A 108,459-nucleotide genomic window follows, 5' to 3' on the forward strand; every position below is an offset into this window, starting at 1 on the left:
GGAGGGGCAGAGCATCGCCTCCTAGTGGGCAGAGCGTCGCCCCCTGGCGGGTGTGCCGGGTGGATCCCGGTCAGGCGCATGCGGGAGTCTGTCTGACTGTCTCTCCCCGTTTCCAGCTTCAGAAAAATACAAAAAAAAAAAGAACAAACTTCTGATACAGCCAAGTGGATGAATCTCAAATTCATTTGTTAAGTGAAAGAAGCCAGATTCACTACATCTCATGGGCTCCAATTATAGGATGTTGTAGGAAAGGCAAAATTAGCCCTGACTGGTTGGCTCAGTGGTAGAGTGTCGGCCCAGTGGATGGATGTCCCAGGTTCAATTCCCGGTCAGAGCACACAGGAGAAGCGATCATCTGCCCCACCCCTCCCCTGCCCTCTCTCCCTCTCTTCCCCTCTCTTCCCCTCTGCAACTGTGGCTCTATTGGTTCAAGTACATCTGTCCCCAGGCATTAAGGATGACTCTGTGGAGCCTCTGCCTCAGGTGCTAAAAATAGCCCAGTTGTGAGCATGGTCCAAGATGGGCAAAGAATTGGCCTCAGATGGGGGTTGCTGGGTCGGGGATGGGCGCATCCCATGGTCTGGTGGGGCGCATGTGGGAGTCTGTTTTTCTTTCTCCCTTCCTCTTGGAAAAGAAGAAAAAATATATATATAGGCAAAGAAAACAGGTCAGTGGGTGCCAGGGGCTAGGGATGGGAGGAGAGATGGTCTGAAAAGGGCCAGGGGAATTTGGGAAGGGGGGTGGTACTATTCTCTCTTTTTTTTTTTTAAATTTTATTTTTTTTCTGAAGTTGGAAACAGGGAGGCAGTCAGACTCCCGCATGCGCCCGACTGGGATCCACCCAGCATGCCCACCAGGGGGCGATGCTCTGCCCATCTGGGGTGTCATTCTGTTGCAACCAGAGCCATTCTAGCGCCTGAGACAGAGGCCACAATGCCATCCTCAGCACCCGGGCCAACTTTGCTCCAATGGAGCCTTGGCTGCAGGAGGGGAAGCGAGAGACAGAGAGGAAGGAGAGGGGGAGGGGTGGAGAAGCAGATGGGCGCTTCTCCTGTGTGCCTTGGCCAGGAATCGAACCCGGGACTCCTGCACGCGAGGCCAACGCTCTACTACTGAGCCAACTGGCCAGGGCCTCTGTTCTCTATCTTGATTGTGGTGGGGAATCCATAACTATGTCTTTGTCAAAACTCACAGAACTGTATGCTGAGAATTCTACTTTAAAATAAGGATAAAACTGAATAGGCACTGAAGTTTTTCAGACCTGTTCACATCCTCCTGGCTTTTCAGCTGTGAGGTGTGTGGCATTGGGCAGGTAACTCCCTTCTCCAAGCCTCAGTGTCTTAAGATGACTAGCGGGAGTGGCTAGGAAGCCCTTGGCCCAGGAGGGAGGTCTGGATTGGATTACAATAGCCAGCTCTGTGAGTACCTAGAACACTTCTGCTTGGGCTCATCTAGCATCTGGTGGGTGTTGACGATAAGCTGGCTCCCTGCTTTCCAGCACAAATGTTCTGAGATCATTTTATGAGAGGACAGACTGTACTAAAATAGCCTCCAAGGCTATTTTTGGGAAGAGGGTGGGCAGGCCATTGGCAGGCTGTTTGGGGAGGGTTAGTAGGGCAGGCTGACCCTGCAGTCCCTTACAGGTGTGAGGACTCTAAGGCCACTCTCAAGTCCAGCCTAATTTTAGCTGCAGGAGTCATGCTCAGTAGTAGCTTCTTTGGTCAGGAGCTGAGAGAAAGATTCTTTTGTTATTATTGTAAACTAGACATAAAATTCACCATCTGTGGACACATATACAATAAGAAACTATAGCTGGAGGATATCCTAAAAAAAAAAAATCATCTTAACCCTTTCCAAGTATACACAGTTCAGTGGTGGTAAGTACACTCTCATTGTTCTCCACTGTCCAGCCCCAGAACTCTCTTCTTGCAAAACGGAAACTCCATACATTAAACACTAACACACCCTCCACCTCCCCTAGCCCCTGACACCTACCCTTGCACTTACTGTCTCTGAACCTGACTCCTCTAGGGACCTCATATAAATGGAATTATACAATAGTCGTCTTTTTATTTTTTTTTTATTTTTTTTTACAAATACACAGAATCAGCAAGAGGGATAGATAGGGGCAGACAGACAGGAATGGAGAAAGATGAGAAGCATCAATCATCAGTTTTTCGTTGCAACACCTTCGTTCATTGATTGCTTTCTCATATGTGCCTTGACTGCAGGCCTTCAGCTGACCGAGTAACCCCTTGCTCGAGCCAGCGACCTTGGGTCCAAGCTGGTGAGCTTTTACTCAAACCAGATGAGCCCGTGCTAAGCTGGCAACCTCAGGGTCTTGAACCTCGGTCCTCCATGTCCCAGTCCGATGCTCTATCCACTGCGCCACCGCCTGGTCAGGCAGTTGTCTTTTTATGATTGACTTCATGCAGCATAATGTCCTCAACGTTCATTTGTGGCCTGGTATATGTCAGAATTTCCTTCCTTTTTAAGGCTGAATAATATTCTGTTGTTTGGATGCACACAGTTTGTTTTTTCATTTGCCTGTCAATGGACATTTGGGTTGCTTCCACCTTCCAGATGTTATGAATAGTGCTGCTGTGCGCACAGGTGTGCAAGTATTTGAGACTGCTTACAGTTCTGTTGGATATAAACCAAGAAGTGAAACTTCTGGATCATATGGAAATTCTTTAATTTTTTGAGGACCCACATCCCATCACTTTTGTATTTTATGCCTTAAAAACAAATCCCAGGTCCCCTACATTCACAGGTAGGGATTACAGAGGCGTGGTACCAGGGGTGAGGTTTCATGGGGACTATCTTAGAAGGTACCCACCATGCCTCATTAGCAAATCCAGACAATGACTGAACCTAGAAATTTCTATTAAGCACCTGAAACATGTCAAGCACATAAGAAGGTATTTTACAAACAATATGTCTGAGATGGGCTATTTTATGGGGAAAATAATTAGGCTCAGTGGCAAAGCAACTTGGAGAGCTCATGGTGCAGTGGAATGGAATTAAGATCCAGGCCTATCTTGCCTGACCTGTGGTGGCGCAGTGGATAAAGCGTCGACCTGGAATGCTGAGGCCGCTGGTTCGAAACCCTGGGCTTGCCTGGTCAAGGCACATATGGGAGTTGATGCTTCTAGCTCCTCCCCCCTCTCTCTCTCTGTCTCTCTCTCCCTCTCTCTCTGTCTCTCTCTCCTCTCTAAAAAAAAAAAAATGAATAAATAAAATTAAAATAAAAAAATTAAAAAAACAAACAAAAAAAGATCCAGGCCTATCTTACTCCAAAGCCCGTGCTTTTCCCCTTACACTTTACTTCTCTGAGTCTCTTTAGGGGAGCATAAGACACACATTTGGGAAGAGATTAGCAGAGTCTCTGATGCTGAGCAGGTGCTCAGCAAAGGTAAAGCCATCATCCAACAGTTACTGCAGATCAGACGTGGGTGGTTATAACTGTGTTTACCTTGCACTTTCTGGTTGGTACTTGCCTGGAGGCATCTAGAAAAAGTCCCAGCTCAATTAGTGGAGGAAATTAACACCTAGTTGAACCCTTAGAAGCCAACTGAGAGATCAAAGTGAAGGCAGAAAGGCAGGATGTTGACAGGCCTGAGAGTGAGTTCTGGGTCTGCTCCTAACTTGCCAAGTGACTCTGGGTGAACCCCTCCTTGTTCAATGAAAATGCTGGACTAGGTCAATGATAGGTAAACTATGGCCCCAGGGCCAAATCTGGCCCACTGTCTGTGTTTGTAAATAAAGTTTTATTGGCACATTGCCACACATTTGTTTACATATTGTCTGTGGTCTCTCTCAACCTACAGCAGCAGAGCTGAGTCATGGAACTGGAGACTGGCCTGCACATCTGAAATTATTGACTGTGGCTTTTGTAGAAAAAGTTTGCCAACCCCTGGACTGGATGATTTTAAAGACTCTTTCCAACTCTATATACATAATTCATAGAAGAAATGAACAGCCCAAATAACTAAGTAAAGCCAAGAGAGCTGTATCCAATTCTGTGACATTACAAACAGGCATCTCAACATCCCTCAACTGTCCATGTTTCCTCTACAAAAACAGACCATCATCAGTCAAGTGTCTAAGTCCTTTCATGTTGCTAGGCTATTACCATAGATTGGGTGGCTTAAACACCAGACATTTCTCATAGTTCTGGAGGCTGGGAATTACAAAATCAAGACACCAGAGAATTCATTATCAGGTGAGGGTTTTCTTCCTGGTGAGTGGATGACGGTCTTGTCTTTGTTGTTAGGTTGGCCGAAGGAGGGACACACAGACCTGCTGAGTTTTATAAGAAGTTTATTTATGCATCTGTAAAACAGACGGGCTGAGACTCTAGTGATATCAGTGGAGAGCTGAATGAAGGGGGTGTCTGATATAGAGGTTGCTGCAGGCATTTGCAGGCATAGGGTTGGGTGCACCTGCACCTGCACATAGGGTTGGGTGCACCTGCACATTAGCATATCTTGGTTTGTTGCCTTTGATCACAGACTGTCTCCCTTTCCCAACCCTTCAGGTCCCTCCCAATGGTCTTGTCCAAAGGACATTTCCCAGAACCTTTCCAGAGTGGGGGGAGTTGCCTAATGGGAGGGGGAGGTTGGGCCAGGGAGATGTTTAATGAAGAAGTTGCCCTAGTGGGAGATTGGGTGTGGGGAATTTGAGTTTAAAGAGGCTTTGGATTTATAGGAGCCCTGAACCCAAACCTAACACTTGTAACCTCACATGGCAGAGGGCAGAGAGATATCCTTTATCATCTCCTCATTTTATAAGTGCTCCCATAATGAGGGCCTCACTGTCATGATCTAATCTAACACCAAACACTTCCCAAAGGCCCACCTCCAAATACTAGAGTATTTGGAGTTAGGATTTTAACATGTGAATTTGAGGGAACACAATTATTGAGTCTATAACATCAGAGTAAACATGAATTCATTCAACAAACACTTGCTAGGCTTGCTGTATCTATTCCTGGGCTATGCTCTAGGGAGACAGAGATGCACAGTCCTATCCCTTGCTCACAAGGAGTGCCCTGAGAGAGGGAAGGAAGTGCCACAAGGACTCAGAGGAGTTGTGGAGGGTCAAGGAGGGCTTCCTGGAGGAGAGAGATTTGTTGGGGACTTGAAATAAGCAGGGAGGATTAGATGTCTTGGAGAGTACTCCAAATGGAGGCCAGAGCATGGGAGGTGTGAATATTTGGGAAATAGGAGGTGGAGATCACCACGGGCCATCTTAGAGGCTGCCTTCCTCATGCAGGAACATTGTGTAGCTGTTGGTTTCACCACTCTCAGCCTCAGCTTCCCCATCTGTGCTCCTATCTGAGCCACAATCCACTGCTTCTCATTATAACTAAGGACTACCTAACAAATTGCTGGGGGAGGGATCTCTTTTCTTTTTTTTTTTTTTTTTTTTTTTCATTTTTCTGAAGCTGGAAACGGGGGTAGACAGTCAGACAGACTCCCGCATGCGCCCGACCGGGATCCACCCGGCACGCCCACCAGGGGCGGTGCTCTGCCCCCCAGGGGGGGATGCTCTGCCCATCCTGGGGGTCGCCATATTGCGACCAGAGCCACTCTAGCGCCTGAGGCAGAGGCCACAGAGCCATGCCCAGCGCCCGGGCCATTTTTTGCTCCAATGGAGCCTTGGCTGCGGGAGGGGAAGAGAGAGACAGAGAGGAAAGCGCGGCGGAGGGGTGGAGAAGCAAATGGGCGCTTCTCCTATGTGCCCTGGCCGGGAATCGAACCCGGGTCCTCCGCACGCTAGGCCGACGCTCTACCGCTGAGCCAACCGGCCAGGGCGGGATCTCTTTTCTAATCCATCAGTCTGACCATCTCCAACTTTGGCTTCAAATCTCTCCAGAATGTTCTAATAAAAAAACTTAGAAATAATGATGCCCATTGACAGGAGGATGAACAAATTGCTCTATAGTCATACAATAAGATACCATACAGCATTGAAAATGAATACACGATAGCATGAGCAAATCTTCAACCACCTTAAGTGTAAAAAGTGAGCTGCATTAGAATACCTACATTGTGGTTCTCCTTTATAGAAAAGCCCCAAACATACAAACCTAACAATATATTGTTTTGGGATATACTGTATTTCCCCATGTATAAGACGCACTTTAATTTTGGGGCCCCAAATTTTTTTTTATTGATTTTAATTTATTGTGTTTACATAGATTCTAGTGATGCCCCTAATGCATCCCCCTCCCCCATATTCCCCTTAACATCTCCCTTGCCCCCCTCCTCATAGCACACTCCCCCCTTCCCTTCAGGTTTATCCCACCCCATCATCCCCTTTCCCTCTGTCCTCTTTTCCTTTGGTCCCTTTGATCTCTCCTCTGTCTCAATTCCGTTCCTCAGTTCACATTATTCATTGGATTCCTCAAATGAGTTAGGTCATATGATATTTTTCTTTTTCTGCTTGGCTTATTTCACTTAACATAATAGTTTTTGTTTTGTTTTGTTTTTACAGGGACAGAGAGAGAGAGTCAGAGAGAGGGATAGATAGGGACAGACAGACAGGAACGGAAAGAGATGAGAAGCATCAATCATCAGTTTTTCGTTGCGACACCTTAGTTGTTCATTGATTGCTTTCTCATATGTGCCTTGACTGTGGGGCTACAGCAGGCCAAGTAACCTCTTGCTCAAGCCAGCTGAGCCTGTGCTCAAGCTGGCGACCTTGGGGTCTTGAACCTGGATCCTTCTGCTTCCCAGACCGATGCTCTATCCACTGCGCCACCGCCTGGTCAGGCAACATAATGGTTTTCAGGTCCATCCATGTTGTTGCAAAAGGTAAGATTTTCTTCTTTTTCATGGTGGGGCCCAAAATTTGAAGAAAAAAAAAAGTGTTATATAAAGTTATTGAACTCAAGTTTTATTCATCACAAAATTCATACAACTCCTCATCACAATCAAAACTCCCATCTATTAGCTTGTTCTCATCTGTGTCTGATGATGAGTCACTGTCTTCATATATTGCCTCGTCCTCGGTCCCATGTAAGAAATAAAATGCTACATTTCTTAAGTGACTTGACAACGATCTCAATCTTAATATTATCCCAGGATCTTTTCACCCAGGTACAAACTTCTCCTATAGTTGGTTTCTTTACACATCTTGGTGTCAAATTGTCCCTAGAAGATTTCATCCATTGGTTCCATTCATCTCTCACAGCAGCTTTGAAAGGTTTGTTAATGCTGACATCGAATGGTTGGAGCAGGTATGACAGCAAGTTTTGTTTTTTGCTTTGCAGCAATCTTTGTGTTTTTTTTTATGTGTGCCCTGAACTGATCAAGCACTAATAGGGCAGGTTTGCATAAGAGCCCAACTGGTCTTTTTCTCCAGGCTTTCTCAAACCAGATCTTTATCCCATCCGGATCCATCCAGCCCTTGTCATGAATGTGATAATCACTTCTTGAGGAATGTCTTCTTTTGGCATTGTTTTGCGTTTGAAAATCAGCATAGGAGGCAGCTTGGTTCCATCAACACAACAAGCTAGAACAACTGTATAATGGCTCTTTTCATGTCCACTTGTCTTCACAGTTACAGTTTTCACCCCCTTCTTATCAACAGTTCTGTTACTTGGGATGTCAAATTGAAGGGGCTTTGTGCATATTTGCAATCTGTCCCAACTCAAACTGATGTGTCTTCTGACATTGAATGACAAAATGATGAAATTCAAGGACCTTCTGCTCATAGCTTTCAGGAGTCTTTTGGGCAAGTCTGGTGCATGTACGCATGTTTTAGTCCATTCCGTTTCATGACCCTGCAGCACCAATTCTGTCCTCCTTTGAAATAAGTAACTTCTTTTTCATCAGCAATTCTTCTTCTTTTTCTTTTCTTTTCTTTTTTTTACAGAGACACAGAGAGAGAGTCAGAGAGAGGGATAGACAGGGACAGACAGACAGGAACGGAGAGATGAGAAGCATCAATCATTAGTTTTTCGTTGCACATTGCGACACCTTAGTTGTTCATTGATTGCTTTCTCATATGTGCCTTGACCGCGGGCTTTCAGCAGACCGAGTAACCCCTTGCTCGAGCAGCGACCTTGGGTCCAAGCTGGTGAACTTTTGCTCAAACCAGATGAGCCTATGATCAGCCTAGTGACCTCAGGGTCTTGAACCTGGGTCCCTGGCATCCCAGTCCGATGCTCTATCCACTGTGCCACCACCTGCTCAGGCAGTAATTCTTCTTGCCTCACGCTGAACCATCTTTGTGGACACAGGATTTCCAATTGCCCTTTGCTCTTTAATCCATATCTTCAATTCCCTTTCTAAATCAGGCCATTTTGCTGACTTACCTCTCATGGCATTTTCTGTCCTGGTGTTTTCAGCAGGATTTCTTCTTCCTGTAGCCAGTCTCAGATTGATTTCTCAGTTGGAGAAGGACCAGACTTACATTCAGCAGCATGATTTCCATTCACTTTTGCAAACTGGATCACTTTTAACTTGAGCACTGTACAAAAATATTTTCTGAGCCATTTCTGGGCAGAATGTGGCAAAGCGTAACCTACCATAACATACTGGTAACAAGTGCAAAACAGTGAGCGCAAAGACAACAAGCACGAAAAAGCAGGAAATGCAAATTAAAAAATCTACAACAATGAGCACAACAACAAGTGTGAAAAAGCAAGAAATGCAAGTAAAAAAATCTACAACCACTGTATAAGATGCACCCAGTTTGCCTGACCAGGCGGTGGCTCAGTGGATAGAGCATCAAACTGGGATGCAGAGGACACAGATTCGAGACCCCAAGGTTGCCAGCTTGAGTGTGGGCTCATCTGGCTTGAGCAAAGAGCTCACTAGCTTGGACTCAAGGTCGCTGGCTTGAGCAAGGGGTTACTCAGTCTGTTGAAGGCCCACGGTCAAGGCACATATGAGAAAGCAATCAATGAACAACTAAGGAGTCGCAACGAAAAACTGATGATTGATGCTTCTCATCTCTCTCTATTCCTGTCTGTCTGTCCCTATCTATCCCTCTCTCTGACTCTCTCTCTGTCTCTGTAAAAATAAATAAATAAATAAGGCCCTGGCCAGATGGCTCAGTGGTAGAGTGTCGGCCTGGCGTGCAGGAGTCCCGGGTTTGATTTCCGGCCAGGGCACACAGGAGAAGCGCCCATCTGCTTCTGCACCTCTCTCCCTCTTCTTTCTCTCTGTCTCTCTCTTCCCCTCCTGCAGCCAAGGCTCCATTGGAGCAAAGTTGGCCCGGGCGCTGAGGATGGCTCTGTGGCCTTGCCTCAGGCGCTAGAATGGCTCTGGTTGCAACAGAGCAGCACCCCAGATGGGCAGAGCATCGCTCCCTGGTGGGCATGCTGGGTGGATCCTGGCTGGGCGCATGCGGGAGTCTGTCTGACTGCCTCCCCGTTTCCAACCTCAGAAAAATACAAAAAAAAAAAAAAAAATTAAATTAAAAAAAAAAAAGATGCACCCAGTTTTTAGACACCAATTTTTTTTGATAAAAAGGTGTGTCTTATACATGGGGAAATATGGTATTTTTATAGATTTCAAATATGGATGAAGTCCCCCTTCAATTTGATGTTCCAAGTAACAGAACTGTTGATAAGAAGGGGGTGAAACTGTAACTGTGAAGACAAGTGGACATATAGTAAAACCATCAAACAAACCAAAAGAATGATGAACACAAAATGCAAGATCATGGCTGTCCTCTGTGGGGAGACGGAGGGAGACATAACTGGGTGGGTTGCAGAGAGCTTTTAAATATTGGAAATGTTCTATTTCTTAAGCTAGATCAGAATCACCTGGTTTTGTATGACCCGTGAGCTAAGAATGAATTTCACATTTTTTTAATATTTGGCAGAAAAAATTAAAAGAGGAAGCCTGTTTCATAACACATGAAAATTATATGAAATTCAGATGTTAGATTCAGATTCAGTGGTATTGGTACATATTCACACCCATTTGCTTATGTATTTTTATTTTATTTTATTTTTTTACAGGGACTGAGAGAGTCAGAGAGAGGGATAGACAGGGACAGACAGACAGGAATGGAGAGAGATGAGAAGCATCAATCATCAGTTTTTCAGTGCAACACCTTAGTTGTTCATTGATTGCTTTTTCATATGTGCCTTGACTGCGGGCCTTCAGCAGACCGAGTAACCCCTTGCTCGAGCCAGCGACCTTGATTCCAACCAAGCTGGTGATCTTTTGCTCAAACCAGATGAGCCCGCGCTCAACCTGGCGACCTTGGGGTCTCGAACCTGGGTCCTCCGCATCCCAGTCCGACGCTCTATCCACTACACTACTGCCTGGTAAGGCTGCTTATGCATTTTTTTAAAAAATTTATTCATTGATGTTTTTTTTGTTTTTTTTGTTTGTTTGTTTTTTTTTTTTATAGAGGCAGAGATAGATAGGGACAGACAGATAGGAATGGAGAGAGATGAGAAGCATCAATCATCAGTTTCTCGTTGCGCGTTGTGACTTCTTAGTTGTTCATTGACTGCTTTCTCACATGTGCCCCGACCGTGGGCCCTCAGCAGACCGAGTAACTCCCTGCTGGAGCCAGCGACCTTGGGTCCAAGCTGGTGAGCTCTTTGCTCAAGCCAGATGAGCCCGCGCTCAAGCTGGCGACCTCGGGGACTCGAACCTGGGTCCTTCCGCATCCCAGTCCAACGCTCTATCCACTGCGCCACCACCTGGTCAGGCTATTGATGTTAGAGACAAAGGAAGGAGAGGGCAGAGAAAGAACCATCAATTTGTTTTTCCACTTATGCATGCATTGGTTGTTTCTTGCATGTGCCCTGACTGTGGATCGAACCTGCAACAGGGGCATATCAGGAGGAGGCTTCAACCAACCAACCTACCCAGCATTGTTTATGCATTTTCTGTGGCTGGTTTTGCGCCAAAGTGAGAGCTGAATAATTGAGCTGGACATTGATCTGAAAAGCTGAAAATATTTACTGTCTGATCCTTTATAGAAAAAGTTTGTGCCTTATCTGTGGTGGCACAGTAGATAAAGTGTCCATCTGGCCTGACCGGGCGGTGGCGCAGTGGATAGAGCGTTGGACTGGGATGCGGGAGACCCAGGTTCGAGACCCTGAGGTCGCCAGCTTGAGCACGGGCTCATCTGGTTTGAGCAAAAGCTCACCAGCTTGAGCCCAAGGTCGCTGGTTCCAGCAAGGAGTTACTCAGCAAGGGGTTACTCAGTCTGCTGCAGGCCCACGGTCAAGGCACGTATGAGAAAGCAATCAATGAACAATTAAGGTGTTGCGATGTGCAACAAAAAACTAATGATTGATGCTCCTCATCTCCATTCCTGTCTGTCTATCCCTCTCTCTGTCTCTGTAAAAAATAATAAATAAATAAAAATAAATAAATAAAGTGTCCATCTGGAATGCTGAGGTGACCGGTTTGTAACCGGGCTTTGCCCAGCCATGACGCACGCAAAAAGCAACTGTTAGTTGATTCTTTCCATTCCTACCCCCTTCTCTTTCTCTCTCTCCTTCCTCTCTCTGAACTCTATCCCTTTTTTTTTGTGAGACAGAGACAGAGATGAAAAGCATCAACTTATAGTTGCAGCACTTAGTTGTTCACTGATTGTTTTCTCATATATTACTTGATGAGTAATATATGAGGTCAGGGGGACGGGGAGCTTCAGCCAAGCCAGGGACCTCTTGCTCAAGCTAGCAAACTTGGACTCAAGCCAGCGACCTTTGGGCTCAAGCCAGGGACCATGGGGCCATACCTGTGATTTCACACTCAAGCAAGCAACCCATGCTCAAACTGGTGAGCCCACGAGCTCAAGCTGATGAGCCCGCACTCAAGCCGGTGACCTTGGGGTTCCAACCTGGGCCCTCAAGTGTCCCAGACCAATGCTCTATCCACTGCGCCACCACCTGGTCAGGCATAAGACATTTTTCAAATAAGGTCACATTCACAGGTTCTGAGGGTTAGGACATAGACATATCATTTTAGCAGCCCCTACTCAACATACTACACTTGATTTCATTAAAATCTATTGGTTTGCCTATATAATTTTATTAATCAATGTCACCCCAATACATTCAATTAGGAAAATGGACGAAAAGGAAAGGAAAGCAAAAGAGGGACATTTGAAAACAAAAAATATTTGTTGATCTGTCTTGCACTCTGAATGGACCCCCTACAATGGTTGTAACATTGTGCATCGGTCATTTGGAAAATATTAGTTCACTGATTTATGCAGAGGTTGTCACATTTCATCATTAAATACACTGGGGAATAATTTTTTTCATTTTCTGTTGCATGAGGTTTTAGAACTGTTTCTATATATTTCTGCATCGCTGATTCCAAATCTGGAATCTGTTTTTTGGTGCATGCTCTAGTTTTTATGCAATTTTAATTTCTTTTTGTTACAGTTAATGGCATACATTGGCTTTTAAATTGGAGTTAAAGGGCAATGACTCTTGGATTGAACATAACCACAAGGCAATTAATGTTTTACAAACATCACTTTTACATAATTGTAGTTGTTTTTAAATGTAAAAAATTATTATCTGATAAAAACACCCTCTTATTTAGTTTTACGATTGAATCATGGCTTCTTCGAGTAGGCGTAAATGTAAGAATAGTCCTGACACCTTCTGTTATATATGTGGCTGTTACACACTTCAATGTCAAAGGTGCAATATTTCATCATCTGTGACACGTGCATATATTGCCTATTTTCAAGTTCCCCTTGGCGATCAAGACAAGAATTGGGCTCCTCATATTGTGTGTCATAATTGTGAGGAAACGCTTCATGACTGGACAAAAGAAAATGCAAAGGAATGCCTTTTGGTATTCCCATGGTTTGGCATGAACCTAAAGACCACAGCAGTGACTGTTATTTCTGTCTGATCCATACAAAGGGCATCAGCAAGAAAAAACGGCATATGATCGCATATCCTAATATTCCTTCAGTAATACCAGTGGTCCCCAACCTCCAGGCTGAGGACGAGTACCAGTCCGTGGACCATTTGGTACTGGTCCGCAGAGAAAGAATAAATAACTTACATTATTTCCGTTTTATTTATATTTAAGTCTGAACGATGTTTTATTTTAAAAAAATGACCAGATTCTCTCTGTTACATCCATCTAAGACTCACTCTTGATGCTTGTCTTGGTCACGTGATACATTTATCCATCCCACCCTAAAGGCCGGTCCGTGAAAATATTTTCTGACATTAAACCGGTCTGTGGCCCAAAAAAGGTTGGGGACCACTGAATAATACGACCTATCCCACACTCTGAGACACTCCTGGTTCCAGTTTTCAATGGTTTTATTTCTTCTAAGGATGAAGAAAGTGAACATGGTGATCAAGTGTATTTTTTTTTCTCTGAAACTGGAAACAGGGAGGCAGTCAGACAGACTCCTGCATGCGCCTGACTGGGATCCACCTGGCATGCCCACCAGGGGGCGATGCTCCGCCCATCTGGGGCATTGCTCTGTTGCAACCAGAGCCATTCTAGCACCTGAGGCAGAGGCCATGGAGCCATCCTCAGCGCCCAGGCCAACTTTACTCCAATGGAGCCTTGGCTGTGGGAGGGGAAGAGAGAGACAGAGAGGAAGGAGAGGGGGAAGGGTGGAGAAGCAGATGGGCACCTCTCCTGTGTGCCCTGGCTGGGAATTGAACCCGGGACTCCTGCACGCCAGGCTGATGCTCTACCACTGAACCAACCGGCCAGGGCCGATCAAGTATATTTTGATAAGATGCATGAGGAAATGGTTGTAGAATCTGAAGGGTCTTCTTCTGATGCCAAGCAGTCATTAACCCCTCAGCAGTTTAGCCAACCTGAATTGAATGACTTAGTAAGAGATTTGGGCCTATCAAAGAAAGCAGCTGAGTTATTAGCCTCCAGGCTTCAAGAAAAGAATGTACTTCACCAGTAAGCTAAAGTATCCCATTTCAGGAAGCATGAACAAATATTTGTGGACTTTTTTTCCAAAGACAAACACTTTGTTTACTGTCATGATATCAGTAGTCTTCTCAGCTAGCTAGGTGTTACCACTTACAGTCCAACAGAATGGTGGCTATTTCTTGACGGCTCTAAACGGAGTCTGAAATGTGTTCTCCTACACAATGGTAATGTTTATGCAGCAGTTCCAATTGGTTATTCAACTCATCTACAAGAAGATTATGATGACATAAAAATTGTCCTCAACTTTCTGAAGTATGAGGAACATAACTGGATCATTTGTGTGGATCTTAAAATGATAAATTTCCTGTTAGGACAGGAGAGAGGTTTCACGAAGTATCCTTGCTTTCTGTGTTTGTGGGACAGCTGAGCTCGGGAGAAATACTGGACACAGAAGGAGTGGCTGAAACATGAAGCTCTGGAAGTAGGGATGCAAAATATTGTGAATGAACCTGTAGTTAATTGAGACAGGATCATTTCCGCCCCCGCTTCACATCAAACTTGGCTTAATGAAGCAGTTTGTTTAGGCTTTGAATAGAGAAAGTGAATGCTTTCAACATATTTCTGCTTTTCCTGCCTTGTCTTTTGAGAAGATAAAAGCAGGTGTATTCGATGGACCTCAAAATCGAACCCTCATCCGTGACGAAGAATTTGCCAGGAAGATGGATAAGGAGGAGAAAGCAGCATGGCAGTCTTTTGTGGCAGTTACAAAGAATTTCCTTGGCAAGAAAAAAGCAGAAAACTATGAACTTCTGGTTCAAAGGATGCTGTTGGCTTTCTGCGACATTGGATGTAACATGAGCATTAAGATTCACTTTCTGAACAGTCACCTTGATAAGTTTCCCGAAAATCTTGGAGCTGTTAGTGAAGACAATGGAAGAGCATTATCAGGAGCGATAGGTCAGTAATATGATGGCAGACTACTGCTGGAGCATCAAACGAGATTGTCCTCAGCAAGTACACAAACGCAAGAGCTACAAACGCAAATTTTTGCCTGAATAGAATTTAAATAAGTTTTGCGCAAATTTTATGATTAAAATAAGTGTTTTAATATGTTCTATTTTGAAATTGTAGACAAATTCTGATGCAATCATATCTTTTAGTGTATTAATGTATATACTGCATTATATAAAAATTATTATATTTTCACAAAGATAATGCCCAAGAAGATGATGCCCATAATTCTACTTCATTATGTTAAACTAAATGTTGAAAATTTTACAATAAGATGTAAACCTAAAATCTTGAATTGCAAAAACACTGTAGCTTACAGAGAAAAACTAACATCAGATTTGAGATCAGCACACTCGAATTAGGTAAGAACAAGTGATTTTGTGGATGCAACAAAAGTTTTGTTCCCCAGTGATATCTGTGCCACATTCTTTAATATCAGCACCCATCTAATCAGGCTGACCTCCAGGGGGTGCTGTTTTCCTGCTCATGCTCAGTGCGGGCACCTCCTTCCAATCCGAGTTTATTAACGTCTCCCAGGCTGGATTTCTCTTAATGTAAGGTGAGGATGATAACGTTAGGCATTTGGGGATGGCAGAAGAAGTATGGAAATTCCCTGGCCTTGGTCTCAGCAACTACACAACACAAAATAATCGTGATTATTCCCTAAGAGCACAGATAGAAGAATATTTTACACTTTTACTGTGGAGTATTTCAAACACAAAAGTAGGCAGAATCATACAATAAGCCCCTCAGTTCCAGCCCTGACTGCCATCACCCCATAGCTAACCTTACTCTATCCTCCTCGCCACCTGGGATTATTATTTCTTTTTTTTTTTTTTTTTTTTTTTTTTTCATTTTTCTGAAGCTGGAAACAGGGAGAGACAGTCAGACAGACTCCCGCATGCGCCCGACCGGGATCCACCCGGCACGCCCACCAGGGGGCGACGCTCTGCCCACCAGGGGGCAATGCTCTGCCCATCCTGGGCGTCGCCATATTGCGACCAGAGCCACTCTAGCGCCTGGGGCAGAGGCCACAGAGCCATCCCCAGCGCCCGGGCCATCTTTGCTCCAATGGAGCCTCGGCTGCGGGAGGGGAAGAGAGAGACAGAGAGGAAAGCGCGGCGGAGGGGTGGAGAAGCAAATGGGCGCTTCTCCTGTGTGCCCTGGCCGGGAATCGAACCCGGGTCCTCCGCACGCTAGGCCGACGCTCTACCGCTGAGCCAACCAGCCAGGGCGGGATTATTATTTCTAAGCAAACCCCAGTCGTCTCATATATCTTATCATTCTATAAATATTTTTATTATGTGTGTCCAAAAGACAAAGACTCTTTAAAAACTTAACAATACCATTATCACACTTTTAACTTTGTCAGGAATTCTTTAATACCTGTAGATTCCAAGGTGTTTGACTCTCAGATCAGCTTGAGAAACTTACTGAATTTCTCTGAAGCTGATTTTCATTATTGGTAAACCAGGGTAGCAAACTGAAGTTCCCAAGTCACTGAGAATATTGGAAGCAGTATGTATATTTGCACCTGAAACTTAAGAGTTACTCAGTATATAGCAACATGATTATAGTAACATGAATATAAAACATGATAGAGCAGAGAGTGTAGGTGGGCCCTCTGCTCCCCAGAGAATGGGGGCAATGTTGGGAGTGGCGGTGCTACATGCATCTAGAGGGGAGAGGTCAGGGGCACTGCTCTACATTCTCCAGCGCACAGGATGCCCTACCCCAGAGGATGATCCAGCCTCAAATGTCAGCAGTGCCAAGGAGGGGAAACCCTGCTCTGGAGACTTAGATTTTATTAATGCTGTTGATCATGGATACTGGAGGTGTTTATTCCTGACTGTACCACTTGTTGAGTGAGCCTGGTAATACTAGTAATTAATCATGGCCAATATATATATATTATTTTATTTATTCATTTTAGAGAGGAGGGAGGGGGGGGAGAGAGAGAGAGAGAGAGAAAGAGAGAAAGGGGGGAGGAGCAGGAAGCATCAACTCCCATATATGCCTTGACCAGACTAGCACAGGGTTTTGAACTGGCAACCTCAGTATTCCCAGGTCGACGCTTTATCCACTGCACCACCAGAGGTCAGGCTAATATATTGTTTTTGACAGAGAGAGAGAGAGAGAGAGAGAGAGAGAGAGAGAGAGAGAGAGATAGGGACAGATAGACAGAAAGGGAGAGAGATGAGAAGCATCAATTATTTGTTGCTGCACTGTAGTTTTTCATTGATTACTTTCTCATATGTGCCTTGACCAGGGGGCTACAGCAGAGTGAGTGAACCCTTGCTTAAGCCAGTGACGTTGGCCTTCAAGCCAGCAACCTTGGGCTTCAAGCCAGCAACCATGGGGTCATGTCTATGATCCCACGCTCAAGCTAGCAACTCCCCACTTAAGCTGATGAGCTCAAGCTGGCGACAATGGGGTCTCGAACCTGGGTCCTTTGCATCCCAGTCCGACACTCTATTCACTGTGATCATGGCCAACATTTTGTAGGTCTTTGCATGACCCAAGGGTGGTGCTTGGCTCACTATACATGTGCATTTCATTCTCTTACCAACTCAGGAGGTTTTGAGAAAACTTGAGTTCAGAGTGGCCCACACAAGGGGGTCTCATCTCTCTGGGCCTCATTTCTTAATCCACAGTACAGGATCATAATATCTGCCTTTCAGGTTGTATGTGAACTACCGATGCCAAAGGCCAAGCAGCTGGCACCTCATGGACCCTCAACAAATGGCATCTGTTACGTTAACTGTATTAGTCTGGCACACAATGGTTAACTGCCGAGTCTGGCTAAGTGCCCAGCTAGACCAGGGCCTGAGAACCACTCAAGTCATTTCATTATCCCAGTTGCTGGGGAAATTGGCAGAGAGAGACCTGTGAAGTACCTAAAACAAAAGTTACTAGGATGCCTGGGACTTGCCTTCTGGCCAGTGCTAAGCCCCCAAAAACTTTCTTCTCCAACTAATTTTCCTAAAGGATTCTAAATTGGCCCTTTCACCACCAACAGGAGTGACAGGGAGGCTGGATCCCCCAAGGAAAATCATAAAGCAGATACTACAAAGGGCCTGAGTCCTCCCCAGGTAAGTGCAGTCCTGCTTAATTGTCTGCAGTGGCAAACAGGAGTTGAGAAAGATGGATACTTGTGGATAAGCCTGTTGTGACAATTATTTACTGAGCACCTACTGTGTGCCAGGCACACCAGGCTTGGCAGCAAGAGCCTTCATTTGTGGAAGTCACATTCTCCCAGGAGAGACAACCAGTAAACAAGCAGAGAAGAGACATCAAGTGGTGGTAAGTACAATTCAGAGAATTAAAATAGGGTGATGTCATCAGAGTGACTTGGGTGGTCATTGAGTAATGAAATGTAAAACTGAAATGTGAAAAATATGAAAGGATGAAGAATAGAACATTCATGGCAAGTGCAAAGACCCTGAGGCTAAAATAAATGGGCTATGTTGTTATATCTGGACAGCGAGGAAACAAACATTTTGCCACACAATTAAGTAGCCAAATTAAGGAGTCTTTAATTTAAATGCCGGCGACCGCGCAGGGACTATAGTTACCAAATCATGCAGCCCCGAACGAACTCAGAGGTTTGCTTTTAAAGGCAAAAAGAAGCGAGGGGAGGGGGCGAGCACCCCCAGCCAAAGCAGTTTTACAGAAGCAAAACAGGCTTTCGGTTATTGCTGGAACAATCTAGGGAGACAGTGCTCAGCAAAGCATTTTACAAAAAGCAAAAGAGGCCTGACCAGGCGGTGGCGCAGTGGATAGAGCATCGATCTGGGATGTGGAGGACCCAGATTCGAGACCCCAAGGTCGCCAGCTTGAGCGCGGGCTCATCTGGCTTAAGCAAAAAGCTCACCAGCTTAGACCCAAGGTCGCTGGCTTGAGCAAGGGGTTACTCGGTTTGCTGAAAGCCCCCGGTCAAGGCACATATGAGAAAGCAATCAATGAACTAAGGTGTTGCAACAAAAAACTGATGATTGGTGCTTCTCATCTCTCTCCATTCCTGTCTGTCCCTATCTATCCCTCTCTCTGACTCTCTCTCTGTCCCTGAAAGAAAAAAAAAAAGAGTAAAAAGCAAAAGAGGCCCTGGCCGGTTGGCTCAGTGGTAGAGCGTTGGCCTGGCGTGCAGGAGTCCCGGGTTTGATTCCCGGCCAGGGCACATAGGAGAAGCGCCCATCTGCTTCTCCACCCTTCCCCCTCTCCTTCCTCTCTGTCTCTCTCTTCCCCTCCTGCAGCCAAGGCTCCATTGGAGCAAAGTTGGCCAGGGTGCTGAGGATGGCTCTGTGGCCTCTGCCCCAGGTGCTAGAGTGGCTCTGGTTGCAACAGAGCAACGCCCCAGATGGGCAGAGTATCGCCCCCTGGTGGGCGTGCTGGGTGGATCGCATGCGGGAGTCTGTCTGACTGCCTCCCCATTTCCAGCTTCAGAAAAATACAAAAAAAAAAAAAAAAAAAAAAAAGCAAAAGAATGTGCTTGGTTATCTTGGCCTTTTACAGAGGTTGTTAAGGCAGCATCCTGAGGGCATTTCCAGAATCTAGACATCAAGGAACATTTATGGCCTTTACAGAACTCTTTTCATTTACTCATCTGCAAATCTTGTAAAACTCGTTCTATGGTCAGGGATATGGTGTTTCTACATTTCATGTTAGACCAGAAGTTCTTTTTTTTTTTTTTTGTATTTTTCTGAAGCTGGAAACGGGGAGAGACAGTCAGACAGACTCCCACATGAGCCGGATCGGGATCCACCCGGCACGCCCACCAGGGGCGACACTCTGCCCACCAGGGGTGATGCTCTGCCCCTCTGGGCGTCACTCTGTCGCGACCAGAGCCACTCCAGCGCCTGGGGCAGAGGCCAAGGAGCCATCCCCAGCGCCCGGGCCATCTTTGCTCCAATGGAGCCTCGGCTGCGGGAGGGGAAGAGAGAGACAGAGAGGAAGGAGAGGGGGAGGGGTGGAGAAGCAGATGAGCGCTTCTCCTGTGTGCCCTGGCTGGGAATCGAACCTGGGACTTCCGCGCGCCAGGCCGACGACGCTCTACCACTGAGCCAACCGGCCAGGGCTAGACCAGAAGTTCTTAACCAGGCACTATTCTGCCTTCCCTAGTAAAAATTGGCAATGTCTGAAGATAATTTTGACTGTCACAATTTGGGGTGGGGCGTAAGGTCTTGCTACTGGAATCCAGTGGGTTAAACCCAGGATCATATAGTGCACAGGACAGCCTTCACTGCAAAGAATGATCCAGTCCCAAATGTCAGTCATGCTGTGATTGGAAAAGTCTGGACTAGAGGGGCAGAAAGAAAGCCTAATATGAGTGTCAAGGTTAAAACCTTTGGCCTGACCGAGTGGTGGCACAGTGAATAGAGGATCAAACTGGGACACAGAGGACCCAGGTTCGAAACCCCAAGGTCACCAGCTTGAGCACGGGCTCACCAGCTTAAGTAGGGGGTTGCTGGCTTGAGCGCGGGATCATAGACATGACCCCATGGTTGCTGGCTTGAGCCCAAAGGTTGCTGGCTTGAAGCCCAAGGTCAGAGGCTTGAGTAAGGGGTCACTCGCTCTGTTGTAGTCCCCCAGTCAAGCCACATATGAGAAAGCAATCAATGAACAACTATGATGCAGTAATGAATAATTGATGCTTCTCATCTTTCTCCCTTCCTGTCTGTCTGTCCCTATCTGTCCTGCCCTCTGTCTCTGTCACAAAAGCAAAACAAAACAAAAATCAACCTTCCAATCCTCCTGTGACCATCACGTGGTGGTAACCAAGGGAATGTGGTCATGCACTGAAGTGGGTCACATATAAGAGGCATATTGGGCCCTGGCCGGTTGGCTCAGCGGTAGAGCGTTGGCCTAGCGTGCGGAGGACCCGGGTTTGATCCCCGGCCAGGGCACACAGGAGAAGCGCCCATTTGCTTCTCCACCCCTCCGCCGCGCTTTCCTCTCTGTCTCTCTCTTCCCCTCCCGCAGCCAAGGCTCCATTGGAGCAGAGATGGCCCGGGCGCTGGGGATGGCTCTGTGGCCTCTGCCTCAGACGCTAGAGTGGCTCTGGTCGCAACATGGCGATGCCCAGGATGGGCAGAGCATCGCCCCCTGGTGGGCAGAGCGTCGCCCCATGGTGGGCGTGCCGGGTGGATCCCGGTCGGTGCATGCGGGAGTCTTTCTGACTGTCTCTCCCTGTTTCCAGCTTCAGAAAAATTAAAAAAAAAAAAAAAAAAAAAAAAAAAAAAGAGGCATATTGGGGATCCAGGGACATGGGAAATGGAACAGAGATTTCAAGGGAGACAAATTCAAAGTCAGAAGACTGCCTGACCTGTGGTGGTACAGTAAATAAAGTGTCGACTTGGGAAGCTGAGGTCACCAGTTTGAAACCCCAAGCTTGCCTGGTCAAAGCACATAGGGGAGTTGATGCTTCCTGCTCCTCCCCCACTTCTCTCTCTCTCTCTTTCTCTCTCTAAAAATGAAATTTAAAAAAGTCAGAAGACTGATGGAGAGGGGCTATGATAAGGCTTAGACAGATGACAGGGTCTGGAGCTGGGGCCCAGGTAAGGTCAGCAGGGTGTGGTTAAGCCAGAGGGTCTCTAGACTGTAAGAAGGTAGCTGGATGACCAGGCTGGCTTTGGGGGGGTGTCCTTGGAGGAGAGGAAGATGAGTATTTGCTCCCTGACTCTGTGCTTCTAGGCTAGTGATAAAGTTTTCACTCTGAGTTTGTTTCCTCATCCATCAAATGGTGACAGTCAATTCTATATCATAATATTTATCAGGTCTGTGCAGGAAAGGACTAACTTAGCAAGCCTGGTTTTTCCAGACCCTGCACATGAAAGTTATGGCCTTTGCCCAGCTCCTGGGAGGTATCCCTTAAGCCCTGGAAATGACCTGCCTGATAAGAGAGTCTTTGTTAACTTGGGGGCCTTGGGATATGCCAGGTAATCTATGCTAACACTGTGACTTTTAACAGGGGCATTGGGCCATGTGAAATCAACTGGACCTCTGGGGGGTTGAAGACAGATCAGCAGTGTCTATATGACCAACACCCAGTAAAAACCCTGGACACCGAGGTTTGGGTTAGCCTCCCTGGTTGGCAGTACGCCATGCATGTTGTTATACATTGTTGCTGTGAGAATTAAACACTGTCCACATGACTCCACTGGGAGGGGACAATGGGAAGCTCAGACTTGGTCTTTTCTGGATGCCACCTCATGCACCTCTTTCCTTGGCTCATTTTAATCTATATCCTTTGTGTGTGTGTATGTGGTAGGGAGGCTCTCTCAAAGAGGCCCTTACAAACTACCCAATGTCAAGCAGAACCTGCTTGTTAATCTCTTTCATGAAACCAGTGTTGGAGTAATCTAAGACTTAAGGTTTCAGCTCACTCTGTTTTAACAATAAAACATTTATAAAAGAAAGGGGGCATCAAAGAGACATTGAGTATAGCTGTTTTATTTAGAAGAGGCATTTGGTGTTCTGAAAGACTACCAAGAACACATCCTTTCTGTTATTTATGAGTATTTAAACAAAAATCAATTATTTTAAATGGTCAACATTAAGTTGTATAAAAACTTATGTAGGCCCTGGCTGGTTGGCTCAGTGGTAGAGCATCGGCCTGGCATGTGGATGTTTCACATTCAATTCCCAGTTAGGGCACACAGGAGAAGTGCCTATCTGCTTCTCCACCCCTCCCACCCCTCTCTCCTCCTCTTGCAGCCATGGCTCAATTGGACCGAGTTGGTCTTAGGTGCTGAGGATGGTTTCATGGCCTCTGCCTCAGGTGCTAAAAAGAGCTCAGTTGCTGAGCAATGCCCCAGATGGGCAGTGCATCGCCCCCTAGTGAGCTTGCCAGGTGGATCCTGGTCAGGATGCATGTGGAAGTCTGTCTCTGCCTCTCCTCCTCTCACTGAATTAAAAAAAGAAAATAAGAAACTTATGCAGACAGTTTCTGACTTATAATGGGTTGACTTAACAATTTTCTGACTTTACAAGGGTGTGAAAGTGATATGCATTTAGTAGGAACTGTACTTTGAATTCTGAATTTTGATCTTTTCACAGGCAAGTGATATGTGGTATGAAACTCTCTTGCAATATTAGACAGAGGCAGAAGGCCCAGCTCCCAGTCAGCCATGTGATCATGGGGGTAGATAGCGGATACTCTAGTGTGGTATTAAGTGCTCTTTTTATTTATTTTTTTTGAGAAAGAGACAGACAGACAGGAATAGAAAGGAGAGATGAGAGAGACTTTTGTTGTTCATTGACTGCTTTTCATACATGCCTTGACTGGAAGCCAGTGACCCCTTGCTCAAGCCAGCAACCTTGGAGTTAGAACCTGGGACCTCAGCATTCTAGGTTGATTCTCTATCCACTGTGCCTCCACTAGTCAGGCAGTTAAGCGCATTTTTGACTTAAACTATTTTCAACTTAAAATGTTTTTTTTTCGGGATTTAACACTATTGTAAGTCAAGAAGCATCTGTATAATGAAAAGTAAGTTTCCCTTGCAATCAAGGCCTCAAAATTTTCTGCCCCAAGCCAACCACTGTAAATCTGGAGCCTTTCACTGTAACAAACCATAATTGTGAATAGAATAGCTTCTCTGAATCCTGTGAATCCTTCTAGTGAACTTTTGAAACTGAGGGTGGTCTTGAGGACCCCTGAACAGCAGGATCCTTCCTGAATGGACGTGGAGGGAAGGAATGTTGAAGCAGAGAAGAAAAAGGTATGAAAAAGCTCAAACTATATATTTCATTGAACTGATACCACTTTTTATTGAGTGCTCACATGTAAAGTGGGGACTACATACCTATCTGCCAGTGTACCTGTCTCTCCTGCATGCATTTTGTTGGTCATGGACATTTTGGCATTCACCTTGATTTTTAAGCACATTATGTGTCTTGATGTGTTGCATCCAAGGTGAGTACCTCACTTTGCTCACCCCAGCCCACTCCTGAGTGATTGTCCTTCACATTTCATAGATGATGCAGCTGAGGTCCCGAGAGAGAGGCCACTTGCTTGAATCCTCCAGGAAGGCGGTGGAGGAGATGGCATTACTACCAGGTCCATGGACATTAAGGTATAACTCCCTTCTGTCTGTGGTTTATTAATATTGACAGGTGGGTGGGCAGAACTTAGATCTCCCGGGCATTTTCAAGAAGATCTAATCATGAGAAGGTCTTTTCCTGGTTGTACAATTCATGTTTTTAAAAATTATTTTCCCGAAGACAAAATGGCGATGGAGCAGGCGGACGTACCAACTTCCACCTCCCAGAACCAAAGTGGATTACAAACTAATTTTAAGAACCATCATCTGGAAAAACCAATTTTGGACTAAACTAAGAGGACTCTTCAACCAAGGAACACTGAAGAAGCCACACTGAGACTGGTAGGAAAAGCAGAAATGCGGAGAGGGCTGCCCAGCTCCCCGGAGCGAACGGCAGCCAGGAGAGGCTCACATGGTGGGAAGTGAGTTTAGCAGAGAGGGGAGGGTCCTGAGTCCCAGGAACAAAGCCCCAGCCTGCAGCCCCAGAGCCTAGAAGAGGCGTATGGATAGTATTTAGCTGGAAACAAGACAGGATACTGTTTGTGAGAAAGAGACTGATTTCTCAGACCCAGGATTCTTTTTAAAAGGACCGTGCAGAAAACCTCTCTCACTCCAGGGGATGGGGAGAGAGAAAAAGACTGAAGTAGCAGGAAGAGAGTGTAATCTAGGAGGCACAAGGAGAAACATTTTGGGAGATAGCCACCCTAACCCCTGGGATGAGTCCCTCCTCAAATCTGAAGTGAATATTTCCCCTGGAAACAGCAATACCAGCAAAGGGAAGCAGGACACCAGCCAAACAAGCTCTCCTACAGCACTCAGAGCAGAGTCGCTTAGAAGGAGGGAGCTTTCAGGACTACAGTAGTGAGTGTTAGGGTCTGAGCTGCAGTGCCCCCACCCACACGGCTGAGGGCTCACCCGAGGGCGGGCTGCAGTGGGACGTGAAAGCGCAGTTCTATCGGCAAGGGCGGAGGCCAGCTGGCCACCACTGAGGCCCAGGTGTGAGCTCAGTCTTGCCCGGCTGGGGAGGAGGGGACATGCAAAAGTGGTCAAGCCCAGCTGCAGGCCGCTTGCAATCCAGCCTGCGGGGGAGGGACCTGGAAGGGGTGGAGACCAGCCCTTGAGCAAGGGTGCAGGAGTGCAGCCTTGCCCCGCCTGCAGAACCTAGGCTTGAGGCTTGACTTGGGAGCTGGCATCTCCTGCGGGGGTGGAGCCAACCCCAGAACAGGCAGAGTCGGCATGCAGCCCTGCCCCACCTGTGGAGTCAAGGCTTGTAGCCATCCCACCAGCGGGCTCCTCCTGCAGGGGCAGGGCAAAAGCCCGGAATCAGGCAGAGACCCACAGCTGAGCAAAGGTGCCCATCCCTGCCCTTGGGGCCAAGCATAATGCCACACATGGGGGTGGGGCGAAGGCCAAGGCCACCAAGGCTTATATACCCAAGCACGTGATCACAGCCACTCTTGTGAAGGAGAGGCAGAAACCACAGCAACAGCCCCAGTGGGCAGGCACTGGAAGCGCCCATACCTGAACTCCCTAGGCAGCAACAGCAGAGGGGGTGGCGGGCCTGCAGACAGACCAACCTAGAGAACACAGAGGCCACACTCAGTGGACTCCAGTGGCCAAAACCTTCTTTTACACAGATGAAATGAGAAGGCAGAGAAATGCAACACAAAAGAATCAAGAGAAATCCCCAGAAAAGGACCTGCATGAGTCTGATATAACCAAATTACCATATGCAGAGTTTCAAATAACGATTGTTAGGATGCTCAAAGATATTAGAACAACAATAGATGGTCATTACAATCACCTAAATAAAGAAATCACAACTATAAAAATGGACATTGAAATAATAAAAAAGAATCAGCCAGAAATGACAAATACAATATCAGAAATGAAGAACACAATAGAAGGAATTAAAAGCAGGATGGATGAAGCTGAGAATCGAATCAGCAAGTTAGAGGACAAGATAAATGAAGGCACAGAAGCAGAGTAGAAAAAAGAAAAGAGACTCAAAAAGTTTGAGGAAACTCTAAGAGAGCTCTGTGACAACATGAAAAGAAATAACATCCGCATCATAGGGGTTCCTGAAGAAAAAGAGAAAGAACAAGGGATAGAGACTGTTCAAACATATCATAGCTGAAAACTTCCCTCAATTAAGGCAGGAGAATGTCTCACAAGTTCAAAAAGCACAGAGAACTCCATTAAAGAGAAACCCAAAGAAATCTACACCAAGACCCATCATAATTAAAATACCAAAGCTAAGCGATAAAGAGAAAATATTAAAAGCTGCTAGAAAAGAAAAGACTATCACCTACAAAGGAGCCCCCATAAGGATGACTTCTGACTTCTCAACAGAAACACTTGAGGCCAGAAGGGAATGGCAAGAAATATTCAAAGTAATGCAGAACAAGAGCCTACAACCAAGACTACTTTATCCAGCAAGGCTATCATTTAAAATTGAAGGAGAAATAAAAAGCTTTCCAGACAAAAAAAACACACACAAAACCTCAAGGAATTCACTACAACCAAACCAATGCTGCAAGAAATGCTTAGGGGCCTGTTGTAAACAGATCAAAGGAGAAAAAGAATATAGCAAAAGAGGAATACAGTTTTAAAGAATAAAATGGCAATAAACAACTACATATCAATAATAACCTTAAATGTAAATGGATTAAATGATCTGATCAAAAGACATAGGGTAGCTGCGTGGATAAGAAAACAGGAGCCGTATATATGCTGTCTACAAGAGACACACCTTAAAACAAAAGATGCACATAGACTGAAGATAAATGAATGGAAAAAAATATTTCACGCAAATGGAAAATAAAAAAAGCTGGGGTAGCAATACTTATTTTATTTATTTATTTTTTTTCTGAAGCTGGAAACGGGGAGAGACAGTCAGACAGACACCCGCATGCGCCCGACCCGGATCCACCCAGCACGCCCACCAGGGGCGAAGCTCTGCCCACCAGGGGGCAATGCTCTGCCCCTCCAGGGCGTCGCTCTGCCGCGACCAGAGCCACTCTAGCGCCTGGGGCAGAAGCCAAGGAGCCATCCCCAGCGCCCGGGCCATCTTTGCTCCAATGGAGCCTTGGCTGCGAGAGGGGAAGAGAGAGACAGAGAGGAAGGAGGGGGTGAGGGGTGGAGAAGCAAATGGGCGCTTCTCCTATGTGCCCTGGCCGGGAATCGAACCCGGGTCCCCCGCACACCAGGCTGACGCTCTACCGCTGAGCCAACCGGCCAGGGCTGGGGTAGCAATACTTAAATCAGACAAAATGGACTTTAAAACAAAAGCTATAGTAAGAGATAAAGAAAGTCACTACATAATGATAAAGGGAGCAATCCAACAGGAAGATATAACTGTTATAAATATCTATGCACCTAATATAGGAGCACCTAAATATATAAAGCAGACTTTGATGGATTTAAAGGGCGAGATCAACAGCAATACTATAATAGTAGGGGATTTCAGTACCCCACTAACATCACTAGATAGATCCTCAAGAAATAAAATTAACAAAGAAACAGTAGACTTAAAGGATATACTAGATCAACTCGATTTAATAGATATCTTCAGAACCTTTCACCCTATAGCAGCAGAATATACATTCTTTTCAAGTGCTCATGGTACATTCTCTAGGATAGACCACATGTTAGGGCACAAAAGCGGTCTTAACAAATTTAAGAAGATTGAAATCATATCGAGCACTTTCTCTGATCACAATGGCATGAAACTAGAAATCAACCACAACAGAAAAACGGAAAAATGCTCAAACACTTGGAAACTAAATAGCATGTTATTAAATAACAAATGGGTTAACAATAAGATCAAAGAAGAAATAAAAAAATTCCTAGAAACGAACAATAACAAGCATACTTCAACTCAAAATTTATGGGACACAGCAAAAGCAGTCCTGAGAGGGAAGTTCATAGCATTACAGGCATACCTTAAGAAGCTAGAAAAAGCTCAAATAAACAACTTGACCCTGCATCTAAAAGAACTAAAAGAAGGACAGCAAGTAAAGCCCAAAGGTAGTAGAAGGAAGGAAATAATAAAGATCAGAGCAGAAATAAATGACATAGAGGCTAAAGAAACAATACAGAGGATCAATGAAACCAGGAGCTGGTTCTTTGAAAAGGTAAACAAGATTGAAGAACCTTTAACCAGACTCACCAAGAAAAAAAGAGAGAGGACTCAAATAAATAAAATTAGAAATGAGAGTGGAGAAATAGCAACTGATACAACAGAAATACAAAATATTGTAAGAAAATACTATGAAGAACTGTACGCCAAAAAACTGGACAATCTAGATGAAATTGACAAATTCCTTGAAACATATAATCTTCCAAAAATTTAATCTGGAAGAATCAGAAAATCTAAACAGACCAATTACAACAAATGAGATTGAAACAGTTATCAAAAAACTCCCAAAAAAGAAAAGTCCTGGGCCTGATGGCTTCACAAGTGAATTCTACCAAATATTCAAAGAACTAATCCTATCCTTCTCAAGCTATTTCAAAAAATTCAAGAGGAAGGAAGACTTCCAAGCTCCTTTTATGAGGCGAGTATAATTCTGATTTCAAAACCAGGCAAAGACAACACAAAGAAAGAAAATTATAGGCCAATATCTCTGATGAATTTAGATGCTAAAATTCTCAACAAAATATTAACAAACCGAATCCAGCAATATATGAAACAAATCATACACCATGATCAAGTAAGATTTATTCTTGGGAGCCAAGGCTGGTACAATATTTGCAAATCAATCAATGTGATTCATCACATAAACAAAAGGAAGGGGAAAAACCACATGATAATTTCAATAGATGCAGAAAAAGCATTTGATAAAATCCAGCACCCATTCATGATCAAAAGTCTAAGCAAAGTGGGAATACAGGGAACATATCTCAACATGATAAAGGCCATCTATGACAAACCCACAGCCAACAATCATACTCAATGGGCAAAAATTAAAAGCAATCCCCTTAAGATCAGGTACAAGGCAGGGGTGCCCCCTTTCACCACTCTTATTCAACATAGTTCTGGAAGTCCTAGCCACAGCAATCAGGCAAGAAAAAGAAAAGGCATCCAAATTGGAAAAGAAGAAGTAAAACTATCATTATTTGCAGGTGATATGATATTGTATATAGAAAATCCTAAAGTCTCAGTCAAAAAACTACTGGACCTGATAAATGAATTCAGCAAGTGTCAGAAGCTGATCAACAACTGCTAGCTGACAAGGTCACAGCAGAAGAAGATCTACAACTGCTGGCTGACAAGGTAACAGCAGAAGAAGGTTCACAACTGCTGATTGACAAAGTCACAGCAAAGAAGATGAATGGCTACTGGTTGACAAAGTCACCACAGAGAAAAGGCACAACGATACTTCCCCATTTGACCTTTTGAATTAATTTGGCCTTATATCCCCCCTTTTCTGGGTCTGTGCTATCATTGATGGCACAGGGATAATAGCACCGTGCTTTCTCTGTAGATTCGTAGTAATATCTTTGGAAATGAGACAGAGGGTGTGAGTTCCACAGAAAAGCCTGTAAGCCCCTTTGCCTGGGCTCATAGACATAAGAGGCTGGCTATGATATCCCTCAAAAAGGGTTAAGTTTGTAGGAGAATTTCTTCTTATTAATCATGTTAGAAAAAATAGATTGTGACTTATGAATAGGTAGGAAACAGTAACTATACACAGAAGCACCTTTCAATTAATACTCAGAAATCAGAGGCATTTTTATACACTAACAATGAACTGTCAGAAAGAGAAATTAAGGAAGCAATCCCCTTCACCATTGCAACCAAAAACATAAAGTACCTAGGAATAAATTTAACCAGGGAGATTAAAGACTTCTACTCGGAAAATTATAAAACATTGATAAAAGAAATCAGGGAATTTACAAACAAGTGGAAGCATATACCATGCTCATGGTTAGGAAGAATAAACATCATTAAAATGTCTATATTACCCAAAGCAATTTATAAATTCAATGCAATACTGATTAAAGTACCAATGACTTACTTCAAAGATACAGAACACATATTCCAAAAATTTATATGAAACCAAAAGAGAACACAAATAGCCTCAGCAATCTTGAAAAGAAAGAATAAAGTGGGAGGTATCACAATTCTGGATATAAAGTCATACTACAAGGCCATTGTACTCAGAACAGTCTGGTACTGGCATAAGAACAGGCATATAGATCAATGGAACAGAACTGAGAACCCAGAAATAAACCCACACTTTTATGGACAACTGATATTTGACAAAGGAGGTAAGAACATACATTGGAGTAAAGACAACCTCTTTAACAAATGGTGTTGGGAAAATTGGACAACTACCTGCAAAAAAATGAAACTAGACCACCAACTTACACCATTCACAAAAATAAACTCAAAATGGATAAAAGCTTAAATGTAAGGCGTGAAACTATAAGCATCTTAGAAGAAAACATAGGCAGTAAGCTCTCTGACATCTCTCGCAGCAATATATTTGCTGATTTATCTCCGCGGGCAAGTGAAATAAAAGACAGGATAAACAAATGGGACTATAAAACTAAAAAGCTTTTGTGCAGCTAAAGACAATAAGAACAGAATAAAAAAACAAACTACACAATGGGAGAATATATTTGACAATACGTTTGATAAGGGGTTAATAACCAAAATTTATAAAGAACTTGTAAAACTCAATACCAGAAGACAATCCAATAAAAAAATTGGTTAAATAAATGAATAGACACTTCTCCAAAGAGGACATACAGATGGCCAATAGGCATATGAAAAAATGTTCAACATCACTAATCATTAGAGAAATGCAAATTAAAACCACAATGAGATATCACCTCACACCAGTCAGAATGGCGCTCATCAACAAAACAACACAGAATAAGTGCTGGCGAGGATGTGGAGAAAAGGGAACCCTCTTGCACTGCTGGTGGGAATGCAGACTGGTGCAGCCACTGTGGAAACCAGTACGGAAATTCCTCAAAAAATTAAAAATTGAACTGCCTTTTGACCCAGCTATCCCACTGTTAGGAATATACCCCAAGAACACCATAGCACTGTTTGAAAAGAATTAATGCACCCCCAGGTTTATGGCAGCATTGTTCACAATAGCGAAGATCTGGGAACAGCCCAAGTGTCTGTCAGTGGACGAGTGGATTAAAAAGCTTTGGTACATATATACTATGGAATACTACTCAGCCATAAGAAATGATGACATCGGGCCTGACCTGTGGTGGCGCAGTGGGATAAAGCATCGACCTGGAACACTGAGGTTGCTGGTTCGAAACCCTGGGCTTGCCTGGTCAAGGCACATATGGGAGTTGATGCTTCCTGCTCCTCCCCTTTCTCTCTCTCTCTCTCTCTCCCCCCCTCTCTAAAAATCAATAAATAAAATATTTTTAAAAAAATTTAAAAAAAATTAAAAAAAAAAAAATGGCCCTGGCCGGTTGGCTCAGCAGTGGAGTATTGGCCTGGCGTGTGGGGGACCCGGGTTCGATTCCAGGCCAGGGCACATAGGAGAAGCGCCCATTTGCTTCTCCACCCCACCCCCTTTTTCCTCTCTGTCTCTCTCTTCCCCTCCCGCAGCCAAGGCTCCATTGGAGCAAAGATGGCCCGGGCGCTGGGGATGGCTCCTTGGCCTCTGCCCCAGGTGCTAGAGTGGCTCTGGTCACGGCAGAGCGATGCCCCGGAGGGGCAGAGCATCGCCCCCTGGTGGGCAGAGCTTCGCCCCTGGTGGGCGTGCCGGGTGGATCCTGGTCGGGCGCATGCGGGAGTCTGTCTGACTGTCTCTCCCCGTTTCCAGCTTCAGAAAAATACAAAAAAAAAAAAAAATGATGACATCGGATCATTTACAACAACATGGATGGACCTTGAGAACATTATACTGGGCGAAATAAGTAAATCAGAAAAAACAGAACTATATGATTCCATACATAGGTGGGACATAAAAATGAGACTCAGAGACATGAATAAGAGTGTGGGGGTTACAGAGTGGGGGGGGGGGAGAGAGAGGGCTTTGAGGGAGGGGAGGGGCACAAAGAAAACCAGTTAGAAGGTGACGGAAGACAGTTGGACTTTGGGTGATGGGAATGCAGCATAATCAAATGTCAAAATAACCTAGAGATGTTTTCTCTGAACATATGTACCCTGATTTATCAGTCACCCCATTAAAATTAATTAAAAAAATTATTTTCCCCAGCTTTATTGCAATATAATCAACATGTAATATTGTGTAAGTTTAAAGTGCATAACATATTGATTTGATACATTTATATATTGCAAAATGATTACCACCATAGTAATACCTCCATAATGTTACATAATTACCATTTTTTTTTGTGTGTGGTAAGAACATTTAAGATCTACTTTCTCAGCAAGTTTCAAGTATATGATACAGTATTGTTAACTATGATTGCCATCCCTTAGATCTCCAGAACTTATTCATCTTATAATAGGAAATTCATAACTTTCAACCAACATCTCCCATTTCCCTGACCTCCCCACCCTCCAGTCCCTGGTAACCACCATTCTAGTCTTTGTTTCTATGAGTTTGGCTTTTTTAGATTCTCCATACAAGTGAAATCATATAGTTATTTGTCTTTTTCTGTCTGACTTATTTCACTTAGCATAATGCCCTCAAGGTCTATCCATGCAAGTGGAATTTTTAGCTTATTTCAGAGAGTTTATCTCAGTTTGATGTGGGTAGGTTTCTAACTGCCTCTGGAGACTTGCTAATCTCCCTTCTCATCAAAGAGAGCTGGCCTCAGGCTCTAGGCCTCCTGCAGGCAAAGACATCTGACTAGAGTTTACTTAAAGCTGGTTTCTCAATATCCCCAGCTGCTCACATTTGGAGACAGATAATTCTCTGTAATGGGATGTGTGTACTGTAGGATGTTCAGCAACATTCCTGGGCTCCTCCCACTAGATGCCAATAACTCCCCTTTGGGGCAGCTTCTTCAGGGTCAGGCAGGCCCCCTCCCAGGACCTTCTTCCAGCAGTGTGGCCATCTTTATCAGCTCCACTGTCTCAGGTAAGGGGCAAGGCAGGGCTTGGGCTTTAGAGGCAAGTGGGCATTCTTGGGAGTGGTGCCAGGGTAACGGCACGGCTCACATTGTCTTCTGAATGTGAATGCAGCCACATACCAGTGACCCACATAAGAAGTGGTAAAAGGGAGCATCCCAGACTCTGTTTCTTTTTTGATAATCCAGGCTGAGAGCCTGACTTGATAGAGTTGCTGCGAGTAGCAAACAATACTGTAACTGACATTTATGATGAATGCACTATGCATTAGGCTTAAAAAGTGCCAGAATCTTCCCACAGTTATAAGACCCTGCACCACTGGACTGCTCACATCCCCAACTTTATCTCAGACAGTCCTCTCCTCACTCATATTGTAGCCACACACTGGACTACAGCGGATCCTGGAACACCTGAAATCCTAGACACCAAAAGATGTAGTTAGTTTATGTGTTTGTTTAATGCCTGGCACCTCCCACCAAGTTGTAAGCTTCCTGAGGGCAAAAACTACGTACGTGTGCTGGCAAGTGTTTAATAACCTGTTTTTCAAAAAATTTAAAGTAAAAAACCCCTAAAATTTAAAACATCTGATTTGTACTGTCTGCCAATTTTCATGGTGTAAGTCTTCCCACCAGGGTCAATTTCAACCTGCCAATTTGACTTCATAAACATGGAATGGAGGAGACCTGTGCAGTGACCCACCTTCCTCTAATATTTTCCTGCTACAAAAGCAATAGTAGTAAACAAACTCAAAAGCAGAGCTCATGGCCAAATGAGATAAAATGATTTGGAAGTGATGAGTTTTGAGTTTGTTTTTTGTTGTTTTTTTTTTTTTTTGGCAGACAGAGAGAGTCAGAGAGAGGGACAGACAGACAGGAAGGGAGAGAGATGAGAAACATCAATTCTTTGTTGTGGCTCCTTAGTTGTTTATTGATTGATTTCTCATATGTGCCTTGACCTGGGGGCTACAGCCGAATGAGTGACCCCTTGCTTGAACCAGCGACCTTGGGCTCAAGCTGGTGAGCTTTGCTCAAACCAGATGAACCCGTGCTCAAACTGGCGACCTCGGGGTCTCGAACCTGGGTCCTCCTCATCCCAGTCCTATAGCTTTTGCTATAGTGCATTCCATTGTAAATTCAGATCATTTAAAATTTCATAATGGCTGTGTTAATGATGGGCTCACAAAAATTCCTGGAGATTTAGCCATCAGCTCTCCCAAGCCAGTCGGGGCCAATTCTGGCACACTGCATTATTTTTGTTTCATTTGTTATTATGCCCTTGATCTAAGCAGTGTCTAGATGTAAAGAAACTTCCCAGTTGATATTTTAGGAATAAATGTAAATAACCTGTGGGATTTATAAAACAGACATAAGAAGGGAAGTGGGTTGGGATAGATCCCAGATTGGCATCCAGGTCAGCTTCTGTGGCAGGAGCTGGGCAACTTCTTTGTACCAGTGGCTTTGGGAGTCCTTTCAAGGACACTAACGTCACCTCCCTCTGGCCATCTGGAGAAAAGAAATGCATCTTCAAAAGCTACATTATATTAGGCACTTTTAAAAAACATTTTGCCCTGGCCGGTTGGCTCAGTGGTAGAGCGTCGGCCTGGCGTGCAGAAGTCCCGGGTTCGATTCCCAGCCAGGGCACACAGGAAAAGCACCCATCTTCTTCTCCACCTCTCCCCCTCTCCTTCCTCTCTGTCTCTCTCTTCCCCTCCCACAGCCGAGGCTCCATTGGAGCAAAGAAGGCCCAGCGCTGCGGATGGCTCTATGGCCTCTGCTCCAGGCGCTGGAGTGGCTCTGGTCGCAACAGAGCAACGCCCCGGAAGGGCAGAGCATCGCCCCCTGGTGGGTGTGCCGGGTGGATCCCGGTCGGGCGCATGTGGGAGTCTGTCTGACTGTCTCTCCCCGTTTCCAGCTTCAGAAAAATACAAAAAATAAAAAATAAAAAAAAATAAAAAAAATAAAATAAAAAACATTTTAATTGATTGATTGATTTTAGAGAAAAAGAGGAAGGGAAAGAGAAAAAGCGAGAGAGGGGGACATTAATTTGTTGTTCCATTTATTTATGCATTCCCTGGTTGATTCTTGTATGTGTCCTGATCTGGGATCGAACCTACAGCCTTGGCATATTGGGACAATGCTCTAACCAACTGAGCTACCTGGCTAGGGCACACCAGGTACTTTTACTCATAAGATTCAGTGACTTTACCAACATTTGTTGAGCGCCTGTGTTAAGTGCTGAGAAATCAGTAATGGCTGAGAGGAGAAGAGGTCTTTTACTTTGGGGAGTTATAGCCCTGCAGAGCAGACGTATCTCCCCATTTTACAGAAGATAAAACTGAGGCTAGCCTGACACTTGCCACACAGTGAAGTTAGTGGTGAAGGTCTTAGAATTCAACCCTGTGTAGGGCTGCCAGATTTGGCAAAAAACAAAACAACAACAAAACCAGGGCATCCAGTTAAATTTCATTTCAAAAAACAACAAAGAATCCTCTCCTGTAATTATATTCCAAATAGTGTATGAAAGGAACATACTGATGGTAACATACGATTTGTTGTTTATCTCACATGCAGAGGTAGCCAAATATTGCATGGAACAGGACATACTTACGCAAGCAAATTATTTGTTGTTGTTTATCTGAAGTGCAAATTGAACAGGGTTTATTAGAAATGGACATGTATCCAAATAGTGTGTGGAATGGGATATACTTATGCTACCCAGTTATTCACTGTTTATCTGAAATGCAAATTCTAGTGAGAATCCTGTGTTTTACCTGGCAACCCTGACTCAGGGCAACCAACCAGCCCAGTTATCTGGGAGCAACAGGTTTCCCAGGATGTGGGATTTTTAGTGCTAACACCTGAAAAGTCCTAGGCAATCCAGGTGTGTTTGGTCTCCTTAGGTTTACCTCATGTTTTTGTATCTTTTGACTTGCTCTGAAGGGCCCCAGCCTGAGTTTGGGGGGGAATGAAGCTAAAAGCAGAACCATGGACTAGGGAAGAGTTCTGGGTTCTTCCATCTATACCTTCCATTTCATTCCTTGCAGATATGGATGCGGAGAGAGAAGCTCTGCAGAGCATCGCGTTCCCCAAAGTTCAGACCTTCTGCCTGATGTTTGAGGTAATCACTTGCCCACTCATTGGTGCCTCAGTTTCCTCTGCCTGGAAATTCAGGGATGAGGTTGTGCCAGCTGGGCAGTCACAGAGGGTTCTGTGCTCAGTTTAATGCTTTTGTGTTGAGTCTTGAAATTCATAATGGTTTTTGACAAAAAGATACACATTTTTTTTCTTTTTTCTTTTTTGGGTGAGAGGAGGGGAGATAGTGAAGCAGACTCCCACATGCGCCCTGACCGGGATCCACCAGTAACAACATCAGGGGCTGATGTTCAAGTACTGAGTTATTTTTAGTGCCTGAGGCTGATGCACTCCAACGGAGTTATCCTCAGCACCCCGGGCCACAATCGAACAATTGAGCCAGTGGCTGTAGGAGGGGAAGATGGAGAGAAGGGAGAGAAGGGAGGGAAGGAAGGGGGTAGAAGCAGATGGTTGCTTCTCCTGTGTGCCCTGACCAGCAATTGAACCTGGGACATCCATACACTGGGCCAATGCTCTATCCACTGAGCCACCGGTGAGGGCCCACATTTTCTTTTTGCCGCAGATTCTGCAAATTCTGTAACTAGTTCTCAGAATGGGCTGGGAGATAAAAGTCCTTTGAAAGAGCAGGTGGAGGGATTATGACTGTGAGCACTGCGGTTAGCACAGGTGGTGTGGCACAGTGCTAGGACTGGACACCTTAGAGATCTGCTCCTTGGGCATGTATGTCACTTTTATGTTGTTTTCTTTTTTTTTTCCTGCCCTCCTGACCCTCCTGCAGTGGGCAGTCTAAGAGGGCTATGAGCTATGCAGGGCAAGCGCTGAGGTGGGTTGTACTTTTTTCTGGAATGCTAATAGTGTACCTGCTGGGCACAGTTGACAATGGCTCCTCCTACCACTCATGCCAACCTCAGTGGGGATGTCATTACCTGCACATTTGATGCAGAAACCAACTAACCATCTTTGGATTCTCAGCTTCAGTGGACGCTACCCCCTTGCCATTTAGGACAGTGATTCAGCACCTTGAAGGTCCCCGGATAATAAAATGTACCGTCATTGATATATTACTAAGAAAAAAGCAGTGCTGGAAATTCTACTCTGCTTGCTGTTGAGCTTGAGATATAGCTTTATGGCAGAGGCACTAAAAGAGAAAACCTCCATGCTGAGAATTGATGAAACGCTAATGCTCCTTTTTTAATGTCCACATGGGTTCTAACTATGCCACACGTACTGTAAACATCCTCACTCACAGATGGGGACACAGTAGCCCAGAGAGAGGAAGGTTCTTGCCCAATGCCGATGGCTGACCCTGTTTCCTTCTCCCTTTCTTACTCCATTTACATTCAGTACTGCAGTCTTTTTACCCTATGCTGTAGTTCATTAGAAATGGATGTGTCTGTCCCTCTGGGCAAAAAAATTTAGGGAGGTAGGGACTCTTCTGAGTTCCATTCTCCCTCCTTCCTCATCTCAGCCTTTCACAGGGTCAGCCTCGCTACTTGAATTGAGCTATTCTGCCAGGCCCCCCTCCAGCTAGCAGGCAAAAATGGACCACAAGCGTGCGGTTGCCAAGGAGACTTCGCCACATCTGATTTTGCCAAACTAAACACCCTCCTTTGCAAAGAAAGCTCTGCAAACCAGTGTGGACATGTCCTTGCTTTAAATGAAACAGTTTAAAAAAAGCCCAAGATCTAAAATTTTATTTTATTTTATTTTCCTTTTTTTAAAAATTTATTCATTTTATAGAGGAGAGAGAAAGAGACAGAGAGAGACAGAGAGGAGAGAGAGACAGGGGGAAGGAGCTGGAAGCATCAACTCCCATATGTGCCTTGACCAGGCAAGCCCAGGGTTTCGAACCGGCGACCTCAGCATTTCCAGGTCGACGCTTTATCCACTGCGCCACCACAGGTCAGGCCAAGATCTAAAATTTTAAAAAATGTTTTGTTTTTTTTTGTTTTGTTTTTTGTATTTTTCTGAAGCTGGAAACGGGGAGAGACAGTCAGACAGACTCCCGCATGCACCCGACCGGGATCCACCCGGCACGCCCACCAGGGGCGATGCTCTGCCCACCAGGGGGCGATGCTCTGCCCCTCCAGGGTGTCGCTCTGCCCCTCCAGGGTGTTGCTTTGCCGCGACCAGACCAGAGCCACTCTAGCGCCTGGGGCAGAGGCCAAGGAGCCATCCCCAGCGCCCGGGCCATCTTTGCTCCAATGGAGCCTTGGCTGCGGGAGGGGAAGAGAGAGACAGAGAGGAAGGAGGGGCGGGGGGTGGAGAAGCAAATGGGCGCTTCTCCTATGTGCCCTGGCCGGGAATTGAACCCGGGACTTCTGCACGCCAAGCCGACGCTCTACCGCTGAGCCAACCGGCCAGGGCCTAAAAAATGTTTTTAAGTAAACTTTTATTTTGGAATTCAGATTTACAGGAAACTTGCATATGGTACAGTTTCCATATACCCTGCACCCAGTTTTTTCCAGAATGTGAACATCTCACATTATCAGGTACATTTGTATGCCTAAAAGATTGACACTGGTACATTGTTATTAACCAACCTCCTGACAGTATCCAGATGTCCCCAGTTCTATCTGGTCTAAAAACCTGCCCAGGGAACCCCAGGGGCATTTAGTTGTTATGCCTCCCCAGTCTTCTGTAGTCTGGGAGGGCTCCTTGGTCTTTCCTTGTTGCTCATGACCTTGGCAGTCTTGGGAGGAGTGGCCTGGCGTCCTGCAGGATGCCCCTAATCTGGATCTGCCTGATATTTTTCTTATGATTACTCTGGGGTTATTGGATTCCTACAAATTCTTTTAATCCAGATATCCCCCATTGAGGAGAGGCTGTCAAAAATCATTGAAACTTTATGCCTTTGCCAAAGAGAATTGAAAAAAATCACCCATCCTGCTATGTCCCCGACAAACCCATACTTGTAATTTCCAGGTCGTTGATCTGAGGTGGGGTATTCGGCACAGCGAGGCCACTGACCACATGACCACAGAACTCTACCAGGAGGAGCTCCACCAGTGTCAGGAAACATCCCTGGGGCCAACTTTTGTTGTGAGTCTCTTGGGAAGGATGGGGTCACTGTTACTTCTCCTCTAGCCCCAGAATATGGCCTCTGCTTCCTAGCCAAACCCAGGCGTGGAGAGATTTGGTTGGCATTTCTGCTATCACACCCAATCTTTATAGCCTGTCTGTGGCAGACATTGCTAATAGTTCACAGCACTTTTTCTACAGAGCTAGCTGAGATCCAGACATTAGCAATCAAATGGAAACAACAGGTAAGTTGGAGAGCAGAGTGTTGAAATCCAAAGGGATCTTAGAACTGGCTCTGGCCCTTCCACCACCTTTCCCACCTCACTCACTTTATTCTGGAACTAAGGGATTTTTTTTTGTCTCACAGTGCCCCAGGGTGTTGGGAGCAGGCTCTGCGGCACACCTGCAGCCTGCGTCAGAGCCAGACTTTATCAGATCCTAGGCGAGGTCAATTTTTACAGGGTCTTCTTTCCTCCCCTCCCAACCACACACCCCCATTACCAAAACAACTCTCAGCTCGCAGTTAATGGATTGGGCTATGATCAGCAAAGGATATTACAGTTCTGATTTATTATACTGCCAGCTTTCCAAATACATCCAACAAGTGTGACATTTTGGCTCAGAAATCCCAGAGCAGTGGTCAGCAAACTACAGCTCATCGGACAATCTGGCCCCACTACCTTTTTTCATAAATAAAACTTTATTGGACATAGCCACATCCCTCATTTATATATGGTCCATGGCTGCTTTCTAGCTATTGCTTTCTGGCTACTGAGTGGCTGGGTCAGAGGCTGTCTGGCCTAAAAAGCTGAAAATACTGGCTATCTGGCCCTCGACAGAAAATGTTTGCTGACTCACATCCTAGAAAATAAAGGTGGTTGGGTGGGGTGGGGAGCCAAGAAAGTATCTGTGCTCAACACATCTTAATCACAAAGAAGCTTTGAGCATCTACTAATATAAAGAAAAGTCCTCTGGACCTCTCCTGGAGATATAAGACTGTAAAATGTAGGACCCATTATAAAGCTCTTTTTGGGGAAAATCAAGAGAAACAAGGTAAGGCCTGTTTGGCCTTAGAATTGCCTGTGCAGCACAGTAGCCCTGAACCACATGGGGGCAATTTAAAGTTAAATAAACTAAAATCAAGTGGAATTAAAATTTTAGTTCCTTGGTTCTACTACACACATTGCAATGGCAAGGAACCACCATATGGATAGCACAGATGAGAACAATTCCAGCAGTGCTGAAATGCTTTCCTAAGAGATTAGGCTTCCCCCAAAAGAAACAAAGTTCAAGGTGTGTGAGAAGCTTTCTTTATTATATTTGTTTTAGCTATATGATGGGCTTGCGTTCATTCTTTTTTTTTTTTTCCTTAAGTGAGAAGCGGGGACACAGACAGACAGGCTCCTGCATGTGCCCTGATTGGGATCTGTGACATCTTAGGACAAGCAGTGCAGGCCACCAGCCATGAAAACTGAGTACATCCAGTACATGGCTGGAGGAAAAAAGATAAACAACCGTTAGAAATGTAGCAATATTTTTCACTGAACTCTATGTACCCAGCAGCAAGGAAGCCCTACCCTAGAGACTTAGCCAAGAACAAGGTCAGCTAATCGCACCTCTCCCGCCCTTGTAAACGTTGCTTGCTTGCTCAGCCTAGATAGCCACCCTATAAAAAGGAGCCATTTTAGAAGCTTGGGGCTGCAGTGTTCCCTTGGGTGGGTTGCCTGCAGTCCCTGCGCAGGTTTGCAATAAAACTTATAAAATTCACTTTGGGTTTGCTGTGGTCTGTCTCCTGGGATGTAACACATGGAGGCCCCAACGAGATAGGCCATGTAAGATCCCTCCTCATGGAGTGGGCTGCAGCAGACGTTGGTAGCTGGCCAGCCTCCGGCAGTTGCTGTTTGGAAACTGAATTTGGCTGATTCGAAACATTTGGAGTCTCGAGACTGTTTGAGAAGGAAGCTTCCTCTTTGAATATTTGGAAACAGAGCTCTGGTTAGAAAAGGGTGTAGTGGAGCAGGTGGGACGCCACCTGATTTCTCCCCACCCGGTCGGTCGGGGAACGTAGGATGCTGTCTTCTCCCTTTTGGTTTCGGTTTAGAAGTTTTGTTTGCTTTGTGTGCATATTTGGTTTGTTTGTCTGCTTCACCCATTGCTTCCTCACAGGATTCCTTCGAGAGTCAAGGGCCATGGGTCAGGGGCAATCTGCTGCCCTAATGCCTCTTCAGTGCTTGCTTGATAATTTTTCTGATTTCTCTCGCAGGGCACGAGACTATGGGACTCCTGTTGATTCCGCCATGTTGTGGACTCTTTGTGAACTAGAATGGCCAACCTTTGGTGTAGTGTGGCCCTTGGAGGACACTTTCAATTTACCCACACTCTTCGCTGTCAGGGCAAATGTCTATCAGGTCCCGCACCCTGACCAGATGCCATATATAGATGTGTGGATTGACATAGCCACGGGAAGACCAGGTTATGTTAAGAAATTTTTTAAGAACTATATTAAGGGGATAAAGTCTGGGCAGGAGGAAAAGCTGTCCTATTGGCAACCCCAAACGAAGGCAAAGGGAGGCTTCCCTCCCCAAAACAAGAAACTTTGAGAGAACAGCCACAGCCTGCCCACAGACTTTATCCAGTAATACAAGAAGATCCAGGGGCTGCTGAGTCCTTACTAGATCCCATTCCTTCTCCATATCCAGAGCAAGCTGAGGACCGCCTAAAGCCGTGGGGCTACCCCCCGCAGCAAACCCACAACCTGGACTGGCCCCCTCTTGGGAAAGCCCACCCCATACCCATACAGGGGCCAATTATGGTTATCCTAGTATGCCACCAGCTCCAAAGCCAGCACCTTTGCTTCCCCTCTGAGAAGCTTCAGGGGGGGATCCTAGGGGCCCGGCTAGATTAATTTATGTCCCCTTCTCTACTAGTGATTTATATAATTGGAAACATCAGAACCCCCCATTTTCGGAGAAACCCCAGAGTCTAATTTCTCTTCTTGAAACCATTTTCCATACTCATCGTCCTACTTGGGATGATTGTCAACAGGTTCTTTATACTCTCTTCACTTCTGAGGAAAGGGAAAGAATCTACCAAGAAGCTGCTAAAGCAGCATTAGAGGATGGAGATCTACATAGCCTTAGTCGAAGGCAAGAATTAGAGGAAGTTCTCCCTTCGACCCACCCTGACTGGGACCCCAACACTTCTAGGGAACAGGAGGCTTTACGCAAGTATCATGATTTCCTGCTCAGGGGTCTCCGGGCAGCAGCAAGGAAGCCAACTAATTTTAGTAAAGTGAGCGAAATCATCCAGGGAAAAGATGAATCTCCTTCGGCTTTCCTTGAAAGGCTTTTAGAAGCCTAAAGAACATATACTCCATTAGAACCAGATGCCCCAGAGAATAGGAGGCTCATAAACGTAGCCTTTGTCTCCCAAGCGGCCCCAGACATTAGAAAGAAGTGAGCTTCGCGAAGGTAAACAGCGTTTCCTCTTCCTCCTCGCGACGTCTCTTCCTTTTATAGTGATTTCTCGCCTGGCACTCGCCCGGGCCGCTGCTGCTGCTGCTGCTGCCGCCGCGGCGGGGGCCGCCTGCAAACCTGTGGCGGTGACGTGAGACCCGCCAACCCGGAAACGGCGGCGGCGGCGGCGGCACCCGAAGCTCCGAGGCTCCTGCGCTCCAGCGCCCGCGCCCGCGCTCTCCTCGCCGCTCGCCTGGCAGCCAGGAGAGGAAACTGAGGCCTGGGCTTTGAGTAATTCGTCGAAGTTGACCAAGTTGATAGAGGGACGAAAACAGAACCACCAGCACTGGCTGAAGGTACCTTAACATGGGGAATCTTCTTAAAGTTTTGACATGCACAGACCTTGAGCAGGGGCCAAATTTTTTCCTTGATTTTGAAAATGCCCAGCCTACAGAGTCTGAGAAGGAAATTTATAATCAGGTGAATGTAGTATTAAAAGATGCAGAAGGTATCTTGGAGGACTTGCAGTCATATAGAGGAGCTGGCCATGAAATACGAGAGGCCATCCAGCACCCAGCCGACGAGAAGTTACAAGAGAAAGCGTGGGGTGCTGTGGTCCCCCTAGTAGGCAAATTAAAGAAATTTTATGAATTTTCTCAGAGGTTAGAAGCAGCATTAAGAGGTCTTCTGGGAGCCCTGACAAGCACGCCATACTCCCCCACCCAGCATCTAGAGCGAGAGCAGGCTCTTGCTAAGCAGTTTGCAGAAATTCTTCATTTCACACTCCGGTTTGATGAACTCAAGATGACAAACCCTGCCATACAGAATGACTTCAGCTACTACAGAAGGACACTGAGTCGTATGAGGATTAATAATGTTCCAGCAGAGGGAGAGAACGAGGTAAACAATGAACTGGCAAACCGAATGTCTCTGTTCTATGCCGAGGCGACGCCCATGCTGAAAACCTTGAGCGATGCCACAACGAAGTTTGTATCAGAGAACAAGAATTTGCCGATAGAAAACACCACAGACTGCCTGAGCACCATGGCCAGCGTGTGCCGAGTCATGCTGGAGACGCCGAAAGACAGAAGCAGGTTTACAAATGAGGAGACAGTGTCATTCTGCTTGAGGGTGATGGTGGGCGTCATAATACTCTATGACCATGTACATCCAGTGGGAGCATTTGCCAAAACCTCAAAAATTGATATGAAAGGTTGTATCAAAGTTCTTAAGGACCAGCCTCCTAATAGTGTAGAAGGTCTTCTCAATGCTCTCAGGTACACAACAAAACATTTGAATGATGAGACTACCTCCAAGCAAATTAAATCCATGCTGCAATAACACTTCCCGGCCGAGCACCTGCTGTCAGCGGAACAGGACTCTGCAGTGACTGGGAATGCACAGTTTTTTAGTGATTGCAATTACTCTCATTTACTCTGGCTTTTTATTTCTTTCCTCTGTTCCTCTTCCTTCTTTTTTAATCATGTTCTTGTTCTGAAGACTTCTTTTCTGTGCCAAAATCAGTGAAATTCCACCCTGGAGGGACACAGCCTCTCCCACCAGCCACCTAAGGCAGCTAATCATGCATTGCATTGGGGTCTCTACTGAGAACAATTCTGTGACTTGAACTAAATATTTTTAAATGTGGATTTTTTTTGAAAACTAATATTTAATATTGCTTCTCCTGCATGGCAACATTGCCTATTCTGCTATTTAAAAACCCTCGGTGACTTTATTTTCTACTGCCGCCTTTTTCCTGTGCAGCCACATGAAAATGTTTAAATTAACTGTGTTGTACAAATGGTACCCAACACAGACTTTTTTTAAATTAGTCAGACTTTTGTTTAAAGTTTTAAGTTTGCATTTTGACTTTTTTTGTAAGGATGTATGTTGTGTGTTTAACATTTATTAACTAACGTTAAAAACTGTGATGTGTGCGTAGAGTATTACGTATGCATGTTCATGTTTAAAGAATGGCTGTTGGTAAAATAAAAATCAGCTTTCATTTTTCTAAAAAAAAAAAAAAGAAAGAAGTTACAAAAGTTAGAAGGATTTGAAGGAGAAAATAGAAGCAAGCTTTTAGAAGTTAGTCAGAAAGTTTATATGAACAGGGAGGATCCAGAGATATGAGGTGTGGAAAAGGTGGCAAAAGTACTAATCGCAGCCCAACAAAAGAAACCCACTAAAGCAGTGGTTCTCAACCTTTCTAATGCTGTGACCCCGCAATACAGCTCCTCATGTTGCGGTGACCCCAAACCAAAAAATAATTTTGGTGGCTACTTCATAACTGTAATTTTGCTACAGTTATGATTCGGAATGTAAATACCTGATAAGCATTATGTATTCTCATTGCCTCTCTGCCTCCTAGGCTTCTGTCCTCCGGCGCTTGCTGCACCCGCCCACTGAAGACGTCAGCAAGTGCTGGATGCACGTAATGCGCTGCTATGGACTGTGGAGCATTCCCCCGCTTCCCCCGCCCCTTAGGCCCCGGAGGGATGATGCAATCACGTCTGCGCATGACCGCAGGCATTCAGTTTGGAACACACATCCAAAACAGCGTGCGTTCAAGCTGAATAGCGCTGCTGCAGACGGTAGCGCGGCTTCTCAGTGGCTAAAGCCATTCGAAATATGTATTTTCCGATGGCTTTAGGTGACCCCTGTGTTTTGGTCGTTCGACCCCCGCCGGGGTCACGACCCACAGGTTGAGAACCGCTGCGCTAAAGGAAAGCCACAAAGGAAAGGGCAGAATAGTAGACCGCCTCTAGACAAGAATCAATATGCTTATTGCAAGGAGACTGGGCATTGGAAAAATGAGTGTCCTAAGCTAAAGGAGAAGAAGGGACAGAAAGCTAAGGTCCTCTTCAAGGATCAAGACTGAAGGGGCCAGGGTTCCATACTGTTAGGCCCCCAGGAACCCATGGTAACACTGTCCATTGATGGGAAGCCCACCAAATTCCTTGTGGACATGGGGGCCACTTATTCAGTAGTACAAGAAGCTACAGGACCACTCTCTTCAAAGAAGACCGCCATTGTTGGAGCAATGGAAAAAGCTAAGTCATACTCATGGACGAAGGTAAGGATCACTGACCTTAGGAAAGGAACTATCTCTCATTCGTTCCTAGTAATGCCAGAGTGTCCTTATCCTCTCCTTAAAAGAGACCTCCTACACAAACTACATGCTACCATCTCCTTCCATTGGGAGGCAACTACGTTAACTTTATTTTTTTTTTTATTTTTTTTTTTTAAAACACCACTTTTCTTTTTTTTTTATTTTTTTTTTATTTTTTTTTTAATTTTTTTTTTATTTTTTATTTTTATTTTTTATTTATTTATTCATTTTAGAGAGGATAGGGAGAGAGAGAGAGAGAGAGAGAGAGAGAAGGGGGGAGGAGCTGGAAGCATCAACTCCCATATGTGCCTTGACCAGGCAAGCCCAGGGTTTTGAACCGGCGACCTCAGCATTTCCAGGTCGACGCTTTATCCACTGCGCCACCACAGGTCAGGCCTACGTTAACTTTAGATCCAGCTTTAACCCCGTCCATATTAGTAACAGTACCCTTGTCAGAGGAATACTTGTTGATAGAGGAACCATCCCAAGAAGTTCCCTCTAGCTTTTTAGAGGAATTACTCACAGAAGTACCAGGTGTTTGGGCAGAAACAAATTCACCTGGACTAGCTAGTCATCAGCCTCCTGTCCACGTTCAGCTAGCAAGCACAGCACTACCGATACGAGTCCAGCAATACCCAATCCTGCAGAGAGCTAAAAAAGGGATTTCAAAGCATATAAATAGACTCTTAAAAGCAGGCATTCTAAGGCCATGCCACTCTCCTTGGAATACTCCATTACTCCCTGTCAAAAAGCCAGGGACAGAGGACTATAGACCGGTCCAGGACCTCTGAGAAGTCAATCTCAGGGTTGAAACAATTCACCCGATGGTTCTGAACCCCTACACTCTTCTGAGTCTTCTACCTTTGGACCGCACTTACTATATGGTCCTCGACTTAAAAGATGCTTTTTTCCCTGGCCGTTTGGCTCAGTGGTAGAGCGTCGGCCTGGTGTGCAGAAGTCCCGGGTTCGATTCCCGGCCAGGGCACACAGGAGAAGTGCCCATCTGCTTCTCCACCCCTCCCCCCTCCTTCCTCTCTGTCTCTCTCTTCCCCTCCCGCAGCCGAGGCTCCATTGGAGCAAAGATGGCCCGGGCGCTGGGGATGGCTCCTTGGCCTCTGCCCCAGGTGCTAGAGTGGCTCTGGTTGCGACAGAGCGACGCCCCGGAGGGGCAGAGCATCGCCCCCTGGTGGGCAGAGCGTCGCCCCCTGGTGGGCGTGCCGGGTGGATCCCAGTCGGGCGCATGCAGGAGTCTGTCTGACTGTCTCTCCCCGTTTCCAGCTTCAGAAAAAAAAAAAAAAAGATGCTTTTTTCTCCATCCCTTTAGCTGAAAGGAGTCAGCCTATTTTTTTTTTATATATAATTTTATTTTTTTAATGGGGTGACATCAATATATCAGGATACATATATTCAAAGATAACAAGTCCAGGTTATCTTGTCGTTCAATTATGTTGCATACCCACCACCCAAAGTCAGATTGTCCTCTGTCACCTTCTATCTTGTTTTCTTTGTGCCCCTCCCCACCCCCTATCCCTCTCCCATTCCCACCTCCCCCCCGTAACCACCACACTCTTATAAATGTCTCTTAGTTTCACTATTATGTCCCACCTACGTATGGAATAATACAGTTCCTGTTTTTTTCTGATTTACTTATTTCGCTTCGTATCATGTGGAAACTCATCTAAGTAACAAGGATAAAAACAAATTCAAAGTGAAAGGCTGGAAAACAATACTCCAAGCAAATAACATCCAAAAAAAAGCAGGTGTAGCAATACTCATATCGGATAATGCTGACTACAAGACAGGAAAAGTACTCAGAGACAAAAATGGCCATTTCATAATGGCTAAGGGGACACTGAATCAAGAAGACATAACAATTCTTAATATATATATGCACCAAACCAAGGAGCACCAAAATATATAAGACAGCTACTTATTGATCTTAAAACAAAAACTGACAAAAATACAATCATACTTGGAGACCTCAATACACCGCTGACGGCTCTAGATCGGTCATCCAAACAGAGAATCAACAAAGACATAGTGGTCTATTTTTGTTTTTGAATGGATTGATCCAGAAGGGGGATTTTCTGGACAGCTAACGTGGACAAGATTGCCTCAGAGGTTTAAAAACTCCCCAACATTATTTGATGAGGCATTAAGCAAGGATTTACAACCTTTTCAGGAATCACATCCACAGGTTACACTACTCCAATATGTAGATGACCTTCTTCTCGCAGCAGACTCTGAGGAAACCTACAAAGAAGCTACCAGAGACTTGCCCCACACCCTCGACCAGCTCTAGGTATTAACTGGAAACTTCATTGCATATACAGGCCACAGAGTTCAGGACAAGTAGAGAGAACAAATAGAACCCTAAAAGAAACTTTAACTAAATTAAGAGAGGAAATAAGTGATGATTGGGTAGGCCTCCTGCCCTTTGCCCTTCTCCGTACTAGGTGTTCTCCCTACTATAAAGGCTTAACCCCTTTTGAAATTCTTTTCGGAAGACTTCCTCCTATCCTGCCCAAGTTAAGTTCAAGCATGTTAGCCCCCTTTGATAACTCACAGCTCCTTAAGTCCTTACAGGCCATTGAGGCTGTGCGAGCAGAAGCCAACTCCCACACCCAAAGATTACCTAACCAGCACCTGCATTCCAGCGAGCCTCTCATTGAGCCTGGACAGTAGGTTTGGGTCAAGCGGCTCCATTGTGAGAACCTTCAGTCCACTTGGGAGGGACCTCACCTTGTTATCCTGGCTACTCCAACAGCAGTTAAGGTAGCGAACCACAAACATTGGATTCATCACAGCCAGGTAAAACGAGCATATCCTGACCACATACCCACTAAGGACAAACAATGGAAGGTACAAAAGGACCCTATAGACCCCTTAAAGCTCTGGTTTACATCATCACTGGAGTAATTCTATTTACACTGACTTTCACTCAAGCAGGAACCCCTAGCCGCAGTGAATGAGTCCTCATTAGAACTCAAGATGGGTCTGTAATTGCCAGGAATCAAACTTGGGTTACTTCAGCTGTCACCTTGTCAGTAGATTTTTCTAAACTCTTTGACAAGAAATTCTGTGACTCACCAGCGGCTTGGAGGCACTCTGATTCAGCAAGGAGCCCCCTCCTAGACGACTGGCCTAGTTCATATACATAGGTAGCAAATGCTCTCCCCATGTTAAAAATAGAACCTTATGGTATACTCCTCATTATGCTTGTCCTGAACCCCCTTCTGGGCAGCGCCGTATTTGTAGGTCTATCACTGATTATTATTGTAAAAGGTGGGGTTGTGAGACTCTTGTTAGTGAATTCCAGTGGAGTCCTCCTAAACAAGACCCAGACATAAACCTTCTCAGATTAGGAATGAGACCAGGGGGAAAAAGACCAAATGATGGATGGGATGATAATTGTGCTAAAGATAACTGTAACCCCACCATCATTACTATTAAGAAACCCCAAGACCCAAGTTAGAATACAGGGAAAACGTGGGGCTGACAATTATATGTCACGGGCTCAGATTCAGGAACCTTCTTCACCATCAAGAAGTTACCCCCCGAGACTCGCAAGCCTCTCTTGAGGGGATTAACTCATACCTTACCTAAAGCCTTTAAGCCCCCTAAGGCCAACTCACCTAAAGTAGAATTAAATCCCAATTTTACTGTTTCGCATAGTCTGGAAACTGTATCACCCACTAAAGCTACCCCTATAGCTAACACCTTAGCACCTCCTGACCCCACATTAGAACAGAGTTCTTCTATCTTCACACTTCCAGACTCTGTTTTTCCAGCCCTAAATAGCTCCCAACCCGAAGCTACTGAGTTGTTGGCTCTGCCTAGATCCTCAACCTCCCTACTATATTAGATTAGGAGCTAATGTTTCTTTTCAGAATATCACTGTAAATGACTCAGACTCCCTTGTTGAGTGCGGACAGGAAGGACGCATCTCTCTGGCCGGATTCCAAGGAAAAGGATATTGCTTCACCTTAGGAGAACTGACGAACCCCACCACCGCTGGATATCAGAACTCTTATCTCTCCATGACTCACATCAGTCCACCAGCAGCCGGAAGACCGTGGGTACTAAAAGCACCAGAAGGAACTTGGGTTTCTTGTTTATCTCGAGTCAGCAAATGTATCTTACCTAGCACCTCTGATGATTTTTGTATATCTACCTATATTGTACCTCAGGTTTACCTATACGGGGGAAACTCTGAATTCCTTCTCCAACCCAACATCAGGTACAGAGCTAAAAGAGCTGCACCCCTACTTTTACCTATCATAGCAACCTTAGGGATCACTGGAGCCATAGCTACAGGAGCATCTGCTCACATCACCCTAGAAACTAGAATTAAACAATTATCTTCGACCTTTTCAAAGGATATATCTATTTTACAAACTCAGATGTCATACCTTGAACATGCTGTAGATTCTTTAGCAGAGGTAGCTCTTCAAAACAGGAGAGGGCTAAATTTACTCTTCTTAAAACAAGGAGGATTATGTGCTGCTCTAGGAGAAGCTTGTTGCTTTTATGCTAACCATTCAGGAATAATTAGAGAAAGTATCCAAGTTTTAAGAAAAAGGCTCCAAGATAGGGAAAAGGAATTACAATAAGACAATAACTGGTATCAAAATCTTTTTAATTGGTCCCCTTGGTTAACAACCTTACTTACTGCATTAGCTGGGCCAGTTTTAATACTGCTACTCGTCCTCACCTGTGGACCAATCATTGTCAATCGTTTAGTAGCATTTGTTCGAGAAAGAATAGATACTGTAAGACTTAAAGTCTTAGCTCAGCCCTACCAGATTATACCCAGTTCGGATGAGCAATACCAAAGTTCAATGATTTGAACTAGTAAGAAGAAAACGGGGGAATGTGACATTTTAGGACAAGCGGTGCAGGCCACCAGCCATGAAAACTGAGTACATCCAGTACATGGCTGGAGGAAAAAAGATAAACAATCGTTAGAAATGTAGCAATATTTTCCACTGAACTCTATGTACCCAGCAGCAAGGAAGCCCTACCCTAGAGACTTAGCCAAGAACAAGGTCAGCTAATCGCACCTCTCCCGCCCTTGTAAACACTGCTTGCTTGCTCAGTCTAGATAGCCATCCTATAAAAAGGAGCCATTTTAGAAGCTCAGGGCTTCAGTGTTCCCTTGGGTGGGTTGCCTGCAGTCCCTGCGCAGGTTTGCAATAAAACTTATAAAATTCACTTTGGGTTTGCTGTGGTCTGTCTCCTGGGGTGTAACAGGATCCACCTGGCAAGGCCCCTACTGGGTGATGCTCTGCCCATCTGGGGTCATTGCTCCATTGCTTGGCAACCAAGCTATTTTTAGTGCCTCAGGTGAGGCCATGAAGCCATCCTCAGCACCTAGGGCCAACTTGCTTCAACTGAGTCATGGCTGCAGGAGGGGAAGAGAGAGAGAAGTCAAAGGAGGAGGGGTGGAGAAGCAGACTGTTTCTTCTTCTGTGTGCTCTGACTGGGAATCGAACCCGGGACGTCCATATGCCAGGCCAACACTCTACCCCTGAGCCGGTCAGCCAGGGCCTGTGTTCATTCTTGTACTCTATACTTTTCTTGGTATGTTGGCACTACTCTTTTCCCCCCCTTTCCTCATTTTCCTCCAGCTTTATTGAGATATATCTGACATACAGCACTGTATATGTTTAAAGTACACGGCATTACTTACATGAAATGATTACTACAATAAATTTAGTTAACATCCATTATTTCATATAAATACAAAAAGGAAAGAAAGAAAGAAGGAAGGAAGGAAGGAAGGAAGGAAGGAAGGAAGGAAGGAAGGAAGGAGAAAGAAAAGAAAGAAAAAGACAAGGATATTTTTGAGATGAGAACTCTTGGGATCAACTTTAGAATGTCCCATGCAGTAGTGTTCACTACCTTCCTGTTGTGTTGTATTCAATATGTTGCATCCCCAGGACTTATTTATCTTGTAACTGGAAGTTTGTATCTTTTGAACATCTCTGTTTTAGTTATTGTTGCTTTAAACGACATCCTAACATTTGGAAGGCTCTGTACTCTTGCTTTTGTATCTCTCTGACACATGATTTTCACCCCTAGTCTTCTCACTTAGTTTTCCAAATAAGCCTGAGGATGGATCATTTTGTTACATTTCAAAGAAAAGAAAAAATTCTTAAAGGAAAAAAGGAGATGGAGAGAAAAAGAACTCCAGGGGGAATTCAATTTTGCAACCCAAATTGCAGGCAGTGAAAAGCACAACACAGCTTCCAGGTGACATAGGGACCGGAGGATGATCGCTGAGCTTCCCCCAGGCCCCACCAGCCCAGGGACCTTGCAAGTCCTTCCAGAAGGGATCTTTGGGTGGACCGGATGGGTGACCTCTACCCACGTCTTGCGTTTCTCCTGTACCAGGTATCTGCCCTCTGTTGCCTGAGGGTCATGGCTTCATTCCCCTTGAGCGGCTCTGATTTGGGGGGCTTTCCATGATAATCAGAGCTGTGCCAGGTGCCCTTGGAGAGGCTTCTCTTTGGTAAATAAGTCATTAGGCAGCGTGGCAGGGGACCTCTCCCCAGGCACTTCCTTCTCAAGGTTCTGAGTTTTTTGGGGGACCAGAAGCTTCCAAGTCTCCAAACAGTTGCTTCTGATGGCTCCTTAATTCTCTTCTTGCAGCTCTTTCCGCTCCCCTTGCTGTGGTACCAAAGACCCAAGCAGTGTTTTTGTTTTTAGCCATCTGTCTCCTTCCTAAGATCTCTGGTCTGTGGTTGGCTAGTGAAACCTTTTCCAGCTTCCCTTGTTCTTCCGAGGCTGTGCTTCTGGGAAGGCCCTGGGAGAACAGCGTCCTCTTCAACATCCTGTCATCACAGATTCTATTTACCCAGGTTTCCTGGGTGACACTCCTGGAATATTCTGGAATAACCCAATGAAGATGGGAGGGGTGCATGCTTCCATTTTATGAGGAGACTCATAACTTTGATCCCAATGTCCTAGGACTAATTCTCTTGCATTCCAAGTTTCACTTTTATCAAAAATGTTGAGACAGAGGGCCTCCTAGTGTTCTTAGCACCAGGACCAAAATCTTTAAGCCTTACCACATCCTACAAAATCTTGTCCACAGGGTAGCCTTATCTCCCTCCACTGCTCTGTCTTTGTTGGACTTTCAATACCCTTGGCTTTCCTGCACCAGAACATACTGTTTCCTCGTTTGCTTGCTCATGCCTGCACTTCTTGCCACAGGGCCTTTGCATATACTGTCTTCGCTGCTTGCCAGGCTCTCTGCCTGCCGGGGTCCAGCCCCAGGGGGGAATTCAGGGGTCCCACAGGAAGAGACGGCATCAGCGCGAATTGAGTGAGAGAGCCAATTTTTTTTTAGCATTCCCTGCCAGGCATCTCTGCCAATTGCTGGTCTAGCTTTATTTTTATACACACACACTAAGTTACAATCACATGGTATTCAAAATACATTGATTAATAATTGTTTTTGTTTCACTATGGATACATATTTCTAGGCAACAGTTAATTCATTTCTATAAGCTATAAATCATGTGGTAAGTCATTCTAAGCATAGTTATACAACAACTTGAGCAGCAATAACAATATCGGCGCAAACTTCTAAAAGTATTGATTTATAACTCTACCTTACCTAATGTCCTATTGTCTAGTCAAATTTTATTTGTCTACTAATTATACACTAGTTAAGTTCTAACTTATTTTTCTCAGAGTGTTTCACCACCTGCAGGTCAGGTATGCAAGAAGAAAGGAAAGTTTCTCTACTCTACCACATGAAAAGGCTAGGGAGATAAAGTAATGGATTAAGTGAAAGTTGAAAGGTGCTTCTGTGTATAGTCACTGTTTCCTACCTATTCATAAGTCACAATCTATTTTTTCTAACATGATTAATAGGAAGAAATTCTCCTATAAACTTAACCCTTTTCGAGGGATGTCATAGCCAGCCTCTTATGTTTATGAGCCCAGGCAAAGGGGCTTACAGGCTTTTCTGTGGAACTCACACCCTCTGTCTCATTTCCAAAGAAATTACTATGAATCTACAGGGAAAGCCCGGTGCTATTATCCCTGTGCCATAAATGATAGCACACACCCCCAGAAAAAGGGATATAAGGCCAAATTAATTCAAAAGGTCAAATGGGGAAGTATCGTTGTGCCTTTTCTCTGCTGTGACCTTGTCAGCCAGCAGTTGTAGATCTTCTCTGCTGTGACCTTGTCAGCCAGCAGTCGTTGATCGGTTTCTGACATCTGCCCAGTGGACTCTTCTCATATCTTACTTTGCAGCCCAATCCTCACCTCCCCAGGGGAGTTTTCCTGACTCCACAGCCTACATGTAACCCCTGTTTATCCTTTTTTCCTAGCACTAGGTCAGCTGCACTCTGACATTGGTGCCATTCTCAGACTGATACCTAATTATCCTGTTAGGACTCCAAGGTCCAGGAAGGCCAGGACTAAGACCATCTTGGCCACTGCTGTCTCTTGAGCAGCTGTCATGGGCTTGGCCCAATAAATATTTGGGGAATGACCGTGTTCAGAACTCAGAGGATCCATACACTAAGACCTAACTGCTTCCTAGTGGGCCCTTTTAAACCCATGATCTCAGACCAATTCCAATTTGGTACCTTCCCTGGGGCCTCAGTTTCCACATCTAATAGGAGGGAGCAGGACTTTGGGTTTTTTGAAGCTTGCTGCAGCTCTAATGCTCCCTGGAGAGGCTAAGAAAAGAGTGAGACATCTGCTTCCAGTACAAAATTTAAGAGGTCATCAAAAATCTTACTTATCAAGATAAATATTTTAATGGAATGTTTTCTAAAAAGGTATCAAAATTGATCCAAAAAACCCATGAGGAACAAAATATCAAAATTCTAAATAAAGACAAAATTCTTCCTGTATTTTTTTTATTTTTTAAGTGAGAGGAGGGAAGATAGACTCCCACATGCGCCCTGACTGGGATCCACCTGGCAAGCCCCATCTGGGGCCAATGCTTGAATCCACTGAGCTATTCTCAGTGCCCAGGCTGACACTCGGACCAACTGAACCACTGACTGTGATAGGGGATAAGAGAGAGAGGGAGGGGAGAGAAGCAGATGATCACTTTTCTTGTATACCCTGACTGGGGATTGAACCTGGGACATCCACATACCAGGCCAGCACTCTATCCGCTGAGCCAACTGACCAGGGCCCTTCCTGCACTTTTGAGACCTACATTTACATTCCTCTCATTGGGCCCTGCTCCCTGGCTGCTGTTGGCGGCAATCCTCATAGCATGAGACTTGGGCAGAGCCAGTGGAAGCTGTAGCTCTTGTCCCAGCTCTATTCCTAGAACAACCCAGTACCTACATAGGAGGAGCTACACTTTTCTCTTATGTACAATGAAGGGGAATATGAGTGTCCTGGGGAGTTGCAACAAATGACCACAGTAGAATCTGTGACTTATTAACAACAGCATTTATTCTTTTGTGGCCTGGAGCCCAGAAGGCTGAAATCAAGGTGTCAACAGGGCCACATTCCTGCCTAAATTTCTCAGGGAGAATTTTTCCTTGTTTCTTCCAGCTCCTACGGGTTCCAGGTGTTCCTTGGCTTGTGGCTGCATCACTCCAATCTCTGGCTTTGTTGTCATATTATCTTCTCTTTTGTTTCTGTCAAGTCTCCCTCTCCCTGTCTCTTATTAAAGACTCCCAGGATTGTAATTAGGGTCCATCTGGATAATCCAGGATAATCTCCCCATCTCAAGATTCTTAGTTTAATCATATTAGCAAAGAACCTTATATTAGTCAGAAGTCTCCAGAGAACCAGAACCAGAACCAATGAAATAGATAGATGATAGATAGATAGATAGATAGATAGATAGATAGATGATATAGAGAAGAGGAAATTTGTTAAAGGAATTGACTCACATGTTATGGAGGCCAGGAAGTCCCACCACGTGCCATCTGCAAGCTGGAGATCAAGGAAACGTGGGGGTATAATTCAGCCTGTGTCAAGGCCTGAGAATCAGGGTGCTGATGGTATAAGTCCCAGTCTGGGTCTGAATACCTGAGAACCATTTCCAATGACAGAAGACAGGTCTCTCAGCTCAAGCAGAGAGAAAATTTGCCCTTCCTTCTTCTTTTTGTTCTACCAGGTTTGATGTATTGTATGAAAACCACCTACTTTACACAGTCCACCAATTCAAATGCTAATCTCTTCCAGAGACACCAACACAGGCACACCCAGAAATCATATTGACCAGCTATCTGGGCATTTCTTAGCTCAGTCAAGTTGACACATAAAATTAACCATCACAGCCTGACCAGGTGGTGGCACAGTGGACAGAGCGTTGGACTGGGACACAGAGGACCCGGGTTCAAAATCCTGAGGTCGCTGGCTTGAGCATGGGCTCATCTGGTTTGAGCAAGGCTCACCAGCTGGAGCCCAAAGTCACTGGCTTGAGCAAGGGGTCACTCACTCTGCTGTAGCCCTCTGGTCAAGGCACATACGAGAAAGCAATTAATGAAACAACAAAGATGCCACAACAAAGAATTAATGCTTCTCATCTCTCTCCCTTCTGTCCCTATCTGTCCCTCTCTCTGTCTCTGTCACACACACATAAAAAAAGTTAATCATCACAATCTTTTTTTTAAATTTTTTTATTTTTTATAGAGACAGAGTCAGAGAGAGGGATAGACAAGGACAGACAGACAGGAACAGAGAGAGATGAGAAGCAGCAATCATCAGTTTTTCGTTGCGACACGTTAGTTGTTCATTGATTGCTTTCTCATATGTGCCTTAACCGTGGGGCTACAGCAGACCGAGTGACCCCTTGCTCAAGCCAGCGACCTTGGGTCCAAGCTGGTGAGCTTTGCTCAAACCAGATGAGCCCGCGCTCAAGCTGGTGACCTTGGGGTCTCGAACCTGGGTCCTCCGCATCCCAGTCTGACATTCTATCCACTGCACCACCGCCTGGTCAGGCACAATCTTTTTTTTTAATGTTTATTTATTTTTTATTTTATTTTTTTTTAGGGTTCCTTCTTTTTTTTCATTTATTTATTTATTTATTCATTTTAGAGAGGAGAGGGAGAGACAGAGAGAGAGACAGAGAGAGAGAGAGAGAGAGAGAGAGGAGAGACAGAGAGAGAGAAGGGGGGGAAGAACTGGAAGCATCAACTCCCATATGTGCCTTGACCAGGCAAGCCCAGGGTTTCAAACCGGCGATCTCAGCATTTCCAGGTCGACGCTTTATCCACTGCACCACCACAGGTCAGGCAATGTTTATTTTTTAAAAATTGATTTTTAGAGAGAGGGAAGGAGAGAGGGAGAGAAAGACAGGAACATCAATCTGTTCCTGTCTTTGCCCTCACTGGGAATTGAACTAACAGCCTCTGCACTTTGGGACAATGCTCTTAACCAACTGAGCTATTTGGCCAGGGCACAACCGCACAACATTTTTTTTTTTTAATTGTTAAAGTTAGATTCACAGGGCCCAGGGATTGAGACCAGATATCTTTGGGGGACACTATTCAATTACCACAGAGGGTTTCCCAAGCAAAAGATTCTAGGATGCTTAGTCTTTGATCAGATTCCAAATTTACCTATCTCCTGTCTCATGCTCTCAGGTACCTCCATAGGCAGGTGCTGTCTCTGCCTTCACTCCTTTAATGTAATTATCGCCATGGCACTATAACCAGACTCATTTTTAGGAGCTCTGTGTGTCTCACCAAGGGTCACTGAACAAAGTGCCAGAGCCAAGATTAGAACCTGTGTCCCCTCTCTACCTTCTCTCTTCCAGGCTCTCCTAGGTGACCTGTATGGCCCCTGTCCAGTCCCCACACTGATTGAGGAGAAGGAGTGGGAGGCACTGAAGGCCCAGCTATCCACCAGGCCAGGTGACCTGGAGCTGGTGGATCACCACTTCCAGAGGGATGAGAATGCCGTGCCCCCCACCTATGTGCTGCAGGCCTTGGGCTCCAGGGAGACCCATGGGCCTGAGGAGGCCACCCTGAATTCTGTGCTGTGCTGTGCTGTGGAGCCCAGGAAGCCAGAAGGCTGGGCCTCATCACCCAGGAGCAGTGGCATCGCTACCACCGGTCAGGTGAGGTAGTGAAACTTCTTCAAGATCCATGGGAAACGCCCATGTGTTCAGAATAGACATCTAGTGTTGTCCAAATGCCACAGTCCACATTTCTATAAGTGCCAAGCCAGTCTAGCTTCCAGACTCCTGGTTCTGAGAAGGTCATTTTACAGATGATTGAAAACAGTTTAGCCCTGTTGCAGTTAAGTCTTGGTTTCTGACGATTCTCCTCTCCACCTCTGGCTCCATCCCTTCTCTCAGGAAGAGTCCTGGTTTTGGTTGTCTAAGACAACCTCCTGTTTGCCTTGGACCAGGAGACTCGAGAGATGCAGAACTGTACTGTTAGGGCCAAACCCAGGACAGTTTTGGAAAGCTGGACGAGTGGTTTCCCCTGTGTTAGTCCAAGTTAGCCCCTGTTGAGAATTCAATTGTCTGGCCCTGCTGCACCTGCCTCAGAGGTGGAAACTGAGGCCCAGGAAGGTGGAGTCTCATCTGCCCAAAGGTGAGAGTAGGGATTAGTCCCTGTGACTATTGAGGCTATCACCCAGCTCCCACTTCGTCCCTTGGTTCTCACCCCACCCTCCACCTAGGTCATCCTCCATTCTTTTTATTTTTACTTTTTTTATCATCATTTTAAAAATTAAATGAGAAGCAGAGAGGCAAAGAGACTCCTGCATGCACCCAGACTGGGATCCACCCAGCAAGCCCCCTACCTGTTGATGCTCTGCTCATCTGGGGCCGCTTCTCTGTTGATCAGCAACCAAGCTATTTTAGTGCCTGAGGCAAGGCCAAAGAGCCATCCTCAGCACCTGGGGCCAACTTGCTCAAACCAATCGAGCCATGGCTGTGGGAGGGGAAAAGAAAGAGAAAGAGAGAGAGAGAAGGGGGAGGGGGAAGGTGAAGAAGCAGATGGTTGCTTCTCCTGTGTGCCCTGACTAGGAATTGAACCTGGGACTTTCACATGCCAGGCCAATGCTCTACCACTGAGCCAACCAGCCAGGGCCCCTCCATTCCAGATACCAGAAAGACTTTTCTGAAAATGCAGCATTTCTCCACCACTTCCTGCCACTTGGGTTCTTATTACTGCTCATGGGTTAGTATCACATCAGTTTGTGGGTTATTAGTGTGTCAACTTATATTACCAAGCATATTAAATATAGGAATTTATGTTACCCAAATTATTAAACATATGAATTTATATTATTAAAAATATTAACTATATTTATTTATCTACTTAGTAAATGTATGAATATATTATGAACATATTAAATATGTGGATTTATATTATATTATAAACATTAAATGTACTGATTTATTTAAACATATTGAATGTAGTAATTTATATTAATGTATTTTAATTTTATTAAAATATATTAATTACATTATTTATTACTAAAATGTTAAATATATAAATTCATATATAAACATATTAAATATATAAATTTAATTTTATTAAAATATCTCAATTATATATTATATATTACTAAAATTAATGTATGAATTTATCAACATTAAATATATGAATTTATATTATAAGCATATTAACTATGTGGACAAATTAAATCTATTGTTTTATTTAAGGATATTAAATGTAATTTATATTAATCCTATTTTAATTTATCAGCTATTAATACTATTTTAATATATCAACTGTTATCTATTAGATATATTTTTTTATTTATTCATTTTTTTTAGAGAAGAGAGAAGGAAGAGGGGAGGAGCAGGAAGCATCAACTCCCATATAAGCCTTGACCAGGCAAGTACAGAGTTTTGAACTGGTCACCTCAGCATTCCAAGTGGATGCTTTTATCCACTGTGCCACCATAGGTCAGGCTAGATGTATATTAATTCTAGTAAAGACATAGCTATTTTAAAAAATAAACTTTTGGGGGGATCATTTTAGATTAACAGGAAAGTGATAAAGTTACAAAGATAGTTCAGACTTCTTATATATTCTTTGCTCAGATAAGTTAGCATCTTATGTGATCACAATATATTTGCTGGAGGTGATAAATTAACACTGGTACTTAACATCAGCACATGATGATTAATTAGACTGCAGACTCCATTCAGATTTCCTAAGTTTTTTCATTAACATTCTCTTTATGTCCCAGGACCCCATCCAGTGTCCCACATTGTGTTTAGTTGACATGTCTCCTTAGGCTTCTCTGGTTTGTGACAGTTTCTCAGTCTTCTCTTGTTTTTCATGACCTTGACCGTTTTTGAGGAGTACTGGCCAGGAGGTTTATAAAATGTTCTTCACTCTGGGCTTGTCTGGTGTATTCTTGTGATTAGACTGGGGTTCTAGATTTCTGAGAGGAAGATCACAAGGGTGACATTCCCTTTCCATCCCACCATATCAGGGGTTCCTGATGCCCACCCAACATCACAGGTGATGCTAACCGTGGTCCTTTGGTTAAAATAGGAATGACATATCAATTTTGAATATACTGTTTATGTGAATAATATTCATGACTACTGCTTATTGAACACTTACTATGTTGCTATTGTTTACTCTATGACACAAAGCTAAATATACTAATTGCTTTCATGATATGTCTGCCCTCAAGGCCACAATCAGTGTCTGGGGTCTGTGCTTTGGGATGGGGCTGGATTTATAGCTCAGCCAACTGTATTGATTTCTGGCAGTCTTAGAGCATGAGTTTTCTCATCTGTAAAATGAAACTAGTCAGAGTTAGTACATCATGGAGACATTGTGGCATTTAAAGGGTCTTATTTCAGCTATAACCTCATTTGAGCTCTAAGCAGCAATGTCAGATCTAGTCCATTAGGATATCCCACATGAAAGAACAGATAGAAACGCCTCGAAAGTAGCAGAAAGCACAGGGCATATCAACAATGGCATCTTGGGACACCTGGTTGTCTAGGTACCTTGTTCAGCTCACTTTTTAATAAAACTTATTATTTTGAAATAGAGATTCACAGGAAGCTGCCAAAATAGTAGGAAGAGATTCCATGTATCCTTTTTTATTTTAAAGAAAAAAGAATTTATTATTTATAGGCCCTGGAGTGGTCAAGGCAGGCCAGGGGCCACTCAGCAAGGTGGAGGGAGAGAGAGAGGAGGGGGTGGGAGAGCCTGGGGATCTACATTTTTTTTTGGGGGGGGGACCTACTTTTTATGTATTTATTTTGACATTCAATATTATTTTATATTAGTTTCAGGTGTACAGCAAGGTAGTTAGGCATTTATATAATTTACTTAGTAAATCCTCCTGATAAGTCTAGTACCCATCTGGCACCATTCATAATTATTACAATATAATTGACTATATTCCCTATGCTGTACTTGACATCCCTGTGACTTATTTTGTGACTACCAACCATGTATCCTTTACCTAGTCCACCCCCCCAAAGGTAACATCTTGCAAAACTAGAGTACAATATTACAACCAAGAAGTGGACATTGTTACAATCTAGAGAGATCTTCACTTTTACAGGCACACATTTGTGTTTGTGTGTGTGTGTGCCTATGTGTGTTCCTTCAGCATGACAGTCAGCTTTTCACAAGTATTTGTTCATAGAAAATCCTCCTAGTAGCTCTTCAAGATGGACTAGTATATCCATGTTACAGGAAAGAAAACAGATCAGAGAGGTGCAGTGATTTGTACAAGGACACACAGCTTGAGGATAGTCTTGGATTGGTTCATGTCCAAGAAGGGTCCTTTTTTGGGACTGTTAGTTGCCTCTATACCTCTGACCTTTATTCAGAAGGCTGAAGTGGGTGTGTGGTCACTCCATGGAGGACTTTCGAGTGGCTCTTGTCTTTGGCTCAGAGACTAAGTTCTGTCTCTAAGGGCCTGGCTCACATAGCTGCAAAGAGCTAGGAGCCTTTGCTGAGTGCAGGGAAGCTTCAAAAATAACTTCTTGGGTCTGACTGCTATTTTTTTTATTAATTTTAGTGGAGTGACGTTAATAAGTCAGGGTACATATGTTTAAAAGTGACTGCTATTTCTAAACAATGGCCTCCAAGAAGTCAGTGCGGGCCTTTGGTTCTGGAAAATACAGGTTGTCAGGGCAGCTACAACATACTCTGAGACAAGGGTCTGGCAAAGGATGGCCTGAGGGCCAAATCTAGCCCACTATTTATTTTTGTAAATAAAATTTTGGGGGTTTTTGTGTTTGTTTTTTTTACAGAGACAGAGAGAGTCAGAGAGAGGGATAGATAGGGACAGACAGACAGGAACAGAGAGATGAGAAGCATCAATCATCAATTTTTCGTTGCGACACCTTAGTTGTTCATTGATTGCTGTCCCAAATGTGCCTTGACCATGGGGCTACAAGCAGACCAAGTAACCCCTTGCTCAAGCCAGCGACCTTGGGTCCAAGCTGGTGAGCTTTGCTCAAACCAGATGAGCCTGTGCTCAAGCCAGCAACCTCGGGGTCTTGAACCTGGGTCCTTCGCATCCCAGTCCGACGCTCTATCCATTGCGCCACCACCTGGTCAGACATAAATAAAGTTTTATTGGAACATACTCGAGAGCATTCATTTGCATGTTGTCTATGGTTATGCCATGTCATTCCGGTACATGTTGAGCTTCAGGACCAATCCCCACCTCCCAACTGCGTCTCCCAAGTGTACCCACTCAGACCAGTTGATGACACAATGATGATCACACTCTCTTCCTTTCTTTTCCATTTTTGCAGTCATTGAGTGGGAGATAGAACAGGGCCTGCTGAGTTTGACAGATGGGGACCAGAGGGCCACTGTCTTCTTCTTTTTCTTTATAAATAAATTTTTATTTTAATGGGGTGACATCAATAAATCAGGGTACATATATTCAAAGAAAACATGTCCAGGTTATCTTGTCATTCAATTCTGTTGCATACCCATCACCCAAAGAGAGATTGTCCTCCATCACCTTCTATCTAGTTTTCTTTGTACCCCCTCCCCCTCCCCCTCTTCCTTCTTCCCTCCCCCCGCCCCCCGTAACCACCACACTCTTGTCCATGTCTCTTAGTCTCGTTTTTATGTCCCACCAATGTATGGGATCCTGCAGTTCTTTTTTTTTCTGATTTATTTATTTCACTCCGTATAATGTTATCAAGATGCCACCATTTTGTTGTAAGTGATCTGATGTCATCATTTCTTATGGCTGAATAGTATACCGTGGTGTATATGTGCCACATCTTCCTTATCTAGTCTTCTATTTTTTTTTTTACAGTGATTAAAGCCTTTAAGCAAACTCTTGGCCAATACAGCAAGAATTCATAAAAGAGTAGTGTCCTTAACATGTTCACCAAGTCCAAGTTGGCCCCAACACCATGCCAGATCCCTGAAAAATGTAACCCAACCCCAGTTCAGTCTGTTAGGAGCTGTCACAAGGAGCAGGAGTTCAGGAAAAGTCCACATCCAGGAAAAGTCCGCATGGCACTGGAATTGTTGTCACAATTCTATACTTTGCAGCTCACATCCAAGTCCCAATGACCGCTGCTTCTAGCTGGTAATGATTCAGGTAGACTGGAAAAGGGCCACTGCCTTCTTGAGAGAGATCCAAGACCTTAACAAACACGTCCTGGAAGACTGTGCCCTAAAGATGGTGGACCGGCTTGCAGATGGCTGCCTGGACACGGAGGCCCAGAACCTTCTCAGCAGCCTCAAGGGACGCATCGCTGATAGGCAGCCCGGAGTCCTCGAGGCCCACCACCTGTCACGGAGCTGTGACCTCATGAACCCCCAAAATAAGACTCATGCTTGGTACCTGAAGGAGCTAGGGGAGCAGTTTGTGGCCAGGGCTAACCACCAGGTCCTCGAGCGCCTCTGGGAACTGGAAGCAGGTTGGCAGGAATTGGCATGGCTCTACCAGGAGATCTGCCACCACTTGGGGCTGAGTGCTAAGGCCACAAGGACCTTCTGTGGGCGCCAAGATCTCCTAGCCCAGGTGGGACAGTGACTCTGGCAGAGTGACGGCCACCCCCACACACTCCTGGTGCTTTTCGGACCCCCAGGCATTGAAAAGACAGCTCTGATGTACAAGCTGGCTGAGCAAATGCCGGGGCTGCTGGGCTGCAAGACAGTGACTGTCCTGCGGCTTCTGGGGACATCACAGACGAGCTCTGATACCCGCAGCCTGCTCCAGAGCATCGGCTTCCAGGTGTGCCTGGCCTACGGGCTGCCCCTGCCTCCTGCCTGGATCCTGGAGGCCCACACCAGGGTGGTCCAGTTTTTCCACACCCTCCTGCGCACTGTCTCCTGCCGAAACTTTGAGTCCCTAGTGATCCTGCTAGACTCTCTGGATGATGTGGACTCCATCCACCATTTTCAGAGGGCCCCTTGACTGCCTCCCAAGTGTCCCCCGAGGGTCCATCTCATCCTCTTGGCCTGCTCAGGACAGCCGGGAGTCTTAGGCACCCTGCAGCAGACACTCATGAACCCTGAATCCTACTGGGAGGTGAAACCGCTCTCCAGCAACTAAGAGCAAGAGATGGTCCAGCTCCTGCTGTCGGCCTCCAGGAGGACACAGCCCAGGGCAGAGGAATCTGCTCTGGGCCAGCCTCCCAGAGTGCGGGCACCCAGGGCAGCTGAGGCTGGCCTTTGAGGAGGCCCGGAAATGGGCCTCCTTTACTGTGCCCGCCCCTCTGGCCTCCACTGCTAAGGAGATGATGCACCAGCTGTGTGCCCGTCTGGAGCAGACCCATGGGCAGCTACTGGTGGCCCGAGTGCTGGGCTATATTGCGTCTTCCCGTAAGTCTCTGTTTTCTCACTCATTTAAAAAAAATTCTGGATTAATTTTATATTTTATGCTAGTAAGTAGAGCTCATGTATAAGAACAATATAAAACATGTTACACAAAAGTCACTCTCTTAAAAACAAATGATTTAATAGACTAAGTTGCAATCTAATATACAACTCATATGTTTTAATACATATTACTGAGAAGAATTAGTTGCAATGCATTTTTTTTGAAAGGTGCTTTCTGTCCTAATTTCTACAGATAAAATTATTTCTACTTTTTTGAGAACAAACAAGGAAATTCTCAGAAATCTCAGGTGAAAACGTTTTACAGATCTGAGGGAGTCTGATAATAGTTTATAATATTAATCTGACCTTTGTTATTATTGTTTTCAATTTAGCCTTGTTCTAGATCGTATATTTTTTCTTTTCCAGTCATCCCCCATTCTCCTCCCCTTTGTCAGCCATCAGCTGTTCTTTGTTTCTATGGGTCTGTTTCTGTTTTGTTTTGTGTATTTTTTTGTTTTGTGTTTTAGATTCCACATATAAGTTAAATCATATGGTAGTTGTTGTTCTCTGACTTATTTCACTTAGTATTCTATCACCTAGGTTCATTTACGTTGTCACAATTGGCAATATTTCATTCTTTTTTATGGCAGAGTAATATTATATTATATATTATATATAGATATATCTATATCTATATATCTATCTATATCTATTATATCTATCTATATCTATATCTATATCTATATCTTCTTTATTCATTCATTCCCTGATGGACATGCTCAGGTGCCAGAAAAGTCTGTTCTAGGCTTTTCTTGGTGTTCCTTAGCTTGTAAAGGCATCACTCCAATCTGTCTTTGTCATCTCGTGGCCTCTCCCTCTATGTACCTCTGTCTGAATTTCCTTCTTCTTGTAAGGACACTGCTCACTGGATTAGGGCCAACCTTAATCCAAGATGACTTCATTTTAACTTGATCAATTCACCAAAGTATTTTTCCATTGACTTGAGAGAGGGAGTAGGGAAGGGAAAGAAAGACGAAGAGAGAGAGAGAGAGAGAGAGAGAGAGAGAGAGAGGGAGGGAGAGATGTTCCATTTAGTTGTGTATTCATTTATTGCTTCTTGGACATTCCTTGATCAGGGATCAAACCTACAACCTTGGCACTCTGGGATGACACTTTATCCACTGAACCGCCAGGGCAAAGTTTGTTTCCAAATAAAGTCCCATTCACAGGTTTCAGGTGGACATTAATTTGTGGGAAACACTATTCAACCCACAACAATTCATATACTATGAAGTTCATTCTTGCCTGACCAGCGGTGGTGCAGTGGATAGAGCTTTGACCTGGGACACTGAGGTCTCTGGTTTGAAACCCTGATGTCACTGGCTTTAGTGTGGGCTTGTCAGCTTGAGTGCAGGATTGTTGGCTTGATCCTGGATCATCAACATGATCCCATGGTCTCTGGCTTGAGCCGAAGGTCACTGGCTTGACTAAGGGGTCACTGGCTTGGCTTGAGCCCCTAGTCAAGGCACGTATGAGAAGCAATCAATGAACAACTAAGGTGCTGCAATTATAAGTTGATGCTTCTCATCTCTCTCCCTACCTGTCTCTCTATCTCAAATCAATAATTTTTTTAAAAAGCTTTAAAAATTTAAGTTCATTCTTTTAAAGTGTACATTTCAGTGGCATTGTGTACATTCCCAGTGTTGAGCAACCACCATCCATCTCTAGAACATTTCATCACCCCCAAAGGAGACCCCATCCATGTTAGCAGTCCCTCCCTATTCTTGCTCCCCAGTTCTTGACACCCATTAATTTGCTTTCTGTTTCTATGGGGACAGAAATAGAATATTTTGTAAAATTTTTACTTTGAAGTACTTTCAAATTATATATATGGGAAGGACTCCCATAGTGCAAAATATAGTGCAAAGAATTCCCACACATCAGGTTTTCTCAGTCTTGGCACTACTGACACTTGGGGCCAGATCATTCTTTGCAGTGTGTGTGGGTTTCCTGTGCATGGTAGCATGGTGAACAGCATCCCTTGCTTCCACCCACAAGGTAGCAGGAGCACCAGTCCCCATAACGACAACCAAAAATATCTCAGGGCGTTGCCAAGTGTCCCTTGTATGCAGAATAGGCTCTTGTTGAGACATGCTGCCAGATGCATTTCTTCTAGAATCACCCATTTGCCACATTAGCTTTGTTTCTCCCTCTCTTCCACTTTCTCCCTCTCATTTATCAATCTTTTTCTTTCTTTCTTTTTTTTTTTTTGTATTTTTCTGAAGCTGGAAACGGGGAGAGACAGTCAGACAGACTCCCGCATGCGCCCGACCGGGATCCACCCGGCACGCCCACCAGGGGGCGAGGCTCTGCCCCTCTGGGGCGTCGCTCTGCCATGACCAGAGCCACTCTAGCGCCTGGGGTAGAGGCCAAGGAGTCATCCCCAGCGCCCGGGCCATCTTTGCTCCAATGGAGCCTTGGCTGAGGGAGGGGAAGAGAGAGACAGAGAGGAAGGAGGGGGGCTGGGGGTGGAGAAGCAAATGGGCGCTTCTCCTGTGTGCCCTGGCCGGGAATCAAACCCGGGTCCCCCGCACGCCAGGCCGACGCTCTACCACTGAGCCAACCGGCCAGGGCCTATCAATCTTTTTCTTCATTCCCTCCTTCCATTTTTCTATCTATCTATCTATCTATCTATCTATCTATCTATCTATCTATCTATCTATCTATCATCTATCAATCAATCTATCATCTATCATTTTTCTTTCTTTCTATATATTTTTTTACTGATGTATCATCTATTTCTCTAGCTAGCTATTTTCTTTTTATTTATAATCCTTTTTATTTATATTCATTCTATCTTGCTTTCTTTTTATTTATCTATCTAATCTCTGTCTCTATATTAACCTATGTACACACACACACACACACACACACACACACTTTTTCCCTAAACCCTTGAGAATTCATCACAGGTGTCATTCCTCTTTACCCTTAAATATGTCATATATTTCCCAAGAACTAGGACAACCAGAACTTCACAAGACAATTATAAAACTCAGCAAATGTATCACTGACATAATATTATTTAATTCATAGTTTATAGTCAAAATTTGACAATTGTCTCAAAAATGTCCTTTATATCTGCTAATTCAGGATCATATATTGCATTTAGTTGTTGTCTCTTTGGTCTCGTATAATCTGGAACATTCTGCTGTCTTTGTCCTTTTGAAAAGTACGGGCCACATTCCTCAATTTTTAATGGGTAATGTACCTTGATCCAGTTTTGACCTCTAGGTTAGCAGGTCTGGGGTGGGGCCTGGGACCCAGTGTTTCTCCCAAGTGAGACTGCTGGTCCAGGAAGCACACCTACTGGGAGGGGAGAAGATTGTAGTTCTGTCCACCTGGTTTGGTCCGATGTTTCCTTGTGATCACATGCAGGTTAAACTTGTGTAATGCTCAACCCTTCTCGGGCACCAATTTTTTTTCCCCACTATACATTTGCAACGTTCCCCTTTGTAATTCATAAACAATGTGTGGGGAGATCTCAAAAAATAAATCTCCTTAAAGCAAAACTTTTCTGAAGAAACAAACCTCAAGCTTATGTCTAGATCTAATCTCAGTCTTGTAGCCTGGGGGTCAGCAAAACTCGAACAGGAAAATCCAATTCCAGTGTGTTTATAGAGTTTAAGGGAATGAAGGCTGAAATGAGGTTACTCAGCCCAGAGAAAGTTTCCAGGCTTCAAACTCTGATGAGCCAGAGATGCTAGGTATGGACAGTGAGTCCGAAATACAGCAGGAGAGGGGAGTGTGCTCATCAGATGCACTCGTGGCCGAGCTCCTGCTCCTGGGAGGGTGAATCGAGGCCAGTTCCAATTTGCAGGCACATCAGACGATAGAGCTTTCCCTTAATAAAAACAGCCATCAGGACCACTCGAGCCCATCCTCAGAAATGCTCGATGATGCAATTTTGCAGTTTTGGGAACAGTCTTCCACTTTTTTTTGTTTGACAGAGAGAGAGAGAGAGAGTCAGAGAGAGGGATAGATAGGAACAGACAGACAGGAATGGAGAGAGATGAGAAGCATCAATCATCAGTTTTTTGTTGCGACACCTTAGCTGTTCATTGATTGCTTTCTCATATGTGCCTTGACTGTGGGGCTACAGCAGACCGAGTGACCCCTTGCTCGAGCCAGCGACCTTGGGCTCAAGCTGGTGAGCTTTGCTCAAACCAGATGAGCCTGCACTCAAGCTGGCGACCCTCAGAGTCTCAAACTTGGGTCCTCCGCATCCCAGTCCAACGCTCTATCCACTGTGCCACCACCTGGTCAGGCAGGTTTCCTCTTTCTGACCTTAGTCTTTCACTGCAAGTGAGACAAGATGGCCGGAGATCAGTGAGATGGGCTTCTGTTTGTTTGTTGGTTGGTTGGTTTGTTTGCCAGGAACAGAATCCCACTCACACTAACACATAAGAAATAAGAGCTTTATGCCAAGGTCAAGGGAGGAGCTCAGGAACCCAGGGCCCCGCATAGCCAACTCCAGGGAGCATACCCCAGATTTTGCCAATGGTGCCCCAGAGTGGGGCCCTGGCAAGGACTTGACAAAGACAGACCAGGAAATATTCCAGAAGAAGGGGGTTGGGCCATGAGGCCACTCAGATGCTGTCTTTATGGAGGAAGCAGAGTTGTCATGGAAACTGGCAAACCACAGGAATCAGGGCAGTTTCTCAACCTCTCTCCCTCTGGGTCCTGTCCACATACTAGCTTTTGATCTAGATTCTTCCTTCCTCCTCCCCAGAAGTTCAGCTTGCCTCAAGCTTCTGTTGGCATCCTGAGTTTCCATTTCGGGGACCTGACTCCACCATTGACTCCTTGAGTCCTAATTGTGAAATCTGGGGACACAGAAATCCATTGACCTTTTTGGCCCAATTCTGATCCAATTAGTAAGGTAGGGGGCATCACAAAGTGTAGGACTACCCCTCCTCCAGGTGGGGAAAGCAGGTTAAGGATGGAATCTATAGGAGAGGTGATTTCAGTGCCTCAATTCAATGAAAATATGTTTGCAGATGGAGTCGGTGTGGTGTGATGGTCGAGAACCTGGCCCTCGAAGCAGATCTGAGTTCTAGTGGTTCTCAGCTGGGGAGATTCTCCTTCCTCCACCCAGGGAACACTTGGTGATGTCTAGAGACATTTTCTTTGTCATAACTCGGGGGGGGGGCCTTCTACTGATAGCTAATGGGTGGAGACCAGGGATGTGACTCAACACCCTGCAGTGCACAGGACAGTCCTATAGAGAATGACTGAGTCCCAGGGTCAGCAGTGCTGAGTGTGAGGAAGTCTGCCTTAACCTGAGAGATCCTGTCCGCTGCCTCTCTCTCTCTCTCTCTCTCTGATGTTGATACCCACTTTGTCATACAGCACAAAATTCTAGACCATAGCCAGTTGGCTCAGTGGTAGAGCATTGACTCAGCATCATGTGGATGTCCCAGGTTCAATTCCCAGTCAGGGCACACAGAAGAAGTGCCCATCTGTTTCTCTCTCTCTCTCTCTCTTTCTCTCTCTCTCTTCCCATACTGCAGTCATGGCTCGATTGGAGTAAGTTGGCCCCAGGCGCTGAGGATGGCTCCATGGCCTCCACCTCAGGAGCTAAGAAGAGCTCAAGTACTGAGCAATGGAGCAATGCCCCAGATGGGCAGAACATTGCCCCCTAATGGGCTTGCCTGGTGGATCCTGGGTCAGGGCATACGCAGGAGTCTGTCTCTCTGCCTCCCTTCCTCTCACTGAATAAAAAAAAAATTTCTAATGAGCAGATATTCTGTATATGTGAAGAATGTGGCAAATGTCTTGATCAAAATGAGGACTTTTCTCAACATCAGAGAATTTTTAAAAATTCACACAAGCTGTTTCTACCCAGTGAAGTGCAAACAGAAGCCAGCCTCCCTCTCCCCCTGCTCTGAAGTGAACTCAGATATTCTCCATCCCTACAATGCTATCAATTACAGGCAAATCCACAGTTTTCCCATTTCATGCTTGCAGAAAGCCCATTCAGTTCAGCACCAAGATGTCAGTCAATCGTCCTATTTAAAGCCACTCCCTTTCTCTCACTCCACCCTTTCTCAGGCCAGGAGACATGAGGTGGGTCGGGAAAGGTACTGTTGGTTCCTGCATTATTTTCCTAAGTTACCTCCTCTCTCCCTCCCTCTTCTCACCCGGGGAGGGGATGGTTCGAGGTTCTGTAACTGTGTGGATACAGAATGAAAGATCAGGAAAGGTCTCACCAGTTGGGTACAGCTGGAACCAGGAGGCATCAGTGCCCGCTGGGCCTGGGCACTGTCCAAATGCTGATCCTCAGGGTAAACCCTTTTGTGACAGGCAGGACCCTATGCAGCTGGCCATGTCCCTCCCTCCCTTGGTGACTGTGTCTTTCACATGCAGGAGACACAGCCATGTTTCCCTCCTTCCTCCAGGCACGGGCTCTCAGAGGCAGCGCTGAAGGACGTCCTGTCCGTGGGTGATGAGGTCCCGCAGGCTGTGTACCAGGACTGGACCCCACCCAGCAAGGAGCTGCTGCGTTTCCCACCCCTGCTCTGGGTGAGGCTTCGCCGTGACCTGGGAAACTGCTTGGCCAGGAGACCCGTGGATGGCTTCACACTCCTGACCATCGCCCACAGGTAGGTCCACTGCAGAGGTCATGCTGTCTGAGTGCCCAAGAGCAAGAACTCACCGATCAGGCTCCTCCTTGATCCAGATCCTCTACTCCCCCCATTCCCAGAGAATCAAGTCCACTCAGCACAGCATTCGAGGGTGTCCATGCACCAACTCCAACACAACGAACTTATTTTTTAAGTTGAGGAGAAATTCACAGAATATAAAATTCACTGTTTTAAAGTGTACAATTCAGTGGCACTTAGTGCAATCACCATGTTGTGCAACCATCACCTCTAAGTAGTTCTAGAATATTTTTATCATCTCAAAGGAGACCCCATCCCTATTATTAGTCACTCCCCATCCCCCTATAGCCCCTGGCAACCACTAACCACTTTCTGTCCCTGTGTGTTTGCCCGTCCTGGGCATTTCATATAGATGGAATCATACAACACGTGGTCTTTTGTGTCTGGTTTCTCTCATTCAGCATCATATTTTCAAGATTCATCCACCCTGTGGTATGTGTCAAAGCTCCATTCCTTTTTATAAATGTATGAATGTATCACTATTTTGTTATTCATTCATCCACTGACGGACCTTTAGGCTGTTTCCACCTTTTGGTGAGTGTGAGTAGTGCCGCTATGAACTTGCGTGCACAAGGTTTTCAATTCTTTTGGTATATATTCAGAGTAGATATATATATATACTGTATACAATTCCAGGAGTAGAATTGCTGTATCATACAGTGACTTATATTTGTTTAACATGAGGAGCCCAAAGGCTCCTTTTTAAAGTAAATGTATTTGGGGTGGGGAGGGCCAATTTAGAGATAAATGTTAGGTAACAAATAGGACAGGTGGTCAGCAGACTTAGCGAGCATCCAGATGGTGGTTTAGGATGGACCTTCATTTGGGAACTGCCTCATGGAAGGCCATGGCTGACTCTGAGCTTGCCTGGTCCCCCAGGTCCACCAGTCCATGTCCTCTCTCTGCAGACAGCTGGCCAAGGTGGTCCGAGAGCGCTACTTGTCAGAGCCCGAGAATGCCAAGAGGCATGGAATCTTGGCTGACTTCTTCTTGGGGGCCTGGAGCCAGGGCACCAAGAAACTCATCACCCTGCCACTGGTGGGGAAGCCCTTGAACTTGGACCGCAAGGTGAGGTGTCTTCACTCCTATTCCCCACCTTCAACCTCCACCATGTTGTGTGAAGAAGACCAAGTCACTATTCACACATTTCCTTCCAGTCTTTCTTCTTTTATGCCCAGGAACTCTAAGACTTGGCCTCCTTAGCTGGTGTGCTGCCCCTTATTTTTTGTCTTTCAAAAACCTCAAGTCCTAGCTCAAATGCCTGTTCCTTCAGGAAGCCTTCCAGGTTTTTCTTCCATCTTGATTACTTGTTCTTTGTGTTCCCCTCTCTCTGAGACAAAACCTATAAGTTTTTAAAAAACTTTTAGCTTTGAAATTATTTTAGATTTACAGAAGAGTTTCAAATAGAGTACAGAGAGTTCCCATGGACTGTTCTGTCAATTTCCCGAGGTGACTGTCCTCCATAACTGTAGCACATTGATTACAGCTAGCAAATAGACTTGTAAGTCTTGTGTTGTCATTAGATTTTTCTTTTTTCTTTTCTCCCCAGATGGACAGGTGAGGCCAGAGCCAGGGCCAGGCCTGATTGCTTCTTGGTGCTTCCTTTTCTCCTCTCTGATGACTCACAGTTCTCCCTTGTACCCACAGCCCTTGTAGGCTCAGTCTCATCCTTTCCTCCTGGGTCGTGGTCTGTACTCCTTCCAGGCCTCCCAGCCTCAGGACCTCTTGCTTTAGTCCATCCTCCAAAGAAATGTTTCTGACAATGCAGTCTGACCATGCCTCTCGTCTAACACCTCCTATGACTCCCCAGTGCCCTCTGTGTCCTGTCCAACCTCCTTAACCTGATATTCAAGATCTTTTGCCTACAAACTCCCTAGTCTCACACCCCACCATAATTACCCACTCTGTCTTATAATTCAGCTCTCCTAAAACTCTCATCATGTTCTCTCCTGCCTCTGGACCTTTGCACAAGCCATTTCCTTACCCAGAAATCCTATTATTTTCTGACACATTTCACCAGACAGACTCCTGCTTACCTCTGAGGCTCTGCTCAGGTGCCCCTTAGATTCCCTGATCCCCACATCCTTCCCCCTTCCCCAACCCAACTTGTGGTGGGTATAGGGTATCTCTGTCCGAAATTGTGTTCTCACTCCCTCCAACATCACATGGTACCTAGCCTGGCCTATGTTTGTGGAGTGAATGAATGAGCTCATGTGGTAACAACCTGACTGCCATCCCCTTCTCCTCTTCAGGTGGCCTCCCAGCCCCTGTGGTTCTCAGACACTGTTGCAAACCTGCGGAAGCTGAAGGAGTTGCCCTATCATCTGCTCCACTCAGGCCACATCAAGGAGCTGAAGCAAGAGGTGCTGGGTGAGCCCTTCCGCCCCACCTTGGAGCAGGTTAAGCAGATCTTGATCCTCCGCTATGCTTGACCTTTCCGGAGCCTGGGAAGAGCAAAGAGCAAAAGTCAATATCCTGCCTGACCAGCGGTGGAGCAGTGGATAGAGCATTGGACTGGAATGCCGAGGACCCAGGTTCGAGACCCCGAGCTCGCCAGCTTGAGCATGGGCTCATCTGGTTTGAGAAAAAGCTCACCAGCTTGAGCCCAAGGTCGCTGGCTCCAGCAAGGGGTTACTCGGTCTGGTGAAGGCCCGCGGTCAAGGCACGTATGAGAGAGTAATCAATGAACAATTAAGGTGTTGCAATGTGCAACGAAAAACTAATGATTGATGCCTCTCATCTCTCCGTTCCTGTCTGTCTGTCCCTGTCTATCCCTCTCTCTGACTCTCTGTCTCTGTTAAAAAAAAAAAAAAGTCAATATCCTTGGTTCTTTTTCGGGCACTGGGTCTCACCTGGTGTGGTTCTGCACCCCCTTCCCAGGGGACACTTGGCAGTGTCTGGAGATATTTTGGTGTCAAGACTTGGGGAAGGGGTGCAACTGGCATTGAGTACTAGTTAATCATGCAAAGGATCAGAAAGTCAGCCTTAGAACAAGAGAGATCCTTTCTCTATTTGTCTATCAATATATCATCAATTGTCTCTATCTCTATTTATCCCCCATCTATATCTATCATATCTATCAATCATATCTACCTGTCTTTCTGTCATTTCTATCTCTCTCATCTGTATATTTCTATCATCTTTATATCTATCCATCTATTGTCTATCCACCCATCTTTCCTTTTGTCTATCCATCATCTCTGTCTCTACCATCTGTTTGTCTATCTAGCTATCATTTCTGTCTCTCTCTGTCATCTATAGCAGTCACCTTTTTGTTTATCCATCCATCATCTATCTATTCAGACATCTTTCTGTCTATCCATCTGCTTGTCTAATCTATTTTATCTATCTATCTATCTATCTATCTATCTATCTATCTATCTATCTATCATCTATCATTCATTCATTCCTGTGATTCTCAACCTGAGGTGATCAGGAGTGATTCTTGGCAAAGTTCATGTTTTTGATTATTGTGACTTTGAGGGGTACTAATGGCATCTGGTGGGTGGAGACCAAGGATCCTGCTCAATACCCTGCAATGCACAGGACTACCCACCACAGAATAATCTGGTCCCAATGTCAGCAGTGCTAAGAGTGAGAACCTCTGGGAGAACTAGAGAGGTAAGAGCCCTCCTCCCAGGATGAACTGGAGGGAGACTGTACTCCCCATTAACCCCTTTCTCCCTGCAGGCAACATGAACTGGATTTCCTGCCGGGGTGTCTCTGAGGGCATCGAGAGCCTGTTGGATGACTTTGACTTGTGCGCCCCTTATGTGGACTGTCCCGAGGTGGGCCTGGTCCGAGAACTCTCCCAGCTGTGCCGCCCAGCCATGGAGCTCCAGGGCATGGGTGAGTCGGGCTGGCCTGGTGGGGGTCTCTCTGTACTGAGCACTAGAAGCCCACTCCCCTCACTGATCCAGCAGCTCTGGATTTTTTTTATTAGTTCACACACCTTTCCTGTCTTCATCTTTGGGGCTTCTCCCAGTCCAGCCTCTAGAACTTTAAGTTGAACCAGGAAGGGCTTTGAAGTGAGAATTACCAAAGCAGTGCCTATTCCTCCACCCTGGCCCAGCACCTGTTTCTAGACAAGAACCAGATAGGTGATATTTCAGATAAAATCAAGGAAATTATGTCAATACTTAATATAACAAGAGAGAAAACACATTCCCACAGATTTTTTTACTGATGAAATTCAAAATATAATAATTGAGCATGACTTTTTTGGTAATTCAGGTCCACTAATGAGAAAGAAAAAGGGGATTCTCATTCTGAGGAATAACATTTTGCTTAATTGTATTTCGAAGTTGGTGTTTCTTATCATCCCATAGATTACAAACATTGATCTGTAAAAATCATTCTTAGTTCTCTGGGCAAGTCATTGGGCTGCCCTATAGATTGAAGAATTTCTGAGTCTGATGTGTTGTTGGTATTCAGGGTCTCATGAAGAGGAGCCAGAAAGGAATGAGGCAGCAACAATGCTGCAAGTGGAGGGCCCCAATCTCTCCAGGATTGAGGTGCCTTGGAGAGATCAGCTATCCAATTCATTAAGCAGAAACATGACATCATGCATGAGAAACTAACAAGCAGAATACAGTGTACAATTTTATTATTTAGTTTTGAAAAACTGATTAGATTGCTCTTGCCCTTTCTGAGACATAACACCACACTATCTGCTGTCTGATTCCTGACCTGCAGAAAGCTCCAGCAGTGCCAAGCATCCACGTCCTTGGGCCCTCCCTGGATGTGACTGCCTTCAGTCATGTGTGCTTGGTCTTGACATTCACTTCCTCAGGATGGGAACAGAAAGTCACTTGGTGCTTTGGCTTTCCTCTAATACTGATGCTTAGTCCAGGATAGTATTTTATTTGTTTTTGTTTATTAAATTGGGGTAACATACATGTAACATAAAGTTGCCAATCATAATGATTTTTAAATACACTGTTCAGTGGCATTAAGTCAATCACATTGTTCTGTAACCATCTCTACCATCCAACTCCAGAACTTTTCTTCTTCCCAAACTGAAACTCTTTCCCCATTGAATACTAAGTCCCCTCCCCCAGCCTCTGGCCCCCATTCTTCCACTTTCTGTCTCTATGAATTGATTAATGTAGGGATGTCATATAAGTAGAATCATACAGTATTTGCCCTTTTGTGTGTGACTTATTTCAATCAACATAATGTCCTTAAGGTTCATCCATGTCATAGCATATGTCAGAATTCCTTCTTTTTTAGTGTTGAATGATATTTCACTGTATAAATTAGTGGTCCCCAATCCCCAACCCGTAGACCGGTACTGGTCTGTGGGCCATTTGGTACTGGTCCGCAGAGAAAGAATAAATAACGTGAAACGTTGTCAGAATAACGAATTTAAATACAGCCTGAATGATGAGGACATGCTCGTTTCTCCTTTAACTTAGCCCAATAAATATTGTAAGTTCGACAATTATATTTAAAAATACTACAGTTTTTACGCTAGTTGCATAATTTTATTTTGTGCATTTATCCGTCCCACCCTAAAGGCTGGTCCATGAAAATATTTTCTGACATTAAACCGGTCCATGGCCCAAAAAAGGTTGAGGACCATTGGTATAGATAGACCACATTTTGTTTATCCATTCACCCATTGATAAATACTTTTGTTGTAATGCTGCTGTGAACATGGCTGTACAAATATCTTTAAGACTATTAATTCTTTTTCTTTTCTTTTCTTTTCTTTTTTTTTTTACAGGGACAGAGAGAGAGTTAGACAGGAACAGAGAGAGATGAGAAGCATCAATCATCAGTTTTTCGTTGCGACACCTTAGTTGTTCATTGATTGCTTTCTCATATGTGCCTTGACCGCAGGCCTTCAGCAGACCGAGTAACCCCTTGCTCGAGCCAGTGACTTTGGGTCCAAGCTGGTGAGCTTTTTAGCTCAAACCAGATGAGCCCGCGCTCAAGCTGGCGACCTTGGGGTCTCGAACCTGGATCTTCCGCATCCCAGTCTGACGCTCTATCCATTGCGCCACCGCCTGGTCAGGCTAGACTATTAATTCTTTTGGCATGTATACCCAGAAGTGGGATTTCTGGGTCATATAGTAATTTTATGTTTAAGTTTTTTCCAAATTTTATTTATTGATTGATTTTAGAGAGAAGAGAGGAGGGAGAGAAAGAGAAACATTGATTTGTGGTTTCATTTATTTATGCATTTATTGGTTGATTCTTATAAAGGTTCTGACCAGGGATCGAACCCACAACCTTGGCATACTGGGACAACAATCTAAACAACTGAGCTCTCCTGCTAGGGTCTCTGTTTTACTTTTTGAGAAACTTCCATACTGTTTTTCAGCTGCACCATTTTGCAATCCCACCAACAGTGCCCAAAGGTTTCTATTTCTCTGCATCCTCACCAACACTAGTTATATTCAGATTTTTTTTTACAGAAACAGAGAGTCAGAGAGAGGGACAGATAGGGACAGACAGGAAGGGAGAGATGAGAAGCATCAATTCTTTGTTGCAGCACCATAGTTGGTCAATTATTGCTTTCTCATATGTGCCTGACCAGGGGACTCCAGCAGAGTGAGTGACCCCTTGCTCAAGCCAGAGTCCTTGAGCATCAAGACAGTGGCCTTTGGGCTCAAGCCAGCAACCACAGGGTCATGTCTATGATCCCATGCTCAAGCCAGTGACCCTGCACTCAAGCTGATGAGCCTATGCTCGAGCTGGTGACCTTAGGGTTTCAAGTGTGGGTTCTCTGCATCCCAGTCTGACGCTCTATCCACTGTGCACTGCCTGGTCAGGCAATTCAGATTTTTTAAAAACGCATTCTAATGAGTGTGATGTAGGCAGAATGGTTTTATTTATTTATTTTTTATTTATCCATTTTAGAGAGGAGAGGGAGAGACAGAGAGAGAGAAGGGGGAGGAGCTGGAAGCATCAACTCCCATATGTGCCTTGACCAGGCAAGCCCAGGGTTTTGAACTGGCGACCTCAGCATTTCCAGGTTGATGCTTTATCCACTGTGCCACCACAGGTCAGGCCAGAATGTTTTTTATCATACAATTCTCACCAGGTTGTTTTATGTGAAAGGAGAGGAGATAGTGAGACAGATTCTGGCATGTGCCTCGACTGGGATCCACTCAGCAACCCCATCTGGGGCCGATGCTTGAATCAACTGAGCCAGTTTTAGTGCCTGAGGCTGACATGCTCAGACCAATGCTGTTTTGAGAAGGCTTCTGAGACTGAATCTGGTTTAATGAAAAATATAACAGTCCAGTATCCCCCAAGGAGCAGAATTGCTCCTGAGTGAGAACCACTCAACTGGAGAGACACTTAGGACCAAGCTTTAGTCCCTAAGAGCAACATAAACCTTACAGCCAAGATCTGAATCTGGTGTTTGACAGCTCTTGCTTCGAAATCCTGGCTCTGCTATTTCCTAAGTGTGTGGCTCTGGACAGGGACTGAATCTGTCCATGCCTCAGTGGCTCTATCTGTGAAGTGGGGACCCATCAGAGGACCTCATGTCTGAGCACTGATATATGGGAGCTGATGACCTCACTGTTGTCTCTCGTGGGCCACACGCATCACAGCCATGGCATGGAGCCTGGAAGAGAAGCTGCTGGTGGTGGGCACCCAGGATGGCATCGTGGCTGTGTGGGACATGGAAGAGCAGCAGGTGATTCCCATCCTAACTGAATACACAGGTGAGGCTCAGGACGTGGTTTACGATCACCTTCCTCCTAGTGTCCCACATCAATCAGTCAGTCCCCAGAATCTCTTCACTTCCAATTCACTTCTCTGTATCAAAATCCTGGCTTTGATCCTGCATCAGCTAGCTATTGCTGCATAATAAAACACCTCCAAACATTGTAGCTTCAGACAATACCTGTTTACTTAGCTCACTGTCTGTGGATTGGCAATTCAGGCTGGACTGAGCTGGGCAGTTCTGGACTCAGCAGTCTTGCTCATACACCTGAGATCAGTTAGTGAGGCATCTGGGAGCTGATTGGCCTAGGATGTTCTCAGCTGAGAAACTCAACTGTGCTCCACATGATCTTTAATCCTCTAGCAGGCTAGCTGGAGCAGAGGCAGAGTTTTTAGAGGGCAAGCAGAAATGTACAAGGTCTCTTTAGGCCTGGAACTGGCACCCTGTCACATTCTATTGGCCAAAGGAAGTCATAAGAACAGCCTAAAATCAATGAGCAGGGAAATAGACTTTATATCTTGGTGAATATAGAGTCTTAGAGCCATAATGCAGAAGGTATATTTCAAGGAAGGTAAAGTGTGGTCATCTATGGGCAATTTATCTAGCACACTAGAGTTTACATTTCTGTAGAGTCCCATCACCACCATGGTTCATTTTATTTGTTCAGTTTTTGAGTCCCTGCTGTGTACCAGTCCTGCTCTAGAGGCTAAAGAGAAACAGACCAGGGATGAGAGTAGGGTGAGGGTAGTAAGGCACACGCCTTGGGTGCACAATTTAAAGGGCTGCTCTCAAAGTTAATCAAACCTTAGTCATCAAGATAAATAATATTTCAACAATGTTTTTTAAAAATGGAAATAAATGCAAAACAACCACAATGAATAAATATCAATTTGTCTTAAAGACAGGTTCAACAGTAGTACTGTGCCAAGCCATATTGGAATCAGAGGCAATAAAAGAAACTCAGTGATTTGGTGTGTCGTTAAATTTTGCACCAGAAGAGTGCCTCACTTGCCTCACCCGAATCCTGGCCCGAGTCAGACTTACATGTTTGGGAGGGTGAGCCATTACACACTGTGATAAGTGTAATGAGGAAAACAGCATACCCTGAGCTACAGTACCCAAAGTGACCAACTTAAGGTGTTAGGGAAGGCATTCCTCTAAGCAGGGACATTTCAGCCAAGACACAAAGGGTGTGAAGGAAGAGGTGTGCAAAGGGCTAGGGGGTGGGATGAGCATCTAGGCATGGGAAACAGCCAGTGCAAAGGCACCAAGATGGGGAGGAAGCTGGCACGTTTACAGCAAGAAAACCATGAGGCTGGAGCTCAGGGAATTCTATCAGATAAAAGAAGCCAGGCACAAAAGGCCACGTAAGTGTGTGATTCCATCTATATGAAATGTCCAGAACAGGCAAATCCAGAGAGACAGGAAGCAGATTAACAGTTGCTAGTGTGAGAGGGAGGAAAGGGGAGTGACTACTAATGAGGAACAGTGGTCTCCTCTTGGGGTAATGGAAATATTCTGGAATTACATAAAGGTGATAGACAACATTGTAATTGTACTAGGTACCTCTGAATTAGACACTTTACAATGGCTAAACTAATAAGGAGAGAAAGGGGAGGGAGTGTTAGCTTTGTGATGTTATGAAAATATTCCAAACTTAGCCTGTGGTGATGGTTGAACAACTCTGTGAGCATATAGTGAATCGTACCATTGTTCATTCAATGTGTGAATTTTATTTGTAAATTATATCTCAAAAAATATGTTAGAAGTGTCATGTCATTGCAATCTAAGTATGTACACTGTCCATATATTTTTCTTAACATGTTGCTATAAACATTGCATTATTCCTCATTTGGAGATGTTCAAATCCATTCATTCTTTCTTTGGCAAACCAAGGAATTTCCAAACCAATAGGCACTTTGGTAGTTGGAAGGTCAAAATATGCCTAGCTAATATACTCCCCCCCACCCTGGCCTGCTGCAGGAGAGGTGATGTGTGTAAAAGTGTTTGCTAAAGGGACGCAGGCCATCTCTGCCGCCAGGGACCACACTGTGCTTGTGGAACTTACTCTTCAGCCAGGAGAAATTCACCATTGAGGGTGGAGGCTCCAAAGATCCCACCAAACCTCAGATCTGGAGCCTTCATGTGGATGAAGCAAAGAAGGTTGTGTATTCAGCATCTAGCTCAAAGGTAACAAAGGTGGCTAATAAACATTTGGTTGCATGTGGCTTGCATTATATTTTTATTAGGCAGTTGCAGGCTTAAATATTAGAGAAGTATTGGTTGAATTCAAAACTGATTGTATAAATCATCTTTGTTTTCCATAAAAGTTTGGAAACAACAATAAAGAAATAATGAATTTTAATAGATAACTTCAAAGATAGCCACTGTTACAATTTACATGATTTTACTTTATGTGATGTGTGTGTGTGTGTGTGTGTGTAAAACAAAATTGGGATAAAAACCATAGGTGCAGGCCCTGGCTGGTTGGCTCAGCGGTAGAGCATTGGCCTGGCGTGCGGGGGACCCGGGTTCGATTCCCGGCCAGGGCACATAGGAGAAGCGCCCATTTGCTTCTCCACCCCCCTCCCCTCCTTCCTCTCTGTCTCTCTCTTCCCCTCCCGCAGCCAAGGCTCCATTGGAGCAAAGATGGCCCGGGCGCTGGGGATGGCTCCTTGGCCTCTGCCCCAGGTGCTAGAGTGGCTCTGATCGCTGCAGAGCGACGCCCCAGAGGGGCAGAGCGTCCCCCCTGGTGGGCAGAGTGTTGCCCCTGGTGGGCGTGCCGGGTGGATCCCGGTCGGGCGCATGCGGGAGTCTGTCTGACTGTCACTCCCCGTTTTCAGCTTCAAAAATAAAAAAGAAAAAAAAAAAGAAAAAGAAAAAACCATAGGTGCAGTTTTATAAAGCTGTTTTTATTGGTTCATGATCTTAAACATTCTTCAAAAAGAGTATACTTAGTAATTTCATAAGATGCCACTGCATGGCTCTACTACGGTTTATTGAAATAATCCCTTACTATTGGACATGTAGGTTGTGTCCAGTTCTTTGAGCTTTCAAATAATTGAGATAACTTTCCTTATGCATACTTCTTCTTTTTATTTTATTTTTTAGGTGAAAGGAGGGGAGATAGTGAGACAGAATCCCACATGTGCCCGGATTGGGATCCACTTGGCAACCCTGCCTGGGGCCAATGCTCAAGTACCAAGCTATCCTCAGCTCCTGAGGCTGACGCACATGGACCAACAGAGCTATCCTCAGTGCCCAGGGCCATGCTCAAACCAATTGAGCAACTGGCTGTGGGAGGGGAAGAGGGAGAAAAGGGGGAGAAGGAAGGGGAGAGAAGCAGACGGTCATTTCTCCTATGTGCCTTGACTGGGAATCAAACCTAGGATGTCCATACACAAGCCTGACACTCTACCCACTGAGTCACTGGCCAGAGCCTCTCTTTATTTTTTTAAAATAAACCCCACAGGGCCCTGGCCAGTTGGCTCAGTGGTAGAGCATTGGCCTGACATGTGGAAGTCCTGGGTTTGATTCCAGGTCAGGGCACACAGGAGAAGCACCCATCTGCTTCTTTCCCCTTCCCCCTCTCCTTCCTCTCTGTCTCTCTCTTCCCCTCCTGCAGCCAAGGCTCCATTGAAGCAAATTTGGCCGGGGCGCTGAGGATGGCTCCATGGCCTCCACTTCAGGTACTAGAATGGCTCCAGCCACAACGGAGCAACACCCCAGATGGGCCGGGCATCGCCCCCTGGTAGGCATGCTGGGTGGATCCCGGTCAGGCACATGTGGTAGTCTGACTGCCTCCCTGCTTCTAACTTCAGAAAAATACAATACAATACAATACAATACATTAAATAAAATAAAATAAACCCCAGAAATAAAATTAATGGGCAAATGTTTACTTTTTAAATGGTTTCCGCTGACAAAAGGATACATTTTTTTGTGAGGTTAAACAGAAAAACTGCTTTAATTAATAATTACTTGAAATGGACATATATGTCAGTGCATATGGTATGGCTGGCTTTTTTCCTATTTTTAAAACTTTTTATTTTGCAGCAATTTTAGACTTATGCAAAAGTTATAGATATTATAAAGAGTTCCCACATGCCCTTGATCCAGCCTGCTCTAATGTCAACATCTTACCTACATTTGTCAAAACTAAGACATTAATATTGATCATTTTTATCAACTTAATTCCAGACTTTATTTGGGTTTCATCAATTTTTCCACAAATGTCCTTTTGCTCTTCCAGGATACTATTCAGGATACCTCTCTCGGATCCCTTTACATTTGGAACTAGCAGAGAGTTAAAAATAAAATACATGAACTATAAAAAAGAACAAATCTTGTGTTCGATTCTGGAACACTTGCAGCCTAGGTCTCCTGCTGAGTTTTCTCCTCCTTTTGTCCTTCTGTTAGGTCAGTGCTTGGAATCTGGAAACTGCAGAGCTGATTTTCCATATCCTGGGAAATGCCTCAGACCCCTGGGTATGCACGGCAGCACTGGCTTCCCGGGCCACACTGTTGACAGTGTCTGAGGACAGGGTGCTCAGTCTGTGGAGCTCAGTCACGGGAAAAGCACAGGGGAAGCAACACTGGTCCAGCATCAAAGAAGAAACACCTGCCTGTGGGGTCTCAGTCCAGAAAGCAGGACAGATGGTTATTGGGTTCAGCAAAGGCTCCATCTCTGTGGTAAGCAACTTTATTTAACATGATGCCAACATTCACTCAGCTCCAAAGTGCTCAGATGTCCTAGAAATTGGGAGAAACCATCTAACCTTTGATCTTTTATTAATGACAATTGGACTCCTAATCCTAGAGATTCACAATTCAGAGTAGTTCAGGAAACCTCTATTCCTGTCTCCTGGGGGCTGGCCAATGTGGGCACTTTTAGCACTCAGTCCTGCTGGGATGCTGTGGGAGACAGTGTAAGGATGTGCTTTAGAGCTGTCCTCACTGAGCAGCCAGGAGCTGGGGTACTATCTACAGCTCATTCAGTAGTTGGATGCTCTCAGGAACATTCACAAGGGGCCATGAGTGATGGTGGGGTAGGGGTCAGGGAGTCAGAAAAAACCCCAACTCAGATGCAGAGTTGCAGATGTGCTGTAAGCAACCTTCAGGAATAGAAAAGAACCTTGAGGGGCTATAGATAGGGCACTAACAGCAAGTTATATATGAAGTCATAGGTGGAGAAACAAGGGCACCACAGCAGCCACTGGAGGGGCTGTAGAAGGTACAGGAGTCCAACTGTACCCTCAGTAACTCAACTTAGGGAGGGAGATGAGCTCGCCAATGACATATCGTCACACTAAGAGGAACAGACTAGGTTTTCAGTAGAGGTAAAGGTAGTGTGTTCTTGGTTGGGAGAAGGGGAAAATACTTCTAGAAGAGGCAGTCTGGTGGGAAGGTTCCCCTAAGGAGGCATGCTTGGGACAAGAAAGATTTCCGAGATGGAAAGGGAAAGATAGAGGGAACAGGGGATATCATTGTGGGAAGGTAGGACATGCTTGGCATTTAAAGAAAAAGAGAGGTGTCATGGAAACAGGTCACAGAAGGTCTTGTGTGCTCTGCCGAGGAGGTGAGCGTTTGAGTAGGGGAGGAATATGGCCACTAGAGAATCATCCCAAAGCTCCATACTTGTGGACTTCATGGCCTCATAGCCTCCCTGAGCAATCAAGGCAGCAAGCACAATAATGAAATAGAATCTTGATTCTTTTATCAGATCTCTTGGGTGTTTATGTTATTTCTCCACTTACTGATTATCTTTAGTAATATCCTTCAGCCTAGAAAGAAACTCGAACTTGGGGATTAGATACAACTAGGTTTTTTTGTTTGTTTGTTTGTTTTTCTTTCTGTATTTTTCTGAAGCCGGAAACGGGGAGAGACAGTCAAACAGACTCCTGCATGCTCCCGACCGGGATCCACCCGGCACGCCCACCAGGGGCGAAGCTCTGCCCACCAGGGGGCGATGCTTTGCCCCTCCGGGGCATCGCTCTGTCGCGACCAGAGCCACTCTAGCGCCTGGGGCAGAGGCCAAGGAGCCATCCCTAGCGCCCGGGCTATCTTTGCTATAGTGGAGCCTCGGCTGCGGGAGGGGAAGAGAGAGACAGAGAGGAAGGAGAGGGGGAGGGGTGGAGAAGCAAATGGGCGCTTCTCCTGTGTGCCCTGGCCGGGAATCGAACCTGGGACTTCTGCATGCCAGGCCGATGCTCTACCACTGAGCCAACCAGCCAGGGCTAACTAGGTTTGAAAATCCCATTTCTGCCTTTAACTAGTTGTATTCTTGGGCAAGCTCAGCCCCTTCTTTGAGTCTCAGTTTCCTCATTTGTAAAATGGGTGGGGGCAGAAATGGCACCTGCATCCAGAGCCAGGAAGGGATGGCTAAGTGGGCACCTGCTCAGACTTCCAACCAGTAAGATATCACTGGAATCAATTGGAAATATGGTGCTCGTTAAACTCAGATTTCTCCCTATATAACTCACCATTGGTGCCCCATCCTCTCAATTCTGAAAGCTATTCTTCTATTCCTGAAGGCTACTGTTCTGTTAGTCCCAAGCCTACTTATTGATGTTGGTTCCCTTGGTTAGGAAAGCCTGTGGTTCTCACCTGGACACACATCACTTGTAGGGAGCTGCACAACATGCCCCTGTCCAAGGCCCTATTTATAGCTGGGGAAACTCTTGTGGTTCTTGTTACGATCACAGGATACACTTTAGCAAGAAAGCATCAGAGAACTTGGAGGAAAAAGATTTACTACTTATGACTCCTAGAGAGTGTGTGGCACTCAGCACACCCAAAGGACACACAGCGGGGTTGAAGAGAAAGAGAGAGAGAGAGAGAGAGAGAGAGAGAGGGAGAGGTTTTAGAGAGGGAACCTGGGGCTCTGCATTTATTAGGGTTCAAGGGTGGGATCTAAGATTTTGTAGGTTCGCTCCATTTAAAGGGAGACCTGGGATCACTCAAGTGGTCAGTTATTGAGATAACTCAGAACTCTCTCTTTTTTAAAAAAGTTTTTAATGTTTATTTTATTGATTTTAGAGAGAGAGGAAGGGAGAGAGAGAGACAGGAACATCAATCTGTTCCTGTATGTGCCCTGACTGGAGATCAAACTGGCAACCTCTATGCTTTGAGATGTTGCTCCAATTAACTGAGCTATCTGGCCAGGACAACTAAGAGCTTTCTGAAAAAAAGGAGCTTTGTGGGTGGGGGAAGCCTAATTCCTTACCTGGTTGCTCTGCTAGTAGCTGTGTCATACAGGGGCAATATATTTATTCAAGATGGATGTCTTTTAAAACAAATGCCTTGGCAATCAAAACTTAATGCCAAGCACTTACACTACACCTGCTTACTGCACACCTACAACTCTGCACCTGGGCTTTATTTTTTTCTGAATCTCCCACTTTCCCAGCACATTTGGCCACTGTGTTAATACTCTTGGGAGCAGCCTTTCCCCAACCACTGATGGAGCTAAAGGATAAAATCCCAGGATGGACACGTGTTCTACATTCTTTCCTAGAGCATCCCCAGCAAGACTGAGCTCCCCTGGCCCACCTAATTGACTGGCTTAATGAGCCACATTTATTGGTTGCCTTTCTTTCCCAGTCTTATTTCTTCATTCTCTACCAGTGTTTCCTAGGATTGATTCCCAAATAAACTACTTGCACTCAAATACTGTTCTTTTTTTTTTTTTTTTTGATTACTATAATCAGAGGTAAGTGCTACTAGAGCCGCTTTGAAGTCTTTCAGATACTGTTCTTTTAAAAAAATTTTTTTTTAATTTTATTGATTGATTTTACAGAGAGAGGAGGGGAGAGAACAAGAAGCATCAAGTCATAGTTACTTCACTTTAGTTGTTCATTGATTGCTTGTTGTATGTGCCTTGACCGGGCAAGCCCAGGGTTTTTGAACCGGCAATCTCAGCATTCCAAGTCAATGCTTTATCCACCGCGCCACCACAGGTCAGGCCAGATACTGTTCTTAATGTCTGTTTCTGGGGCAGTCCAAACCAGATTCTTGACAAAATATAAATTGGAGCAGATAGCTGCAGGCAGGACTGGAAGGCAATCTCTAGTACCTCCAAAAAGCTGGTGGTCAGGCTATAATAAAGTATAGAGAAATACGCCATGATTTGGAAAACTGATGGCTGGGGTGTAAGGAATAGGGGGTCTGCAGAGACTCACCAGCACAATAGTCTTGCTAGATGAAAAGTCTTGTTACCACCCTCAAAACATTTGGACAGTGATAAATTAATTTAACTAAAATGCCAGTCACCTCAGACCCAGTTGACATATAGATTAGATGGGTTCAGATCACTCCACACTAGAGGCCCAACAATAAAAGCATATCCTTTTCTTAGGTTCTACTGTCCTTTTACATACAATATCCATTATATTACAAAAACTATGATCAAGAAGCAAGAAAATGGGACCATAATCAAGAGCAAAGTGAGACTATGATTGAGAGCAAAAACAGTCAATAGAAGCAGACACACAAATGACTCAGATGTTAAATGATCAGACAAAAAACTTTAAATGTATATGATAAATAGTGGAAAAGGTGGGTAACATGTGTGAACAGATGGAAATTTTAAATTTTAAAAATCAAAACTAGAGAAAAAGATGAAATGGAAATACTAGGAATAAAAAGGCAATGTCAGAAATGAAGAATTCATTTGATGGGCCAACTATTCACAGCAGAGAAAGATCAGAGAATTAAGAGCAAGTTAATGGAAATTATCCAAATGGAAATGTAAAGAAAAATAAACAGGAGTTAAAGGAATAAAGCATCTGAGAATTGTGGGACAATGACAAATGTCTAAAAGACAGAGTCTCTGAACTAGAGAAGAGAGGAATAATGCTGCAGAAGAAATATTTGAAGAGATAATGGTCAAGAATTTTCCAGAATTTATGTAAGACATCAGCCTAAAAGTCCAATAGCTTGTTGGACCCCAAGCAGGGTCAAAAGAAAAAAAATACTAAATTTTGGCAATCATAATCAAATTGCTGAAAATCAAAGATAAGGAGAAAAATCTTAAAATATTCATAGTAAAAAAAAGGAATAATTACATTTAATGGAAGACAATAAGAATGACATTTGATTTCTCACCAGAAACGAGTACAGAAGACATCTGTAACTTGATAAAAGAAAAATACCTCTCAACCTAGATTTCTATATCCATTGAAAATGTCCTTGAACACAGAAGGCAAAATAAAGACATTTTTAGATAAGCAAAAGCTGAGACAATTTTTCCAACAAATCTGCATTATGTAAGAGATACTCAAAAGAAATTATCCAGGCTGAAGGGATAGAATACCAGATGGAGACGTAATGAAGGATCAGCATCAAAAAAAGTTACTAGCCTGACCTGTGATGGCACAGTGGGCAAAGCATCAACCTGGAATGCTGAAGTCTCCAGTTTGAAGCCCCGAGCTTGCCTAGTCAAGGCACATACGAAAAGAAGCAATTAGTACAAGTTGATACTTCCCACACCTCCCTCATCACCGTTCTCTCTCTCCTCTATCTAAAATCAATAAATAAAATATTTAAAAAAATTTTAAAAATGAAAAAATAATTAGAAGAGAAAGCTCAACTCAAAGCTGTGTCCTAGGAATGTCAGAGCACAGTGAAGGAACCTGAACAAGCAGGTACGAAAAGACTGGAACTATTTGGCCCTGTGAAAAGCAGTCTGCTTGCACCAACGTTCCTGAGTAGTACCTGAGTGTCACTCTTCATCAAAGCAACCCTGAAATATTTAAGTCCAAGCGGAACTCAAGGTGCAGAGCTGCTAGACCTGCAGGCAAGGAAATGAAGATCATGCATATGTCAACCAAGAGTGTGGTATTGAAATAACATAAAACTTTAAGCAAGGATTTTAAAAGTGTAAGTAGGACCCCATCCTACTCTAACAGAAGCAAACACACACACTTATGAGCAAAACTGTAAGGTTGCACGCCAGTTGCACAGGGCAACTCCAGACAAAGGCACTAACACTGAGCCAGCTATGACCTGCCTTTGGTCATTGCAATTCAACAAAGCTTTGAAACTGACTTCTGCATAGAGTGATGCTTATACCAGGAATGGGAGCTTTATTTTATTAAATGTTGATGTTTTTAAAAATCACCTCCCAAAATTTCTGTGGTTCAGCAAAGTATATGTAACAGAGCTCTTATTTTGAACATAAAAAATATATTTTTATGAAAATAAAATCCATTTCTTGGGCACTATTTCACCTTCTTTGTGGGGATATAAATTGGGGAACCCTTGGGAAAGCAATCTTGCAGTGTCTCTCAAGATTAAAAAGGATTTGCGCTGAATGCAACAATTCTGCTTCCAGGAATCAATCCATTCTTGCACGTGTGTGCATGAAGGTAAACACAGTGAGGCTACATTTTATGTAAGTTTGATTTAGGTAAATTTGAAATAAGATTATAAAAGTATTCAGTCTCATTTTATGAGCAAATTTGAAATAGGGAAAATGCAAAAGCATTTTAAAATTTGTTCAGCATTTCATGAATGGTAGATTATGTCTAACTCATGTCAATATCAACACCAGGTAGACAGAAACACCTACTATCCTTTATGGATCCTAGGGGGAAATCCTTTGCAAATTCAGTGTGTTTTATATTATCTAAGAGTTTCAGGAATATTACCCTTCACTTAAAAATGAGACCAGCCTGGCCTGACCAGGCGGTGGCACAGTGGATAGAGCATCGGACTGGGATACGAAGGACCCAGGTCCGAGACCCCAAGGTCGCCAGCTTGAGCACCGGCTCATCTGGCTTGAGCAAAGCTCACCAGCTTGGACCCAAGGTCACTGTCTTGAGCGAGGGGTTACTTGGTCTGCTGTAGCCCCACGGTCAAGGCACATATGAGAAAGCAATCAATGAACAACTAAGGTGTCGCAACAAAAAACTAATGATTGATGCTTCTCATCTCTCTCCGTTCCTGTCTGTCTGTCCCTATCTGTTCCTCTCTCTGACTCTCTCCCTGTCTCTGTAAAGAAAAAAAAAAAGGGACCAGCCTGCCTGACCAGGTGGTGGGGCATTGTATAGAGCATTGGACTGGATGCAGAGGACCCAGGTTCAAAACCCGAGGTTGCTGGCTTGAGCATAGGTTCATCCGGCTTGATCACAGGGTCACTGCTTGGACGTGGGATCAGAGACATGATCCCATGGTTGCTGGCTTGAGTCCAAGGTCGCTGGCTTGAAGCCCAAGGTTGTTGGCTTGAGCCTAAGGTCATTGGCTTGAGCAAGGAGTCACTCACTCTGCTGTAGCCCCCGGTCCAGGCACATATGAGAAAGCAATCAATGAACAACTGAAGTGCGCAACTATGAGTTGATTCTCATCTCTCTCCCTTCCTGTCTGTTCTTATCTGTCCCTGTCAAAAAAACAAAACAAAAACAAAAACAAAACCAGCTTGAGTGCAGGGTTGCTGGCGTAAGCGTGGGATTACTGACGTGATCACATAGTTGTTGGCTTGAGCCCAAGGTTGCTGGCTTGAGCAAAGGGGTCACTGGCTTGGCTGGAGCCTCCCTTTGCCTCTGCCGTGGTCAAGGCTCATATGATGTGATCAATGAACAACTAAAGTGAAAGCATCTACAAGTTGATGTTTCTCATCTCTCTCCTCCCTCTCTTTCTTTCTTTCTTTTTGAGCAAAGCTCACCAGCTTGGACCCAAGGTCGCTGGCTTGAGCGAGGGGTTACTCGGTCTGCTGTAGCCCCACGGTCAAGGCACATATGAGAAAGCAATCAGTGAACAACTAAGCTTTGCTAAAAAAGAAAGAAAGAAAGAAAGAAAGAAAGAAAGAAAGAAAGAAAGAAAGAAAGAAAGAAAGAAAGAAAGAAAGAAAGAAAGAAAGAGGAGAATGTTTCAGACATAATGCCCCATTACTCCTAAATATCTCAGTATGTATTTCCCATAAACAAGTACATTCTTTTAAAAATGAGACCATTTTTAAGAGACGATTTACTGTATTAGTAGAATTACTGTATTTACATAGAATTACTATTCTATGTAATAGGAAACATTGACATGATCTCAAAAGTCCATCTATAGAAAAGTGGTTAAAAGAATTTAGGAATATCTATACTATGGAAGATATGGAGCTATAAAAAACATCAGATAGTCTTGAGCAGTAGTCAGCAAACTGTGGCCTGTTTTGGGGGTTTTTTTTTGGAAGAGAAGCAGGGAGAGAAAGAGAGACAGGAACATCAAATTGTTCCTGTATGTGCCCTGATCAGGGAATAGAACTGGCCACCTTTGCGCTTTGGGACAAAGCTCTAACCAATGGAGCTATTCAGCCAGGGCTTAGTTTTTATTGATTTTTAGAGAGACAGAGAGAGGAAGGGAGAGAGAAGGAAGCATTCATTTGCTGCTCCACTCAGGTGTGCATTCCTTGGTTGCTTCTCATGTGTGCCCTGACTGGGGATAGCACCTGCAACCATGTCATTTTGGGATGACGCTCTTCAACCCCGGCTATCAATGGGGTGACAGATGTCGCAGCCAGATCGCCCTCACATCCAGGATGACGCTCTTAACTGACTGAGCTAACTGGCTAGGCCCATGGCCTGTTTTTGTGTAGCCCACAAGCCACACAACACTAATTTTAGTAGTTGAAAAATTTTTTTATTCAAATAGCTTGTGACATGAAAATTCTGTGGAACCCATATTTCAGTGTCCATAAATGAAGTTTTATTGGCACCCCACATCCATTTGTTTATTTGTTTATATATTATCTATGGCTATGTTTGCGCTATAATGGCAAAGTTGAGACCATATGGCCACAAAGTCTGAAATAGTTACTGTGACTCTAGCCCATTACAGGAAAGGTTTGCCAACTCCAGGGCTAGAGTTACTTTCACGGAAATTACAATGTTTAGGTCATGCTTGCCGCGTACTAAGCATGATTTCAAGCACTTCATATTTGTTCATTTATTTAAGCCTCAAATCAATGCCAAAATGTAGCTGCTGCCATTTTTTTTTTTTTTGTTACAGATAGGTAAACTGAAGCACAGAGTGTGTCACAGATAAGATTTGAACTCAAACAGTGTAGCTCTAGGATTCATGCTCTTAACTGCTATGCTTACCCCAACCCCAGCACAATTGACATTTGAGGTCAGGTCCTTCTCTGCTGTGGGGGGCTGCGTTGTGTGTGGCAGGATATTTAGCAGCATCCCTCATCCCCACCAACTAGATATGGAGTATCTTTCCGATGTTAACGAACAAAAACTTCTCCAGACCTTGCCCAGTGACCTCTGGGGAAGCAAAATTGCCCCCCCCCCCAGTTGAGAATCACTGCTCAAGACACATTAAATAAAAAAGCAACTTGCAAAACATCTGTGATGGATTGTGCAACAAAGAATGCTCTTGTAAACATTTATCTACGCAAATGGACAATAGTCCATTCTGGGCAGAAGGAAGAATAACAGGGAAGGTGAAAAGATGTTCATGATGTGCAATGGATATTTCTTTTTAAAAAACTATTTTGTAAAGTATTATTATTTAATTTTTAAAGTTTTTTTTTCTGTGACAGAGACAGAGAGAGTCAGAGAGAAGGACAGATAGGGACAGACAGACAGGAAGGGAGAGAGATGAGAAACATCAGTTCTTTGTTGTGGCACCTTAGTTGTTCACCGATTGCTTTCTCATATGTGTCTTGACCGGGGGGGGGGGGTGGCTACAGCAGAGTGAGTGACCCCTTGCTTGAGCCAGTGACCTTGGGCTGGTGAGCCTTGCTCAAACCAGATGAGCCTGCCGCACTCAAGCTGGCAACCTCAGAGTCTCGAACCTGGGTCCTCCGCTTCCCAGTGGGATGCTTTATCCACTGCACCACTGCCTGGTCAGGCTTTTTTAAGTTTTAAAAGAATCTCATGTTTAAAAAACATCACCACAAAAATCCATAAAGAAATTCAGTTTCTCCTGTGCCTGCTAAATAAACGTTGAACAAATATTTTTAAAATCCTGGCTTGAATTTGTGTAAAGACTCACTTTCCTGGCCTGCCCACATGCCCCCTCCCCAGATAATGAACAAACACTTTTGCCACATGGTCTGGTGGCAGGCAGGCAGGTACTCAAAACTCAGTAGCTGGACTCAGGCTGAGGATCAGGGTTAATGAATGCATCTTCCTCTTAGATTCAAACAAAATCAGTTCATTTCTGCAACTCAGGAATAGGAAGAACAGTGCTGCCTTCCTCTGGCTTCACTTCATGTTTTGATTTTAACATCTCCAGACCTCCTCTGGGGGCAGAAAACAAATGCTGCAATGTTCTCTGGGCCCCTGAATTGGTTACAACAACAATGTCAATAGTAATAATAACTGCCACTTTGCTAGGGCAGATCATGTGCTTGGGGGTAAGTAAAGGACACACTTCTTAGCCCATGATAGTCCTGTGAAGCAGTCCTGGTATCATCACCCCTTTAACAGATGAGGAAACTAAGGCACCCAGGGGTTAAGGAAATTGCTTAGGATCACATTATTGGTGAGTGACAGAGCTGTACATCAAGCTCTTGATCCTGAATCCTTAACCCTATGGAAATGCTTGATGGGTATCTTTGACTTTCTGCAGATTTCTGCCGAAGGAGACAGCCTACTGGAGAAGCTTCCAGAAGCTGTGGGGTTCCTAGTGGTCTCTGAAGACAAGTCCCTTCTCGCCACAGGCAGCGTTTCACACATGGGGCAGTCATGAGGGGGAAGCTCTCTCTGGATTTGGCTGGAGGTGAAGAGGTGCTTGTGGAAAAGGCAGAGTCTTAGACCAACATCAGCAAACTTCTCTGCAAGGGCCACATAGTACATATTATTTTGGCTTTTTGGACCTATGGTCTTTGTTACAACTACTGAACCCTGCCCTTGTAATGCAAAAGCCACCCAAATGATATTTCAAGTGGGTGCGGCAATGTGCCAATAAACCTTTATGTATGCTGAAACGTGAATTTCATATTATTTTTGTGTATCATGAATACCTTATTTTGAATTTTTTCAACCACTGAAAAATGTAAAAACTAGTCTTAGCTCATGTATCATGCAAAAAAATAGGTGGCCGGCTGGTTCTGACCCATGGGCTATTGTTTGCCAACCCTTGTTCTGGGCAAATCTCCAAACCTTTCTGGGTTTCTGGTTCATTATCTTTGAAATGGGAGTGGTTAGATAGTCACAGGGATAGAGCAGGGCTGGGTAAGGCAATGGAGTACACTCAAGGGTGAGCCAGCCCACACTACCCCTGCTTTAGGGACTTCCAGGGTAGCAGGAAAGATGGACACATAGGTAGGCACAAGAAAAACAATCAGGGGCCATGAAAGTGTGTGACAGGGTTTCCTTCTTTAGTCCGAAGCAGTCAGGTAAGGCTTCTTAGTGGAGGTGACTAACATATGCTCTAGAGTCTAATTTTTTTTTAGGTGAGAGGAAGGGCGACAGTGAGGCAGACTCCCACATGCACCCTAATCGGGATCTACCCTGCAACCCCATCTGGGGCCAATGCTCGAGTACCAAGATATTTTTAGCACCTGAGGCTGATGCACTCCAACATCTGAGGATGAGCTATCCTCAGTGCCCAGGGCCATGCTCAAACCAATTGAGCCACTGGCTGCAGGAGGGGAAGAAGGAAGAGAAGGGGAGAGAGAGGGGGGCAAGAAGCAGATAGTCGCTTCTCCTGTGTACCCTGACTGGGAATCGAACCCAGGACATCCATACACTGGGCTGACACTCTATCTACTGACCCTCCAGCTAGGGTCTGAATTTTTTTAATGACTATTTTTTTTTAGATCAGTTTTAGGTTCACAGCCAAATTGAACAGAAGGTACGAAGATTTCCCATATACCTGCGTCCTCCAACTCATGCATAATCTCCCACATTATCAACATCTCCCACCAGAGTGATCCATATTGATAATTAATAATCCTACATTGATGCATGATCCAAAGTCCACAGTTTACATTAAGTTTCACTCTTGGTGTTGTACATTCTATGGGTTTGTAAAAATTTAGAATGACATGTATCTACCATTATAGTCTCACACGGAGTATTTTTACTGCCCTAAAATCAGCCTGATTTTTGCAAAGCCATTTCCAGGAGTCAAAGACACTTTAGACCAGCACTGTCCAATAATGTGAAACATAAATGTGAGCCATGTTTGTAATTGTAAACGTTCTCATGACCTTATTTAAAAAGGTAAAAAAAAACAACAGGTGACTTTCATTAAAAATACATTTAATGCCTTAAACTTATGAGTAAGGAAAATAACGATTTGGGGTGACACCCGAATCCTCACTGCTAATGTGAGACGAATTTTTGAGCGGGTAAAGGTTGCCCCTAAAGTGACCCGCCTACTTTGCGGGATGCCTGGGAGTCGCGATCTGCCCGAAAAAAAAAACCACACATTTAAAATTCAATATGAAACCAATATAAAAGATCAATAATGGTATATTTCACATTATTTTTTAAATTCTTATGCAAAGCTTTTGAAATCTGGTGTGTATTTTATACCTACAGCTTATTTCATTCAGTTCAGACCAGTCACGTTAATAACCACGTGTGACCCTATTGGAGAGGGCAGGACTAATAGATGAACACATCCTCTAAGATTGAAGGATGGGTGGTGGATTGATATATACCCTCTATCCTCTTTCCAAAAGAATTTCAGGTGGCTTAAGTATGTGTAAAATGTAGCACAGGAAATAGGAATGAAGAAAGAAAAACAAAGCTAGAGGCACAAAATAGAATCAGGACTGAGGGCACAGACACTGAGGGGTTCAGTGACCTAAAAACTTGCTACAGTTGGATTCATGTGTGGCTCTTTCCAGCAGCCAATGAGAAGCAGGAGCCTGGACAGTTTCCCCCTCCACAGTTTGAGAACCAACTTGCTGATTAGGAGATGTAGTCCTTTTTTGCCCACCTCCCTCCTAGGGCTTCAAAACACACAACACTCACCCAGACCATGTTTGGAATGTAAGTGAGCAAGTCCTCTCAGGCAGAGTTGCCAGGTAAAATAAAGGACTCCCAGTTTAATTTCAGGTAAACAACAAATCAAACTTTTAGTATATGTACCATATATTCCATGCAATATTGGGATATACTTATACTAATACAATTTTTCATTGCTCACCTGAAATTCAAATTTAACTGGGTGTGTAGCTGTTGTTGATGTCTTGCAAATTCTGACAACTCTTTCTCTTCCTCATCTCCCCCTCCTTCACTGTGCTCCCCCACACTAGCCTCCGTGTTGGTCCTCGGACACCCCAGGCCTTCCCTGTCTCCTGGTTGTCTCATGCTGTCCCCTTTCTTCCAGGGCCTATCACCTCCTCATCCCTCTCAAGTCAGTTCACATGCCCTGGGGCTGCCTTAACAAATGACTGCGCAAATGTGGTGGCTTAATACAACAGCAATTTCTTCTCTCACTGCTCTAGAAGCCAAAGTCTGAAATCACAGTGTTGGCAGAGCTGGCTCCCTCCACAGGCTGTAGGGAAGGATCCCTTTTGGCTTCTTTCAGTTTCTTGCCTTGTGATTCCTTGACTTGTGGCCACAAGCCATCTCTGTCTCTGTCTCTGTCTTCACACTGCCCTCTCTGCTAAGTGTGTCTGTGGGCCATTTTATTGTGGTACCCAGTTCCCTGTCTTCATTGCTCTTATCACAAATTATAACTATTTTTTTCTTCCTTCCTCTTCCCCCCCTCACTCCCTCCATTCTTTCCTTTTTCTTTCTCTCCTTCCTTCCTTCCTTCCTTCCTTCCTTCCTTCCTTCCTTCCTTCCTTCCTTCCTTCCTTCCTCCCTCCCTCCCTCCCTCCTTCCCTCCCTCCCTTCCTTCCTTCCTTCCTTCCTTCCTTCCTTCCTTCCTTCCTTCTTCCTTTCCTTCTTTTTCTTTCTTTCTTTCTTTCTCTTTTTATATTTTCTTCTTTCTTCTTTCTTTCCTTCTTTCTTTTTCTCTTTCTCTTTCTGTATTTCCTTCTTTCTTCCCTTCACTTTCTTTTTTCTTTCTTTCCTTCCTTTCATCTCTTTTTTTCTTTCTAATTTCCTTCTCTTTCCTTCCTTTTTTCTTTCTTCCTTATTTCTTTCTGTATTTCCTTCTTTCTTTTCTTCCTTTTTCTTTCTTTGTTTCTTTCTTTATTTCTTTTTTCTTTCTTCTTTCTTTGTTTTTTCTTCTTTCTTTCTCTCCTTCTTTCTTTCTTTACTTCTATCTTCCTTCCTTCCTTCCTTCCTTCCTTCCTTCCTTCCTTCCTTCCTTCTTCCTTTCCTTCTTTTTCTTTCTTTCTTTCTTTCTCTTTTTATATTTTCTTCTTTCTTCTTTCTTTCCTTCTTTCTTTTTCTCTTTCTCTTTCTGTATTTCCTTCTTTCTTCCCTTCACTTTCTTTTTTCTTTCTTTCCTTCCTTTCATCTCTTTTTTTCTTTCTAATTTCCTTCTCTTTCCTTCCTTTTTTCTTTCTTCCTTATTTCTTTCTGTATTTCCTTCTTTCTTTTCTTCCTTTTTCTTTCTTTGTTTCTTTCTTTATTTCTTTTTTCTTTCTTCTTTCTTTGTTTTTTCTTCTTTCTTTCTCTCCTTCTTTCTTTCTTTACTTCTATCTTCCTTCCTTCCTTCCTTCCTTCCTTCCTTCCTTCCTTCCTTCCTTCCTTCCTTTTTTTCTTCCTTTTTTCTTTCTTTATTGATTTGAGAGAGAGGGAAAGAGAGAGAGGGAGAAGAGAGATGAGAAGCATCAACTCGTAGTTGCTTCACTTCACTTGTTAATTGATTGCTTCTCATAAGCTCCTTGCCTGGGGGGCTCAAGCTGAACCATGACCCCTTGCTCAAGCCAGTGCCCTTGGGCTGTAGCCAGTGACCTTTGGGCTCAAGCCAGCAACCTTGAGATCATGTCAAAACATGCAGTCTCAGTCCTCAGAAAACTCAATCTTCTGATAATAAATAATTTTTATTGTTTTTCTGTGAGATTATTGATCACTGTCATTCCTCCCCATGCCCCCAGTGACTGGCTCTGTGAAGATGAGGGACATGTTTATCTTCTTCACCATTGTATTCCTTCCACTGCCACATAGTAGGTGTTCAAGAAACTCTGTTGACTAAATTGAATATTCAAGCTCCTCCAGGAATGAAAAGCATAAACACGGTTCCTGCCATTTCAGGCTTTGGAAGATCTGTGTGAATATTCTTGGCTGACTCACAGAATTTCATGGATTCATGGCCACTGACCTTGAACACGAGGACGTAGTGGAAACAGCCGTTTTTGGTCCTGAGAACAATCTAATTATCACTGGGTCCCGGGATTCACTTATTCAGGTAAGGGGGAGACCTAGGGCCTATCATCCTCACCTCTGCCTCCGAAAAATAAAATGTATGATCTTTTTAAGGATCTTTGAACTTCAAAATATAGAAACTCACAAAAACTAGTGCAGGCAAAACAGGGTAGGTCATTGGGAGGATAGGGTGGGTCTCTTAGGACTCAGTCACAGACCTGAGGTAATTACCAAAATATTCAAGGAAAGAGATAGCATTCCCACCAAACCTGAACAACAAGGAGGATTTTGACCTTTAGAGTGGAGCAGAGTCAGGGGAGGGGAGGAAAGCTCCTGTTGAGCTCAAAGTTCTCAAGGTTGGTTCTCCAATGTTCTGGTCTCAGAACGTGTTTGCAATCTTAAAGATTATTGAAACACCCTCCCCCCAAGAGCTTTTGTTTATGTGGGTTATATCAACTTGATTTATATATTTTTAACAACTGATTGACTTGGGAATAATTTTAATATTTCCAGAAGAGTTACAAAAAGTCTCCAAATGTATCTACTCTTCACCCAGCTTGCCCCAACATTAGATTTCATATTACCTCAGTCCTTTTATCAAAACCAAGATATGAATACTGGGATAATACTCTTAACCAAGCTGCAGGTTTTGTTTCAATTTCACCAGCTTTCCCACGAATGAACTTCTTTTCTATTCCAGGATCCAATTCAGAATCCCACATTGCATTTAGTATTGATTGATAATAACCATATTAAAATTTAAAAATGAGGAAATCCAATAGTATTTCTCCATTAATTCATTAACAAGACATGTCACGTCAACATAATACACACCTTTATGAAAATAACTCCATTCTCTGAAACAAAAATGTTATGAGCAGAGTGTCATTGTTTCAGCTTTTGGCAAATTTATTTTATGTCTGGCTTAATACAAGACTATTGGATTCTCCTATTTGATTCTGCATGCTACTCCTATCTGTTGTAATGTCACATGTCCCATAACTTCTGGGAAACTCCACAGTTTGCTTGTTAGACGAAGAGAATGGAAAAAGCAAATAAAAATCCTAGAATTATTATGAAGATAGCTTTGCTTTTGCAGAATAGGCTGGCAGGGGTACCTTCCATGGGTTTCCTTGAACACACTTTGAGACCTGCCATGGTGGTGGAATGGTGAAATGTAGGAATGTTTTAGGGGGTGGGGAGACATGAAGACCTTTGAATCTCAACCTAAGAATTCACCTTAGCTGGACAAGTGAACTTAAGCATATTTTAAAGCTACGGCAGCATAAGGAAAATGCCAATTTTGCCCCTCTGTTCTCCATCCTCAGGTGTGGAGTCTGTCAGGACAGGGGACCCTGCTGGGCATACTGGAAAGTGTTAGGGCCCCTGTGAGCTTGCTGGCACAGGGTGGGGCCTTGGTGGCATCTGCTTCCCAGCAGTCCTCATCTTTCAAAGTCTGGGATCTCACTTATGCTCAGAAACTGCGGACATCTGCCCCATTTCTGGACTGCACTGGCCTTACTGCTGTGTCACACAATGGAAGCTACATTTACTTCCCCAAAATTGGAGACAAAAATAAAGTCACCATTTGGGACTTGGCAGAAGGTTTGTGTGATACAAGCATGGTCATTTGTGTGTGTAAGCATTGAACCCCTGTCTTTGTCTATTCAGGTTGCTGTAACAGAATACCATCAACTAGGGGGCTTAAACAACGGACAATTATTTCTTATAGTTATGGAGGCTGGGAGTCCAAGATCAAGTGTCAGCAGATCCAGTATTGGGCAAGGGTTCTCTTCCTGGGTGCCGATGACCATTTTCTCATTGCAGCCTCACATGGCAGAGAGAACAAGCTCCCATGTCTCCTCTGATAAGGGCACCCATTCCATCGGGAGGGCTCCACCCTCATGACCTAATCAATCACCTCTCAATAGCCCCATCTACAAATGCCATCACATGGGGGGGTACGATTTTGACATATAAATTTGGGGGGATACAAACATTCAGTCCATATCTTCCCTATGACTCCAGTCAAACTGGAAGTTGCTAATAGAAAACAGTATTTGATTTCATAAATTTCTGGTATAAGGTGATTGATAACTGGTTATCTGTCTCTTTTAGTTCAGGTTCCCTAGAAAGCAGGGCATGTGATAGGGTTATTTTCCCAAGTGGTATACAGAGGGAAACTCCCAAGAGAAGCCTGAGAGGGAATGAGGAAAGGGATTGGGACTGGGGAAGGATTGAGCATGGGCAGGGGCACAGCCTGGCCCCACAAGGAGCTCCAGAGGATAAATTATACCTCAGAGCTTTCTCATCTTAAAGCAAGGGGACCAGACTTTTGTACTCCGTATCATGCAGTCATTGATTGGCCTGGTGCCATCTTTGGGGGTGGGGTTGGCATAGCCCCCAGGCATTTCCAGATGAGGGTTCCCTTCTCCAGGGGCAGTGGGCAGCCATGGGTCTGGGTGAACCGGCCAGTATAGGGGATCTAGGCGTGTTACCAACAGTATATGCTACAATCCCCACTGGGTGAATGGAGATACAGAAATTCCTGTTCATGATAAAATAATTTGAGAAAAATTCATTCTCCCCAGCTCATTCATTCATTCATTCATTCATCTGACAGACATTTGTTTAGTGTCAGGCTCTGGTATGTGAGCAAGACAGAGTCTCAAGGTGTTTACCTGCTAGTTGTAGGGCAAAGCAAGAAGAAAAGAAACAGAGTGTGGTGGGGATGAGATAGGAGTCTGCAGACTCTGACCAGTGGGCCAAATCCAGACAGACCCATTTGTTTATATATTGTCTGTGGCTATTAGGGGGCTACAAAGGCTGGTTCAATGGCTGTGACAGAAAGCATATATTCTGCAAGGCAAAAGTGTTACTTTTCAGCCTTTACTGAAGTTTATAAAGGAAATGTTTGGGATGAGGCTTGAAAGGTCATGTGAGAGGAGTGGGAAGTTACTGGGGTGTGGTATGCAGGGCAGTGAGATGATGTGGCTTTTCATTTTTAAAACCTTGGATGTGTTTGGGGGCAGGAGAGGAATCAGGGAAACTTATAGTAGCCAAGTTAAAGCTTATGGGTAATGAAAACATTGAAAAATCAGAAAAACTGTGGACTGAGCGTCCCTGTGACCCATTCTTGTGTGTGTGTGTATTTTTCCAAAGTTAGAAGTAGGGAGGCAGTCAGACAGACTCCAGCATGTGCTCAACCGGGATCCATCTGGCATGCCCACCAGGGGGCGATGCTCTGCCCATCTGGGATATTTCATTGTTGCGGCCAGAGCCATTCTAGAGCCTGAGTCAGAGGCCATGGAGCTGTCCTCAGCAGCCAGGCCAACTTTGCTCCAATGGAGCCTTGGCTGCAGGAGGGGAAAAGAGAGACAGAGAGGAAGGAGAGGGGAAAGGGTAGAAAAGCAGATGGGCGCTTCTCCTGTGTGCCCTGCAGGAATTGAACCCAGGACTTCCTCATGCCAGGCTGACGTTCTACTGCTGAGCCAACTGGCCAGGGCCCCCTATGTCCCATTCTTGATGCAGTCTTCTTCTCATGGCAGGTGAAGAACAAGATGCTTTGGACACCTCCAATGAGGTCAGGTGTCTGGAGGTTGCTGAGCAGGCCAAGCTCCTTTTCACTAGCCTTGTTTCCGGCATCGTCCTGGTCATCCCTCTGAGTTCCAAGCAGGATGTGATGTGCATCCCCCCTCCAGTGGCCTGGAAAGCAGTCAAATGCATGGCCCTGAGTAAGAGTGAGGAGCACTTGGCTATCGCCTATGACAGCATTGTCCTGGTGATGGACATCAACCTTGGGGATCCCTGTCCAGTTATCGATGGGCCAACCCACGCCTTCTATACCCAGCTGCCTGTGACCATATCCAGCGTGGAAATTCTGACCAAGTACTGCGTGATTTATGGCATGACCAATGGCAACCTCTTCCTTTATGAATGTGCAAATTCCAAAGTGTTCCCTCTGGAGGGCCATGGAAGCCGGGTCACCTGCGTGGAGGTCAGCCAAAAGGAGCAGCTGGCAGTCAGTGGGTCTGCAGAAGCCCTGTTGTGTCTCTGGGACCTGCAGGTGTACATGTGGAAATTCAAGATGAGATACACGGTATGTGGCCATGTTAGGTCCTGCTGTTAGCAAGCTGATGACAGGAGTCATTTATTAAGTGCCCACACCATGTGTTATTGACCAGGGTCAGGACTAGGATAAAACAAGTGAGGCGCTAGCCTCAAGATCAGAGTTTAATGGAGTGTCCAAAAACTCAATCAAGAGAAATAATTTTTTAATTCAATGTTTAAAAAAATCACAACATATGCAAAAGATCCACAATGAACAAAATATCAACATTTTAAATCAAGACAGAATCAAATCCTGTGCTGGCACTGCCCTACTTCACTCCCCTGATTTAATCCTATGTCATCCTTTCTGTCACCAGTTCTGACTCCACAACCTATGCTAGGCTAGGTTCTAGCACTGAGGAAGCAGCTGCGACCAAGGCAGACAGCCACAGCCCCACTGCTTGGAGCCATGTTCTAGTGGGGGAGACACTGTGAGCTCTGTGAGAGCAGAATTTCTTGTTTTGGTCATTGAGATGGCCCCCATCCTTAGGAGAGCTCCTGACATATTCTCAGGGCTCAATAAGTATTTGTGAAATAAATATAAAGCAGCAAATGTGTGAAGGGCTGGGGAACAACAGGACTTTGAAAAAATAGGGCAATGTCAATGGAGTAGAGAGTAGCAAGGGCTGCTATTTAAGGTAAAAAAAAGTCCTGTGGAATAGCATTCTAGGCAGGAGGAATAGTAGCTGCAAATGCTCTGAAGAGGAAAACTGGTGACTCCATTATATACAAAGTTATCTTGGAGTTCATTGTGCTCATTTCAAAGAGGTATTATAAATTTTGTATCAACATTATTAAGAACCATATTATATATATTCATACTATATATACATTATCTTAAAATATACATATTAAAATATTCTCTAATTTAACACTCACAACAATCTTTACCCTTAGGGTTTTTATTCCAGTTTTTCAGATGGGGAACAAAGGTTGTACCTTAGTTCTCAGGATGTAAAATTGTTAATAAACACAAGGAGGTCATCTTGTACTAAGAGAACAGAGTATGAGTAGTTTCATTTCAAAAAGCCTTTGTTCTACTTGACTTAATTATTTTTATGAAGCTACTATAAGACTGGATGTAAGTAATGTTCAGTCTTACAGAGATGGGAAATGTCACCACTGCAGTTAAATACACCTAGCTTTCTGTTTTGTTTTTTTTAAATAAACTTAATTTTGGAATGATTTTAGAATTACAGAAAAATTTAGATTTACAGATAGTACAAATGTTCCCATTTACTCACCCCTCACCCAGTTTCCCCTGATGTTAATATCTTACATAACAAGAGTGTGTTTGTCAAAACTAAAATATTAATGTGTAATAGCCCTGGCTGGCTCAGTAGTAGAGTGTCCACCTGCCTGTGGAAGTCCCAGGTTCAATTCCTGGTCAGGGTACACAGGAGAAATGACCATCTGCTTCTCCCCACTTCTCTCTCCCTCTCTTCCCCTCCTGCAGCCATGGCTCAATTGATTTGAGTGCATCGGCCTTGGGCACTGAGGATGGCTCCGTGGAGCCTCCACCACAGGTGCTAAAAATAGCTTGGTTGCGAGCCTGGATCCCACATGGGCAGAACATCAGCCTCAGAGGAGGGTTGCTGGGTAGATCCTGGTTGCGGTGCATGCAGCAGGAGTCTGTCTCTCTATCTCTCCTCTCAAATAAAAAAAATTAACACAGAATCAATATTATTAACTCAACTATCAACTTAATTAGGATTGTACATTTTTGACAAATTCTCTTTTTCTGTTCTAGAATCTAATCCAGGATCCATATTGCATTTAGCACAGAGCTTTTAATTGCTCTTCCCGCCCCCCTTCTCTCTCTCTCTCTCTGTCTCCTCTATAAAATGAATAAATAAATAAAAATAATTTAAAAAGAAGAATTAAATCCTAGCCTGACCAGGAGGCAGTGCATTGGATAGAGCATCAGCCTGAGACACTGAGGACCCAGGTTTGAAACTCCGAGGTTGCTGGCTTGAGTGCATGCTCACCAGCTTGAGTGCGGGGTCACCAGCTTGAGTGTGAGATCATATAGACATGACCCCATGGTCGCTGGCTTGAGCCCAAGGTCACTGGCTTGAGCAAAGGGTCACTGGCTCAGCTGAAGTCAAGGCACATATGAGAAAGCAATCAATGAACAACTAAAATGACACAACTATGAGTTGATACTTCTCATCTCTCTCCTTTCCTGTCTGTCCCTGTCATCCCTTTCTCTCTCTTTCCTTCATTAAGAAAGAAAGAAAGAAAGAAAGAAAGAAAGAAAGAAAGAAAGAAAGAAAGAAAGAAAGAATTAAATCCTAGAATTCCTGCTCTCTAATGTAAAATATCTCTAAGACTCTCAGTCCAGTCTTAGTGAAGGTGTGTTTTGATCCTGGAAATATCGATGATATCTGTCCAGGTTTTCACTAGATCCATCCCCAGGGGATGCTCACAACCATGCTTCCTACACACATGCCTTGGGGCTGGTTTCCTACATGTCTTCCAGTCTGAAATGAAGATCACATTGTCTTTTTCAACAGAACTCTTACTGTCAAGGAGTCCAATGTGCTTGCTTCTCCAAGGATGACAAGTATGTGTATGTGGGCTTGAGGGATCGCTCCATAATTGTCTGGAGTGTGCTGGACAGTGAGTCATCTTGCTTTGAGAACAGGACTGAGCTTAGATCTGGAGAAGAAGGACCTGTTTTGGGTCCTGGGCATCAGACTCCCTGCTCTGGCCTCCTTTAGCTGGTTCCCTCCCAGGCCTCTACAGGCCAAGGGAACACATCCACCTGGAGCTATTGTTCCTCTTCTAGACCTATGCTCTGGGTACTTGGAACTCCAGATTACCCTCCCCATCTGGCCTGGAGCCCTCTTTAGGGCTTGCACAGACCTCTTCACCAGGTCCATCCTTCTGAGGGTAGACCATGCCCCCACTGTGCATAACTCTACACTCAAGGGATAGCCATGGGTAGCTGTGTGTGCATGATGTCCAGATATATGAGGCCCCTAGGAGTGTAGGATGGAACTGCGTATGGGAAGAGAAGGGGGCCACAAACAGCCACAAACATCTGAGGGCTGGCTCTCTCACATCACTACATTCCAGCACAAAATTGAGGAAACTAAGAATTCTCAATCTAAATCTGACCTTCCATGTGATTCCAAAGGTACATCCATCATGATAGGAGGCTAGAAAATCTTTTATCTAATAGTTTTTTAGCTGAATTTGCAATATTTACATATTGTGTCTTATAGGATGTGGGCCTTGATTCATTCTCTTGCTTCAAGTCCCACAAAAGTTAGGGGCAGCCTGTGTAAGACCACTTTGAAAACCCTACATCTCTTGGTCTGTTTAATATTGCACTAAGGGCATAGTAACAAGACTTAACACTTCTTGTGTACTGGGTACTGTCCCTAAGACATTTAATTCTCTCAATAGTCAACCCTGTTTGGTAGAGCAAAAACTGAGACTCTGAGAGATGAGATGACTTGTCCAAGGTCACAGAATGAGTAACTGGTAGTCTGTGGCTTATAGCTGGTCTGCCTGGTCCCCATACTCACTTTTGTCACTCTCCTACACTGTTTCCTATAGACAGTGGTTGGGGGTAAGTGACATTTCCATTTGACAAATGAAGAAGCTAAAAAGTTCAGAGAGGTTAAAGGACTTCCCCAAGATCATAAAGCAAGTAAGTGACTAAATGAATATCAGCTAGAGTCAAATACACTGTAATAGAATACATTGCAATCCAATACAGGCGATCCAATATATCATAATCTAATGCACTGTAGTCTAATACATTGTAATCTATTACAATGCAACAAAGATGTCTGGAAAAATGTCACAGATGGCTCAAAAACTGAGGGATGTGGATTGTGGCCTTAAAAGCCCATCCTGGGCTCCGGCTGATTGGCTCAGTGGCAGAGTGTCGGCCCAGGGTGTGGAAGTCCTGGGTTCTATTCTGGGTCAGGGCACACAGGAGAAGAGACCATCTGCTTCTCCATCCCTTCCTCTCTTCTCTCTTCCCCTCCCTCAGCCATGGCTAGAATAGTTTGAGCAAAGTTGATCCTAGGCACTGCAGATGGCTCCTTGGCCTCACTGCAGGCACTAAAAATGGCTCAGTTGCCGAGCAATGGAGCAATGGCCCAGACAGGCAGAGCATCACCTGGTAGGGGGTTTGCTGGGTGGATCCTGGTCAGGGTGCATGTGGGAGTCTGTATCTGCCTCCCTGCCTCTCATTTAATAAAAAAAAAAAAGAAAAGAAAAAGAAAAACCCATCCCAAGCAGGTTCACAACTTCTCTTCCTATTCCCCCTCTAATAATAATAATATTTACTGAGCTCACTCTGGGCTGAAATTAATATTAAGCACCAAACATGACATCTTTCAACCTTCAGAATTCCCCTTAGCACATAGGTTCAGTTCTCATTCCCATATTGCAGATGAAGAAAGAGGGACTCTGAGAGGTTCGATGTCATGCCTGACCCAATAAAAGGCATAACAGATATTTGATCCCATGCAGCCAACTTTTGAATGTGTGAAATTGAATCCCTGTGGCCCTGGTTTTCTCACTTGTGCTGTCCTGATCTCCACCCTCACCACAGGCACCCTACTTGCTGTCCAGTTTGTCCATGCCATGGTGAACAGAATCATCCCAACCTCCAATGGCTTCATTGCCCCCACCAGACATGGTTATCTCATCCGTGAACGATTCCAGTGCCCTTCATCAAGAACCTCACAACAGGATCCTCTCAAGAACTTCAAGAAGGCAGTGTGGATGGTCAAATCAAGGCAGAGAGAAGAGCTGGCTTCTGCTTCAGGGCCACTGCAGGACTCAAGCTTAAGGAGTGCCCAGGAAAATTAGTGCAAATCCAACAAATGCTCACAAGTCTGCCTGATAGTATAGAACTGACTATGGGGGTGTGGGGCTCCATAAGCTAGCCCTATTCAAGCTGGCTGAAGTGTGAAGATAATTATGTGTTGATGTATATCTGGACCCAAGGCCTCAGATTATGTGACCCAGACCTTGCTTCCCACCATCTTTCCATTCCTCTCTTCTCTTTGTGAGCTCCATTCGCAGACCTGCCATCCCTAGGTTAGCAACATGGCAGCCAATTAAGCAGAAAAGAGAGCTTCCCTTTCCAAACAGCGTGAACTTAGTTCCTCGCCTTGATTCTATTGGCCCCAGTTGGCTCAAATGCCTATCATAGAACCAATCAATTGTCTAGGATAATGTAGTATGTGATAAGCCAGCCTGACCCAATGACCCAATTGTCCACCTGAGCTGAGGATGGAGTCACCACCAACCAACTATGAGGACTGAGAATGGGAGAAGCTATTCCTGGGAGAGAAACAGAGGTGCTGGACCTAGGCAAAGCAGGGATGAATGGAGGTGAGACTGGCCAAACCACAGATGCGAAACACAGAACTTTACAGTTTATAAAGCACCAGGTGCTATGGTCTGATCCTTATCACAGCTCATACATCAGGGAGGGTAGGAGTTTCTGTATCCACTTTACAGATGAGGTAACTGAGCCTTGCAGAAGTAGCTATGACTTACTCAAGGTCACAGCCCAGGTGCAAGAGCTCTGAGAGCCTTTCTTCCTGATCCTTCTTGGACCGCCTCACTCCGATTTTAGTCTCACAAGCACAACTATCTATTTCACAGGTGGCACACTCAAATGCCCACAGGGGCTGATGAGAAATTCAGATGACTATTGGGCAGCTGGGTGAGAAGCCAAGAGTGATGGAGACAATGGGAACATGGGACACAAGCTCTGTCAAAGGTGAGCATGGGTACCTTGACTCAACCCCAGAATCTCCATGAGGAAAGCAGCCCACTTTTCCCAGAGCTTTTTGTTGTCTTCAGCAAAGCCAGAAATCTAGACTTTTAGGCAAATTATTCCCACTTTAAAAAGTTGGTGATTGGCTCAAATTTACATCTCCAGGTATATCCGGCCAGTGCGTCCAATTCATGAGCTGACTTCATGACCCAGCTGGCATTAAAACAATAAACTTGTTAGAGTTCTTCCATCTCTGCTGCCTGGCTCTTGAACTTTGAGGCTAGAGTTTAGTGTTGTTTTTTTTTAAATCTTAAAAACCAGAGGCTCTTGGAAGCAGATGGAAAGAGCTGCTGACACCTCCTTTACGTACCTTTGGACCATCTCTGCCCTGTGCACGTTCCACAGTCCAACTGTTTCCATTCCACTTAAACAGATTTTGGTTCTTTGCCGGCAACCTTCTAAAATATTTGTTTCTAGGGCTTTTGTTGTAAGAATAGGAAAGTCCAGACCTTTAAGGTGCTATTCCTTCTCCCTTCGGTGATATTCAGAGTTTCAGAAAAAGTAATCTTAGAAAAACAGAAACTTTTGAGCTGGAATTGACCTTACTATCTTGTTCAGTCA

The 108,459-nt window shown here is 44.5% G+C and overlaps 1 protein-coding gene, 1 non-coding gene and 1 pseudogene across 2 annotated transcripts; all 3 read left to right on the forward strand.

Annotated features, from left to right (window-relative positions):
• Positions 1-35,985: 35,985 nt before the first annotated feature.
• NWD1 (NACHT and WD repeat domain containing 1) lies at positions 35,986-106,961 on the forward strand. The gene is given in 23 exon segments (XM_066368247.1): positions 35,986-36,019; positions 36,022-36,053; positions 38,954-39,070; positions 57,369-57,587; positions 57,590-57,671; positions 62,316-62,377; positions 63,125-64,128; positions 64,130-64,357; positions 70,812-71,015; positions 71,984-72,143; positions 73,328-73,445; positions 74,766-74,924; positions 78,626-78,757; positions 80,743-80,812; positions 80,814-80,949; positions 83,179-83,451; positions 93,325-93,415; positions 97,863-97,910; positions 97,913-98,016; positions 99,302-99,578; positions 101,522-102,072; positions 104,600-104,705; positions 106,660-106,961. Coding segments are annotated over 23 exon segments (4,509 nt in total).
• LOC136380911 (CYFIP-related Rac1 interactor B pseudogene) lies at positions 42,549-44,010 on the forward strand (annotated as a pseudogene).
• On the forward strand, positions 94,965-95,114 carry LOC136390103 (U12 minor spliceosomal RNA). The gene has a single exon (XR_010748588.1). It is a non-coding gene; the product is annotated as a U12 minor spliceosomal RNA (small nuclear RNA).
• Positions 106,962-108,459: the final 1,498 nt, after the last annotated feature.

This window comes from Saccopteryx leptura, chromosome 1, assembly GCF_036850995.1.
Source record: "Saccopteryx leptura isolate mSacLep1 chromosome 1, mSacLep1_pri_phased_curated, whole genome shotgun sequence".
NCBI lineage: Eukaryota > Metazoa > Chordata > Mammalia > Chiroptera > Emballonuridae > Saccopteryx > Saccopteryx leptura.